Source organism: Ahaetulla prasina, chromosome 3 (genome assembly GCF_028640845.1).
Source record: "Ahaetulla prasina isolate Xishuangbanna chromosome 3, ASM2864084v1, whole genome shotgun sequence".
NCBI classification, from domain to species: Eukaryota; Metazoa; Chordata; class Lepidosauria; order Squamata; family Colubridae; genus Ahaetulla; species Ahaetulla prasina.
Window position 1 is genome coordinate 201,476,553 of NC_080541.1, and position 144,179 is coordinate 201,620,731.

The window sequence follows — 144,179 nt, forward strand, 5'->3', positions numbered from 1 at the left end:
ACCAGTGCAGCCTGCGCAGGAGAGATGTTACATGGGAGCTACGAGGTGCTCCCTCAATCCCCTGAGAAATTTCTCTTTTCTATAAAGCAGAAGTGAGATCTTGTTTTTTTTTCCTTTTGTCTATAACTTGCAACAACTCAGGTTGGAAGTAAGATTCTTTTTTTCCCCGCCATGTATGTGTGTACTTCCGAACTAGACTGTGTTGTTTCTCTGTGTCATATATGTGGATATATGCATTTGTTTGTTTGTTTGTTTTTTCATGTAGTATATATTGGAGGTGGTGACCCCTTGAGACATGTATGCAATGAAATTTCATTTTAATGTATGCCGATTAGTGTACATTTAAAGAGACAATAAAGTTATTCTGAGTTTTCTAAGTCTAATATGATTTTTTGGGGGGGGGTGCTCCTTGTGCACAGTGAATTGAGGGGAGAAGGCATAAAGACCATCATGTGAAGATAACCGTGGATTGGCATTAATTTAGTATTGGGGAAATCCCTAGATTTCATTTCATTTTATTTTATTTACATTTCACACTTACTATTTTATAAAGGCTCAAGGTGGCAGACATATCCTCCTTCTTCTAATATTGGGGAAATCCCTAGATTTCATTTCATTTTATTTTATTTACATTTCACACTTACTATTTTATAAAGGCTCAAGGTGGCAGACATATCCTCCTTCTTCCCACCTTCCCCATAACAACAACCCTGTGAGATGCGTTGGGCTGAATGTATGTGACTGGCCGAAGGTCACCCGGCCAGCTTTCAGGCTTAAACTGGGACTAAAACTCACAGCTTTCCGATTTCTAGCTGGCACCTTCATCACAAAGCTTCGAACATGCTGAAAGGCACTGGAAACTTTTATGCAAAAAACTTGAAACTGAATGTATACCCCCACAAATCTTTTAGTGGTCTGAGATCCCACTTAAAATTTGGGAAAACGATGCAAAAACACAAGGGCATGCCACAAAGTGAATGGAATGGAACTAAACATGCTGCCACAGTGAAAACTTTGTTTTCCCCATTTTAGGTTGGATGTGGATTTTTTCTCCATTTTTAAAACTATGCTAAGTTAATTTTTAAGAATTATGCAGCAGTTTGAATATTTCCTACCTCTAAACAGTGGGAAACACACATATTTTTAGCAGTTGTGCCAGTAGCTTCATCAAAGAAGACCCCAACAGCAGCATCCACAGTTAGAATAAAATATGTCAAGATGTCAGCCACAATCATCCCATCAAAGTTCTGCACATTTAGAAAAAGGATGGGCTATGTTGGCATGTTGCAGCCAACGTCCTGAGTTTTGGTGACTGCTGGCAGAGATACTCCAGGGATCTCAGATGAAGGTATCAGATGAGCATAATTTGTCCAGACACACATACACAAACTTGCATCAGAATAAATGGCCTAAATCTTTCATTGGAGCTTTGCATTTTGTTCATGAAATCAATTTGGGTTTCTTTAGCATAATATAAATCCTATAAATGCAAGGATTGTGTAGCTTCTATAATTGATGCCAGTTCTGTTGTTCTTAGCTCTGATTCTTTTCGTTCGCAAGCTGCCTTTCATTTTGCTCATCCTTCAGTCCATACACCACAAAAAACCCTCAAAATATTCCGTAGGATATGTTGTTAAATTATCAGTATCTTCTACTATTTAAATTCAGTCACATGCTGGCTGGGGAATTCAAGGAGTTGAAGTCCTCACTTTATTTAGGTATTTATTTATTTATTTTATAAGTAATTCAAGGTGTATCCAACACATTTCCCTCCTCCTATTTTCCCTACAACTGCCACTCTGTGAGGTGAGTTGAAGTTGAGAGAGAGTGACTGACTCAAGATCACCCATCTGGCTTTCATCATTAAGGTGGGTTTTGAACTCACCTCAGTTCAAACTCACCTTCCACTTTCTAGCCTGATGCCTTAACCCAGTGTTGACGAGCCCGTTCGGCACCGAGTGCGAAATGGGAGCTCATGTGCAGGGGACCACTGGAAACCATAAGAGCAGCTCCCCAGCGTGCATGCTCACCCATGGAAAATGAGCTTCCAGTTTCCAGCATGCGTACCCACACCAATCACTTGGTCTTCCAGTTTCTGGTGCACATGCACGAAGACCAACATGTGCACCAGAAACTGGAACCTCAGCTTGCTGACTTGCGCATGTGTGCCAGGAAGCTGCTCTTCCGTTTTCCAGTGCTCTGGCACATGTGAAGACCAGCTGGTGCGCCAGAACGCGGAAGAGCAATGTGTGATGGCTGACGTGCTGGAGAGATGGCTCTGTGTGCCACTTCCGGAACGTGTGCCCATAGGTTCACCATCACCTGCTTTAACCGCTAGACCAAACTGGCTCTTAAAGTTGCCAAGGTTGAGAAATGCTGCTCTACATTTATTCTATATTATTGCTTCCATTGATGCCCATAATAACCCTGGAAGTCTGTAGGCAGATATAAAAGCAATAACCTTCCCTATTTTTTCTCCAAAAACATGCTGAGAGCGGTTATGTACTGAGTATAGAGAGATAATACAGTCGGACTTTCTCATTCTTTCACCAACATATTATTAGCATTATTTTTTTCTAATACAAACATTGGAAATAAACGTATTAATTTTAGCACAGATCTATTGATTTTTGTTTTGTTTACTGTTACTTTTTCACTGTGATTCAGGTTCTACAATTTGCTGCCTGTCAATGTAGAGACAGGCCATTAGAGGGCAGGTTGACCTCATTCTTGAGCCCAGCTAAATGATTCAGTGGGAAAACCTCTTGCAGAATTAAGCAACAAGATCAATTAAAAAAAAAAAAAGATTTTCCAGCTTTAATTTTTGGGATAAGGAGGGCAGTTTATTTCATTCTTTTATTTTGGCCCGAGGTTATAAAATAGTTGGCCACTGCATCCTCTGATCTTTGTGGGGGGGCTTCTTGTATTTTTGGAATAGCTTAATCAAAAACAATTAGAGATAAAAATAGAATTAGCATCAAAACCAAAAAACAAGTCATTTTAAAGTACATCTTAAAATATCTCACAAAAAAAAGAAAATTTGCCAGTTGGGGAAGAACTGTCACTGGATATTAGAAGAATGTCAGATTTGAAAGGTACGGGAGAAAAAGAAATCTGTTAATTTTAATGTCAGCTTGACCACTTTCTGTTTATTTTGGTATCTGCTGCCTTATAACAGGATATTTGTTGCTTTATTCTCTAAAGAAGAGAATAAAGATGATTAGATGATTAGAGAAGAGCAACAAAGATGATTAGAGGACTGGAGGCTAAAACATATGAAGAACGGTTGCAGGAACTGGGTATGTCTAGTTTAATAAAAAGAAGGACTAGGGGAGACATGATAGCTGTGTTCCAATATCTCAGGGGTTGCCACAAAGAAGAGGGAGTCGGGCTGTTCTCCAAAGCACCTGAGGGTAGAACAAGAAGCAATGGGTGGAAACTGATCAAAGAAAGAAGCAACTTAGAACTAAGGAGAAATTTCCTGACAGTTAGAACAATTAATAAGTGGAACGACTTGCCTGCAGAAGTTGTGAATGCTCCAACACTGGAAATTTTTAAGAAAATGCTGGATAACCATCTGACTGAGATGGTGTAGGGTTCCTGCCTAGGCAGGGGTTGGACTAGAAGGCCTCCAAGGTCCCTTCCAACTCTGTTGTTATGTTATGTTATAAAGTCAACCACAAAACAATTTATTTTTCCATAGAAATAAGATGATGAAGCTTTCAATAATATGGCTTTCCTTGGATATACTAGGGAATGTGTTCTGTTCAGGTTAGGTGCAATATTTTGAAATGTGTATAGCTGGGCTGCTTTGTATCCTACATATTCCCAAGCCAAGACCGTATCAAATGCTCTTCTTGAGGAAGTGACAGTGAACAGAATACTTTCAAGCTGCTTTGGACTCAGCATTCGCTGAAGAGAAAATCTCACCAAAGACATGAAAAAAAAGCTCAAATCAATGCTTCCAGGGACAGATATACATAAATAGACTCTATATTATTTGACTTAGATCCTTTCTCGTATCATTCAATAATAAAGCAAGCAAACATGCAACAAGAAACAGTAGCTGATCTCAGGTCTCCCAATAGTGTCAGTCCTCCTGTGTAAATTTCCATAGAGGTCCAAGGGTGAACACTTTCACTAGTATCTGAGAGGTTGCAGTTTTGGAAATTGTCTGACAAGAAGGTATAACAGTGGATAGATAGATCATTTGTTTTTCTTTTTTTGTTTTTCTTTTTATTTATAACATTTATACTTTGATTGGGAGACTGGATGTTGGCTTTTTCTGGATGAGACTGATTCACTAAAAGTCCAAAATAACTTTTCTAGACTGATTATTAAGCTGTGTTGATATCTATAGTACATACAACACACTAAGTAGTTCAAGATGTGCCAGGTTCTAACTGATAGACATAATCTGGTAAAATGTGGCACTTGATCTGCTGTGTGGATGCTTCGGTGGTTTAGGGTGGGGAATTTTTGGTAGGTGGATGGGTGTCTGGGGATTGTCATTTTTATTGGGCTAGATCTCTGGGTGTTATGTGAATTTCATTGTATGGGTATAGCGTGTATATACATACAATGACAATAAACTTTATATATATAAATCAAATTTATATTTTCTGTCAGCCCTGGACAAATAATTTAGGGTTTTTTCCCCCCTTATTCTCATCCATAAATAGGCACCATAAAGATGACAAAGTATTTGAAAATGAAATGCTTCCTGAATATCAAGTATTTAAAGTATTAGAAACATGAGAAACAATCATGAAAAGATATGGGTGCCATGTATGCTATACAATAGTATCACATATCCACAGAGCCGTGGTGGCGCAGTGGTTAGAGTTCAGTACTGCAGGCTACTTCTGCTGATCACAGGCTGCCAGCAATTTGGCAGATCAAATCTCACCAGGCTCAAGGTTGACTCAGCCTTCCATCCTTCTGAGGTGGGTAAAATGAGGACCCAGATATTGGGGGCAATATGCTGACTCTGTAAACAGCTTAGAGCGGGATGGAAAGCACTGTGAAGCAGTATATAAGTCTAAGTGCTATTGCTATCTAGAAGAAAAAGGGATAATAAAAAATTAAACTATATATTAGTTCTAAATTCTTATTTAATGCCTTTTAAAACAGGGGTTTCTAACTTTGGGAACTTTAAGACTTGTAGACTTCAACTCCCAGAATTCCTACCGCAGCATGGCTGGCTGAAGAATTTATTTATTTATTTATCAACAAATACAAGAAAACAAGTAACAGAGTAGACACAGACATGGACACATGAAAATTTTTTGCCACAAAAAAAAGGATATATTGGCAAAACATAGCCATAAACACATAGAATAATTACATATAATTGGGAACAGTAGGACAGGGATGTTAGGCACGCTGGTGCGCTTATGCATTCATGAAAGGTCCACGGTTTTGGAATTTCAGTTCTGGAAGTTGAAGTCCATAATAGCAATAGCACTTAGACTTATATATTGCTTCATAGTGCTTTACAGCCCTCTCTAAGTGGTTTATTGCCCCCAACAATCTGGTTCCTCATTTGACTGACCTTGAAAGGATGGAAGGCTGAATCAACCTTGAGTCAGTGAGATTTGAACTGCCAAATTGCAGTCAGCCAGCAGTCAGCAGAAGTAGCTTGCAGTACTGCATTCTAACCACTGTGCCACCACGCATACGATTTAAAGTTGTGAAGTTTGAAGAGCCCTGTTTTAAAATCTATTTCAACACTGATAGTCGCTTGATAGAGGCCAAAATGTATATTGGCACACAAACACTTTCAATACTGGTGAAAAGAAATTCCAGTGGGAAATGAAGGGGATTTAACTTTTCACCCTATTCTTAACAAAGCAAAACTTCATAAACTGGTTTCCAAATTATATATATAATTGTCTATGTATAAATTTGCAACATTATATGATTTTTCGACTCGGTCCCTAATTAGTTGAGATTCCTCATGTGACTAGCCAGAGATAGATTTTTCCATCTTCACTGGTTTTTGAGTATATAGCCAATCAGACTTACAGCATTTCACCTGTGCTTCAGAAAACTATAGATTAGTGTTCCGTTGAAGCCTGCCACGTTTTCATTCTGTAGAAGTTTTTTTTTACTAATATTTCTCATCATATTTTTTCCATGCAAAGGCAAAAGTCACAACATCATCAAGAGACAAGCTTCAAAGAAAAGTTTGATCTTTACTCCAAGTCTGCTAAGTTATTAAAGACTCATTTCAATTTGTCAAGCTACACTTCATCGATGAACAATGTTGTTATGAAGACATTATTCTCTTTTATACATAGACAGAGAATAATAATAGTATGCAATGCCTACTTTGTTCTTTGTATGTCACTAACATTTGTCTCCAAACGTTACATATTGCTGTGATCCCTAAAACTGGTTAATCTGGCTTCAGGCAACTGAGCATTGTAATGATTTATTTATTGCTAACAAGAACATAAACAATAGCCTACTGAACAATGGATGATGATCTCACTTGCTAGACTCCTAGAACTATTATTTGGAAAAGGGCTAATGAAGAAAGAATAACAGGACATGTTTCTTTGAATTACTGTAACTGCAAAGCATCATTGGATGGATTTATAATTGTAGTCTCAAGCTGGCAATAAAGACATCACTACTGAATAACATTAAAACACACGGTCTGGAATTTTTTCCACCAAACATTAAAGCTGTCTAGTGTCATTGGTGTAGTATTGAGAAGGAAGATGATTGTCAGCTCAGATGTGGGAACTCTTGTTTGTTATGTCCCTCCTCTCTATTGAGGACAGTCGCTTTGTCTCTCCATTTCTCAGAGGTTCTCCCATCACCACAGAAACAAGATCAACTTCGGCTTCTGTTGTTCCAGTTGCTGGATTGAAGCCAGCATGTCAACTTCTGAATGGAGTGGACTGGTTTATAAGCGGCTTCCTCTTCCACTCTGGAGAGATAAAACACTCAGTTTAAATTCCAACCCCGTCTGGAAAAGTGTGGCCAAACAAAGAGGCAGACGGCCAAATTAGACATTACCATGGAAGAAAACTGATCTTCCAATTTGTTTTAAACTGAAAAAGAGCCAGAGAAAGCTGCCAATGTGAGTGGAAAAGGAGGGGTGGGGATGGGGGCAGGAAGACTGTTTCATTCCTTCCACTTTGGTCATCTGTGTTTCAACTAGGCAAAAGAGCCCTCTATTTTTTCCTTCCTGCAAAGGAAAGAAGGGAGATTTGATACATCACAGACATAAGGATAAAGGATTGAGCAGATTTGCACCAGGTTCATATTGGTAAAAGGTAAAGGTTCCCCTCACACATATGTGTTAGTTGTTCCCGACTCTAGGGGGTGATGCTCATCTCCGTTTCAAAGCCAAAGAGTCAGTGGTGTCTGAAGACATCTCCATGGTCACGTGGCCGGCATGACTCAGTGCCAAAGGCGCTTGAAACACTGTTACCTTCCCACCAAAGATGGTCCCTATTTTTCTACTTGCATTTTTTATGTGCTTTCGAGCTGCTAGGTTGGCAGAAGCTGGGACAAGTAACGGGAGCTCACCCCATTACTAGGGATTCGAACCACTGAACTGCCAATCTTTCGATCGACAAGCTCAGCGTCTTATCCACTGAGCCACTGCGTCACATTGGTAGCTTCTCATTAAAAGACTGTATGAGTCTTCTTCACCATTTCTTATTTGACAGTCATCTTTTCCATATGTCTCCAGATAATGGATACTGATATACAGTGGGGTAAAAAAGTATTTAGTCAGCCACCAGTTGTGCAAGTTCTCCCACTGAAAAAGATGAGAGAGGCCTTAATTGTTATCATAGGTATACCTCAACTAGGAGAGACAACATGAGAAAAACACATCCAGAAAATCACATTGTCTGATTTGTAACGAATTTATTTGCAAATTATGGTGGAAAATAAGTATTTGGTCAATATCAAAAGTTCATCTCAATACTTTGTTATATATCCTTTGTTGGCAATGATAGAGGTCAAACGTTTTCTGTACGTCTTCACAAGGTTTTCACACACTGTTGCTGGTATGTTGGCCCATTCCTCCATGCAGATCTCCTCGAGAGCAGTGATGTTTTGGGGCTGTCGCTGGGCAACAAGGACTTTCAACTCCCTCCAAAGGTTTTCTGTGGGGTTGAGATCTGGTGACTGGCTAGGCCACTCCAGGACCTTGAAATGCTTCTTACGGAGCCACTCCTTCGTTGCCCGGGCAGTGTGTTTAGGATCATTGTCATGCTGAAAGACCCAGCCATGTTTCATCTTCAGTGCCCTTGCTGATGGAAGGAGGTTTGCACTCAAAATCTCACGATACATGGCCCCATTCATTCTTTCTTTTACACGGATCAGTCGTCCTGGTCCCTTTGCAGAGAAACAGCCCCACAGCATGATGTTGCTACTTCCATGCTTCACAGTAGGTATGGTGTTCTTTGGATGCAACTCAGCATTCTCTCTCCTCCAAATGTGACGAGTTGAGTTTCTACCAAACAGTTCTACTTTGGTTTCATCTGACCATATGACATTCTCCCAATCCTCTTCTGGATCATCCAAATGCTCTCTAGCAAACTTCAGACGGGCCCTGACATGTACTGGCTTAAGCAGGGGGACACGTCTGGCACTGCAGGATCTGAGTCCCTGGCGGTGTAGTGTGTTACTGATGGTAGCCTTTGTTATGTTGGTCCCAGCTCTCTGCAGGTCATTCACTAGGTCCCCCTGTGTGGTTCTGGGATATTTGCTCACCATTCTTGTGATCATTTTGACCCCACGGGGTGAGATCTTGCATGGAGCCCCAGATCGAGGGAGATTATCAGTGGTCTTGTATGTCTTCCATTTTCTAATTATTCCTCCCACAGTTGATTTCTTCACACCAAGCTGCTTGCCTATTGCAGATTCAGTCTTCCCAGCCTGGTGCAGGTCTACAATTTTGTTTCTGGTGTCCTTCGACAGCTCTTTGGTCTTCACCATAGTGGAGTTTGGAGTGTGACTGTTTGAGGTTGTGGACAGGTGTCTTTTATACTGATAACAAGTTTAAACAGGTACCATTAATACAGGTAATGAGTGGAGAACAGAGGAGCCTCTTAAAGTAGAAGTTACAGGTCTGTGAGAGCCAGAAATCTTGCTTGTTTGTTGGTGACCAAATACTTATTTTCCACCATAATTTGCAAATAAATTCGTTACAAATCAGACAATGTGATTTTCTGGATGTGTTTTCTCCTGTTGTCTCTCCTAGTTGAGGTATACCTATGATAACAATTACAGGCCTCTCTCATCTTTTTCAGTGGGAGAACTTGCACAACTGGTGGCTGACTAAATACTTTTTTACCCTACTGTATTTACCTTTTGTCTGATATAATCTGAAAAATGGATATTTTACTCAAATTCACCAGCTTTCTCCAACATGATACCCTTCAGATGAGTTGGAACTAGAACATCCAGAATTCCCATCAAGGATGACTAAGAATGTAATAGTACTAAGACATCTGCTCAAGTTCTTTGGAACTTCAGAAACTTCCTGAGTAAATCCATCAACAAGCAACTAGAAATTGTGTCAACTGTTTGTCATCGTTTTAAGCCTTTCCACATAGTGACTGAGAGCATCGCACAGTTCTTATTGTGGTGACATGTTTTCTTTTGGAATAGAAGCTATTACTGTAGTGATATATTGTCCTGTGAAATAGGAGACTATTGTTTCGAAGTTTACAACTAGTTATTCAAATGCATATGAACATGTGAACATTCCAGGGGCATATGGGTAGCCAATTTCCTACTGTCCTAATTAAAAATACAGATCTTCCTCCCAAGGATTACTATCATACACATGTTGCTCTCCAGTACCAATCAAGCCTGGGTTGGTCAAATGTCCAAAGCAGAGTTGGAAGTGCTATGACATTTTCCAGCAATGGTGCTGTGGGGTCTTAACAATGAACAGTCAAATATTTTGAACCAAAATCTGCTTAAAATATAAACTTTAAATCAAGAGCAGAAGACACGATGGGTCAATATTATTTGGCCAGGTTGGTGTCCATGACATTGCTTCAAGATACCAGTATGTTTCTCTCCTATTTTTCTCCAGCCCCCTTTCTATCCAGCTCTGATATGCTCTGTTCTGTCAGTTTCATAATGCGAACTGAAGCTCCATCATCTCCTATGTCCTATCTTCTTTGGTTGGGAACAGCATGTTTGAAGAGCAGTAAGAATGTTTTGATTCTCAACAGGGGTGCTACAACAGAGGCACATCGAGTACTTGCACAGTAAATTTAGTTTCAACGCTTCATACTCTACATTTTTCCCCTACAGGGAACCTGTGAAGTATACACCATTTTAGGCAACGCTAGATTCCTTTGGTCAAGTAACAACAAAATCACCTCCTTAAACAAAATAGCCCACTTCAAATGCAGCCAGGTAGTTTAAGCTGCATCAATAAATCATGCTGCCAAATTCATAGGGTCATGAAAGGGCCTTTGCTATTCTGGTATTCAATTGCTTACAGTCTTTTGCAGTCAAATTGCTGGTATTGATTTTGTTGGAAGAATTTGTACCTGACCTAAGGAGATGCTATTCTTGACATGTGCTGCCTTTTATCACACAGCTTAGTGGTCCATAGTGTGTGTATGTAGAAAAGAGACTGAGATAGATTATAGTACCAATCCAAGCTTCAGCAAAAAAACAGTTTAGCAAAAAATAAAAATAAAAAAAAGATCAGAACGAAGTTTATTAAAAGGCACAAGCTTTCATGACTTTTAGCTTATAAGTAATACTTGATTTATGGTCACAATTGAGACCAGGATTTCTATTGCTTAGCAAAGTGGTTGTTAAATGAATTGTGTCTGACCTTACAGCCTTTTTTTGCCATGGTTTTAGTAAGTTTATAGATTTTTTTTCTTTGAGGCATGTCTTTTCGCTGACTTTGGGTGCCACCTTTGTATTGTGAAAGGATTTTCCATGTCCGCTATTATTTGGGCAGATTAATTAGTTTAATTATTGGCAGAGGAAGCAGATTAGCAATCTTTGCAGCACTGTATTGATTTTCTATTATGTTGGGATTTCCACAGGGGTGGAAATGGTAACATAATTCTCTTCACACAATTTTAAAAGTCCTGGAGCTGTCTCAAATTTTAGGAAAGCCTGTTCCTTACCATGTTGCCTACTCTTGTGAGAGTTGGGCAGTGTCCAAGGAAGCACAAGCGTTTCTGACTTTCAAGCCTGCAATAGGGATTCTTGTTAGACACCCGTGTGGAAATCCCAATGCCACAAGTGGTGGAGCAGGCAGACCACTCAGTGCTCCAGTCTTCACACAAATTGGGGAAAGCTATCCCAGATAACCTTTCTGGAACAAAACCAGGGGAAAAAAAGAAGGAAGGATGTGTGTTAAAAATTGGCACATGGTCATAACAACTTCCAGAGACATAGAATGGCTATAATTAAAGCAAGTTATAGAACCCATCAGTAAGAACAAGCCAAACTTCAGGGCATCAGATTTCAAGGACTAGATTTATTAACTGGTACAGTTTTATGGGGAATCAAAGTTGTGATTTCAAACTGGCTTAGGAATAGTTAAGGCAATACATTTTTTTTAATGATTCAGTATACCAAACTATATGCATACTGTTGAATTCTATATAACTTAAATTTATCAACAAGATGCACCTTACAAATAATGACATTATCTCTATAACCATTGTGTAGGACCAGCTGTTCATTTTTAGTGGTCTAGACCAGGGGTCAGCAACCTGCAGCTCTGGAGCCGCATGTGGTTCTTTCATGAATTTGTCATCAGGAGTCATCTTGACTCAGAGAAGACTTTACTTTTTTTTAGAGCTAAAAATACACACATTCAAAATTCAACCTTGTTTCTTGAATGCAAGAGATGCTTTCTAAAAGGAAAATCTTATAGCTGTAGGACAGGCAACTTCTGTCTCATGGACTTCGTATGACACTCCATGCCTTTTTTAGACCCTGTGAGGCCCCCAAGGTTCTTAGGCAACTGGTATATATGTTATGTTTAATGTCTAGACCAGGGGTCTGCAACCTTAAATACTCAAACAGCCATTTGGACCCGTTTCCCATGGAAAAGAAAACACCGGGAGCCACAAAAAAACTTCCCGTGCCTGACTATTCCTTGAGCGGCCACAAAACTAGCATATGTAGTTGAATTAAACTTTCTGTTTTCATCTGAAACTAGAATGTGCAGAAATGGATAGAATAACACTTACAATTAAGGAAAAGAAAGAAACTGAATACTTTTTGACATGAGACTTATTTTATCAATGGTTAGCTAATAAAAACAGAAGTTAGAAACATGGAAATATAAGAAAAAGACTAATGATTCAAGGGAGATTTGTTAAAATGAATAAGCAATTATTATTATTATTATTATTATTATTATTATTATTATTATTATTATTATTATTATTACTACTACTACTACTAATACCAATGTAACGAACATTGTTGTAAACACTGTGATTATTATTTCCTAAAACTATTTGTACCCAGACAACACATTGTTTAATTGAAAATAGATTTTTAATATGTTTTTTACACACACACACATATAAAGGTAAAGTTAAAGGTTCCCCTCGCACATATGTGCTAATCATTCCTGACTCTAGGGGGCGATGCTCATCTCCATTTCAAAGCCGAAGAGCCAGCGCTTTCTGAAGACGTCTCCATGGTCATGTGGCTGGCATGACTAAATGCCAAACAGCGCACAGAACGCTGTTACCTTCCCACCAAAGGTGGTCCCTATTTTCCTACTTGCATTTTTTTTATGTGCTTTCGAGCTGTTAGGCTGGCAGAAGCTGGGACAAGTAACAGGAGCTCACCCCATTACGCGGCACTAGGGATTTGAACCGCTGAACTGCCGACCTTTCGATCGACAAGCTCAGTGTCTTAGCTACTGAGCCACCATGCCCCTATTATATACACTGAAAAGAATAGAATAGAATAGAATAGAATTTTATTGGCCAAGTGTGATTGGACACACAAGGAATTTGTCTTGGTGCATATGCTCTCAGTGTACATAAAAGAAAAGATACGTTCATCAAGATACAACGGGGTGTCTGGATCTGTGGATTTTACCTGCCATGTTTTCTTGCAAGATCTGCCTGGGTTCTCTGTCACAAATCCATTCTTGACAACACTTCCCTGGGATTTGCACACGCCTTGGGTATGGACAATCTGGGGTGGGGAGACGAACGTCCTCACTACAGAGAGGAACACATATAAATCCTCCTCCTGAGCAGCGACATTGGAGCTTACAACTTGGCTGGAATACTTCTCCATCTTGATAGATCTTTCCATTCACTTCACAACTGTCTTGGTCATCTTCTTCATCTGCAGCCAACGTTGTGAACCAATAAGGTAAATCAAATGTAAATATTTAGAACTCGGATAGTGTTCACACCTAATATTAACACTGGATTATGATTATTTCACAGTTTGAAAGGCTACCTGTAGCCTTAACTAAAGAAACCTGAAATGGAATCTGATATTACTGTTTAAGTACACAAAGGATCGTCACACAGAAGGTTATCTGTTCTTTATCATCCATGGGTGTAACATGTAATAAACAGGTTATCTGAGGGACCATCTCTTGCCAATCACCTCTACCTGACCCACTAGAGCGGGGAGGCAAGGGATGCTGCGGGTTCCATCCCCTAGGGAGATGCAGCTGGTGGGACCCAGAAGAAGGGCCTTCTCCATGTGGCTCCGTCTCTCTGGAACATCATTCCCCCAGAGATTAGAAAGGCCCCCACTCTAACACTCTTCCAGAAGGTGCTGAAAACCTGGTTCTGCCAGTGGGCCTGGAGAACCTAGAGCAGGATCAAGTCCATTAAATGGCTTGTGTGATGTGTTGTCGCTGGGGTGAGGGGTGGAGGGCTATTATATTATTTTATTCATTTATTATCTGATTATTTTTTAAATTAGTTTTATTTTTTATATACGATGCTTTTATATCCCTTTATAAGCCACCTTGAGTCGCCATATGTGAATAGGCGGCAGTATAAATTTTCTAATAAAGAAATAAATTAAAAAATTGGTATAATTATAAATTAAGGGCCAGTTTGGTCTAGTGATTAAGGCACCAGGCAAGAAAGAAGGAGACCTTGAGTTCTAGTCCCACTTTAGCCAGCTGGGTGACTTTGGGCTAGTCATTTTCTCTCTCAGCCCAACTCAGTTCACAGGGTTGCTGTGAGGAAAATAGGAGGAGAAAGGTGTGTTGGATATATTCAACACCTTCAGTTATTTGTACAAATAATAAAGGCAGGATATAAATAAACAATCAAACAAACAAAAATAAGCTACAGAAAGTAAAGTTTTAAGTGAATGTTAACAAAAGCTTTCCAAAGATGAAATAAGTTTTATAGTAGAACTAGCTACCCAGAAAGATAGTGCACTCCTCTTTACTGAATTTGCAGACAATTTCCAGAGTTTAATTTGGATTCTTGCATTATGTACGGGATGGAATTCAATGGCCTAAATGGTCCTTCCAGCTCGACAGCATATAATCTATAGGTCAAACACTAGATCACTGGGAAGACACTGGCAGTTTTATCATAATAGAAGAAGAAATCTCAATGAGACTTAGGAATAAGGGACTGACGAGAAGAGACACCTAAGGGGAGAACCCATAGGTGAAAAGAAAAGGTATCATAGGCATTGTAGACTGAGTCAGGCCTAGAGACTGACAAACAATTTAATCAACAACTATTTGAGGTTTTGTTCTTGTTGTTGTTGTAAAACTTATTTCGTTGTTACAGGGAAGGGCAATAATATATATCTTTGACTAGAAAGGACCACATCTTTGCTAGATCAAATAATTTGCTGACAAAAGAAATCTAGTGTCACCATCTACTTCCTCTCATTTTTAATGAAGGACAAGATATGAAACATATCTGCCTAAGACTCTGATATATTATTTTTAGTGAGGATAGAAAATATTGGGTTATTTGACTCTTATTTGTTTTTAAGAAGCCTTCAATGTATCAGGATTGGATAGGATCAGCGGTGAAATCCTCTGAAGTCTGCTACCGGTTCTGTGAGACTGCTACCGAGTACGCGCTTTGCGCACGCATGCACACCTGATGCGCACCAGTGCAGCACTAAAAAAGGAACATTTTGAAGCCTTCCGAGTTTGGAAAGGTAAGTAAAACAGCGGGTGGGGGGGAATGTGCCACGCAATTTAGATTAGCTGGAAAGTAGGAAATCCGACGATCCTAGCTAATATAAATCACGCTTCACAGCTGATCATCGGAAATACTGGTTCACCCAAACCAGTAGCATTTTTTACTGCCGGTTTGTCCAAGCCAGTCCAAACCGGTAGTATTTCACCCCTGGTTAGGATAGGATAGGATAGGATAGGATAGGATAGGATAGGATAGGATAGGATAGGATAGGATAGGATAGGATAAGACAGGACAGGACCAAGGCAGCCTTTTTTAGATGGAGGTAGCATGAATGTCCAAGTGCTAACCATAGTTGTTCTCTTTTTCTCTCAAAGATCTCCTAAGGAAGAAAGATATTTTCTCCTAGTTAGATTTTACTTTGTGGAGAATTGATATTTGTTTACATTTCTGCCAGCTGACTTCCACTCTCCAAGTGAGATAGGAAATTGAAGCATATTTGCTAAGCATTGCTTACATTCCTCTCAGCTACCATGGGAGCATCAGCAGCAGAACAGAAAAGAAGCTTAGTGTCATAAAATCACACAAACATTACCTGCCTACTTTCTGGACTATAATCATGATCTTTATGTATGTGATTGCAATTGTAGTATTCTTTTTTCAGAAAGATCTCTATCGAATGATGGGAATGTTTGACATCAAAAACATGGCCTAATGTGCTGCTTGAATCTCAAGCATATAAAGAGCCATGGTGCTACAATGGTTAGAATGCAGTATTGCAGGCTGATTCTTCCTACTGCCAGTGGTTCGATCCTGACCAGATTGTTGGGGCTAATATGATGACTCTGTAAACCGCTTAGAGAGGGCTGTTAAAACACTATGAAACAGTATATTAGTCTAAGTGCTATTGCTATTGCTATTGCTATCAAATGCTTAATATTTCATGCATTTCCTAAATTTTATTTAGGCTTTACATAAGAATGATTGTGAGAATTCCAATATATGAAATAAATAAGATAATAAAAGAATAGGCAAAGCAGCAATAATTGCTGGAAGATTGAAAAAAGTTTCCGCAAGGACGATGAGCCTATTCTCTTCTTTCTAACTCAATACAATTTCAATTTTTTTTCCAATTCAGGCCCAATCCAGGCCTATAGTTTTAACTGAGGTTAAAAAGCCAAAAGCAAGAGTTAAAAAGGCTTCTTTTCCCTCGTCCCATTATCTGTCTCAGTTCTCCCTTCTTTTAGTTTCTATTGACACTTTTGAAGCAGTGAATATTCATGAATAATATCCATGTCTAATTTGACCCCAAATCTTATGGAAAGTTTGTAGATTTAGGAACAGAGCTTTTAAGGTCTTAGTCAAATGAATTACCTAATCATACTGTATTATTCTGGCATGCATTAAAGTCAGATAACTCCATCTATTTTTAGGAAGCTGATGTTCTCCTCATACTTGGAAAAATTCCTATTACGAATAACAAAGATTGCTCACAGTTGCAGATTCCCGCCCTTCGCGTGGGAGCATTGCTGTAGTCACAGATAAGTCCCTGGTTCTGATCACAAACAATAAGGTGATTGCATGGCTCCCCTAACCTCCGAGCACATATGCTGCAACAGCCGCATCCATCCACAACCAAGCGAGACCCAGGTGGACAACGGGGAGGGAGCCATGGACAGTAGCATGGAGTTTGACAGTGCTGGAAGTTTGCCTGGGAAGAGAGAGAATAATATAACACAATGCCCAATTCAATTTGTATCTATTAAAAGGAATCCTTTATTTAAGGAATGTTTCATTAGAACAGGGGTGTCAAACTCAAGGCCCTGGGGCCGGATCTGGCCCATGGGGTGCTTAGATCTGGCCCATGGGGCTGGCCTGGAAACAGTGAAGGACCAGCCCGTGGTGTCTCTGCCAGCGAAAACAGGCTGGTGAGCCGTTTTCGGCTGCAACAGCCTCCTGCTCGAGCTCCGTTTTCACTGGCAGAAGGCTGCAGGAAGCTGTTGCAGCATAAACAGAGCTCGGGAGCCCTTTTTCGCTGGCAGAGCATTTGGGCCACCACAGGCACCCCTGACATGAGTGATGTCAAGCTGGCCATGCCCACCTTGGCCACAGCCACTCCGGCTCCCTGAGGTCAAACACAACCCTGATGCGGCCCTCAATGAAATTGAGTTTGACACCCTGCATTAGAACATCTTTCCTCTATCAAATGAGTTCAGTTCTTACATAGAGATGCTTCTTGGTACAGGTAGTGCTTGACTTACAACCAGAATTGAGCCTGGAATTATAAGTATAAATCATTGCAGTCATAACTTGAGGCATCATGTGAATAGGTTCAAAGTTACAACCATTTTTATAATGATCATTAAACAAACATGGTTGTTAAGTGAATTTTTCCCCAAAGGTTTTTTTGAGAAATAAACAGATATAAACACCTGAAACTGACTACATATATATATATATATATATATATATATATATATATATATATATATATATATATTTTCCTGAGGTTTTTGAGAAATAAACAGATATAAACACCTGAAACTGACTATATATATATAGGTCTTTGGTTATTCGAGTTTTCTCCCGCGTAAAATTGGAAGTGTCTTGGTGACGTTTCGACGAAGTCTCATTCGTCATCTTCAGGCTTCATCTTCTGCAGAACACGAAGCTGAAGCCTGAAGATGACGAATGAGACTTTGTGAAACGTCGCCAAGACACTTCCAATTTTACGCGGGAGAAAACACGAATAACCAAAGACCTACATACATATATATATATATATATATATATATATATATATATATATATATATATATATATATATATATATATATCTCACAAATCGCATGTGACCATGGGTATGTGCAGCTGTCATAACTCTGAAAATGGAGTTTTCATAACTCTGAAAATGGAGTTTCCATAACTTTGGAAAGGTCCATAGTAATTTTGAATGGTCATTAAGTCAAGGACTACATGTAATAATATTTTTTAAAAAAAGATATGTAGATATTCCAATTTTCCATTATTTCTAAGTGCTATGAGAATATGGAAGTATAAATAGATAAAGAATTGCCTTGGCAACATGGACATCATAGAAGTTTAATAATAAAAAATGGGGAGTTATAAATGGAAGATGGTGGACCATAATAGCTCTGAGAAAGAGTGAGGATAGTTGATTGCTCAGAACCTGGATGCCCACTAATCTCCAGACAGTCCTTAAAATAGCCATTCTCAGGTTAAATTTTCAATTAATGTAGAAAAACAGAATTGTATGTTGTAGCAAAAGGCAAGTCTCTAACCTTTTGTCTTTCAGATGTGCTGAATGCCCAAACATCAAAATGACTCTTAGTCTAATAATCTATCTGCAGAGGAAGAGTTGAGATTACTCTAGCCAGTTATTTAAGATTCTGATTGACAAAAACACTAATCACACACAGTTCCCCATGAACAGAGGGAAATCCAGATTGAAGGACCCTTATCACCTCATCACATGTGAAAAAAACTGAAGAATACATTTGCAAAAAAATTTTCTTCAGAGGCTAATTCTAACAGCAACCAAACTCCTAGAGCAGGAAAGGCTACTACTAGTATTACATACACCACAAACGTGAAATTATAGCTATCAGATCATTAGCTGGTAGAGGCTTTCATATATGCATCAAGTTCTTCCCAAAAATCTAGGATGTCATGAAGTATTGGTATAGTGTATGAGACTTTCTGCAATTGATAGATGGAAATTTTGTCAATCTGTGATTTTTCTAAGTGCTATCCATGATTGTTGGGATATATGCCAATGTGCCAATAACCATTGGGACCACCACAGCTAGTTTATGCCATTATGTTTCAATTTTGATTTTCAGTTCTTCATATTGTGTGATCTTCTCCAATTCTTTGTCTCCTATTCTACTATTCCGTGGTATTGGGCAAAGGAAAATCTTAAGGATTTTCCATCTATCACCTATCTATTTATCTTTCATCAAGAGGGAAATCTGCCATGATTGCAATTATCCTTGCCGGGCAAGGAAGTAGGTACTTAACACCAGAGTTGTCCTGTTACAGCAGTTACTGCTGCTGGTGGTAGTCTAAGGCTGGAAATGGTGCTATAGCCATTGGATGGGACAAATTTTGTCACACCTGCTGGACCAATTGGTTCATTATCTATGTTAATCATCTAGCCATATTTCTAATACTGAACTAAGGCAGTAGCAATTTGATTCAGTCAATAGAACTGTGAGAAGATGAGGTCTCCATAGCACAGGCCTGGAACAGGACAACAAATCTTGCTGTCACATTTCAGGCACAGTTTTAAATTTCTACTCATGCAGAAACTCAACCCTAGATCCAGAAAACAGATAATCAGAAATTTGAAAGATTTGGATTCTTGTTATTTAGTTGGTTCCAACTCTTTATGAATCAATAAATAATAGCGGAACACAATTATCTATCAGTAAATCAAATCAAATCTTTTTATTATGATCTTTGTCTAGCCTTTATAGTAAAAAAAAGAGATAGTTTGACGTAACAATTTCTTATTGGGAAAGGGAAAAAACCAATAGGACAATAAAACAACATATCTAATTTAAAAGTTTTGTGCAATTGTATAACTTGGTGAAGATATTTGGCCACCCGATATGTGAGTGTGTGGGGTTAATATCCTTAGATATAACTATAAAATTGATCAGTCTGGCCTTCATATATGGAAATGGTTGGGAGTATGTCTTGGACATCATAAAACAGACACCATGTGAGGACATGAGTGAGAGTTTCTACCTCTCTGGATCCACAAGGGAAAAGTCTCTATAAATAAGAACTCCCATTAAATCTTCCTGCCAGTAGAGTTAATGGGAGAATGTTAAAGTGGGCTCTGAAAAAAGCCCATCTATATTTGTTTAGGTTAGATTGTATAGATTGTATAGATAAATACAGTGGAGGGCTTGCATCTTCATACGTTTGATGATAAAAATTGGTGCATCATTTTGATGATCAGCGTCCCTGATTGTTTTACTATTGATATGGTCTTCTTCAGGGTTAATCGGCATTAATATTCAGGAGAGAGAGGCCAATACTGCAAAGTATCCATGGTTAGCATTTCAAATGAGCTGGCTAATTTTATTATCATAATTTTTTATTTTATTTAGTTTGTCAAACATGTATGAGATAACAGGTATAAGTATAAACATGGACTTGAGCACAGGTAATGAGTAAAAATAAATGGCAACAGTGTGACAGGGATGGTAGGCACGCTGATGTGCTTATGCACGCCTCCTTATGGGCCTCTTAGGAATGGGGTGAGGTCCATGGTAGACGGTTTAAGGTTGAAGCTGTGAGGGTTTGAAGCTGTAACAACAGAGTTGGGTAGAGCATTCCAGGCACTCTACTTGTTGCTCTGTTGCTGAAGTTGTATTTTCTACAATTGAGAGAACTATTAGCTTAGAAATGCAAGAAAGGAGTCAGAAATATGCAGAAGATGTACCTGTGCAGAAAAGAAACCATTCTCCAACCAGCTTCAGAGTAACCTATTAGATCTAGCAAGGAGAAACTGCTCAAAACCCTTGAATATGGAGATTTGGGGGGCTGTGGTAAGAAGACACTGCTTTTCTGTCACACCATGACACTGTTGTCCAGGTAGTCCTTAACTTACAATTGTTCATTTAATGATGGGCCAAAGTTATGACAGCCTCAGAAAAAAGTGACCGACAACCTGTACTTCCACTTATGTGTGTCACACCACCCCCATGGTCACGCGATTGCAATTTGGACACTTGGCAGCCAGTGTGCATGTACAAGCAAGTGATCAGAATTTGCAACCTTTTCTGCTAATATTCAGCAAAAATAAAGCCATTAAGTTGTTGTAAAATCATTTCCAACTTGACTTATGATTGTTGGGTCCTATGACAGATATTCCAGTCTCAATTGTGGTCATATGTTGAGGACTACCTTTGAATAGTCTCCCTGTGGAAATCAGGCAGACTTGTTTGCTGGTTTTCCACAAGTGTCTAACAACTGTCAATTCTTCGTTGCAGAATTTGAGTTGTTGTTGCCACATTGTATTTTCTTTCTGTTCTTCTACTGTGGTAATTTTATTTTTGTGTAGAATTTATATTGCATTTTTCTATGGGAACTACTGAGAATCATTTTTTTATTACTGTGGCATACAAATATGTATGTATGTATGTATGTATGTATGTATGTATGTATGTATGTATGAATGGATAGATGGGTGGATGGATGAATGAATGAATAAATACATTAATTAATAAATCCTACTTCTACATATGAATGAATGAATGAATGAATGAATGAATGAATGAATGAATGATCAAGCCTTTTGCTTCTGTCCTTTCAAGTCAACTAATGTTTGGCCATTCTATTCCCACCCTTTAGCTAACACAGCCTCTAGACAAGAAAACCTTATGTTGTGGAAAAAATGTGAATTTCTGTAAAAACAAAACAACACCATCATTCTAAGTTGTTTAATTTGTTAAAAAATATTTATTCATGTTTTTGCTTTCATATACAGATAGAAAGAAAAAAGTTTCAAAAAAGAAAATAAAAACAGGAAAAATAGAGAAGGGGCAAACCACATAATATATATAGAAAACACTTTGATTTTAAACATAAGATTAGATCTTGACCACACTGAGAAATTTTGATCAGGCTTCCAACAGAACATGAATTCATAATCAGAACGAATGTAATTCCAGAATGGCAATGTCTTTCTTTATAAAAGAGTAATGTTTACTGCTATTTCTGGGCTTAAAAAACCATAGTTGCTGATATAATAGTAGAGTCCATTTTTTTGACATTTAATTCAGAATCACATCTCTGAATTTTATTACCCTTCTCAGACCATATTTACATATGGATAATAAGACACAATGAGACAATAGTTGGGCTAGCCCACATTGTATATGTTAGCATCCATTCCATCATTTTACACTTCCAATATCTGGTAGAAGTCTATTCATGATGATCTGAAAAGGAAGATTTCCTTCATACCACATTACTGTTATCCTACCCAACATAAAACATTAGATCATGGAAATACTCTGTTGAATTACAGAGTCAGATATCATCTGTGTAAGTTACATGGCTAACATTGAGACCAAGAAGTTCTGAACCATGCCATAATTTCTCATAAGACTCAGGTCAAGTTTGATTATCACATGTATGATTTGCATGTAGACGAACAATGCTTTATTTTTGTAAACAGAAGTAGCTTTCTGTGTTAGAATTGGCTGGTGTCAAAAATACCTAGGATTATATTTCCACCTGATTATACAACTTCTTGGGTCATTTTTCTTTGAACCTATGCGGCTTTGTAGGAAAGATAGGATACAAATATCAAAAGTGTATGATGTCCTTAATGAATATCACACAGAAGGAATATTTATTCCCTAATATTTTGAAATTCAGCATGTAGAATAATAGATAAAAATTACAGGACGGCAAATCACTTTAATTGTTAGAATAAAGCCATAGCAGTAAGAAAGAGCTGTCCAACACTAGAACTAATGACCCGGAGAAGCAGAAGTCTCTCCTTCACTGGATGTGCTCAAACAAAGGCTGACATGGATGCTTTTATTTAGGTTCCAGCACTGGAGATTTTATGCTCCTTCCAACTTGACAATCCTATATTTTCACTGCTGAGTTTGAAATGAAATCCATTTGCTTAGGTGAGCAGAAATTTATGCAAGAGCAAGGCCATCGCCATCACTCTGGCTGCCTGCTCAAAGCCACTGACAGCCAAGTCATCTTCTTCTCTTCAAGAAGGAACTTCTTGAAGAAGTTCTTGCAGGAACTTAGTATGTCTAGTTTAATGAAAAGAAGGACTAGGGGTGACATAATATCAGTGTTCCAATATCTCAGGGGCTGCCACAAAGAAGAGGGAGTCAAGCTATTCTCCAAAGCACCTGAGGGCAGGACAAGAAGCAATGGGAGGAAATTAATCAAGGAGAGAAGCAACCTAGAACTAAGGAGAACTTTCCTGACAGTTAGAACAATTAATCAGTGGAACAACTTGCCTGCAAAAGTTGTGAATGCTCCAACAGTGGAAATTTTTAAGAAGATGTTGGATAACCATTTGTCTGAAGTGGTATAGGGTTTCATGCTTAACCAGGGGGTTGGACTAGAAGACCTCCAAGATCCTTTCCAACTCTGTTATTCTTTTCTTTTCTTTTCTTTTCTTTTCTATTCTATTCTATTCTATTCTATTCTATTCTATTCTATTCTATTCTAGTCTAGTCTAGTCTAGTCTAGTCTAGTCTAGTCTAGTCTATATAATTAGTTACAAAGCCTAAAAGATTTTGCATATCTTTAGGCTGCCCTTGGCTAATATCAGAATAAGGGGCCAGCATATTATTGTACAACTAAGAATGACTTAAACCTGTCTCTTTCATGGGCTGGGAAGGAGATGAAAGCAACATCATAGGAAATGGCAGAAGTGGTGTAATTCAGTATGAGGAAAGCGTAGCCCTGTGACTATAATTCTAATCGTTCAATAACAGCTAGGGCTACTTTGCAGTGAAACCAATCCTGTCACCCTGTACAAAGAAGAAATAATGCATTCATTAAAGTTTCAAGGGAAGTAGAGAATGAAGACATTTGGTTTTCAAAAAAATGTAATACCTTTGGATGCCACTTGACATGTTTCTTCCTTTCTCGATGTTGTCTAACCAGCTTGCAAGGAAACATATACTTGACATTTGACAAAGGACAACACTTAGACTTTACTTGTGAAATAACCTGCTCAAGAGCAACTGTGCAACAATGTTCCTCTTTGTCTTATAATGCATCTGCTTCCAAATTCCTTAGTTCCTGATTCCTGCATCTATCCAATTAATTAACAGAAAGTCTTGAAACTGGGAAAAACTTACCCAATTCCATTCAACTAAGAATTCTGAATAACTGAGTAATGGTGAATTATTTCTTGTATCAAAGCTTAGCTAGTAGTAAAGGAAGGTTTTTTTTTATTTTGACTATGATAACATGTCATTTTATCAGAAAATGAATAAAAGATTTCAATCACTAAGAAAGGATGGTCTTCAATGAATAGCTGGCAAGACTATTCAACATACTAGTATTTTCAACTGTTTTACTTTTGTCCAGTACTTGCTGTTCTTAGATGCTGAAAGGTTGTAACAATAATTTTATTTCTCTGTCTGGTCTATTGTAGCTTTTTGTATAGTTAGGTAACATTGTTTAGTTAGGTAATCTTATGGTCACAGACCTAAAGTCTCTGTGTTGCAAAGTTTAGAGACAATCACAGTAATCTGAACTCTTTTACTAAGTCCAAAATTTGGAATTCAAGGAGCAGTCCAAAATCACCGGGACATTTACCAAATGTTTGTTTTTTTCCATATATGTTTTGTTCATATGGGTGTGTGTATGAAAAAGAGATTGTGTTTTAATTGTACCACATTGTTCCTCCTGCACGTTCCTGCAGGAAGCATTGGTTGAACATGACCTTTAGATATTTTATAGAGCCAAAGTTGAACAATTGAGAAATCTGAAAAGGAATGCCAGCTAGTTGGCTTTCTGCCTATGTTGTAATATCAAAAACTGTTTATGAAGGAGAAAACTATTTAATTGATTTCTACACATGACCCTCAGCCAACATGATCCCATGTTATACTGGCATAATTAACAAATAATTCACAGATCTGGCTGCAAAATATGGGTCCAATCATTGTAAAGGAATTGTTTTGTCCTATTATTATTTTTTTTAAATTGGACTTCCACAGTTCATTCAAAGCAACATGTTATCTTAAGTTTTGCTTATGTGATACTTAAGCTGAGCATGCACAATGAATATTATTTTTAAAATTCCTTATTGCCTAAATTAGCATTTTCCAGTTTCCTTACCTTGGAAAGGAGACAGAGGAAGATCAAGAGAAACTGGAGTTTCATTCTGACACTTCAGCCTATCCCTCCTCAAGCTGTTTGGAGGCAGAAGTATGTCTGCAGTCTTTAGAGCCTGCGAGTAAACTCCCGCAAGTGTTTATACTCTTCTCTCCTCTGATGTCATTCCTAAGCTCCAGTATAAACACAAGTTGGTTTGGGCAAGAATCAAGGAGTTTCTCTCTCTCTCTCTCTCTCTCTCTCTCTCTCTCTCTCCCTTCCACCCAACATTCCAGTTAATACTTCCACACACTGCAAGGTGAGAACATGCAGCCCATCAAGAAAGCAAACAATGGAGACAGTTTGTTGTATGGTGACTGCAGACCTTTATTGAATAAAAGAAATAAGTACTAATACCAAATAGATAAAACACATATTCTAACAGTTTTTATGCTGACAAGATGTTCTGTGTACTACAACTGTAGAATGTATCATTTGTATCAGTGTCATACTGTAAAAAGGATGGATACTCATGGGTGGTGTCCATGACTGGAGATGAAAAGGATAGAAGATGGACAGACAGAGAGACAGAGAAAACAGTTGCTGAACCATCCCTATGTGTGCCATGCTGAAACTCATTGGAAGCATCATTGCTTGTACTTCTGGGTCAAGTCTTCCTCTTCCTTCACATTTGTAAACTGTGACTGCTTACTACCCTCAACCCAACTTTATGAGTTCCTACCCTTTACACATTATCTAAACGCAGGAAGCCCCATCTTTCCAATATCCTTTGGATATCATATGTCTAAAGCTGAAAAAAAACAACAACCCAAGCTTGCACAGGGTTCTTAATGCCAGCTATTCAGTGATGGGATTCAAGTAATTTAACAACCGGTTCTCTTCCCTAATGATTTCTTCTAACAACCAGTTTGCCAAACTGCTCAGAAAGTTAACAACCGGTTCTCCTGAAGTGGTGCGAACTGGCTGAATCCCACCACTGCAGCTATTTAAATGTAGGTCCAGCTATACCTAAAATGAACAGAAAGTGGGAGTAGAGGGGTAGGAGAAATAGAATGGATTGCCTTCTTCTCATTCCTTAAATTCACTCTACCAGTAAAGGCTCAGCATTGTAATATTTCTTTCCTGTAAGGTCTTGTCAGACAGCCAATTTTGTGTAGTGATTATGGCACTAGGCCAGAAACCAGGAGACCAGAACTTTTTAGTCCTGCCTTAAGTACAAAGCCAGATAGGTGACCATGGGCCAGTCACTCTCTCTCAGCCTTAGGAAAAGAGGAAAACCACATCTGAAAACTGCTAAGAAAACTGCAGATACTTGTCCAGGCAGTCACCGGAAGTTAACACTTACTTGAAGGCATACACACACATACCAAAAAGATCTTGCCATTTTGAAGTAGGAGAAGGAAAGCCATATTTCTAGCCTTGGTCCCAACAGCACTTTTTTGACATCTATGTATTCAAGATTCACGAATCAAGAAGAGGCCCGTGAAAATATTTACAGATCCCTCACATCCTGGACATAAACTGTTTCAACTCCTACCATCAAAACGACGCTATAGAGCACTGCACACCAGAACAACTAGACACAAGAACAGTTGTTTCCCCGAATGCCATTACTCTGCTAAACAAATAATTCCTTCAACACTGTCAAACTATTTACTAAATCTACACTACTATTAATCTTCTCATTGTTTCCATCACCAATCTCTTTCCACTTATGACTGTATGACTGTAACTTTTTGTTGCTATCATTAAGGGTTAAATTGTACCCTATGACCATCATTTGTGTTGTAAATGTTGTATCTTGATGAATGTATCTTTTCTTTTATGTACTCCGAGAGCGTATGCACTAAGACAAATTCCAATCACACTTGGCCAATAAATTCTATTCTATTCTATTCTATTCTATTCTATTCTATTCTATTCTATTCTATTCTATTCTATTCTATTCTATTCTATTCTATTCAATGTGGTTGTTTGCAAATAATTTTTGAGCTAGTATTTGTAAAAACAGGTTTTATGTGATGTTAGAATAATGAATTTCTGGCTGGAATGACATTCTGATCTTGCAAAATTTCTGCAGGTGAACAACTGCTTGCCAACATAGATGCCATCAATAACATGAGAATAGGACCAAAAGTGTCACCTTCTTCCTGTTGAACAGAGTACATCTTACATTTCCTTCTGGTGTCTGGGTGCTCTCCAGACATCCACTCCAAGAATTCTTAGCCAAGGTCATGGTGTTCGGGAAATCCTTCAAATTAAAATCCAAATTTCTGAAGGATGTTAATTTCAGTTCGGGGAAAAAAGCCCATCCTTTTGATGTTTCAGGCAATGATGGGAAATCATTCTGCATACCTAATACATAGAGAAAAATCTGCTTTTCTCCAAATGATCTCCAATCCTGTCTTCTGGGGAGGAAAAAAAATCCTTTTGGAGAGATATGATTCAGATTATATTAGAGGAATGTCTTGTTGGATGCTTATTTGAGAAAATCAGAAATGTCTGTGCTTACTAGATACAAAGAGAAAAGCACTTGGATCATCCTTTGCCTTTTCCCAACGTACAAATAACACATGAACAACATGTTTGTAAGGAAGTATTAAGACACAGAAAAAAAAATGCCCTGTCTTAGTCGTGACAGAATACTCTATCATGGAGTCTCAGCTGCAACAATTAAGTAAAAGTTAATTCTTCTTGCTCTAGTCATCACATGATCAACATACATAGGTAACCTGCAGTGGTGGGATTCAAAATTTTTTACTACCAGTTCTGTGGGCGTGGCTTAGTGGGCATGGCATGACTTGATGGGCGTGGCAGGGGAAGGTTACTGCAAAATCCTCATTTCCTCCCGATCAGCTGGGACTTGGGAGGCAGAGAATAGATGGGGGCAGGGCCAGTCAGAGGTGGTATTTACCGGTTCTCTGAACTACTCAAAATTTCTGCTACCGGTTCTCCAGAACTGGTCAGAACCTGCTGAATAGCACCTCTGGTAACCTGGTCTTCCTACTGGTTTGCAGTCTTCCCTTGCTTAATTTGTCTTGTTTCACAATCCATGTTAGAAAACAGATTACAGTTCAGTGATCCCTGCTCAGAGCCTGATGTGCAGAGGCTAAATCAGACTTCTTTAGTCTGGTGCATTCCAGATGTGTTAAACTCCTGCTCAAATCCCTTGCCAACACATTTGAAGAGTATCTGGTTGGGAAACATTGTGATAAATGTACTGGGTTAGTTATAATGATAACCAACAATAAAAAATAAACCCCAAAATTGGTCAAGAGTTTGCAAGCTTCCAGACTCTCTAGAATTTTCCATCAGGCTTGAAGATAAACAAAGCAGTGAAGGGAGAGGACCTGGCCTGCATTGGGCCCTTAGCATCTGTATTTAATTGCAGTTATACATTGGAATGTGGTTACAGACATTCAAGTAAAGGCTTTGGTGATTTCCAGCTGCACCACTGTTTCTTTACTCCATCAGCCTTAGATACAATTCCATATGCAATCAAAAACTGGACTAAAATCAAAATGACAAACTAAGTCTAACGTTAAATGTATCATTTTACTAGACATGCAGGTGTTTTTTTAAAAAAAATCAAAGAACACTCTCACTCTGTATGTATGTGAGAGAGACAGAAAGACAGACAGACAGATAGACAGACAGGATGTGGAGGACCAAAAAAAAAAAAAAAAGCCCACTCCGAAGGAAATTGTTCCATTGAAGCTGGTATGTTTTGATTTACATCTTTATTTCTGGGCAGGGCTTTCTCTGCTGTGATTCTAAAAATTACCAGATTCAATTCCCAGCTGAAGCTGTTGGAATTTTTAAGAAGCCTTCACATTAAATGCAAGACTTTCTCATGTCATGTATACATCTGGTCCCTGTGTTCCTCTTGTTCACCTGTACTTTTATTCTCCTCAGTCAAGAGCTCCATTACAACCCAACCCAACCTCCCACAAGAGGAGCTGCATAATTCAGACCAGCATAACACACTGCAGCAACATGGAATGCCAGAAAGAGGAACTAGACCACTTGAACATCCTCCAGCACAATGAATACCCAAAGACCTTTGTCAAAAGGTGCATAACACACAGCCTGCTACAACACAATTAGTATAACCTATGAAATGGATAATATTCATACATCAAAAATATCAAAAACAACCAACTGACTATTATAACCACATAGTATTACTGTAGCATACAAACCAATTAAAGCCCTCCAAAATATTTTAACTAAAAGACCCAGTAGCCTCATCTGCAAAATACATGGCTAGGAATGTAACAACCACTATGCAGAACAGACAGTCAGAAGACTAGCAAAATGCATTCCCGCAAACACAAACTACCAGTCAGAAGACATGACAAAAGCTCCTTACTTTCACAGCACATAGACAGGTTCAAGCACAGTTCAACTGAGAAATATTATAGATCAAGTCAAATCCAAAAATGCTAGGGAATTTCTAGTGGCTTAGATTCAAACAAATCAGCCATCAATAGACACACAGAGATAAACCACATTTACACACCATTTAAAAGATACATTAAAAAATTAATAAAGAAACAAAAGGACTTGAACATATTCCTCCAGTAACTAACAACTGATAAGCCTGAATCAACACCAGGCAGACTAAGACAGAAAACAAAACTCTAATTAAGGAACCACCAGGAACAAATACCACTATCACCACCAAAACCTGCAGGGAAGATACCATATATAAACAAGCAGCAAACCCACCTGCATTGATGATATCACCTAGTTCAGGGGTCTGCAACCTTAAAGAGCCATTTGGACCCATTTCCCACAGAAAAGAAATCACCGGGAGCCACAAACTTGGATGGGTGTGGCCAACTCGATGTCACTCACTCCCACGCAGTCACATGACACACACCCCAGTCATACTTACCCAGGTTTTGTGGTTCCTGGTGTTTTCTGTGGGAAACAGATATCTCGCTCTCTTTGTCTCTGTCTCTGTCTCTTTCTCTATCTCTTTCTCCGTCTCTGTCTCTCTTTCTCTTATCTCTCTTTCATATCTCTCCCTTTCCCTCCCTCTCCATCTGTCTCATGTGTCTGTGTGTATTCCCTATTGAACCATTTCCAAAAACAGGCGGTTGGTGATGGTTGGTTTTTTTCTGATGTTGTTCTTTCTTCTTCTTTGGGTGCTTTTTACCATGTTTAAATCAAGAGTCATTTCAGGTTCCCAGATAAATGAAGCTTTCATCCCCCTGCTGTGGTTCCATGTTGGCTGAACCCACCATTGGCTACCTTGCCCCTCATCCTCCCCTCCCAGTCACTCCTCGAGAAAGTAAGGGCAACGGTGGGTGCTGGAGACTTGCTCCATATTCCAGAGCGGGAGAAAAGTGCCCCTGTACTTGCCATATCTTGCAGGTGCTTCTTCTGACCCTTGTTGGTGTTGCACACACCTTGGTCACTCGGGGAGATGCGCAACTTGCTCTCTGCCCCAAGACGCTGGTTTGGTCTGGCTGCAGCCAACGCTGCTGCTGTTGCCAGCTCCTTAGCCTGCCCGCTGCTCCCACAGCGCCTTGCACAGCACAGTTAAATTTAGCGTGCTTCACAATGGGGGAGACAGTGTCCACTCCTCTTCCTGGAGCCCATTACTATGCAGAGCATCAGCCGCAACCGGGCTGGGCCAGTGTCTCGGGGCGGAGAGCAAATCACGCATCTTCCTGAACAACCGAGGTTCGTGCAGCACCAACAAGGGCTGAAAGAAGCACCTGTGAGAGTACAAGTGCAGGAGTGCTTCGCTCCCGCTCTGGAATATGGAGCGAGTCTCCATCCCTCACCATCGCCCTTATCTTCTCAGGCCAGGCGAGGAGTGACTGGGAGGTGAGGGCGAGGGGCGGGACCAGCTAGTGGTGGGTTCAGCAATGGAGCCACAGCAGGGGGACAAAAGAGCCGCATGCTGCTCTGGAGCCACAGGTTGCAGACACCGGACCTAGTTAGATAATGAAATGTCTACAAACAGCCAAGTTCAGAGAACACAAGAAATCCACATCTTGTTTTCATTGTTGCTTTTTTTAACTCGCAATCTTCCAGGTTGACTATTGTCTTCTAAGATTAACCTAAGGCATTTCAGCCTATGGTAGAAGCCTAGAACTATTAGGAATACATTGAATCTAGAGAATCCAAAGCATCATGCTCTTCAAGTCTAAGCCTTCTATATAAATATAATAGAAGGCATATTTATGCAGAATATCTATAATAAAGATAAGTCAGAACATTTATATCTGAAAGTTAACAAGTTGTAACTTGGTGCAGTGGCAGAAACAATGATTTTCTTCAATCTAGAGAACATTACAGAAATTTAATTTAATTAATTACACTCATTCAAAACAGGAGGAAGTAAAACCAGATGCTCACTGGAAGCACTAACGTTAAGGCTAAAGCTAAAGCTTCATTATGTTGGACACATAATGTGGAAGCAAGAGTGTTTGGAGAAGACCTGATGGTTGGAAAAACTTAATGTATTGGAAAAAGTGGGCAGCAGAACAAAGTTGTCACTGACGTCACAAGCACAAGTTTGCAAGAAGTCAAAGAAGAAGTTGACAGACAATACTGGCAAACTGATGTCCATCAGGTCACAAAGAATTGGAAACAGCTGAATGACTGGTCAATAAAAATCTCACTCAATCTTCAAGAGAAGAATTACTCATAAAATTTTCTTCTCTCACTCTGTCTCACAATAATCCTGCGACAGAATAAGCAGAGAGATGTTAGCTGACACAAGCCAACCAACTTTTAATGGCCCTAGTTGTATTGTTTATGTTAGTAGCAATATGTGAAAAGCTGGCATTGTACAGAATCCCTAGGAAACATATACAATGTGTTATGTTTTAGCCAAATTATGAAATGTCCATGTTATTTTAATATGACGTATACTTTCCCTAGGCAATTATATATAATACTTAGGCATTATGCAGAATAACAAGAACTGTTTAGGTAAAGTATGAAACAAGAGTCATGAAAAGAAGTACATGAAAATAACAGAAGATATGCAAAATATATTACAGAACTTTCTTACTTTAAAAAAAAGAGATAAAAAGACAAACATTGACCTACTTGTTCCTTGCAACAAGGAAGGCTAGAACAGAATTTTAGTCTAAGCATTTTATACTTTCCTGGCTTGTCTTTTGGCATTGCACAAAATGAGTAGGAAATGTATGAAATATTAAGCATTTCATACTTTGATATCCCATTTTTTGGCATTCTACAAAACACCTAATTTTCACATATTGACCGTAACATTTATATACATCAGGCTAAAAAAAAACAGGAGGGATATATCTTTTCCTTCTTTTAGCAATAAATAGAAGCAATGCAGAAGCTACTGCTTCAGAAAATAACATTCTGCCTAATTAAAATTGTCATATTATACATGCCTATAAATGTCATTGTTTCAATGAAGTTTAATTCCAAAAAAAGTGTGCACAGAAATCTTTTCATGCTACCATGTTCCAATGTTCTTCAGCTATTCTTCAGTTGAAAAAAAAAAACTTACCAGGAAGAAATTTGCTGTCTTCATTGTTTACGTCCTTTAGGCATTGCTTAGCAGAAATCAATGAAAACCCTTTATGATACATTGGCACTGCCCAGCTGAACTCAGGAAGTCAAGAGGTTGCTACAATTTTCTGAAAATACCAAGCAAGGAGGCCAAAACAAAAAAATAGCCAACAGTCCATACTTAATATACTTAACAGCCCACACTATATCGGTCCACGATAGAAAGTGTACTCACGTACTGTATAACAGTGTGGTACACTGGTTTAACAGCCGCGGACAGGAAGGCACTACAGAGAGTGATTAATTCTGCACAAGAAACCATTGGTTACCCCCAAACACTACTGGATGACATCACCAGGTCTCACTGTTTCAGCAGAGTAAGGAAGATACTTAGGGATGATTCACACCCTGGCCAGTATCTCTTTTCACTTTTACCATCGGGCAGAAGACACCGAAGTATAGCCAGCCAGACAAACAGGTTTAAAAACAGCTTTTACCTATGGGCTGTCAAGACTCCTAAACACAATATAGCACCACAAACAGATTAATATGACAAATTTCACTGGTGCCAGTATAGTATGTAATGTAGTAGTGTGTGTGTATGTATGTATATATATATATATATATATATATATATATATATATTTGTTTTCTGAGGTTTTCACGGGTGTTTGTATATAGGTCTTTGGTTGTTCGGGTTTTCTCCCGTGTAAAAGTCGTTTTGGGGGGCCAAGACACTTCCAATTTTACACGAGCCAAGACACTTCCAATTTTACACGGAGAAAACCCGAACAACCAAAGACCTATATATATATATATATATATATATAAGTCTCATTCGTCATCTTCAGGCTTCAGCTTTGTGCTTCTGGGAGCAAGCTGAAGCCTGAAGATGACGAATGAGACATCGTCGAAATGTCGCCAAGACACTTCCAATTTTACGCGGGAGAAAACCCGAATAACCAAAGACCTACATACAAGCACCCGCGAAAACCTCAGAAAACATATATATATAACATATATATGTAAAACTGAACAATTTAGCAACAGAATAATCAGAGAAGCCATCGAGATAGAAAAACGCCCACACAGCATGAACAAACGAGATGATACCTCCCGCCTAGCAGCCATTTGGAAACCCGCCCTTATTGACAAACGTGTCCCTAACACGAGGAATGACACCAGACCCACACTCACGAAGTCCACACAGGATGTCACCACCACACATCCATCCAGAAAGCAGACCCAAACCCACACTGATCAGGAAGCACGACCAAGGACCAGAAGCCAGACCGCAGCTGCAACATTAGCCATTTCAAACCCTCCAATCCATACATGCAGCAGACTGACACCCACCATGAATATGTAGCACGACCACAAACACGAAGCCAAACAACAGCAATACAACTCACCAGCTCAAATCCCCCTGCAACTCACATTAATCTGAGCACAACCAAGCCCCCACCCAAACAGGACACACACCCGGCCAATCAGAGCACAAAAAAACCCCCATCCAATCAGAGCACAGCCAAGCTCCCACCCAATCAGTTCAAACCCCACTAGCAGTTAAAAGGAAGAAACAGCTGCAATCACACATTGCTCCCAGAAGCATGAAGCTGAAGCCTGAAGATGACGAATGAGACTTCGTCGAACGTCGCCAAGACACTTCCAATTTTACGTGGAGAAAACCGAATAACCAAAGACCTATATATATATATATATATATATATGTAGGTCTTTGGTTATTCGGGTTTTCTCCCACGAAATTGAAGTATAAGTCTCATTCGTCATCTTCAGGCTTCAGCTTTGTGCTTCTGGGAGCAAGCTGAAGCCTGAAGATGACGAATGAGACTTCGTCGAAATGTCGCCAAGACACTTCCAATTTTACGCGGGAGAAAACCCGAATAACCAAAGACCTACATACAAACACCCGCGAAAACCTCAGAAAACATATATATATAACATATATATGTAAAACTGAACAATTTAGCAACAGAATAATCAGAGAAGCCATCGAGATAGAAAAACGCCCACACAGCATGAACAAACGAGATGATACCTCCCGCCTAGCAGCCATTTGGAAACCCGCCCTTATTGACAAACGTGTCCCTAACACGAGGAATGACACCAGACCCACACTCACGAAGTCCACACAGGATGTCACCACCACACATCCATCCAGAAAGCAGACCCAAACCCACACTGATCAGGAAGCACGACCAAGGACCAGAAGCCAGACCGCAGCTGCAACATTAGCCATTTCAAACCCCTCCAATCCATACATACAGCAGACAGACACCCACTATGAAGATGTAGCACGACCACAAACACGAAGCCAAACAACAGCAATGCAACTCACCAGCTCAAATCCCCCTGCAACTCACATTAATCTGAGCACAACCAAGCCCCCACCCAAACAGGACACACCCCCAGCCAATCAGAGCACAAAAAAACCCCCATCCAATTAGAGCACAGCCAAACTCCCACCCAATCAGTTCAAACCCCACTAGCAGTTAAAAAGGAAGAAACAGCTGCAATCACACATTGCTCCCAGAAGCACGAAGCTGAAGCCTGAAGATGACGAATAAGACTTCATCAAAACGTCGCCAAGACACTTCCAATTTTACGCGGGAGAAAACCCGAATAACCAAAGACCTATATATATATATATATATATATATGTAGGTCTTTGGTTATTCGGGTTTTCCCACGAAATTGGAAGTGTCTTACGACGCTTCGACAAGTCTCATTCGTCATCTTCAGGCTTCAGCTTTGTGCTTCTGGGAGCAACTCACATTAATCTGAGCACAACCAAGCCCCCACCCAAACAGGACACACCCCATCCAATCAGAGCACAAAAAAACCCCCATCCAATCAGAGCACAGCCAAGCTCCCACCCAATCAGTTCAAAAACCCCACTAGCAGTTAAAAAGAAAGAAACAGCTGCAATCACACATTGCTCCCAGAAGCACGAAGCTGAAGCCTGAAGATGACGAATGAGACTTTGTCGAAACGTCGCCAAGACACTTCCAATTTTACGCGGGAGAAAACCCGAATAACCCAAGACCTACATACAAACACCTGCGAAAACCTCAGAAAACATATATATATACATATATATGTAAAACTGAACAATTTAGCAACAGAATAATCAGAGAAGCCATCGAGATAGAAAACACCCACACAGCATGAACAAACGAGATGACACCTCCCGCCTACCAGCCATTTGGAAACCCGCCCTTATTGACAAACGAGTTCCTAACACGAGGAATGACACCAGACCCCCACTCACAAGGTCCACACAGGATGTCACCACCACACATCCACCCAGAAAGCACACCCAAACCCACACTGATCAGGAAGCACGACCAAGGACCAGAAGCCAGACCGCAGCTGCAACATTAGCCATTTCAAACCCTCCAATCCATACATGCAGCAGACTGACACCCACTATGAAGATGTAGCACGACCACAAACACGAAGCCAAACAACAGCAATGCAGCTCACCAGCTCAAATCCCCTGCAACTCACATTAATCTGAGCACAACCAAGCCCCCACCCAAACAGGACACACCCCAGCCAATCAGAGCACAAAAACCCCATCCAATCAGAGCACAGCCAAGCTCCCACCCAATCAGTTCAAACCCCACTAGCAGTTAAAAGGAAGAAACAGCTGCAATCACATTGCTCCCAGAAGCATGAAGCTGAAGCCTGAAGATGACGATGAGACTTCGTCGAAGCGTCGCCAAGACACTTCCAATTTTACGTGGAGAAAACCGAACAACCAAAGACCTATATATATATATATATATATGTAGGTCTTTGGTTATTCGGGTTTTCCCACGAAATTGAAGTGTCTTACGACGTTCACAAGTCTCATTCGTCATCTTCAGGCTTCAGCTTCGTGCTTCTGGGAGCACGAAGCTTCTGGGAGCAACTCACATTAATCTGAGCACAACCAAGCCCCCACCCAAACAGGACACACCCCCATCCAATCAGAGCACAAAAAAACCCCATCCAATCAGAGCACAGCCAAGCTCCCACCCAATCAGTTCAAACCCCCACTAGCAGTTAAAAAGGAAGAAACAGCTGCAATCACACATTGCTCCCAGAAGCATGAAGCTGAAGCCTGAAGATGACGAATGAGACTGCGTCGAAACGTCGCCAAGACACTTCCAATTTTACGCGGGAGAAAACCCGAATAACCAAAGACCTACATACAAACACCTGCGAAAACCTCAGAAAACATATATATATATATATATATATATATATATATATATATATATATATATATATATATTCATGATATAAGATCATATACTAGAGTAATATACACATTGCACAGAATATGACGTACATATAGAAACGTACGACTAGTTTCCCCCCAAAACGACTTGTATAAGGATTATTCTTTGTATTATTCATGCTGCCTTGAATAATGGACTGCACCAGTAGAGGCTAAATGGACTGCACCAGTAGAGGCTAAATGGACTGCACCAGTAGAGGCTAAACCAGGGGTAGTCAACCTTTTTATACCTACTCCCCACTTCTGTATCTCTGTTAGTAGTAAAATTGTCTAACCGCCCACCGGTTCCACAGTAATGCGCTGTGTATTGGCATGCCTCTGGCACATTGTGGATTGGGTTTGGGGGGGCGGCGCCAGCTACCAGCTCTGCTTGTCTGTTACAGCTGAGTGGTGTGGGGGGAGATGCACCAGCTATTCTGAGATGAGGCTCTTTTGTTCGTGGTCGCACTATAGCGCCATTTAGTTTCACTTACGTAACATGAACTAAACTTATTTCAGAAATTTAAATTGTCACGGGGAATTTTATGAAAACCTAATTAATTTTTTTTAAAAAGTCAATTAAATTAAAAATAAGGAAAGTGCTTCAGTATCGGACAAAACCCCTACCGCCCACCATGAAAGCTGGAATGCCCACTAGTGGGCGGTAGGGACCAGGTTGACTACCACTGGGCTAAACCAATTTTTTTTTTTGTTTGTTTACATTTATACCCCGCCCTTCTCCGAAGACTCAGGGCGGCTTACAGTGTATAAGGCAATCATTGTATACATGATGTAAAAGGACAATAAAGGCTTTGAACTTTAAGATTTTATCAAGTTTGTTTACTAAGTGTCCCACAGAAGGTTTTGCTCCTGCCTGCATCCAATTTCACAGCATCTCTCTCCAGGGGAAACACCATGGGAACCAGGCAGTTTCTCTATCAGAGAGATTCCACTGCCACTCACCAGACAGGATTCAGTAATGCTGGATTATTGCATTATTTCTTCCTGACCTCAGGCGTCAAAGATGAAGACAAGGACTTTGAGCAATTCTATGAGCAGTCACAAAACAAATACTTCCAAATGAAGTATGCAACAAAGGATATATCAGTATGAAGGGCCACATCAGGAGTGGGTTCTAATTATTTTATTATCAGTTCTGTGGGCGTGGCTTATTTTGTGGGCGTGTCTTGATAGTCATGTGACAGTGGGTGTGGCTTGATGGTCATATGACTGGGTAGGCATGGCCAACTCAATGTCTCTCGTGTCAAGGGGTACCTCGCCTGGCCCCTCCCCTCCCAGCCATTCCTTGTCACACCCAGCCTCAACATATCTATAGTTCTGCAAAAATGTTGTTCACCTTTTTTCAACTTTATTATCTACATACTATAGATCGGGGGTCTCCAAATTTGGCCACTTTAAGACTTATGCACTTCAACTCCCAGAATTCCTCAGTCAGCTTTGCTGTCTTAAAGTCTTAAAATGGCTGAGGTTAGAGACCTCTGCTATAGATGTACTTTCATGGACCACTGAAAGGAGGAAATGGCTCACATGTTTTGCCTAAGAGTGTGATAGGCAACAATCTTTTAAGGGGCTGCTAGAAAGAAGGGGGGAAGTATTTTCCAAAGCACCAGAAGGCAAAACAAGAAGCAATGGATGGAAACTGAACAAAGAGAGAAGCAACCTAAAAGTAAGGAGAAACTTCCTGACAGTGTGAACCTATATAGGTTTCAGTCATAATTTCACATATAAAATAGCCATTCATGTAATACAACCTGCATATTGTTCAAAACAATCATTAGTATTATGGCTGATGTTTGACAGCAAGCCTAAAATCCTCATTCCCTCCCCACTCCAGGGGAAGGTTACTTCAAAATCCTCATTTCCTCCCCACCCCACTAATCTGTTCTGGGAAGGAATCAAACTCCCCCCTCTTCATTTCCCAAATAAAATATCCCAGATAATTAAGGAATAATCAAGCTGCTAGCAAGGAACCTGCCTGGAATTCCACATTCCTGCCAGCTGCATAAAGGAAACTTTGTAAGCAGAGATCATAGAAAGTGGAAGCTGGAAGGTTCGGCTCCATTTACAAGCAGGCAGAAAACTCATTCAAGACAGGATACTTCACAATGGAAATCGCCCAAACCTTTTTAGAAACACAAAGCCCATGTTGCACAAAACCCAAAACTTCAAAAACATTGAACCATATAAGAATTCCTCCTCTTATCCAATTTGTTGTTCAGCTGACTCAGAAAGGAGCTTCTAGCCCCTCTGTCAATTTAAAACAACAGCGTTTCCCCCCCCCCCCGCTTCTTCTTTGCCAAGCGATCTCCTGGCTGAGAAGCGAGCTGATCAGTTGGGAGGCTTCTTGGCTTCTCAATTTAAAGGGATGGTGTCTTGTTTTTTTTTCCCTCTTCTTCGACAAGTGAGTCTTGATTTTTTTCCTTCTAGCCGATCAGCTGGGAGTTGGGAGGGAGCAATAGATTGGGGGCGGGGCCAGGCGGAATTTTTACTACCGGTTCTCCGAACTACTCAAAATGTTTACTACCAGTTCTTGCGAACTGGGGAGAACCGGTAGCAACCCATTACTGGGCCACATGCTCCAGTGTGATTATTGAAAGTCATGTCCTTAAAAAATAGTGGGTCATCTGTAGATTCTCTGTCATCTAGGTCATGGTTGTCTCAAAGACGCTTTTTCAGGAGGCAACCGGACTTCGTTTTTTCTTTTGAAGCCGTTTCTCTTCTCATCCAAGAAGCTTCTTCAGCTCTGACAGAATAGTAGGGAATGGAAGGATTCCTTGCAGACAGCTGGTAATTTACATCCTTTTAGAATAGGGGTCCCCAACCTTAGCAACTTTAAGCCTGGTGGACTTCAACTCCCAGAATTCTGGGAGTTGAAGTCCTCCAGGCTTAAAGTTGCCAAGGTTGGAGACCCCTGGTTTAGAGGGTCATTGAAGCACTTGGAGGTTTATCTGTGTCCTCAGGGTCCCCTGAGTAGTTCTCCTGGTTCCTGTAGTCTGCAATTTTTTCCTCTGGAAATCCATTCCTACTCCCACACCATTCAAAGGGTGTTCATCCCAAATTGTATAGCTAAAAGTCTGTAAAGAGTATCAGTCATCCAGGTCATGGTTGTCCCAAATCCTGTCAGAGCTGAAGAAGCTTCTTGGATGAGAAGTGAAACATCTTCAAAAGAAAAAACAAGAAAGTCCAGTTGCCTCCTGAAAAAGCACCTTTGGGTCATCTTTAAATAGCAAAGGCCAGCTCAACACCATTAAGTAATAAAGCACTTGTTAGTTCCATTGATTAGAGGGAACATGAAAATATATGTGAAAAAAGATCAGGGCCTCATCTGCATGGATTTTACTTCCCTTACACTGTGTCTAATCTTTTGGTATATTGTTGTGCTTACTAGTTTACTTAAAGGGTCCTCTAATCAACTGTCAAGTCACAAAGCATCCTACATTCTACATACAATTTATCTAATTGTGATTGAAAACATCAGATTCAAACCAAATTAAAAATATTGTTCATTGTAATTACATAAAATCCATGGTCAGGATCAAAACTGTTAAAGCCAACCTATCACATGGGGAGGGATAGTCCCATCATTTCACATCATATTTTTTTCATGATGCTTTTCTGTTCTCTCTCTCCTAGAAACAAGCTATCTGCCTTATAGATGTACTCTGAACAGACTGGAGAAATCAGTTCCTGTTGTCTGAAAATAAGAGCCAAAAGACAAAGTTGATCATCTCATTTTCCTAACCCAGTCACCATGAGACTTTTGTAAAAGAGAGTACATTATTATTCTTCATCACACAATATGTCCAAAATGTGTTCTATATTTTGCATAGAACTTCATTATCTGCTTAATTAAATCATGATGTTTGTTACAATTTTTCCATGGTGTGCAACACTTGGATTGTCTCCCTGTGGCCAGTTGTGTAAGAGAAGAGTTGACATAAGGACAGAATAAAATTCCTTTGCATTAAGAATTGGCAAGAGGAGGGTTGTTACTATAGAAAGTGGAAAATTAAAGCAATGGATACAAATTTGATGTAGTAACTATGTTTACAAATCCGTTAGATAGTTCCCTTTCAAGAGAGGTTTTCAACAGAATTTTAATATTTGCCAGATGAAAATCTACATTCTATATTAAGCAAGGGAATATTTGCTGAATTTATTGAGAATGGATTAAAAACAGTTTGTGATTGAGACATCCCCTACAGAAAATTGGAGAAGTTTTCAGATATTGCTTTCAAGCATTATAAATCCAGATTTTCAAATACTTCAGATATGTTACTAAAGTTGTTAGCTCTGACACTAAACTAATATTCCAGTCACGTTTGATATGCAAAATTTTGCAATAATTTCATATGAAGTAACTCAGGGGTATCAAACTCCCGGCCCGCGGGCCAGATGTGTCATGTAGTTGGCCATGCCCATGCACGGTTTAGTGAAGGGGAAAAACATTGAGATATGTCACAATACATCACGTGACGCCTGAAGTAACTGAAAGCTGGTCCACATATGTAACTAGGTTAGCTAGCAAAATCCAAAAATTACTGATTGTACATTTTCAGATAAGGAGCAAGATTTTTATTGTTAATTTTTCTGTTAAAAGAATTCTGTCTGTCAGAAGGTTCAGATTTGGCTGACTTTGTTTGTCTGGAAAATTAAGCAGGCTCAAACCTGGTTATTATTTGGATAATAATATTAAATTATCCAATTAATATTAATATTTAAAACCCAGGCAAGGCAGGTTTTAGTCAAAACTTAAAAAAATAACCCAGAGGAAGGTAACAACAAAGCAGCAGCAACAATATGGCTGCTAAGAAAACTATATGGATGTGTCCTTTAAAGATAAACCATCTTACAAGTAAGGCTCAACTCTTGGTTATTTAGTGAACATATTTATGTAGTTTTTGTGGTACTAGTGTGGAAGTGGTCTGTCACTGCCTTCATTTGGAATATTTCCTTCAACTTCTCAAAATGAGCCAACAGCCTCCTTAGCCTTTTCTCTAATATTGAAGTCTTCTTACCTGCTGCATGATAATTCCATCCTATCTGAACCATGGACAGTTATGACATATCTAAGGTATGGAACAGACTTCATTTACCAGTTGATTCACTGCAGTTTCCCAATATCCAAAAGGAAACAACAGATACTAAGGAGGACATTAAATTTAGTGTTGCCAGCCAGTTAGCTCCAAACAAGAATTAAATATGAGTGGTACAATTACTTTAATATCAATTACTGTATCAATTTGCTATTCAATAGAACTGTGCTTTTAAACAACTGCCTCAAATCCCAGATGCTTACTGTATGTAGCAAGCAATGATCTGCTACACTACATGGTCATCAGAGATCTGGGCATATATTAATTTCTATTCCCTGCTATCATTTCAATGCCATATTTGGATAATGTCATATAACTTATTTCATAGAATCAGAGGGCTGGAAGGGGCCTTAGAGGTCTTCTAGTCCAACCCCCAGATCAAACCAGGAGTCCTTATACCATCTTGGACAAATGGCTGTCCAATCTTTTCTGCAAAACTTCCAGCAATGAACCCCCACAACTCTGGGAGGCAAGCTGTTCCATTGATTAATCATTTTCACTTGACAGCAGCTATGAATTTATTTATAGTTCTGAATAGTTTTGTTGTCTATTCATTTAACAGATTGTTTTACGTCACGTGGCACAAGTTGCCTAGAATCAAGAAACAAATAAATGATTAAACCTTACTAATATGTCCATCAGGTATTATTAAATATCAAGCAGCCCAATCTTGAAAAAAAATGGGGCTTTTCAAGTGTTACTCTGGCTATTGCAAAACATGAAGATTTATAAGTTTTGTTCTGTAAATATTTTGTCTCTTCTCATTTAAAAAAAACTCTCTGGGATTTAATAAGGATTTCAACTGTTAAATTTGCTTTGATCAGAAAAGTGTGTCTCAGTTAGCCTTTTCCCACTGCCAAAAACTTTTCCTCTTTCGGTGAATAGCAAACATGGTGTGATAGCACAGCCCTTGTGCACATCAAAAGGAGGACAGCTTATTTTCCTACTAACCTCCTTTCAAAAGTTATCAGATAGCACCAGCTTAGAAGGTTTACTTATAGAAGAAATCCACCCATTTTTCACCCTAAATGCATTATCATCAATGATCCTGTTAGATAAGATAGGTTTGGAAATAGTGACTGTCCAAAATAACCCATGTAGAGCACAATGACTCAGCAGAAATTGAACCCCTCTCTCTCTCTCTCTCTCATCTACTTTCCAAAGTGTATGCATTATATTGCACTAACTCCAGCATTCCCTTGTGGTTAAGTGTGAGGAGTGTTGGGAGCTGTAATTCAGCAACATGTGGAAAAACATCTAGGGAAACTTCAATGATAAATCGTTTTTAGGCTTTACGTAATAACATGGCATACATGTTAAACTGATTCGGGAAATCTATAGAGAACCAATGTGATTCACTGTAATATACTCTTGCTATAGTTAGGATGAACATCAAAGATTTGAGGAATTTAGAAAGACTCTCAAGGCTTGTCCAGGGAATAAAGGATTATATTATTTTTAGCACAGTGTTTCCACAGTCTCCTAGATAACTTGGATCCGATTCATAAATCTAACCACTTCATTCTTCCCAATCAGTTCTTTCCCAGGCGTACAATTCTTATCAAGCACATAAAAATTGAGCTCCAAGAAAATAGCCTTGTGAGATATGTTAAGATGAGAGATTAATGATGGCCTCCAAATCCCCCAGAATCTTCATGCTTGAGTAAAAATATTTCTGTGAAGTTAGTTGTAAACTCAAAGACCCAATCGCATGTTATTTATTTATTTATTTAGCATATGGCAAAAATGTTAAAATGTTCAATCAAATGAGAATCCAAGAAATGGAATAATTTTTTAAAACTACATGACTGAGTGTTAGTAGATAGCTTCTCCAATGCAAAAATCATGTATTCTACCACTAAGCTATAGTCCTTATACAGCTTTAAACTTTAAGTGATTCATTCTATAGTTTCCAGAATAATCTTAGATAGCTTTCCCTAAACATAAGTGTATTCTAGATTTGTGGGTTCCAACTTCCAGAATTCTTGATATAGCCATTCTGGGTGTCGAAGTTCACATACCTGAGCAATACCAAAACAGAAGATCACCTCCCAAATGATTTCAGCATAACTGTATTTAAGTGTATTGTGTGCAGAGGTATACTTTTTATTTATGTACTAGCAAACAGTGAACCAAACTGGTACCCTTACATCATACTCCATCTAGTGGCTATATTGCAAAAATTCTTCATAGGAAAAGAAAAGTACGTAATTGTTCAGTTTATATATTGAATTATAAACCAAAGAGAAAATGAGAATATAAATCAGGAAAGAAATAGGTTTTGTAATATCAGACACGAACACCAAATATAAGTGTTTTGTTTTTTTACATGAGTAACTTTTTGCAGTAACTTGCTTTTTTGTCAAAACAAGGCACAAATCTAATGGTACGTGAGAAAGATTTTAAGAAACGGGTGAAGAGATATTCCTAGGGACAGGCAGATAACAGACAGCCTATAACCCACAGATACACAATGGGTGGAGAAAGAAGTTCAAGCAGTAAAGGAAATGGTGGGAGATTTGTACTTTCAGACTTACAAGAGTCTGTTAATGTAAATAATTTATAATAAAGTAGAATAAGCTCATCTGGTTGTGCTTCCTATCTGGTTCTATCTGGGAAAGCTGTTATCAATCTTGCAACTCTCATACTTTCTTTCAAAGAGAAGACTTTCAGTCCTCAAGGAATTCTACTATCTGCCAAACATCTGGCTGTGGCATTGTTGCAACACCAGCAACAAGTGGATGCACCAATGACCAATTTGCAGAATTCTATGATACAACTAATGCACAACTTGTGGTAGCAGAAGTGATAGAAGTTAAGCCAACAATCTTGCATTCGTATGGGAGCTTGCCAGAGAAGCTGACATAGAGCTGGAAAACAAGAAAGGCAACAAGTTATTCTCTATATTCCAGGGCACACATGGCAGTCAGCATATATCTCTGCTCAAAAGCTGTGAACTCCTAACAGCTGCTCACAACTAAGCCTTATTAGTTAGATTTGTTGAAAAGGAAAGGGGTAAGATTACAGAATCTGGAAAATGGAATAGGTAGATTTATGGGCTCCATTTATCATTATGTATGTTGAGGAGCTTCCCTGATCCCTTTAATCCTCTGTCAAAATGTCTCTTCACACATGAGAGATACTGCTACCCATTTACATGATAAGGGATGCCTAAAGGTAATCCTCAATTTATGACTGGTTGCTTAATGACTGGTCAAAGTTATGATGGAAATCAAAAAAGCTATAGTACTTACAACCTCTCCCCAGTTACAACTGCCATATGCCCCCCCCAGTCACATGACTGCATTTTGGGCACTAAGCAACTGCTCACATTTAGATCAGGTTGGGTTCTACTCAGTGATGGATTGCCCCCAATTCAGACCGGTTCTATAGAACCAGTAGTAAAACCGGCAGGAGACTCTGCCCATTGACCCGAACGTCATCGAAAATGATCACAGAAGAGCACACGGGCGTTGGCACGATGTGAACCATTAGTAAAGGTACGTAGAACCCTTTACTACTGGTTTGCATTGTGCCCGTGCGAACCAGTAGAAGCTTCTGCGCATGTGCAGGTCACTTTTGATGATGTTTGGGTCAGTGGGCGGAGCCTCCCGCCAGTTTTACTACCAGTTCTATAGAACCGGTCCGAACCGGGGGCAACCCACCACTGATTTAGACCCAGTGGCAACATCCTATAGTCGCATGACTGTGATTTGCCATGTTTTTTTCCTTTTTTTTCTGCCAGAAAACAGCAAAAACACCCATTGGATTTACTTTATTTGGATATGCTGTATTTGGCCACAATATAGAAATGGCCAAAAAATGTCTATAAGGTGATATTCCCAAGATCATCAGGAGTTAAGCTTGACTTGAGGTAGACTTTTTATAATTCTAAAAGCATAACATCAGCATTCAAAATGCAGAATAAAACAATCCAAATAACTGAGGAACTTCTGAAGAAGCAAGAAAACATAATTCAGATACCTAAATTTAAAAGAACAAAAGGAGTACAGATTGAAAGCCCTCTTTTTTTTAAAAAAAGATTTTCAATAGCTTCTGAAAAACAATTAATAAAATATTCTGAGCTTCAATCACTGGGATTAGTTGGGGAATTCTGGGAGCTGAAGTCCACACATCTTAAAAGATGATGAACTTGATGAACTGATCTATAACAAACAGTTTTGTCAGGGTGGGAGGGAGAGGCTGTGGCTGCAAAGATTCCCAAGGTAGCTTGAGGAAAAATCTATGGGAGCAAAGCACAAGAAGCTGTATAGGAAAAGCAGATCTGAATATGGAGGAGCACATAATTATTGAACAGCATGAGGGCAAGATTGAAATTGATTTGACTACCTCCGCCCATTGCCCATGCCATTCCAGCAACAGGAGGGAAAAAAATCAAAGGGAAAATAAAATAAATTCTTGCCAATATCTTTCTGAAGTAAAGAGCCTCCCATCTCAAGAATTTTACCTTCTCAATTTCTGGAAGTTTAATTTTGTCCCCGTAATACAAACTTCCACCCTGAGCTATTTGCTTGCCAAGATCAAACGTTTTCCCACTCTTGGCCTGTTGGCAAATAGACTGGTGACCAGTGCCAGGAGAGAATACAAGCATGCCAATTAACATTTTTTGTATGCTGAAAACTTTACTGATTGGAAAAGCCATCTGACTGGGAAAAAGAAAGAATAAGAGATTATCTTTCTGCTCTTTCATGGCAGCTTTATGTGGAACGTTATGTGGTAGGGAATAAAAATAATCTTTAGAAATTAGGTGTGCAATAGAGAATTGTGTGCTGTCTAGGATTTCCCTTTCTTTGTAATTTTCCACCATCATTAGACATGGCCTGGGTTTGCACAATTCAGCCATAAACTAGTCAACCTACCACAAATATTTCCTAGGTTTGTGACTTCGTGAAATATGTGCAAATTGTTACTTTATTGAAGTAGTATTCTGTCATTATGGATGAAGAGAGATGCTTATGGGATATTTTATGCTGCTGTGGCAAAATAACCTGAATAGATCAGGTATGAGCAAGTGGGAATAGAGAAATGAGCACCTATATCACAAAGTCAGAAGGCCAGCTTGGTCATTTTGCAGCAATCATCCCACATTCAGTGCAGAGGTGGGTTTCAGCAGGTTCTGACCAGTTCTGGAGAACCAGTAGCGGAAATTTTGACTAGTTTGGAGAACCGGTAGTAAAAATTCTGACTGGCCCCGCCCCTATCTATTTTCTGCCTCCCAAGTCCCAGCTGATTGGGAGGAAATGGGGATTTTGCAGTAACCTTCCCCTGGATTGGGGAGGGAATGGATATTTTACAGTATCCTTCCCCTGCAATGCCCACCAAGCCACACCCACAGAACTGGTAGTAAAAAATTTTGAAACCCAGCACTGATTCAGTGGCCCTGAAGAAACTACTCAGGGGAAAGGGGGGAGGGGGAGCAGCAGCTTGGTATTTCTGTAAATCTGGGCATTCCCAAGCACATCTTATTTCCATCTTGACCAGTGTCTGGTATTTCTCCATGAGTGAAGGGTTTTGGGAATTGAAGTCCACACATCTTGAAGTTGCCCAGGTTAAGAACCACTGCTCTTGACAATGGAGGTACCATTTCTCTCTCTATATGAACCAATTCCCCTAAAGTTGGAATGTAAAATAGCCATTTATTACACCAAATGATTAGCCACTTACCAGTCAGAGGATGTCCACAGTGGTGGCATTTGTGCACAATGCTTACTAAACATATTCAATCTAATTCTCTTGGATTTGCTCAACTTGTTCAGTTATCATCCAACTCCATCTCTAGGTTTGCACAGAGATGTATTTGCTGTGATTAGTACACTAATATGTGATTGGCTAGTTTGTTCATCACTGTCTTGTACAGAAAGACATTAGGTGAAATGGTATAGGGACTAGAAGACCTCCGAAGTCCCTTCCAGCTCTGATTTGATTTGTATGGAATATACCGGCTCAGTGAATTGCTTTCTCCCTTAATTTTAATAAGGAGCATTTGTCTGTGTAATAAAAATATCAAAGTGACAGCAGTGACTGCAATTCAAACCTTGCCAATTTTTAACATGCATTGCATGCAGAATGCATATTAAGAAAAGGGGGGTGGGGCAGGGGTGAAATCTAATTTTTTTTGCTACCTGTTCTGTGGGTGTGGCTTGGTGGTGGGTGTGTCCTGTGACTAAGTGGGCATGGCCAACTCAATGTCCCTCACAGCCATGTCCACCCAGTCAGTTACCGGAGTTGCTTTCCTTGAATATGCCGCCTTGTTCTATGCGCCGGCTGCGCAAGCGCACATCCAACCTGCTGCTGATAAATAAATGAAATAAAGGGTGTGCGCTTGCGCAGCAGGTGCATGGAACAAGCAGCAATGGCGGCGGCATATTCAAGAAGAGGGACTCCAGTAACTTTTGGACACTTGCCTTTCCTGGCAGCCAGCCGCTGGAGGAAAGTAAGTATACGCTGCGTGGCGAAGGAAGAGTGGGCGGCAGCTCTGGGGCAAGACTGGTGTCGGGGAATGGTGCATTCCCTGACCCAGTTGAGGCAGGCGGCAAGCAGGTGGTGGCTCCGGGGTCTCAGGGGAATGAGGCATCCCTGGGCCCTGACCATAGGGGAAGGGCAAACGGGCGGCGAGTGGACAGCGAGTGGGCAGCAGCTCCGGGAAAAGGCCGGAGTCAGGGAATGGTGGATTCCCTGACCCGGTTGGGGCAGGCGGTGGCTCTGGGGCCTCGGGGAATGGGCCCCGGCCCCTGACCGAAGGGCGAGCAGGCGGCGAGCTGCCTTCCTGGTGTCCAGCTTGCAAAGGCTGGACTGAGGGCCATGGACTGGTTCAGGGGCGTGGCCAGCCAGCGATTACTACCGGATCAGCGAACCAGATCCAATCTCCGTTACCTACTCACCCGATCCGGTCCGATCCAGTAGCATTTCACCCCTGGGGTGGGGTTTTGACCACTCAGTCATACTGAATTTTTTGGCACTTCCCACCCAAATGTCTCTCATTTTATCCTTATTTCAAAGTTTGGACTTGGATCTTGTCTCTATCCTTGTATTTTTTAAAATCCCTTTCTCAGATAATAAATCCAAATTCTTTAATAAGAACAACTTGATCTCATAATCATTTTGTTAAGTTGGAGCAAAAAACATGTTTTTGATATGCTCTCCTTCATTTCAAAAATATCCTGTGGGATGAATTCTTCACTCTTCTGGAATTTCACATCTGATTTGACTAAAGTAAAAAAGAAGAAAAAAAGTGTGTGTTATGTATTTTGAGATCTCTTTCTTATTTTACATAGGAAGTCAGCCTACAGCAGGCTGTAGGCTTGTGCTTTGCAAGCCAGCAGAGGACTTTCTAGTTTCTACCCTAATAAATGGGCATTTTCCAACTGACAGCCATTTTGTGTATGCAAGGCTTTCATGGCTATCCTTTTGTGAATGAACCCTTAACGTCAAAATGTTCTTCCAACTAGAAATGGCTGCTTTCTTCTGCTCTAGATCTCAGGCACTGACTTTCCCATCACCTGCCTCTCAGAGCCTTTTAATAGGACTTTCAAGACAGTCTTTGACATCTTTTGTGTTCTGACTTCAGAGAGATCAAGTTAGCCAAGTGCTGCCATTTTCCACAATTTATATCCTGTAAACCAAGGGGCTTAATTTTTTTATCCTCTTGAGCCAATAAAATCAATAAAAACGCAGCTGCAACTGTAAGAGAGAGAGCGTGAATGTGCTTGTATTATATATGTGTGATTCAGCTGAGAAAAATAAACTTTTGGTCTGGTCTGGTTATGAAAGCAACGATGTCGCCTAAAAGCTATGTAAGGCCAAAAAACATCCTGTATTTGGAGGAATAGGGGGATGGGAGGAGCCGGATGGATTCAAAGTCAGTGGGAATCATTGGGAAACATAATTGCTCTGGCTCCAGCCGTGATCTATCTGAGCAGTGTAAAGAGGCTGAGAATGTAGGGAATGCAGAGTAATTTGTAAAAGGTGTTTGGCTTCAATGTTAAAACAAATTGCTTTTATGGTGAGCAGATGGCAGTCTCTCTGCTCTTGAAACAATACTGAGATGATGTTTCATGTTTCTCATATTCATACACATTACTGTATTCTCTGATAATGGTGATGTTTCCTATCATCCCAGTGCATGGAAACACTTGGTACTGGTGAAAATCTATTCGGCACCTGATCAGAATGGCTTTACATAGCTATATATTTGGTCACACACCAGATTTGGTGTTCTTGTCGGAGCAGTGCCTATGTAACCTGGAATTGGTGGACCTGTCCTTGGTCCCCTTGTCATGTGGGATCACAGTCTGGTAGCAATGAGTTTCTCAAGAGCCGTATCTCCCTGCAGGGAGGCAGGACCTATTAGATTGGTCCACCCCCATCAACTAATGGACCCGGATAGATTCCAGGAGCTAGGGGTTATAAATGCAGATCTACTGTGCTGTCCAGCCAAACTCTTAGTCACTATTTGGAATAGGAAGTTGACTGAAGTTCTGGGTAGGACAGCACCCATGGACCACTCCTCACCCATAGACCTCTCTGTGCCCTGTGGTATACAGAGGAACTGAGAGGGATGAAACGCAGTGCTGCTGGCGGAAGACAAAGGATGAACTTGATCGAACATGGGTAAGCACTGCTCTTACCTCATGGCGATTCATGCAGCAAAGTGTAAATACTTCTCCACACTAATTGTATCTGCAGATAATCACCCAGCGACCCTCTTTAAGGTAAGCCTCCTCCTCCTGGGGAAGGAGGAGATTAAGGTCCACCTGAAGGGGCGTGCTGAGGAATTTGTTGATTTTCTGGAAGACAAAATCGCTCAACTTCGCTCCCAGTTAGATGTTGATGTGGTTGCTGGTCCGGTGGAAGCCTCTGAGGACAGGTTCTTGCCCTGTTATCTGGGAACAGTTTGACCCTGTTGCTCCCAAGGAAGTGGACATGATCCTAGGGAATATGCATGCAAGCACCTGTGTTTTAGACCCATGTCCCTCCTGGCTTGTGAAGGTTTCCCAGGCGGTGACAGGCGGGTGAACTCTGCCAGTGATTAACACTTCCCTACAGGAGGGGGTAGTACCCCAGCACTTTAAGGAGGCTGTGGTCCACCCTCTTCTTAAGAAGCCATAGCTGGATTCCACCCTGTTGGATGAAGTATGACCTGTCTCCAATCTTCCTTTTTTGGGGAAGATGGTTGAGAAGGTGGTTGTGTGGCAGTTCCAGAAGTTTCTGGATGAAACAGATTATCTCGACCCCTACCAGTCAGGATTCAGGCCTGGATTTGGGACAGAAACGGCATTGATCATACTTTTAGGTGATCTCTGGCAGGAGAGGGATGGGGGTAGTGCATCCATCCTTACCAATGCTTTTCCTAACTTTGGCCAGCAGTAAGTAAATAAGGACAGTGCCATTCGCCAGCCTCATTACTGTGGCAGAATAGGGATCAGCAGCAAGCAGCACACATTATACAGCCATATTTTTCTGTTGGTTCAAGGATTAGTGAAAACATAGCATATTAACTGAGTCATGAGGAATACATATACACACAAACACACATCCAGTTACTGTAGTGTTTGACTTCCTTCCAAGTTACGAGATGAAAAAGACTAACAGATTCTGTTCATCATGAGATTGCTCTAGGGTGGTGTTAGAAAGAACGAAAGCACTACTTTCATCCTGATTCAGCTAAGGTCAAACTGAAACCACTTCAATCATGAGAATGTGGCAGAATTTTTTTTTGCCAGGGTGTATTTATGGCATGGTTATATATGCATCAGAAAAAGGTCAGGCTCTAGGAACTGAAGCAATTGGGACAATAATTTTTTATGCTGATATAATTTTCTGCCAATTCAAGAGAAGATAGGTAGCATTATAACCAATGGTGGGTTTGAACTGGTTTGCACCACTTCGGCTGAATTGGTTGTTAGATTGCTGGCTGGCCCAACGCTCCCCTCCCTGTCACTTCCAGAAATCCCCCATATCCTGTTTTGGCTCCCAAGTAAGAGCAGGAAGGCCTACTAGGCTCCAGATGGGGCGCAGGGGGTTGTGGCCCGTTTTTGCTCCCAGGAGGCTGTAGGGAGGCCTACTAGGTCCAAAATGGGGGGCAGATGGGCAGCCCCCCCCCGTGGCCCATTTTTGCTCCTGGGGGGTACAGAAGGCCAAGTGTTGTCTGTCACATCCCCTGGCCACACCCACTCAGCTCATTAGGGCAGAGAACCGGTTGTTAAATTATTTCAATCCCACCACTGATTATAACTCAATAGTACCGTTAGGAAAAAGCTTAGTAAGGAAGTCCTACATGGGTGTTCCTTGGTGCAGATTTTCATTCCATATAATGCCTTTTTGTAGCTCAGCTGATTTAGTTTCTGTTCTTCATATTCTGTATGCCAACATACTCACTAATAAAGAAAGCCTGGGAAAGCAATCAAAACATGCTTTGTTTAAAACAAATCAGACCAATATATCCTTTACTTCTGTCATTCCCCCACCCCCAGCTATAGTAAGATAAAAGAACTTGAATTTTCATCTAAGCCCTTTAGTCAATTTGTCTCTTCCCCCATGACTTTTATGATTCACTAATTTTTTGGTCCAATTTTTATCTTGTTTCTCAGTAGAGTTACTTTCCAGATAGGAAGAGCACAATGTGAAACAGTTGAAATAAGGCTCTGGGAAAGCTGTGGAATCTGAGGAATTTCCTCAGTGGAATGGGCAGCAGCTGAAGTTTCCACTGTCTGGATTTCCATAATATGAAATAGCAAGAAAATTTAACATCAGGCAGACATGGCTACTATGGAAAACAGATGTCTACGTATTTTCTGAGCAAGGATGTCAGATTGTGGGAGGAAATCACCAATTTTGTGGGAGACTGGCTTGCGTTCATCCAGCAGCCATCCTATTTATCTAAAACTGTTGTTGTTTAAATGGAGTGACTGTGATGGCAGCAGACAAGGACAAAATTGCATGTGGAAAGACACATGAATATAGCCCTGCTGTCTAATGTTTTTGCAGACAGCATCAGGAGGTCCCCAATAGAAACCATGACATGAGAGGGAGGCTTGAGACCACAATTAAAAAAAAGTGGTAAGGCCACACTTGGAATACTGCATTCAGTTTTGGTCCCCATGATATAAAAAAGATGTTAAGACTCTAGAAAGAGTGCAGAGAAGAGCAACAAAGATGATTAGGGGACTGAAGGCGAAAACATATGAAAAAAGGTTGCAGGAACTGGGTATGTCTAATTTAATGAAAAGAAGGACTAGGGGAGACGTGATAGCAATGTTCCAATATCTCAGGGGCTGCCACAAACAAGAGGGAGCGAAGCTATTCTCCAAAGCATCTAAGGGTAGGTCAAGAAGCAATGGGTGGAAACTAATCAAGGAGAGAAGCAACTTAGAACTAAGGAGAAATTTCCTGACAGTTATAACAATTAATCAGTGGAACAACTTGTCTGCAGAAGTTGTGAATGCTCCAAGTTTTTAAGATGTTGGATAACCATTTGTCTGAAGTGGTGTAGGGTTTCCTGCCTAAGCAGGGGGTTGGACTAGAAGATCTCTAAGTTCTCTTTCAACTCTGTTATTATGTTGTATTGTATTGTACTGTATAGTATTGTATTATATACTATAATTATATTATAAAAATATTTAGATCATGGCATACAAACTGATTTAAAACTTCCCCAATACTTAAAACAGTTTAATATAGCCTAATATAGTTTTCCATTGCCTTCTTCTGGAACATTTTTCAACTTTTTAGTCTAATTTTCAGATTTGTGGGTGATCCCCCATCCAAGTACTCACGAAATCCGAGTCTGCTTTGCTTTTTGAAGTCAACTAGGTGCTCATGCCTAGTCCTATATATTCTGTTATCAGGCATTTGGTTGGTTATAGGTTTGTATCTCATGCTTACTCCAGGAACTCAAAATAGGGTACCCAGTGGCCTATTACCCATTATAATATTTAAAATTATTATGCAATACCTACAAATGTTACTGAGGATATAGTAACCTCTGTTGGTCTTTATTTTGGTTCACCATCCTGTATATTAGCCAACATTCCATAAAAAGGGGGTGCGGTTAGATACCTCTATTATAACACATAATTAGGTCTTCCAATATCTGAATGATGCATGCAGGGTTTCTACAATCTGGATCAGAAAAATAACCATATATTTGGCTGTTGGAGCAGTATATGAACTGCGTTAGAGTCAAATATTTATTAAACATGGAATACAATGACCATTAAGCACCACTACTGGAGCAGAACACACTGCTTTCAAATATGAAATCTGATGCAGAGCCATTTGTGCTTGTTTTATGTGCTGAGGTTTGTTTTGCATACTTCAAGCAGCATAAAGAGGAGCAAAAAAGATGGAGGGAATAGAAGATGGAAAAAAGCAGGAACTGGCTATGACTCTTTCCTGGTTCTTTTTAAATACTACAAACATCTTCATCTGCAGCAAATTTAGAACAGAAAATTAAGTGTTTCCTGCCTTGGTCATTTCTTGATGTGTTTATTTAAGAAAACCTGAGAGGAAACAGGGCAAATACAAATATGAAAATTGAACTGCATCTTGCATTTGTCCATAAACTCTCAAAGGGCAGGTGCTTTTTTCATAACTGTGGTTATGTCAGTATGGGTCATACTCAATTGCAAACCAAGAAATATATCTTCCCTTTCTTGCAACATTATACTAAAACCTCATGTCCAAGATCCCCAGAACTCCTTTTTTGGACAAAAGTAGACAGACTAGTCATGGAAGTGAAGAGGAAATATTGCTTTACAAGGTGAACAAATTCAGAATCTAATCTGAGTCAGTCACCGGGACCAAAAGTTTATTCTTCCAAGCTGGTGCTTGTGTTCTTACAATCTGGTGGGACGAGGAGACTTGAACTCATTGGTAGCCTCACACTGCAATGAACAGACATGCATTTAATTTTGCAGCTACTACAATTGTTGGCCAAGAAGGGACAAAAATAGCTAGAGAAATTATTGAAACCTGGGAAATGGGCCCCTTATCAGTCAAAGGGAATGCTGATTTACCACCAGCTTATCAGGTACTTGAGGTGCAGCAGCATAAGGAAAGAAGCCAGCCATCAACACCCTAATTAACAAAAACTACACACAACCAGGCACCATGTAAATAGAAGGAGTAGAACAGCCCAATACACATATTCTGAAGAGAGAGAAGTTCCCTGATGATGGGCTCCAGCATAAGCCCAAAAGCTTGGAAGAATAAAATTTTGGTGACTGACTCAGATTGATCCTACAATGTTATCCTGGAACAAATAATTTTTGCCTTCATTTGTGATCAAATTCAGCCAATATTTAACAACAGTGTTATTGTAATCAGTGACATTTAAGAAATCTGAATCAAAAGGAGAATGATTTTGCAACTTTTTTGGCAGCCCTGAAAATTGTGGTTCCGGGGATCCTAGGACCAATTTTTAATTAATCTTTCAAATAATTAAAACAACATGATCAAATATTGATGACTTTGGTAAACCTTTCCCAGATGGAGTGAGTAATTACACGGACTGCAATTTGGCAGATGAAAAACCAAAATATGGGAGATATTTCTCCCACTGCTTCATATTCTTTTTTTCCCCTTTGCTTCTTGTTCAAAGAACACATTTTCATCCTTATGTATGTTGACTTGACCTCAACAAAGACATAATTTCAGCAGAACATAGTGCACTTGTTATACTTATCCAAACCTACTAACAGAATAAAACAACAATTTTGGGTACTTTTAATTCCTACACGGAGTATTTACACGGCCAAACACCACAAAGGTTATTAGCAGTTATAAAAACTGACAGCTCCTGGATTGATTTGTATATAGACATTGGGGTCATTTCCAAAATAGTGACTTATGGCATTTAGCTGTACCCAGCCATCACTGAAAGGATATAAAACCTGTTATTTTGGCACAAAGGTTGGATGACTTTAGAAGACTCTATAAATTACTAATGAAGAACTGACCTAGGTGGTAACATTTTGTGATTATTAGCTTTGTCTGTAGTGTTCTACTGTGACAAGTTCCTGGAGCCTGGGAAACATACATTGCAAGTCCTATGGAGGGACGACGTAGCATAACATTATTTTTAAAATCCCCACAATCCCTCTGGAAGAAGATTTCTGGATAACATTGACCAAAAAAAGATCTGTGGTGGGATAAACATAAATAAAGGCTGAATAGTATTTATCCTTCCTTCAGACAAATTTGCAAAAGACTTAGAAATAATATTTTTGTAAGGGTTTTAAAAATCTGGGAAAAAACTCACCAGATTAGAGAAGGATGAAGAAAGCATTTATTTATAACCCACCCTTATTATTTTTACAAATAACTCAAGGAAGTAAACATATCCAACATAGCTTCCTCCTTCTATTTTCCCCACAACAACCATCCTATGAGTTGAGATGGCCTGAGATTGTCTGGCCCAAAGTGACCCAGCTTTCATGGCTAAGCTGGGACTTGTGGTCTTTTGCTTTCTATCCAGGTACCTCTTAACCTACCTCTTTTATAACAAATATACATTGCTGCTGAGGGATCCATTTATGTTTTGTTTTAACTCTTAAAGGTTTTGATGAAGCTTATAACACTACTACACTTTTTTCCAAAGAAAGGGCACTGATGATGTTACCTAATTTGGGTAATGAAACATCTGCAAGAAAACAACCAAACTCAGAGGGCACCAAGGACCCTTTGAAGTTTCGTCACTTCTTTATTATTTTCTGGAACACTCATGTGACTGTGTAATGTTGTATAGTCATTCAAAAAAGTATGAGAAAAAAGGCCGGTGCTGTGGTAATTTGTTGGACTTTTAAAATCTAAAGTAAACTCTCAGACATTTTGCAATATCCTACTAGTCCAACGGTGTAATGGATAGCTGTTTTTGAATTTAAAAACAAATTATTATAAAAACATAATAGAAACAGAACATTGTCTTGTAGAAAGAGGCAGTGGAATTAATTAATTTTACAGCGTTGGAAGGGATCTTGGAGGTCTTCTAGTCCAACCCCCTGCCCAGGCAGGGAACCCTACACCACTTCAGACAAATGGTTATCCAACATCTTCTTAAAAATTTCCACTGTTGGAGCATTCACAACTTCTGCAAGCAAGTTGTTCCACTGATTAATTGTTCTAACTGTCAGGAAAGTTCTCCTTAGTTCTAAGTTGCTTCTCTCCTTGATTAGTTTCCACCCATTGCTTCTTGTTCTACCCTCAGGTGCTTTGGAGAATAGTTTGACTCCCTCTTCTTTATCGCAACCCCTGACATATTGGAACACCGCTACCATGTCTCCCCTAGTCCTTCTTTTCATTAAACTAAACATACCCAGTTCCTGCGACCGTTCTTCATATGTTTTAGCCTCCAGTCCCCTAATTATCTTTGTTGCTCTTCTCTGCACTTTCTAGAGTCTCAACATCTTTTTTACATCGTGGTGACCAAAACTGAATGCAATATTCCAGGTGTGGCTTTACCAAGGCATTATAAAATGGTATTAACACTTCACATGATCTTGATTCTATCCCTCTTATGCAGCCCAGAATGGTGTTGGCTTTTTTGGCAGCTGCTGCAATGCATCTAAATGGTTGTCCACTAGGACTCCAAGATCCCTCACAGTTATTATTATTGAGCAAGGTACCACATATGCAATACCTGTGCAGAATGATTGAGGTAAATAGGAAGGCTGAGGCATCTGCAAAGATTTTTGGCTCCAATGCCATTACACAGAACCCTAAATCCAACTGATTTATTTCTCCTATCTCATTGTGTGGTAATATTACATCATGACCTTCAGAGGCGCTGAGAAGCTCCATGCCCCTGCCCAAACTTCTTATGTAGCAAGTATTGTGGAAAGGGTACTAGGCTTGGGGGAAGTATTCCATGAAATTAAAGTACTTCTAAGTTATTCAAGAAAAGGCAGGACAAAAATGGATTTAAAAAAACCCAAAACCTTTCTCCTGGATAAATCTGTGCACACCTATGTGTTAGAAAAAAGGAAAGGGGGCAAGTATTTTCACTTTCCTTCAAAATCCAAACTTTTGTGATGTCTTTAGAGGAAAAAAACTTATTTTAGCCTAGAATTGCATCACAATCAAGGAATGGTTCAAAAGAGTGCCAATTTCCTAAGAGACGGTCAGCCGCCTGCAAAATGATTCCCCAGTGATCTGTTCCTAATTTTTTTTACACTTTTTTCCTTGCCAAGATCCACACAAAATAAATGTTTTCTATACAGAGTCGCCAACAATGTGAAGACAGGGTCGCTTGAAAATTTCTGGGGAAGAAATGGGTATTGTTGCCTATTAATGCTGTCCATATAACGTAATGAAAATGGGCAATGGTTCTGAGTATGTTAATTACAATTCCCAACAGCCCCAGCCCAGTATGACAATATTTTAGTTTAGAAACTGCTGGCTCAAAGTTTTAAAGATATTTCCCAAATTTGATAGCTTCTAAATGTGGCAATGTCAGCTCCTAGAATTTCTCAGCCAGCATGGCCATGTTGAGAATTCTGTAAGTTACCAAGGCTGATAAATTCTACTGTACATAAAACAGAGTGAAGCATTTGGAAGTTCTCTTGGGTGAAATGGAGCTTATAGATCTGTTTCATCCAGAATGTAAGATTTGATTTGGCACCAAAACTGCTATGACCATTTTCTGGATGAACTTCACTGAAAGAGAGACAAACTTATTGATCCTTCTGAATATCTTGGTGACTTATAATGTTACCAGCTATGTCATCCTTCAGGAAAAATTATCCAAATTATTTATGGGAAAACACCATCCAAATGAATTTCTCCAAAAGGTAGTGCTATGGATTTCTGCTCAATCTCATGTTGTTTGTGTGGTTTATTAGTTTTCACTTACTTTCCATGATATTTATCTGATCTATGAAATAACCAAATGCTAATCACATCGTCCCTACACCCAAAACTACATCCTCCTCCTGATCCCATCATAATTCAGGAGAAGCAGCATTTTGAAGTTAAAGACACTTTGGACTATCACACACATTGAGGGAAAATCCAGTATTTAGTAGCATGGAAGGATGGACCTCCCTCAGAGACTGAATGGGTTGGGGCCAAACATATAAAAACTTCCAGGCTACTTAAGAAATTCCACGAACAGTACCCAGAGAAACCTTAATGACTGTGCAACTAAGTATGGCTTTTCTGTGTGTTTCTCCCTCCCTTCCCTTTTCTCTACAAGACTAACGTCTCTGTCAAGGTAAGCAGAATGTTCAGCTTAGTGCCTTGCTGGCATCCTGCCATCGAAGGCTAGAAAGTGGATATTGGAGGGAGGGCAAATGGGGAATCAACCTGCCTTTCTACAGGATGGGAAATTGGGAGGGGGGAAATGACAGTTTGACAAAGAGCAGGGAAGCTTGGAACCAGTTGTGCCAGCACTCAAGACCACACATCCTGAGAAATAATGTGGATTACCCTAAACATCTCAGGATTCTCAAAACACTTAGGCAGACTCTTATTGGCCGAAGATGGATTGGTCATGGGAAAGGGCTGGGATGTGCAGAAACTTTCTGTATCTTTTGAGCACGGGAAATTTAGTTCTAGTCTGAGTCTACTGCAACCAACAGCTTTTAGTAAAAGAACCTATCAATTCAACCAAATGGAGTTGAGGGTCTTTCTTTCCTACGGGATTGGACTGGGGCAGGTCTGACAGTAACTAAGGTTTCAAGTTTAATTTGAAGGCATCATAAACCACTCAGAGGTTTTCAAGGATGGCATACAACATATTAAAATAAATATATGAATGTTATATACATGGCATGAATGATGAATGCAATCTATACATTATTTATATTTTGTAATAGTATAAATGTCCATAACAAGAATAATTTTCGGTGCAATAGTCTTGGAAGAACAGGTCCTTCTGCAATGTCCTACTCTTGATGCTGTTTGTCTAGCCATGAGGAATAGTTTGTGAATGTACAAATGAAATGATCTTTGAATTCAAAAAGTGAACATAAAGATTATAAACCTAAATTTTCCCCCCATGTGTCAGTCTCTGTATAAAATAGGTCTAGTACCTTTGGAAGTCCTTTCCAGCCCTGAGTACCACAGTACTATCCTAGGAACAATAGGAATGTGCTTGGCCCTAACCACTTGGATGCACAGGAAATTGTTCCAGAAGGCCATTTCCTCTTTACTTACTTTAAAAATTATCTTATATATTTGTAATATTGATTCTTCAAATATTTAATATTAACTCGCCACAATATAAAAAAGATATTGAGACTCTAGAAAGAGAAGAGAAGAGAAGAGCAACAAAGATGATTAGGGGACTGGAGACTAAAATATATGAAGAACGGTTGCAGGAACTGGGTATATCTAGTTTAATGAAAAGAAGGACTGGGGGAGACATGATAGCAGTGTTCCAATATCTCAGGGGCTGCCACAAAGAAGAGAGAGTCAAGCTATTCTGCAAAGCACCTGAAGGCAGGACAAGAAGCAATGGGTGGAAACTAATCAAGGAGAGAAGCAACTTAGAACTAAGGAGAAATTTCCTAACAGTTGGAACAATCAATAAGTGGAACAACTTGCCTGCAGAAGTTGTGAATGCTCCAACAGTGGAAATTTTTAAGAAAATGTTGGATAGCCATTTGTCTGAAATGTGTTTCCTGCCTAGGCAGAGGATTGAACTAGAAGATCTCCAAGGTCCCTTCCAACTATGTTATGTTATGTTATGTTATGTTATGTTATGTTATGTTATGTTATGCTTTTGCAATAGGAGACTGGGCATTTAGCACTCTCATTCCTTTGAAGAAGGTGAACAAACAATTTACACCTACTTTGAGTACATGAGTATGAGTCTGTGATTCCTAGGCTTTGTTTTTAATCTCTCAAAACTATGGGCACCTAAAAATTAGTCCATAGTCACAATGAAATGAAAATGGTAACATATGCATCATCTTTTTCTAGTTGTGTTGCAATGTTATCCAAAAGGACATAAATGCAAGAGTTTGCATCATGACGTTATGATGCATATTTCATTGCTTGCCCCCCCTCTTGTCATCTTCCTGCAGACACCCAAGCGCAGACAGGAACAGGAAATGCCTTAGTTTAAAACTTTGAAAAGCTTACAGCCAGATGCCTTCACTGCAATACGGCGATTACATCTGCATCATTCCCAAAATTCCCCTGACAAAATGGTCTTCCCATTGGTTAGGAGTTGCAATATGATTATAGCTGGATGGTCACAGTATACCCTCCTTCACTCTGTATGGAGCAATTCATCCAGTTTCTTTCCCTCTTATTGAAGAAGTACTTAGAATAAATTAGAATCCTGGCGGTCTCTCCTCTGGTCCCCTTTTCAGGAGTTGGATCAGACTGGCAACTTTTCCAGGAATCCGACTCCTTCGGCTGAGCACCTAGCTTTCAGGCCTTCTCTGCAGCCTCAATGGCACGCACCACTTCTTCAGGAAAGAACCCGGTGTCAATAAATCCTTGAGTATCTGCCCCCACTGCCCCATCTGTGATCTCTTCTTTCTCTTCCATCTTCACTGAGGCTTCGTGCTACCCAAGGTTTTCGGTGGATGCTGAGGCCCAGCACCTCTGATGGCCCCCTTTTGGAGTGCCGCTATGTTTTAAAAGAGTGTCGGATTAATGTCAGCATTCCAGAAAAACCTCTCACCAAGTAAAAACTCCGAAGCACTCACCTTTCAAAGTTTTTTTTACTAGGATAGGTAAACTGGCACATCTGGGAAAATCTGAATCTGAGAGATCCGGGTTTTCTCTCAGAAAAATCAGTTCTGTAATCTGGGTGGCTGGGGCCGCCCCAATTAATGTCCCATCCACCTGGTGAAATTTAATTGGGGGCTTCCCAATTAACCAACCATTTCCCCATGTGTCATGGGGCAGCATCTTAGCTAAAAAGTATATTCAGGTGTTTTGTTTCATATATTTGTTTGTAATGTTTCCTATTTTGTATAAACCAAATATTATTTATTTTACAGTATTTACAATTGACCCACATTTACAAGGATTATAGTGGTTAATAAACAAACTCAGAAGGAGAAGAATGCTACCTAACTAAGCCAAACCAATGATTACAATATATACAATATATGAAATAGCATAAGCTTGCAAAGAAGCAAAGTGACAGTAAAGCAGCATTTATACAATTGATTCTGTGAAACAAACTATCCATTACATAATTAATGATATGGTTGGTTGATATGTCATTAGTAAAGATGGTAGCAAATATCCAGAATCATTTTTGGGCAATGTTTGCACGAACATTGAACAACATCATTCCTATCTATTATTATCATTTAGCACCTGGAATATTACATCCAATTGTAAGGAAGGTCATTTTAGGAAGGTCATTCATACTTACAAATTGGAGAGTGTCCTGTCAAAGATGGCCAGGAACCTGGTTTGAAAAACTTATGAGGAAAGATTAGCGTCAATTATATTGAGCCTCGAGAATACTGGGGTCATGACCTTAAGGTCAGAAACAAGAGGTTTTAATTCCATGGAGCAAACATCTCCTGATATCAAGAAAATATTCCTATGGTAAGTACTATTTAGCAATGCAACACTGCTTTGGAAGATGGCAGTTTGAAGAGCCACCCAACTTATAGTACAATAAATCCTCAGTTAACAACTACCCAGTTTAACAACTGTTCAAAGTCACAAGAGCTGAGAAAAAGTGACTTTTATGATTTCTCTTTGAACTTACAATTACCACAACACCACATGACCCCCATCTGCAAGCTTCACAGTTGGTTTCTGACAAGCAATTCAATGGAGAAGCCAGCAGTAAAATGTTAAGTTATAGTCATCTGATGTTTCATTTAACAACTGTGGGTGATTTGCTTAATGACTCAATGGTAAGTCACTCATGATTCTGGCATGGTTGCGTGATGTTTTATTTGATGTCTACATCACTTAGCAATAGAATTGCCGGTCTCAATTGTGGTTATTAAGTAATGATTACCTGTACTGGATTCTTTCACTGGCCAGGGAGTTTGGTAAAACGTCCTCTACAATCCCTTCCATGCCTTGGCTCTCAAATTTAGTATAGGCTGTGTCAAAGTAGCCTATACTGTATGCTGATGATTCATAGTATCACATGAAGTTATAAAAATACTGAGCTAATTGGGTAACTCAGCTATGATGAAGCTAGTCATGAGAAAATCTTGCAATCAACCTTTTACTTAAATTTTGCTCTGCTTTGTGTGTGTGTGTGTGTTTCAAATTGCAAAATAATGTATTTTCATAGCTTCAATGGCATTCTCACACTTAATTGATTTCAAAATTCTTCACCAAGATGGAAATTTTATTTTATTATTTTATTATTTTGATTTCTATACCGCCCTTCTCCCGAAGGACTCAGGGCGGTTTACAGCAAAGTAAAAACGAAGTAAAAATTCCCTCTGATATCCATATCCTAATATTTCCTTGCTCATTTCCATAAGTCACATCTTCTTTCGCCCTCAAGTTCTAATTTCTCCATTTTTATTAATATTCATTCTCTTTTCATTCTTGTTTAACTGTTTCAATTTTTTAACCTAATATATTCAAATATGTTCGGGATTGTCTTTCTTCCATTTCATCTTTTCCTTTTTACAGCAATCCTTCTTCTCCTTCACCAATCCTTCTTCAATGACTTGGACGAGGGGATAGATGGGGAACTCATCAAATTTGCAGACGACACCAAGCTGGCAGGAATAGCCAACACTCCAGAAGATAGGCTCAAGATACAGAAAGATCTTGACAGACTTGAACATTGGGCGCTATCTAACAAAATGAAATTCAACAGTGAAAAAAAGTAAGGTTCTACATTTAGGCAAAAAAAATAAATAAAAATGCACAGGTACCGAATATGTGGTACCTTGCTCAATAGTAGTACCTGTGAGAGGGATCTTGGAGTCCTAATGGATAACCATTTAGATATGAGCCAACAGTGTGCAGCAGCTGCCAAAAATGCCAACACAATTCTGGGCTGCATAAACAGAGGGATAGAATCAAGATCACGTGAAGTGTTAGTGCCACTTTATAATGCCTTGGTAAGGCCACCCTTGAAATATTGCATCCAGTTTTGGTCGCCACGATGTAAAAAAGATGTTTAGACTCTAGAAAGGGTACAGAGAAGAGCAACAAAGATGATTAGGGGACTGGAGGCTAAAACCTATGAAGAACGGTTGCAGGAACTCGGTATGTCTAGTTTAATGAAAAGAAGGACTGGGGAGACATGATAGCAGTGTTCCAATATCTCAGGGGTTGCCACAAAGAAGAGGGAGTCGGGCTGTTCTCCAAAGTACCTGAGGGTAGAACAAGAAGCAATGGGTGGAAACTGATCAAGGAAAGAAGCAACTTAGAACTAAGGAGAAATTTCCTGACAGTTAGAACAATTAATAAGTGGAATGACTTGCCTGCAGAAGTTGTGAATGCTTCAACACTGGAAATTTTTAAGAAAATGTTGGATAACCATCGGACTGAGATGGTGTAGGGTTTCCTGCCTGGGCAGGGGGTTGGACTAGAAGGCCTCCAAGGTCCCTTCCAACTCTGTTGTTATGTATATTATATTATATTATATTATATTATATTATATTATATTATATTATATTATATTATATTATATTATATTATATTATATTATATTATATTATATTATATTATATTATTATATTATAAGAATACAAAAATTAAAACATCATTAAAAAATTGATTCAATTTAGCTAATAATTAAAACTCTAATAAAACTCAAATAAAAGCCCCCATTAAAACTATTAGGCAAGCCCTGCGCAATGGAACAAAAATGTCTTGAGCTCGCGTCGAAATGTCCGGAGGTCAGGGAGTCGACATAACCCTGGAGGCAGCTCGTTCCAGAGGGCAGGAGCCCCCACAGAGAAGGCCCTCCCTCTGGGAGTCACCAGTCGACATTGTCTGACCTACGGCACCCTGAAGAGACCCTCCCTCAAAAAGTGGATCATAAACCAATAATGCAATAAGCCAGTACAGAAAAAAAGTTTGAATCAACACATTTTCTGATTTCCTCATTTGAATTGTCTTTTCAATAAACGTGACTCTAAAAGGAAAGTGAATTCAGGAAAAAAAAGACAACTAAAAGCAGCACAAAAATATTCTGATTCTTAGTGTGCTCCTGGAACTGATAGTCAAAAGCTTTATATAATAGCAATCCCCACTCAATCTGAGAAAGAAATTGGAATAAGATCCTGACATATTTGTCTAAAAAGGTATTGGAGTCAAGATTCAGTTCTGAGCTGTGCCATATTAGAGAACTTCAAAAAATACAGCATGTGGATAAAATATAACAATGTGTTTGACTACTGTCCATGCAGCTAGCACATAGTGTCCTCTAGTGGCTGATCTACGTAGGTAGATAAAGAGTCACCAGGAACCCTTTTAGAACAGCTTGTATTGCCCATTTATGGTTTACTAGGAAGGGGGCTCACTCACTCAAGCTTTGCAAATACTATATAACATTACCACAATAGTGTAAAATAGGCTTCTTCTATTCACTACATAACTGCTCACAACAGCAGTTGATGAAAATCAACTATAATCATTTAGTCTTCTAGAAGTGAGTCATATTGCTGTTTGTGAGCTTAGAATGCAGCTGTGTAATTAGTGACAATGGGTTTAATATTTTAACATTTTTACTGTTAGATGCCTAGAGCAACTGGTTTGAGATGGGCAACCATTTAAGTTGAATGAGCAAATGAATTAATAAATAATTAAGACCACAAAGGAAGGAACATATTTAAATGCCTTTTCTTTGGTGTAATCATCCAGAATTTCTCCAAAATTGTGGTTCTACTTGTTTTAGACTAAAGGTCCCATCATTTCTATCTCTAGGCCTTGCTGGCTCTGGGGATCAAAAAGAAAGCATACATATGGAAGGTTTTGCCACATATTTTTCCTTCACAACTGGAATGTGCTAAATCTCGTCTTTCTTATTTAACTACTGTATATTAATACTGAGCAACACTATCATCAACAAAAGATCTCTTACACATATTATTTGAAACAAGAGGAATATTCAAAACTAAGTTCAGATAGCAAAGAAAAAAGCAGGAAACAAGAAGCTACTTTTGGAGCCAGAAATTGACTGAAAATGTGAAGAGATAGGGGGAAATGGCAATAAATTAATGATAAATACATTTTAGGGAAGGTCTCACCCTGTAGGGCTTTTATGTTCTTAAAACTTGCATCACAGGAAAATGGCTATGTTAATTGATTATGTGGAGGTTTTTGTCACCTAAAGAAAAAGAAAGGTCACATCAGTTTTCACCCGTAAACTGTATGGTGAAGGTTGATAAACTTCTTCATTTTCTCAATGAAGAAAAGCCTCAATTTAGCAAGGGTTTCAAAGGTATGATGCATAGATTTTATATTGTCTGTGTTTTATTCATTCTTTTTTTCTGGAAAGAAATCAATGTAAAAAGATGAACAGAATTAACTTCATGTTACCACTGTAGAAAGTGAATCTGATTAATTTCCACAAATGTTGCTTGGTCATTTGCATGTAACTGTCTTAAACAGCTTTCAGGATTTACCCATCAAGTGAGCAGATTAAAGCCATTTCTAGAGGATGAGAACATTTGGATCTGGTACCAATTCTAAACCTGTACAAAATACCTAACTAAGACTCAACAGAATGTTATGCATTCCTAATTTAAATAATAGTAATTTTTTCTACACTACGAGCTCTCATAGCAATTGCACAATATTATATTAATGTGTGTCATTGTTATGCAAATCAATGTCATCTGACAATGCCTAAAAAGTCGTGTAGAAATAGGTCTGTACCATTTGAATGGCTACATCTGGTGTTAAAGATTATAGTGTCCCTTGTTTGAATCCTGCCCCCTTTGACCCCAGCTCTTGAAAAGAAGTCTACCATTCGCTTCAACAAGTTATTTCACTTCAGATTTAATGACTGACATGGTTTAGCCTGTTGCTAACCATTTTCCCCACCTCTGAAAGAGAGAGGTACTTGTGGGAAACTTGTAACTTCTCAATTTTTTTGTAATTCTTGTAGCTCTTCCTACTACGACGGCTAAAGTATCAGGTAGGATACCCCTCAGAATTAGTAGTATAAGCCCTAAAATAGCCATATTACAGGAAACACATTTCCTTAAACACACCCCTCAAATCAGTCTGAAGCACTATTCTAATATAATCTTACCAATTTGTGGCCATCAGTCCCCAGAAATATGCACACCTCAATTTTTGATCCCTAAATAATCCCTTCCTTAAAATAAATGAAACTAAACTGAAGTTAGTGTAGTGGTGGTGGCATGGAGGTTAAGATGCTGGGCTTGTCAACAGAAAGAGTCGGCAGTTCAAGACCCAAGTTTCACAGTTCAAAAGTATGTAAGTGCAAGTAGATAAATAGGTACTGCTTTGGTGGGTATGTAACAGCACCCCGTGTACACCTTGGTGTATAATCATGCCGGCCATATAACCATGGAAGCATCTTCCGACAACGCTGGCTCACTCAGCTAAGAAATGGAGATGAGCACTTTCCCTAGAGGAACTTTTATCTTTAAAATAAAATTAAATATTTCAGAGGAAACTCTTGGCTTCCAGCAAGGATTACAAATGAAATTCAGGGCAGACACAGATATGTTTTCCCGACAAGTTTCAAAAGGCATCCATTATTCATGGGTCTGTTCAAAATACTGACAAACACTGAATCTTGTTCAATATTAAATTATAAAGAATGATTGTATAATGAAAGTAAATGCCATTTATTTTATCCATCAAGTCATTTCCCTTATAAAATCTCCAAAGTCTTCCACAAAGTTGAAAAAGGATAATGACCGTATTTTAAGCAGCAAGAAGAAAAAATGCCAGGAGATTGGAGTAGATAATTTCCAATGTTCTTTCCATTTCTTCCATTCTATGATTCTGTGAAAATTATCTGTAAATAGGTAATGAAATAATTTATAAAATGACAATTAATTCAACAGGGCTATATATTATTTCAAATATAGATAAAGCATATGACAGAATTTAAATTATTTCGGATGCTCTCTAAAAACAACAGCTTAGCAGACTTGAATCCAGTTAATAATTTATTAGAAGATGGCAAGGAAATCGTGGGGGTACAAGGCAAGATTGGTGGCTATTCTAGTGTCGTCTTCATGTTAGACAAATACCACCCAGCCTTTGAACATTTAATTTTCTTCATCTATGCTAGAACAGCTTTTAATCAGCCTCATCTTTGTTTTAATTCTGATGGTTTGATAGCTTTAATTTCTCATGTTTGCCTATGTATAATGAATTGCTTGTTAACATCACAATGGAAACTGCTGTTGGAAGACAACTAGTAAATTGTAACAAAAAAATAAAATAACTGCCTTGGCAAAAGACAGTTTTTTATGTTCCTCAAAAATAATTACTTGGGCCCTGAAATAAGTCAGGAGAGTTTCCCTAATCTTTTCTAGATTTCAGTCTGATTTAATCTCTCAGGATTGGTGAGACTCTGTTCAGATAAATATAGCTCTTCCCAGGGTATCTGAACGGTATGTATCTCAATGCTAAAAAAAAAAGGTGTTTTTTTTTCAAATTTCTACCAGCTGCAGTTGTGAAAAAATTTGCAGCTATTTTAGAGACCTTCTCTCACATAAAAAAAAAGTTTTAGAAAGGAGAAAATATAGTGTTGTATCCCTTGGCCTATAAAGAGAGACTTCAACTAGACCAGGGCTGTCAAACTCATGGCCCGCGGGCGGAATGAGCAATATAAAGTATCTGTAGGGACGCGGGGGCTCGGGGGCTAAGACGCTGAGCTTGTCGATCGCAAGGTCAGCAGTTCAGCGGTTCAAATTCCTAGTGCTGCCGTGTAATGGGATGAGCTCCCGTTACTTGTCCCAGCTTCTGCCAACCTAGCAGTTCGAAAGCACGTAAAAAATGCAAGTAGAAAAAATAGGGACCACCTTTGGTGGGAACGTAACAGCATTCCAAGCGCCTTTGGTGTTTAGTCATGCCAGCCACATGACCACAGAGCTGTCTTCGGACAGAGCTGGCTCTTCGGCTTTGAAACAAAGATGAGCACCGCCCCCTAGAGTCGGGAACAACTAGCACATATGTGCGGGGGGAACCTTTACCTTTACCTATGTAATCCAACAGATCCTTAACTGGAAGCAAGTAATAGTGCTGGTTCAAAAGCAAAGTACATGTCACAATATAACAATGAGTCACAAAAATGAAATTTCTAATTTTTTTAAAAAAAATCTTACTCATCACGCAGGAACAAACATCAGATTCCCTGAATCGGAGTTATCTTGAGGTATATTTCCCATCATTCTAGACCAGAAATGATGTGAGTTCACAACACCTGGGCAACAGGTTGGAAGAAGTTAATGTAGATCATGGGTGTCAAACTCACCATGTCACATTGCCGTCATGGGATGTTTCATGGCATTTTCCCCATTCATGGAGCTGGGGTGGGTGTGGTCTGCACGTGACGCATCCGGCCCCTGGTGTTGTGACTCCGGCTCCCGAGCCTGTCTTCATGGAGGAGGATGACTCTGAGGGAGAGGAGCCGACAAGGCCTCCCTCTCCAGGTCCCTCCTTTCTGGCAATACCTCAGGTGCCAGCAGAAGGCCAGGAAGAAAGTGTGTCAGAGCCCCCACCGTCAGAGAGTGAGGAGGATCAATCCTGTATTGATCCCAGACAGCGTAGGAAGGAGAAGCGGGCACAGCAAAGGAAGAGGTGTGGCAGGCCCAGAGAGTGCTGAGTCACTGAGTCATACCCCACAGGGGATAAAAGTGGGCGGAGTGGCTCCGTAGCCCCTGTGACGGACAAAACTACGAAGCGTGAACTTCGGATCGGTTGTTTTTGAGTTAAGGCCTGGACTGTGTGAAGGAATTATTCTGTGAACTCTTGGCTGCCACGGAAACGGCTTCTGACACGTGGACTCCTGTCTCTGCCAAGTGATAAGTAACTTGGCAGGCCTTTGAACTGCAGCTGCCAAGTCTTTTATCCGCAAAAAGAACTTCAGGTCGGTTGTAAATTAAATGACTGTTAGACACTCGCTCATGCGTTCTTATTTGTGAGGTGGGGAGGGGGACAGAACACCTGGGCTGCCAGTTTGACACCCCTGTTGTAGATCATTTGACCAGAGGGGAGAGGGTTTTTTAAACACCTCCTTTCACCCTTTGCCACTTGATGAATTCACATTTTAGAAAGAATTAACATCACATATTAACATTAGCATAGGATTTTTCCTATGGATTGTACAAATCACAGGGGACATTCAATGTACAATGTTAAAGAAAAAACAAACAAAATGGAGCCGATCTGATTGGGGCTGCAGAACTAGATGGCCATTACATGGGCAATGAAATGGGGGTGGGCAATGTATCTGCTGGCATATTTAATAGTGGTCTGGAATTTTGCAGGTTAGATGTGGCAGGTTCAAAGATATAGAGAGTATGGCTAAAGGAATAAAAGTAGTTCTGCCAATCAGCAACCATCCCACCCTTTGGCAGCTCTTCTAACTGGAAAATAATCTGTGCAGACTATCTAGTCTTCCAGAAAAAATGACCTCTGTCCTGTTTCTCTTTCACAGACACCCAGGCACCATTTTTCTGCATTTCCAAAGTATAGTACCATAGTTAGACTGGATTCATACATCATATGCATCATGCATTATATCGTTTGTTTGATTTTACTGGAGCATGATGCATAAATCCAGCCAACTGTGGCTTGTTCAACAAGCAATACTGTGGTTAAAACAGCTTACACGTTCAGTTCATTTTATACACATACTGCATGTAATTGGGTTGGCATAAACCATAACATGATATATTTGATTTTGGCCCAATTCATTTTTTGGTTTGTAAATTGTAACTTTTGACCTAGATTGATATATATGTATAGACACACACATAAAACCTCTGGTGGTTGAATGAGCAAAGCTAAAAACAAGCTAACACTTAGGTTGGAGAGTGAATTTAGCTGTCTTTTAAAGAGCTAACAACTAAAGAAAGTTCAGTGACTTTACTTAAAACCCAAGATTTATTTCCTGCAATTAAAAAGTAACTATGAAGTCTTCAGCAAACCATAAAGATGCAAAATCATGACACATGATTTGTCGTCAAATACTGTACTATCCTTACTTCCCCTGTCCCAACATCTGGCATAATTATATATGGTAAACCACAGTATTTATATGATGAGATTATCATGTAGGTATCATTTGCTGCCCTTTGCTCTCAATACCCATGAAAGTAACCTCAGAATACTTAGAAGAATTTTGTCAATCTATTTCTAGTGCCACTGGCAGACATTTCTGCTTTTGTTTCAAGCACAGGAAATCCCTTGCTTAAAAAGAAAATAGTTTCTGCTAATGTGATATTCTGCTAGTTAAAAATGCTAAGATTTTGCACACAGGCATTCGTTAAATTGCTCCCAATAATTGCCATATAGAATCTCTATATGAGAAGCGAAAGCAACTTATGACAGGATAAAAATAGATGCCCTGGATCAAGATCAGCCCAGTTTAAAGCACCCTGACCCTAAAGACAAAGCTTCTCACAAGAGGATTGTGTGCTTTATAAACAAGAATACGGGTGTTTACATTCTTTTGGAAAAGTATCCTGAGCTGTGCTGACTCAGTAGAACAAATACATTTGACTTCCTCCCGTAATGCTATCTAACAATTGGCCCTTTGTTGCATACTGATATTCAGCCTTTTTTGTCCTGCTTTTTTTTTAAAAAAAAAACCACCTGCTCACACACAAATAAAAGCCAAGCGAAAGACTGATGGTTTTAAGAGTTTAAAATGGCTTTATCTCATTTTTCCTAATATGACCTGCAGTAAATTACTATCGAGTCAGTATTTAGAGTTGGCATACTAATGCCTGGTTTGTACGTGAAGGACAGAATTTCCATTCAGTGCAGCATGTAAGGCAGCAAATTAAAATTCAAGGTGTGTCCGAATTTTAAGAGCAGCAAAGGAAGGCTTTCTTGGAAGAAGAGGAAAGTTACAATCATTAAGCTAAGAAGTAACAAAGGAGTGAGGAGGCTTTTGATTTCCCAAGAAATCTTCACTAGGTGAATGCTAAACTGGAAGGATGGAAAAGGGAAGGGCACCAATTTGCTTTAAACTACCAAAAAAAAATAAAATCTAGACGGACTCTGTGATTCAGTTGCATGCCTCTAAAATTTTGATCATTTACTATATAATAGAATAGTTTATTAATTAGTCTTGCAACATTAGTAATAAAAGAAAAAGAAAATACATAATCTGATTCCAGGGTAAAAAAAGATGCTAATATTAAGTGAGATCACTTTTGCCTCTATGTGTCTTTCTTCAAAGATGCTTTCCTCCAGTCCTTAAATCAACAGATAAGCGCAATAGCTTACTTTGCAAAATATTTGTGCAGAACCAGAGGGACATTTGACCAAAACCTGTCCCTCTGAGCGATTATCAAAACTTGTCTCTTCCCCAGCCCACTTTAATGCATATTTTTGCTGCTGGCTGATGACCTTTGGTGGGAGGGCAAATTAAGGCATCTGCCAATTGCTTTAACTTGTCCAGCATCAAACAATAAGGACAGCATCCCACCTTAACCTCATCACTCAGAAGGAACAGGACACAATGATTAGTTTTGCCCTCTGCAGTTAATTGTATGTTGGACTCTCACCTTCTCTGGATGAACTGGGGTTGAGGGGTAGACAAGCAGCTCTTGAAGCTTGTAGCAGCCTAACTGAAAAATGTTGGATAGGGAATTCTGGGAGCAAAATTCCACACAACTTCACTTTACTGAGCTTGTGAACCACTGGTCTAAAGCTATCCTGCTAGGCAGATGCCACTATGGGAATATGCCATTTATTGCATCACCAATGAGTACAGAGGGTTGCTGTTGTTGTTAGTTGCGAAATCATGTCTGACTCATCGCGATCCCATGGACAACGTTCCTCTAGGCCAGTGCTTCTCAATTATTTTCTGTCATGCCCCCCTAGGAAGAAGAAAACACTTTTCGCGTCCCCCCGCGCGACTTTCTTTCAGGCGTTTTTCTCCTTGAAAGGGAGGAGCATGCGCAGTCACATGTACTGGCAGTCCCACACTAAAGATGGCTCCGACAGGCTCGTGTCACAAGGGTTTTGGACAGCCAATCAGATGCTCCCGTTGTTCTCTGATTGGATACAGAGACATAAACACGGGGCTTAGCTTGTTTGCCGAGGTCAAACGCGCCCCCTTCGAGCCTCGCGCCCCCTGGGCGCGCCTGTTGAGAAGCACTGCTCTAGGCCTTAGGACTGTGATGGCGAACCTATGGCATGCATGCCACAGGTGGCACACGTAGCCATATCAATGGGCACACGAACTCAGCTCCGGTGCACATGCGCGCACTGGCCAGCTGATTTTCGGGCCTTCTGGGCCCACCAGAAGCAGGGAAACAGGCTGCTTCCTGCCTCCAGATGGCCTGGGTGGTGGTGGGGAAGGCCCGTTTTTCTCTCTTACCTGGCTTCAGAGCCTCTCTAGGTGTCTGGGAGAATGGAAAACTGCCTTTCCCACCCATCCCCAGGCCTTCCGGAGGCCAGAAATGGCCCGTTTACCAACTTCCAGTTGGACAGGAAGTGACTTGTTTGCTGTCCCCAGCTCCCCCCCCCCCGAGCCTTTCTAGGAGTCTGGAGGCTGGGGACAGCAAAAAACGTCACTTCCTGTCCAACCGGAAACAGGCCGTTTCTGGCCTCCGGAGGGCCTCCAGGGAAATGGGGAAAGCCATTTTCCACCCTCCCAGACTTACAGAGAGGCCCTGGAGACAGGTAGGAGAGAAAAACGGGCCTACCGGGCCATCGCGTGTGTGTGCGGGAAAGAGTCATGTGCGCATGCGCGAGGGTGGGGTGCATAGAATTACGGGTGTGGCCACACACTCGCGTGATCCCCCTGCCCCCCCCCCGGCATGCGATGGCAAAAAGGTTAGCCATCACTGCCTTAGGATAAGCTTAAAAATGCTTTTAAAGTGAAACAACTAAGAACCAATCTAATTTAGTCTCCACAACAGGCTGGGAATGAGATAAAGGCCATCGCACATGAATGGGTCGTCCACATCAGCTAGTGAGGCATTATTTTGCTACACTTAGCAAAGGGTGAGGACATGTCCTGCATCATTATCTCAGTAGCAACTGTGTTTCCCTGTTGCTAGCTATTTATTTATTTACTTACTTACTTATTTATTCTATTTGCCATTTACTTTATTTCTATTACTTCCACTGCTATTTATTAATTTATTAATGAAGTTTCTCTATAACAGGAATGTCAAAGTGGCGGCCCACAGGCCGGATGCGTCATGCATAGGCCAAGCCCACCCCAGCTCCGTGAAGGGGAAAAACGTTGTGGAACATCATGTGACGGCAACATGACGCCGCAAGTTTGACACCTGTGCTATAGAGTACAAATAAGTGTTGCTATCCAAATGAATTACAGAACTAGCAATGGCATTTGAAGAATAGTTACAACACTGGTTTCTAGCAGTTCTCTGAGATTCCTTAGTGGCTGTGTTAACCAGCCATTCCCAACCAGGTGCTAGACTCCAACTCCCAGAATTTCCAGGGGCAATGGGATTTTTAGAATAAAGTCCAGCATATCAGAACAAGAACTAGCTGTGGAAGCCTTAATTTCCTCTCCTAATTTCCTGGGCTCAAATGAGAGACCCAACTCATTTATCTCAGTTTCAATAGCAGCTATAACAAAGGACAAGTCCTGAGGGGAAGCCAGCCACACTCTGAATAGATCTATTCGGGTTACTAAACTGAATTCATTAAGCACCATCAAAAATATATCTATCTATTGCTTTCTTAGTAAACTATTTAGAAAGCAAAAAAAGTGCTGATCTTTAGTTCTATTTTGTAAATTAGATGTACAAACCTGAGGCCCTTGAGATACAAATACTCTCCCAAGTTCTTGGATATGGTCAGAGATGCTCCAAGTTTCCATCAAACCGTCTTTAATGTAAGAGAAACAGGAAGCTTTAGATGTACACAGAATAACTGAACAGGAAACATTCTATTAATTTGACTTTACAAAACTCTAATTTTGTCTGGGCTCAGGTTTGTTGGTTTTACACTTTCCAAACAAGAGAACCCAAGCCTATAGTTCTGGTATTCCATGATTGTCTCTTACCTAAGTATTAACCAGGTTTAATTCTGCTGAGATTTTTGAGGTCAGCCAAGGTCATCTGAGCAATGCCAAGGTAGAACTTTTCTGCAGCAAGCTATAAAGACAAACCTTGCTCTAGGGCTGTAAATAAAAATCTGCTTTTATCTTACATTTTCCAGGCCAATAAAAGCCAGGCTAACTGATAAATCAATTAATTACATTTATATTTAATATAATGAAATAGCTATAAAATAGTTCATAGTTCAGAATTTCCTCCTACGCATAGTTCAGAGTTTCTCCAATTTAGCAACTTTATATTGTATTGACTTCAATTTCCAGATTTCCCCAGCCAGCCTGTTTAAATCATTCAGCCACTGTATTTAAATTGCAGTTCTTCTGCACTGACTTGATTGTATTGGAGTCACCGTTCATATTGATTATATTTGTTCTCAGATTTGCAAGGAGACTGTGAACAACATACTACAGGTAGTGCTCATTTAGTGATTGCCTCATTTAGTGACTGGTCAGAGTTATGACAGTGATGAAAAGTAACTTTGCAACCAATCCTCACATTTATGACTTTCACGAATCTTTAAAGCAAAAGAAAGGAAGTAAGATCCTTAGCACTGTCATGGTTTCACTTAGTGAACACTTCACTTAACAACTGAGTTGGTCCCAATTGTGGTTGCTAAAAGAGGACTATTTGTAAAATGCTTCCAAGTTGGCATCCTATAGCTGTACCATACATAATGCCTGTTTGTGTTTAAATCTTAGGAAAGTACATTTAAATGTTGCTGTCACCTATTGTTTGACATTTATATTTACAAAAAAATGTTTATTCAGTAATGTTTATTTATTTAGTGCCTTTCAGTCAATCTTGATAAGATATCTGGACAAATCTATGCAGTTTTCCTGGCAACATTTTCTGGAAACAGTTTGCCACTGTCTTCTTCTTAGAGCAGTGGTCTCCAAACTTGGCAACTTTAAGACTTGTGGACTTCAACTCCCAGAATTGGAGTTGAAGTCCAGTATGGCTGGCTGAGGAATTCTGGAAGTTGAAGTCCACAAGACTTAAAGTTGGCAAGTTTGGAGATCCCTGTCCCAGAGCCAGAGGAGCTTGATTGGCTCACAAGTATCTCACCAGGCTAGAATTCACAGTCACAGAGTTTTCAGCCAGTACACACAGTATAGTAAGTAACCACTGCACCCACTTGGCTTTCTGTTACTATTTCCTTTACTATTTTTTTAGTCACTAGTTTCTTAAGAAACAAGTGTTTCCTAAGTGACCTTTCTATGTAAACAGTTAAACAGAAATAAATTTTGTTAAATTGTGCAAGTTTTCCGATGAAAACAATTCAGCTGATGAGAGGACAAATGACTGACCCATTGTGACAGCCAAGAATAAATGAGAATAGTGACTATCTAATGAGTTGTACTTGGAGACAGGCCTCAATTCACACCTACAGCATTCTTTATGTATTCACAAAATGTCTATACCTTTCAAACAGATAGCTCTGGGTGGTAAATAGGACATGTCAATATAACATAAAAACTATCCCCAAATCATTTTATCTACCCCATCAATAAAACATCCCTTCAACATAGCATATTTAAATCAGTCTATTCACTCAGACACCATCAACTAGGGATCAAAGTTACCAATGTTCCATTTTCAAATAAACGTTTTAAGTGTTTTACTGAATGCCAGACATGAGGGGCCATAACACTGAGGGCAGAATGTTTCATTATGCTATGGCAACCAGACTTCTTGGTGGAAGCGTATACAGATCCTTCCTGGATTGACTGGATGTGACAGAATCATAATCAAGGTTTCATAATCAATCTTGTCACTGTAATGCTGATTATAACCTATTGGGGGGGTTATAGGTAAGAATTAGCATTTGGGGCAGAAGTGACCTAATACATAGAGAGGTGGTCATTTTTTTTTTTTTACATTTATATCCCGCCCTTCTCCGAAGACTCAGGGCGGCTTACAGTGTGTAAGGCAATAGTCTCATTCTATTTGTATATTTACAAAGTCAACTTATTGCCCCCCCAACAATCTGGGTCCTCATTTTACCTACCTTATAAAGGATGGAAGGCTGAGTCAACCTTGGGCCTGGTGGGATTCGAGCCTGCAGTAATTGCAGGCTGCTGTGTTTTAATAACAGGCTATCTTACAGCCTGAGCCACCACGGCCCATTTCAAGGGAGGTCACATTACTACCTCTTTAAAACCTATGACATTTTGCCCTTCCTTAGAAAAAGCATTAATCACCTTCTGAATCTAGCTGCAATAATCATGTTTTTAAAAACCAATTCCAGGAATTGTCTTATTTTAATTTTGGTATTTAGTTTTACCAAGCAAGCAGAAGAGCCACATACTTCCTCTGCCAATGTGGTTTCCTCAGTCTTATCTGCACTTGTTTATACCATCATTAATTTGCAATAGTTCTTGTTTAAGGTTCCCACTAGAATTAGGAAGCAGCAGCAAATAAAGCAATGAAAAATATTAATAAAAATGGGAGGTCAAGGGAAAGCCTAGTATTCTTATGACCAGACATCAGAAATGATTTATACCAGTTAATACATTGGTGTAAATCATTTCTGTTCAGGCCAACGCCTGAACAGAATATATGATGCTGTCTATTTTAATTGCATGCTATCCTTCTTAGTCAAGTTTCCCCAGAATAGTTCTTCCACACTAACAACCCAAAATAACGATTCAATTTCAGAATATCCAAATACCCAATGAAAATAAATTGTAATTTCCACAATAAAAGTCCAAAATAAATAAAACATTTTAAACCATTTCAAGTACTGGTTTAGAGTGTCACTATACCTCATTGCAAATTGTAACAAACAGAGTTTTGCATTAACTGATGTATTAATATAGCTAGAATGAATACATGTGCATATAAATAAGATGAAAAGAGAAAATGGGAATGCAAGCATATATGAAACTGAATATGATTTTTGGAATGAAGAGATTGGAGCTTCCAGACTGATGAACCCCAAGATCTGACTTGCCTGCATGATAAAGAAAACACTAGATATGTGTCTTCTAAAAGTCTGATTATATGGATAAGTAATCTATGGTTTTCTACATCTAGTTTGAACTACAACTCCCAGCATTTTTTACCACTGGGTATATGATTTGGGACACTGGAAGCTATAGTTAAGTAATATCTTAAGCTTCCAACTTCATTTCTGGTCTAATGGAAGGTGTAATGCCTTTTAAACTTACATGGCTATTTACAAATCACTTGAGTCAGCATACAATTTGATAGGCATGTAATCTGCTTTCTTATTATTGCTGTAATCCCTATCTTAATTTTACTGTTAATTTCTTGACTTCTGTTCAAGATAATGCTTGGAATCCGTAATGGGTTGTGTACATGCTGAAATTACCTTTGAATGGGGGAAAATATTATTTTAATGCTAGTCCAACGTAAGTAAAGATGACTTCAGAAGTTACCAGGATTGTATTTAACTGCAGGTGGGGAGAGGCCCTAGAATGACTCAGCAGTCAAATATTCTTAAGAATACATTTTAATCTAGAGACTAAAATCTATTTACACATATATTAAGTAACAGGATAAAATAAGCAGTGACAATCAGAAATACAAAGTAGTATATATAAACTATATAATTAACATAAAGATTATGTAATCCTGACAATGGCAAAATCATTATTTGAAGTCTTACTAACACAGAGAATGACTAACTGGAAGTATTTCATTTTAATATTGAAAAAAAACCTCTAAAGGCCATTCATAATTTTGACTGAATTAAAGTACATTTTATTGTTATGTACATTGTATGTCAAAGTCCAATGACACCATCTTGTAGATAGATACCTGTAGCAGTTAAATAGTGGAGTTAAATCTATGTCCCATTATTGGTTATTTGTACAAGACTATTAGTACCTTAAGTGTTGCTAAATGCACGGCGTAGTACATAATTCAAACACTTCATTCTGAGTTGTGTACAAAGATTAATTTAAACCTGTTCAACTGGTATGGGAACCATAAGCAAACTTGTAGAATGCTTTCAGTAACATCTGTACTTTACACTTGTCTATCTTGCAAGAGGTTTTTTTTTTAACATAACATGAAGATAATTTAATTCTTACTGGCACATCAGGTTGAATAAATTGGGTTGGGCAAAACATTCATAATAAGTTTCAAAAAGTCGTGGTTTTTTTTTTAATTTCTAATTTTAAAACGATATAATTCTGCTCTGAATGCCGAATGTAGTTATTGGTAAGACCATTCGGTATTTGAAACCATGAGATCATCTATTCTAATATTATCCACCACATTGCTGAATGGGATCCCTGGAAAGCTTTACAGTAACACGTGCTCATCAGGGCAAACCTGGTGCCTTTACCTTTGTTTTGTTTTCCTCGGATCTTCTTAAAAGCCTGACTCGAATTCAGTCTAAAGCTCCTCCTCCTGCCCTCCCCACCACCAAAAAAAAAACCACACACCACACCCCTACCCATGCACAACTACTTTAATCAGTCTCTGAAGCCTTTGGCTGAGCCCGGGGTTGGCGCAACCACGCTTGGCGGGGAAGCAAAAGCGCGGGGAGAATTTATCGCTCTACAATTTTCTTACACGCCCCCCGCCCCGCCGAGTCGCTTTTCGCTCAAGAAAATATCTAAAATACATACATATATATATATATAAATATATATATTTTTTAAAAATACTTTCTCACCCCAGCCGCGCTTCCAACTCCCGGAGAGACACTGGGCGGGCGGACCGGCCTGGAAAGCGACCGCTGGGCGGAGCCACCCCTGCAAAAAGCCTGACAGGACGGGCCGGTGCAGCCACAGGAATCCTGACTAGCCCAGCAGTCGGAGGCGGCGGCGGCAGTATGGAGCGCGCTCCGCCGGTTTTCGATAAGCCCAAGGTGAGTGAGCAGCCGGTGTGAGCTCTGACTAGGCGCTTCTCCTGGACGCCGAGGAGCCGGTGCTTCTTCGGCGGGGAGTTGGAGTCGCTAAAGCCCACTGAGAGACCCCCGCTAGTCTTCCCTTGAAGCTGGGGGGCTTGCCTTTCTGCTCTCCGGTGATTCGCAGAGTGCCGGGGGCTTATTTCTTTGTAATTGGAGAACTGCTTCAGTTACCCTTGCTTCCCCTGCCTGAGCCCACTCCCCGGCTCCTATTTTCCTCGTTGCTAATCAGTCACCGACCCGCCTTTCGCTAAAAATGCAGCTCAAGGCTCAAAGCGACTGGATAAAACGCTCCCTTTGTAAGGACCCTGTAGTCCCTATTCAGGGTAGAGTAGAGGCTGCTGGATGACTGGATGGAACTGAGCTTTTAGATGTTGTCCTCAACTTACAACAGTCCATGTAGTGGACCGTTCAACACGGCACTGTAAAAAAAGTGACTTACAACTGTTTTTCAAACTTAATGACAGTTGCAGCATCCTCTTGGTCATGTAGCAAAAATCAGACGCTTGGCAACTGACTCCCGATTTATGACGGTTCTGGGGTCATGTGATCACTTTATGCGGCCTTCTGACAAGCAAAGTCAATGGGGTAGCCAGATTTCACTTAACGGCAGTGATTCACTTAACAGCTGCGGCAAGAAAGGTTGTAAAATGGGGCAAAATTTGCTTAACAAATGTCTCACTTAGCAACAGAAATTTTAGACTCAATTGTATTTGTAAATCAAGGACTACCTGTACTGGCTGGCTCCATCCAATAATGTCTGAATCAGGTAATCCAAATTACACTTGATTGTCGCCAACCTAAGTCATGGTTTCCCATCCTTTTGACAACAGCGCCTTAAGATTGCTGTCTCATCCTGTCTTAATTATCCCAAATTGCTTACATTATAAATTTCACCCTTTGACAGTTCATCTCTTTCCTGTCTTCATTGCCTCTATTATTTTTCTGCTATCACTTCCCACAGTTATCCATCATTTTATTCTGTTGCGGTTTCTTGTTTCATCAGTAATTCTGCCTGTTTAATTAAAGAACTATCTTTATCATGTGATCCCTAACCTTTGTCCAAGCGAGGTAGCAACATCTAGATGATTGTGGGTAATCGTCCTCTCCTAAGCTGGAGCTGTCTGTAATCAATTTTGAATGAGGCACCCCCTAGGAAATATGGTTATACATTAGACCGGGAGATTAAAAAGAAAATCCCACAAGGATATTGTGCATTGTTGACAAGATGACTGTGGTGTTGAAATTACCTGGAATGAAGGTACATTATCTTCATTCCAGGTAATTTGACATTATCTCCAGGCCTTATCTGAAAAACGCAAGTGAATGACAATGTTAAGTATTCACTTTTGAGGAAAACTGAATTCTTTTTGCCCATTGATACCTTAGTGTTTGACTAGACAATTACAAAACTGGTGTATCTTAAGAATTTTTGCATCTACATTTCACAGTGTAAATTTTATATACTCATACGATAGTCTAGTTTAGTAGCTTCTGTTACTGTACTCCACCTACTATCTCAATAGATCTTTCAAAAATAGATGTTTATATGCATTATCTGAACATTTTTTCTTATATTTATTTGCCACTCATCTCACAGTCCAAGGCAGCTCTGAGTCTTTTATTCTATTCATTTATCAAATTTGGAAACCACCTATCTCACTTGCAGAGCAACTCAGCAGTGTACAATTTAAACAGAAAAAATGTAAATATATTCCCACAGGGGGCAGTTAAGACAGAAATAGAATAATAAAAACAAAGTTAAAAAGGCAGTGGAGGCCTTCAAGGCGCTAACAAACCTCACGGCTACGTGTTCCTCTTTGAGCCCCAAGTGAATTGGCAGAACCAAATCTTCAAACATTTCTGAACAGCCAGGAGAATGGGGGCCCACCTCATCTCTGGGAGGGGGAGAATGTTCCAAAGAGTGGGGACAATGGCAGAGCAGTCTGGCCTCCTGGACCCCCACCAGTAAAAATTCTTTAACTGATGGAGTTCACAGCATACCCTCCCTGCCTAACCGGGTGGGATGGGCTGATATAGTGGGCTAAAGACGGTTTTGCAGATCAATCCAGAACTTGAACTGAGTTCCTAGTCAAATCATATAACAATAAAATACTTCATAGTCCTTTCATGTTGGCTGAAATAGTTGACAGCTTTTACATCTACACTTATACGGCATTATATTTTTCTTTGCCATATATATGGTTCTAATCCATATAGTGCCTTACTGATAAAGTTGAAACCATTTGCTTGAAACTGCTTAATTATTTTCAAACAGGTTTTTGTGAAACTAATGGAATTATTTAACAAAAATCAAGAACATCTGAGTTTTATAAAATAAGTTTTAGCTCTGATCTTATTTAAATCTAATGTAATTTTGAATGAGAGAACATTATTCCAGGATATAGGATGTTATGTTATGGCAGAAAGATGTTATTGATATAATTTGCTTTGTCATAATGAATAATAAAGTTGAAAATAGATTTTATTTTTGATATTTAATGCTTTGTGGAATGCATGAACTGTTATATTGATTTTATCTGTTTTAACCCAGGTTATGGACTTGGCTATTCTAGAGAACCACTTCTAGTGGCTAAAATGTTGGACTAGCAACAGGGAAACTCAAGTTCTAATCCTGCCTTAGATACAGAAGCCAGCTGGGCAAGTTTGGGCAAATCAACCTTTCTTTCAGCCCCAGGGAACCCTAACTCAATGGCAAACCACTTCTGAAAATGTTAACAAGGAAATTGCAGAGGCTTGTCCCTGTGCTTGACTCAAAGAAAATTTAAAAAAAAAGAATTCTCAGAATTGCTGATGTATCCTAGAAACAAAAAAGTACTGCCTCACTCAGACTTAGCAATATCATATAGAAAATTCTTGATAATTATGAACAGACAAAATATATAAACATTGGTATTTCCTGCAGAGTTAACTGGGAGGGGCAAAAGGGCCAAAGGGATACATGCTACTATAGATTGAAGTCTTGTCTCTATGCATCCAGTCTACAGTTACACCTCCCATTTACACTCTACCTCCCCTACCCTTGTTTTAGAGATGCTCTGATCACTTCATGTATTTAGCTAAAATATCTAAGCATATTATTAATCTTTGGCCCCATATTGGTTCATAGAAAAATTCATTAACTGCCAGCAATTGAATCATGAAAATCATATACTGAAACTTTCAAACTTGTTTTAAGATAGGTAGTTTTTTCCCTTAGGAAACTGACTTTCTTAGAATGCTAAATATGTGGTACACGGCACAAATTGTAAAAATTTTATTTTGGTGATTTTAATGCAAATGGGCACTATAAAATGATTTGTGGGAGAAGAAGAATGAAAATATTATATCTTCTGCCCTTATTTTACGCTGCAGCTCTGTTCGTTCTTTATATTTCTCTAAGCAGAGACTTTGGTTTTTGTTTTTTTGTTTCAATTCCATTTTAAACATTAGACACATTTTCAGTTGCTGATCAGTTCAAAAGACAATTAACTCTAAAGTGTATTCTGAGTGTATGTTCTGCAAACAAACTTTTCCTACAGTCTGTAGAAGGAATTGTGATGTAATGGAACTTCTGAATAATTTTCTCCCAATTCCTCTTCTTTCTTACAGTTCCCAGACTACTGTCTTTATCTTTCCAAAGTATCTCCAAATCCCAACAGTAATTTTTGAACAATTATAATGTTGAAAGGTAAAGGTAAAGGTTCCCCTCACACATACGTGCTAGTTGTTGCCGACTCTAGGGGGCGGTGCTCATCTCCATTTCAAAGCCGAAGAGCCAGCGCTGTCTGAAGACGTCTCCGTGGTCATGTGGCCGGCATGACTCAACGCCAAAGGCGCACGGAACGCTGTTACCTTTCCACCAAAGGTGGTCCCTATTTTTTCTACTTGCATTTTTACGTGCTTTCGAAACTGCTAGGTTGGCAGAAGCTGGGACTAGTAACGGGAGCTCATCCCGTTACACAGCAGCACTAGGGATTCGAGAATGTCAAATTCCCATTGCAACGTTGAAATTACCCCATTAGCAGAACAAATTAGCAGTTCAAAGGAATTCTGAATTCAAGTTTATACTGTTTGTGTCAGGGGTCCCCAACCCCTGGTCCGTGGACCGGCACCAGTCCGTGGCATGCCAGTAACTGGGCCGCACAAACAAGCAAAGCCCCATCTGCAGGATGCAAAACCATGCCCCCTCCGATCCGCAGAAAAACTGCTCCATGGAACCGGTCTCTGTTGCTCAAAGGTTGGAGTCCACCGGTTTATGTCATATATTCTTTTTAATTTGAAACCAAGCCTTTTCAGGAAAAATAAATGGTAGCTAAATCTTTTTCCTGTATGAAAGTAAACTGAGTTAAAATCTTGTGCATGCATAATTAAATATTTTAAAGTTTTCCTCACTCTGTTACACTAGTCCCTTGGTGAATAAACAGACCTAAACTATTTGCCTCTTCCATCACATTATTTTTGTGTGCTGTGAGACTTAGTTGTCCTCTTTTGATGAACTAAGGACTTGAGTCTGTAGTAAAAATGTTCTATCTAATTTCTAATTTAAAAAGAACAAATCAATCTCAACCTATGGATTCTAACTCATTTGGGAAAAGGTGATCATTTTTGCTTATGTGTTTGGTACATCAGCTTTATGTAAAGAAGCATTATAGGACTGGTAATGATATTATGAGGTCAAATAAATCACCAGTCTTGTGGTATGAGTACAGTGAATATTAGACAAGATATACTCTTGTTCATCCATTAAATAACATTCCAGAAAAATGCACTCTAATGCAGTGGTCTCCAACCTTTCTGGCTTTCTGGATGGGAAGGGCGGGAATCGGGCCACAGAAGTAGCAGGTGAGGCATGTGTGTGCACAGCTCCTCTTGCGCGAGTGATGAGTGAGCACGCATGCAGCTTTCTTTGCACAAGTGGTGGGAACATGTGCCTGCCACTTGCACAAATGAAGCTGCACACTTGCTCACCAGTCACTTGTGCAAGTGGAGTTGCACGCGCATGCTTGCTTGCCCATCGCTTCCTCAGCCCAATTCCAAACAGGGTTGGGGACCCCTGCTCTAGTGATAGCCCAAAATTTTACATGTATAACTAGAAGTCACTCCCTGGTGGACTTTATGAAACTTAGTCCCAAGTAAATGTACAAAAAAATACAGCCAGAAATTTTGTATCTTTTCCTTCCATTGGAAAACAATGAATGAAACGAGTGGTGTCACATTTATTTAATTTAGTTTCCTAACTTTGAAATGTGCAATCACCCATTCATTTGTAGAGAGATCAAATAACTGGGCAATTCATCTATTCAAAAAAGTACAATATTTCTCACCTTTTTGTTAGAAGAATAAAATATACAAAAACGTCATATACTATTGAACTGAATGTTCTCTCTAAAAATTAGTGTTCAAGCAGACTCATGACAATTTGCTGGGCAGGCTAGTGGGATCATATTGCTTGGAAGCTCTACTTTAATTAATTAGAAACAATGCTGCGTCAGTATTCCAGTTAATTGATGAAATTTTCCTGATTCTAGTTATAAAAAGACTGGATGTAATTCTTATTCAGTGGAACTGAACGAGTGTCAAGCTCCATTAGAAACTGGATATGCATTCAGTTATAGACTGATTGTGGGCTTGTTACTCTACTAATATCTTTCAAGCAGAACAGTAACATGTTGTGTAGAATTAGTATTGTTTAACTTGACAGATTTGGCTTGGCTTCCTCAATACTATGGCAATGTATGAAATAACAGACATGGTTTATATGTAAGATATCTATGTCTTATATGTAAATTAACTTTCTATATGTCTGATGAGCATGTACCGTATATACTCGAGTATAAGCCGAGTTTTTCAGCACGTTTTTTGTGCTGAAAAACGTCCCCTCGGCTTATACTCGAGTATATACGGCTTATACTCGAGTTTTTTTTTTTTTCGTTTTTTTCACATTATACCGGCCGGCGCGAACTTGGCGGGCTTTTGCTTTAGCTGGGAAGCCCTGCCGGTGCAGTGAGAGGGCGGGCGGGAGCCGCCAGCCTTCTCGGCCGAGGGAGGGTTTCGCCGACCGGTAGGTGCCTCATTTCCCACCCTCGGCTTATACTCGAGTCCCCAGTTTACCCCAGTTTTTGGGGTAAAATTGGGGACCTCGGCTTATACTCGGATCGGCTTATATTCGAGTATATACGGTAATAAAGCCATGGTGGCCTAATGGTTAAAGTGCTGGCCTAGAAGCCAGGAGAGTGTGAGTTGTAGTCCCAACCAGCTGGGTGACTTAGTAAACAAACTCAAAAGTACATCTCATTCATATGAGGTCATTGGATTATAACTGAGAAGTTAGAAGCTAGCTGGAAAGCCTAATGATAATTCCATTAGTAAATTCAAGAATTTGCTTACAATGCTGCCTATTTGCTGATAGTTAATAACTAGTACAGGTTTTTATTTGGTGATCAGAAGAAACATGATCTTAAATTCCTATTCACTTAATATTTAGAAAGGCCCATTCATTTACTATAAAATGCGATACGTGCAAAACTTTTTTTAATAATTCGTTGTAGGAAATCGAGGAATGTCAAAAGTACTGCTTGTATCATTTGCATGCTACATTTTTCTCTCACACAATTTATACACCATTGCATAGTTTTTCTTTTTAGCTATATATCCTTTTAATTTTGGAAATTCTTTTTATTTTTTTGACATAACAAAAATTCTAATTTGTACATGTTAATCTGAAATCTTTTGAAACAGATCTTTTCCCAGAAGCTTTCTTCATAATTCTGAATTCTGTATATTTTATTATGCCTTTGGCACTGTTATGAAAAATCATTTCTATCATTGCTAGTCCCGCCATTTATAGAAAATTAATATAACAGTTGTCCTCAACTTGCCACCAGAAATGGGACTAGTATTTCCATCATAAATCGTAAATCAGCTCATCATGTGACCAGACCTGATTTTACTACCATTTTTATCATGACTATAAGTAAATTGTGTAGTTGTTAAGAAAACTGGCTTCCCCAATTGATGTAGCTGCAACTAGTTGTAAATGCAAGCTACTTGCTAAATATCCAAATTGTGATAACGTAACGGTGAGGCTGTTGCAATGGTCATAATCCAATTTTGTGAAATCCAATTTTTTTTACTACTGGTTCAGTGGGCGTGGTATGGCTTGGTGGGCATGGCAGGAGAAGGATATTGCAAAATCCCCATTCCCTCCCCACTCCTGGGGGAAGGATTTTGCAAAATCTCCATTCCCACCCCACTCTGGGGGCAGCCAAAGGTGGTATTTGCCGGTTTTCTGGACTACTCAAAATTTCTGCTTCTAGTTCTCCAGAACCTGCTGGATTTCACCCCTGCTTCAAGGACAGGTGGTAAATTAATTTTCCTGAGGCCCTCATAACTTTGAACTGTTGTTAAATGAGCAGTCATAAGTGAAGGACCACTTGTAATAGGAAAACAAGAATTCATCTGAATTGGATGTTATTTACATATTCATCAGAATATTTTCTCTAGTCTGCAAATACTCTGTGTACAAGTGAAAGGAATGAAAAGAGGGAAAAAGACATTTTGTCAATAATGTATGTCACTAAAGCTGTCTTCATATTAGTACAAGATGACAGATAATAAAATATAGTATGTCAATTCTTCAATTACAGGATCAATTTGGGTACATATATCATCTTGATTTAGTGAACAGGTACTTCACATAATTATTGTATGAATGAAGCTTGGATCACATATTTTGAGTTCCTCAGGGCATTCAAAATGCAATAAATAATGACATATTGGTACAAAGGAGACGCAATGGCTCAGCAGTCAAAGGCACTGAGCTTGTCAGCTGGAATGCTTGAGGGCCTGGGTTTGAGACCCAAGCACTGTGCAACAGGGTGAGTTTCCATTACTTGTCCCAGCTCCTGCCCACCTAGCAATTTGAAAGCATACAGATGTGAGTAAATAAATAGGTTTGGTGAGAAGGTAACAGAAGGTAACCTGTGCCATGTAGTTATGCTGGTCATATGACTGTGGAAATGTCTTCGGACAACACTGACTTCATTAGCTAACAAATGGAGATGAACATCTCCCCACTACAGTTAGACGGGGAGCACCTTTACCTTTTATTGGATTCTAAGATCTTTCACAGAATATAGGTACTGTTGCATCTTCAGTTACACATTATTTTTCCCTTGTAATGAATAGTCATGGATAGTTGTCAGACTCTGTTCAGAACAGAGGTCTCCAACCTTGGCAACTTTAAGCCTGGCGGACTTCTTTAAACTTTAAGCTTTGCTGGCTGGGGGATTCTGGGAGTTGAAGTCCGCCAGACTTAAAGTTGCCAAGGTTGGAGACCTCTGGTTCAGAACACCTCAGCAGAAGCAAGGCAGTTTATGTGTATGTACGTCAGGGATTTTTGTTATTGTTTTGTTGTTTTGAACTTGAAATTTTCTGTGTTGTTTCACAAGGTTATTTGAATTTTCATCAAATTTTAAAACGGCTTGCATTTGGTTGAAGGGGAGGGAGAACACATTTGTTATAAGGGAGTAAAAATGCAGATGGATGTGAAAATTAGATGGCTAATTTACAGTAGATTTATATAACTTTTTATCTCTTGCAGGTTGAACTTCATGTCCACTTGGATGGAGCCATTAAGCCAGAAACTATTCTACACTTTGGCAAGTAAGTTAACAACTCTGGGTCTTCTTTTTTTAAAAAAAAATAACCAGGCCATTGGTACTTCATCATTAATCAATATTGTTTGCAGACTGTTTCTCAATTATTCTGTTTAAATTTAAAAAGGGAAACATTTTGACTTTAATCCCACTTCTTATGTAAATGATTTATGAATTTAGAAGTAAAATTCCATATAGCTAGAACAAGCAAGTTTTATTTCAGGAAGTAAATCAATGGTGTAATCATAGTTATATTTACTCATTTGTATAATCGGCTTAAAAGTGGGCAGCACAGTTGTACCATCATGGTTCCCATCATATCAATAATCTCTTCTATCATTTTCTCAGATTTGATCCCAGGAAGATAGATGAAGGGACACAGTAGCTCAGTGGCTAAGATGCTGAGCTTGTCAATCAGAAGGTCAGCAATTCAGCAGTTCAAATCCCTAGCACCGCATAACGGAGTGAGCTCTCGTTACTTGTCCCAGCTTCTGCCAACCTAGCAGTTCGAAAGCATGTAAAAAATGCAAGTAGAAAAATAGAGACCACTTTGGTGGAAAGGTAACAGCGCTCCATGCACCTTTGGCATTTAGTCATGCCGGATAACATCTTCAGAAAGCGCTGGCTCTTCGGCTTAGAAACAGAGATGAGCACCACCCTCTAGAGCCGGAAATGACTAGCACACATGTGCGAGAGGAACCTTTACCTTAAAGATAAATGGAAAAAACTGAAAGTTAGGAACGAATAGGATACAAAAACCTGGGATCTTATCCCATTACTATATCTGACTGTTTTAAAACTTCTGAACATGAAAAATTGTTTAAAAGCTACAGGACATTTACGAATAAAACAGATTGTATCACAAAATTTTGGCAAAATGCTAGAAAAATGGAAAACGGTGAGAACAGGGCTTATATCCCAGTAGAAGCTGTTGCATAATAATATAATTTCAGTAACTAAAAAGTTACTACCCCAATGGAAATTTATGCTGCTGTGTAAGGCTTAGAAATTCCTGTTTATGAGTTAATAGTAAGACAGTTTCGTTTATTAAAGTGTTTCATGGCACAAGGAAATGGGACAATAGAATTGGTATTAAGATTCAGGAAACATCTGATGTGCATAGATACAATTTATCAACAAAGTTATACCAAGAAAAGAAATATGTATTTTATTGGATGTTTCATTTTTCAGGTTAGAAGTTAGCTGGAGATATATTAAAAAGTATTATATAATGGTTAGCCAAGACTATTTGACTATTCAGGTTTTTTATCAGCATATTCACTCACAAAAAAAATGACTGTTCAAAACTAATCCTAAATTAATTTCAACAGTTGATGTACAAACTTTTTAAAATTCCTAGGAAAAGAGGAATACGTCTCCCTGCAGATACTGTAGACGGCCTTCTGAAACAAATTAGTTATGATAAACCAGAATCTCTCACTAGTTTTCTTCAAAAGTTTCATTTGTACATGCCAGCTATTGCGTAAGTGAAATAATTTGTTCAAATTTACTTATTGTAAAAAAGATTTTCAGTATCTAAAAACTGGTATTCATTTTGCTAAGTTAGCAATCTGTTACGTCATGCTTATCCTTTTTTTTTACCTGCCTGTATTAACTTATGGGTGTGTTATGTATTTGTATTTATGCATTCTCTCTCTCTCTCCCTCCCTCCCTCTCCCTCCCTCCCACCCTCCCTCACACACACACACTCTAATTTGCTTCTTTAAAATCAATGTCATTGTTCCAATTAAGAGAACATTAATCTACTGTATATGACTCACTGGTAAATGATAATCCTCTATACTTATCAATTACCAAGTAAGCAGAATAGTTTTGAAGGGCGTGTAAAAATTATCTAGTTCTTGAAACCATGTGTCTTCAAGAGATTTCTTAAGATCAGCACAATGTGCTGTCAGCACAACTTGCTGTGATCTTGAGATTAGTGCAGTCTTAAAATTGGATGCTGCTCCTTATACATTTTCTTGCTTTAATGTATGTAATGTCCTAATTTGTATTGCTAGAGAAATATCCTCCTATAACAATATGTTTGGGATTTTATTTTCTTTTAGTTTTATCACATCTTTATTATTTTTATAAGCAACTCAGGGCAGCGAACAGAACTAATACTCCTTCCTCCTCCTTTTTTCTCTACAAGTCTGGAATTAACCACATGAAAAGTTTATGTTACATGGCATTTTTATCTGTGTTATATTGTTATAGAAAAGCAGAGGAATATTTTTGTCTTTAAACTTTGAACTAAACGATGGTGGGATTTTGGTTAAGGAGAATTGAAGTCACAAGTTCACAGCTGTCACTATATACAATTGGTTCCCATATGGACAGTGAATCTTCAACAAATTGTGCTCTTGGCTTAAGAATCCAAATAAATTCATATAGCAGGTATATTAGTATAGATTGGCTCCAAAGTGCATACCGTAGCGTTTTATTCTTGCTAGAAGATATGATTACAAATTATGGATAGCAAACAGGAAAATATACTTTGCATTTATATAGAGTAGGAGTAGGCAATCTGGTGTCCTCCAGATATTTGGACTTTAATCTCCACGGTCCTTATCTTTGATCAGGCTGACTGGGGTTGATGGGTTTAAAATCCACAATCAGTTGAGAGAACCATCTTTCCTGATAGACAGCATTTCAAACATTTAAAGTGCTCCCCATGCTTACTCGGGGATACATTTCTGTTGAAGAAGAAGTTGTGAGGATATGCAGTTTTTATTGAATAAGTTCAGCCAAAACTGTATATGTTTGTATTTTCTATCTGAAGCTTCCATGGTATTTGAATCCGTCTGTGCTCTTTTAATTTGTAATTATTTCTTAAAGTTGAGTTTAGCATTCATAGGCTAGAAAGTTTAAGACAATCTTTTGGGGAGGGGTTGAAGAAGAAAACCCAGGTAGTTAGGCAGTCTTTGTTGTATTCATTCACAGATTAAGAGCAAAATGAAGAAATGGCAGGTCTAATCGGTAGGAGAAATAGCATTTTGATAAGAGCTAGTTTGTCTGCATTAAATCAAGTTAGATAGAACACTAGATAATGTTTTTTGGGTTTCATTTATAAGTTTTTCCCCTGATACCAACTTGTATCATGATTTTCAGCCAATTAAAGTCTGTTACATCTGTATGGAGCAACTATTTCTGAAACCTAGGTTTTAATACTAGTTTAAAATATAAAGGTAAAGGTTCCCCTTGCACATATGTGCTAGTCATTCCCGACTCTAGGGGGCGGTGCTCATCTCCATTTCAAAACTGAAGAGGCAGTGCTGTCTGAATATGTCTCCGTGGTCATGTGGCTGGCATGACTAAACACCAAAGGCACACAGAACGCTGTTACCTTCCCACCAAAGGTGGTCCCTATTTTTCTACTTGTATTTTTTATGTGCTTTCAAACTTCTAGATTGGCAGAAGCTGGGACAAGTAACGGGAGCTCACCCCATTGTGCGGCACTAGGGATTCGAACCGCTGAACTGCCAACCTTTCGATCGACAAGCTCAGCGTTTTAGCCACTGAGCCACCGTTTCCCTATAATATTTGTTTATAATAAACGAATTATGACTTTTTGAGAATCCAGACCTAAGATGAGAAATTGAGGGTAGAAAGGAGATGAGAGAGGAAACACATGACTGTGAATCTCATACAAAAAGAAAAAATCAAAGTCATGTATTTTGTTATTTTTTGGACTAACACTAGCACTGGGTACTAATGCTAATAATGATTTAGATGAGGCATAGTGTTGTGGCCTGTCAGCGCCGGCCCCTCCAGCAGCCAAATCAGATGAGGAGGAGGTGTGGGAGTCAGGATCAGCATCAAGGCAACCTGAGAGCAACCTGAGGGGGAAGAGGAAGTGGAGCTGGCAGAGAGAGAGACAGGCGGAGCCTGGGCCATCCATCAGCCCTCAGATGGCGAGTCAACAGCCCCAGGTCTGGAGGAGGCTGATGAGGAAGAGGAGGAACCGTTGGGTCCACTTCCTGACATGCGGATGCGGAGAAGGCAGAGGAGAAGAAGGCAGTGGAAATCCATGGGCCGATCCTTGGGAAGGAAGAGCCACTGCTGCTAGCGAAGCCCCACCCTAGTTCTGGGGATAAAAGGCAGGGGGCGGAGATGAATAGATGTGGCAGACAACTATTCATCTTCTGACTTGTTAGCCTGTGGTGAGAGAGAAACTTTTTGCCCAGGCTGCAGGCGCTCCTAATAAAAGAATTTTTGAGTTAATTTCAGAGAGTTTGTTGTATTTGGGGAGCTGTGTCAGAACACGTAGTATTTAAAAAATGTGAAGAATGAATGGCCTATTTCTTTGGGGTCCATAAATCTCTTGGCATTCCATACATTGCTTGTTTTAATATTGACATTGTTGGCTCATTTTTCTCCCCAAAGTACTGATTTGAAACAGTCTCATAGATTTTGGATGCCATTCTTAGAATTTACGCAATCATAAGTGACAGGTTTTAATGGATAGTAAAAGAACATTGGCAGTACAAAATGTCCTGTTTCCAGATCAGAATTGATGCAAGGAATATCGCCAGTAATTTCTGATTATCCATTTGTGTGTTGCTCTTTTGCACAGCTAGAATTAAACCTATTTTTATTCAATTCTAAGCACATGTGACTTGTGACCTGTACATGTGTTAGAGGAAAATTATTGAACTTGGATGCAAAAAGGACTGGAAAGATTCTATGTTTCAGCTAACTGGAAATTTAAATATTCTGAACTTTCCCATTAACTGAATCTATTTAGTTCATGTTCAAATAAGAAAAATATTTTCCCTGCATAATTTTGTAAATATAGCTTATTGCATCACATTTTGGGGATTGAATCTGAATCAGAATCTTGGTTTTTTTGTATGATTTTTATTATATACTACCAAATTTGAAAATTTGAAAAGCCAGAATATTGGGAGGGGGAGTTATGCTGTTGTTTTGGTTGGGGACACATTAGAGTTGTAAACAGTATGTTGCAAGTTTAGATCTTTCTTTCCTGGGACTCTTACAGTTCTGCAGATCCATGTTTTACAGACCTGAATTAGCTAAGTCTATTATAAAACAAGCTTTTTTATTTGCAGAGGTGACCGAGAAGCTATACGAAAAATTGCTTATGAATTTGTGGAAATGAAAGCAAAGGAAGGTGTGATCTATGTTGAGGTGAGGTACTGCCCTCATCTTCTTGCCAATTGTGGAGTAGATCCTATCCCATGGGACCAGAAAAAGTGAGTTATTGTTTAAAATGCATAAGATAGCGCTTCCTTTTCTTGGCAATTTCCTAATGTACTTCATCTCACAGAATTCCCCAGCTAGCATGGCAGTTGCTGAGAGGTTTGGGAATATAAATTCACATCCCTGGAAACACAAATAAAAATATATAAATTACAGTATTCTAAGAGGAACAATTAAATATTACTGGATGGCAGGTGAATATGCAGTTTTGTGACGAATGGCACACTGTATTTGCATTCAGTGAACATGCAGTAGTGATGTTGACAGTATAATGAGTGCATATCTTTTAATTTTTCATAGTATATAAGAGATTAATATACAGTTACATAGTTCACTAAAAGGTGGACATTTCTTTACTATTTTGTTCTTCTGGTTCAGTTCTTCTGATTCTTCTGATTCAGTTCTTCTGATTAACAGTTCTGTAATTTCCATAAATAATTTGTTTTATCATTTTGCAGAAAATGACAAACAAAAAATATAAACACAATGCAACTAAGATTAAGCATTTTATGCTCCAATCTTGTGAACTTCTTTTAGCTATAAATATTGCTCCATGTATTGATGCATGATATTATGATATTAATATCTTATTAATATCACTGGAATGTATTTTATGGCTTTACTGTCCAGTTTAAATCTAGTACTTTAAAGGATGGTTCATGCTTCAAATTTCTCACTTTGTGGGATCAATAATCAGAATAACTGAATAATAGAGTTGGAAGGGACTTTGGTCTTCTAGAGATCTTCTAGTCCAACCCCCGGCTGAAGCAGAAGAGTCTATAAACGTGATGGCGAACCTATGGCATGCGTGCCACAGGTGGCATGCATAGCCATATTGGTGGGCACGCAAGCTCAGCTCTGGCACGCCAGCTGATTCTTGAACCTTTTGGGCCCACCGGCAGTATGGAAACAGGCTGTTTCCTACCTCCAGAGGACCTGGGGGGGTGGGGAAGGCCCATTTTTCACTGTCTCCAGGCTTCAGGGCCTTTCAAGGAGGCTGGGAGGGTGAAAACGACCTTCCCCCCCCCTCCAGAGGCCGGAAACAGCCCATTTGCCGACTTTCGGTCCCACTGGAAGTCGGCAAACGGGCTGTTTCCGATCTCTGGAGGGCCTCCAGGGGGTTGGGGAAGGTCGTTTTTGCCCTCCCCAGCTTCCTAGAAAGATTCTGAAGCCTGGAGACAGCGAAAAACAGACCTACCAGGCCCAACCTGCCATTGTGTGCCAAAAGCGGGGGGAGTGGGGGGTCGCGCGCACATGCATGTGGCCCATAGAATTATGGGTGTGGGCATGTGCGCAACTCCCCCCCACTCCCCCTACTTTTGGCACATGATGGCAAAAAGATTAGCCATTACTGGCCTGTAATATTTCAGACAAATGGCTGTCCAGTCTCTTTTTAAAAGCCTCCAGTTACATTTGAAGGCAAACCCTTCCACTGGTTAATTGTTCTCAGTGCTAGGAAATTTCTCCTTAGTTCTAGGTTGCTTCTCTCCTTTTTTTCTTGTCTTGCCTTCTGGCCATTATGTATAAAATTACGTAGTAAATTGACCCTTCTGGAGAACTTTACAACACTTACATTTGTTTAGATGGAACTGTGAAGCATTATTTAACAACTAACTGCAAACTTAATTCTCAAACCAGTTTTGTAGGAAAACTTCTTGAAAGGTTAAAGGAGTCTAGAAGATTTACTGCCCATGTTTGTTGCAAATTCCTGCCAAGGCAGCCTGGCATGCTATATTTTGTTGTTAATTGGCTTATCTGAAATGTGAGTGCTGTCTCCATGTAGAAAAGAAACTATTCGCCCTATAATAAGGAAGGTTAAATAAAGCTGAATAACATTAGTAATATGATTATTAATATATATTATGTATAAATGTTAATAAACAATTTCATAACAATTAATAATCTAATATATATAATACACTGATTATTTGTTTTACACAGGGGAGATGTTACTCCAGACGATGTAGTTAGATCTGTTAATCAAGGATTAAAAGAGGGAGAAAAGGATTTCAACATCAAAGTCAAGTCTATTCTCTGCTGCATGCGCAACCAGCCATGTAATGTATAAGAGTTTACTGATAGTGCTGCTCTCTCTGTTTTTTTCTCTGTCTTCCTCCCTCCTCACATTCAGTGTTCAGATTTAAATCTTTCTGTAATTTATCAAAAGAATATTATTTATCCCTAGTTGAGATAAAAGCAAGATTTCATAATGCAATATTGAAAATGATACCTCATATATCAACATAAAAGTTGTGATTAATGTTTAGGACTGTAGTTGCTCTGCAGTTACAATTGTCTGTGAGTTCTGCTCACATAACTGCAACATGTGGTTTCAAACTCCCAAACCCCTTAAGCTTCAGGACTTTTTAAGGACTCCTTACAGTCATTTGCTAACGAGATGGGTGGCATTTAAATTTAATAAACAAATAAATTTGGAACCTACTTGGGGGTGTTTCCACATTAAAAGGTATGCACGATGTAAAAGAGTTTTGTGAATAAAACAAATGGCTCTGAACTGAAATAAGCACCTTAGTTGCTCCAGGTTTCAGCTGGGATGTTGTGAGATGAATAGGACAAGGCTCTTTGTGCTTTTCTCCTCTCACCTCCACATGCCTGTGTGCTGACACACCCGCAGATCTTTACACCACTTTTTCCCAAAGTGCTATGGTAGACAAATTTAGCCATTGATAAATAACTTACTTACTCATCATCTCCATTCTTAATTCAGGCATAGCATATCCAACTAGCCAACCCATCCATCTACTCAATTTAGACCTTAGAAACAGTGGCTAGGGGATGGTGGTGAAAGAAAGCTAATGGGAAGGCCAATGCCATGTGGCTGCTGTAATATATCCAACTGGTCAATTGTCTGTCCCCTGATCTTCCCAGTGATTTCTTTTCTCCATAACACTTCCCATGACCTTGCCTTTCCCCCCCCCCCCAACATCTCTATCCTAAAACACATTTGTTGGAACACATTCATTTGAGGCTCTTGTCTGAACAAAAGGCATGCTTTGGAATATAGCCAGTTTACTTGGTGCTTCTATGTAGCAATGGGTTATTTTTTAAGAAACTTGACGTTGCTCCTTAAAAGCTCTAATAGATAAATTAGTTGTGCCCGTATAACTCAATTCAATATATCTAATGATTGCAATGATAATCCTGCTGGATGCTGGTACACCAACCTTTCAGAATTAGATTGTCAGTGTGAAAGTTTTGGAAATCCAGGACAGGATTAATACAATCTATTTAGTGGAAAAAAGAAATTCCTATCTTTCTTGTTTGTAAAGATGGAAGTTTCAGTGATTGGAGTGAAGAATTTTAATGAACTAATTTTTATTTCTCAGAGTCACATTATTTTCTTATTTGATTGTTGCTATAACCCTACGTCTGCTCCAGTTATTCAGAACTGCAATTGGGCAGTAGTAGTTGCACTTTTATATAACAGTATATAGTAAAACTCCCAAAAATGTTTTCTCTAGAGAATATTTTCTCCAGCTCAGATAATTATTTAATAGTAATGTGTTCCTTTTAATACAGGCTTGCATTTGTATAGTGAGCTACTATCAATCTCATGATCATTTATAAATGGTCTGTAGACTATAGTCAATAATTTATATTTTAGTCAATAATTTATATTGGCTGCAATACTTTCTGTAATACTGTATATTTTTTATTTTATAATTAGATATTATATGAACTGCTTTGTTATTTGGTTAGCTTCTGTTTTAGAATATTGGTGAAATAATTTTTAACTGAAGATTAAACAATGTGAGAAAATTTATATTTGTTACTTTAAAATTATATATAAAACTTCTTCATACATTAATAACCTTTCAGTAGAGAAAAAGTTAAGTTTTGACAACAGTGCATAAGTTTGGATATATAGACTATAGTTGACTCTATCTTGTATGTACCAAACCTGCACAGCATGCAAAACAGTGTGCCACAATTATGAATCTGTGTCCTTGGCTTGATTGTGCACTTTCCTTGAACAATTATCTAGTTAGAAATTCTAGGAAGTAGTAAAAGGTAATACTTTTACACTGTAGCATAGTTTATGGAGAGTCCTCAAACTCTTCTAGAAATTTCTATAATCATTCTAAAATGATAAAAACTAACCAGAAATAAACAATGTATCTTAAACATTGTAATTATTTGTGGCCATTCTGCTATTTACAACATCTGCTTGATCGCCACAGAAGCTGTCAAAGGGAAAGTCAACAAAATAATGTCATTTATGTGTAACCATTTTTGATTAATGATTACAAGTCTTAAAGCAAGACCTTCGATTCTGCCAATTTTTTTTTATAATGACCCTTATTTATGTTTTTCTTTTCAGGCTGGTCTCCAGAAATTGTGGAACTGTGTAAGAAGTATTGGAACGATACAGTGGTTGCTATAGACTTAGCTGGAGATGAATCGGTTATTGCGGCCTGTTCAGACCACCGAAAAGCTTACGAAGTATGTTCAGTTTTATAATCGTGCTCTTATTTTCAGCAACATTTAATGCTCCAAATCATTGTTCAGAACAAAATTTCTACTTCCCATGTGAAATACTAGAATACAATATCCAAATTTCAATTACAAGTAATGTTTCAGCCTCAAATGGAAAAATCTCTGCTTAAAACTCTGAGGAAAGGACTTATATGGTCACTCCTCTGTTTTAGATTTTCCTTCTATTTATGCCTCTTACCGATACGTTTTAGAGTTGTGTTTGTTTAAAAATGATTTGGAAGAAATCCTTTGGCTCTCACATACCGTTACGCTCTTTTGTTCCTTGAAACAGCCTGACTTTTCCAGATTTCGGCAGAGCCTGAAAAAAAGCTGTACTGTTTTTTTGTCACATTACTTTTAATGAATCGATTTTTCTTCCTTTTCCAAGTCTGCATAGCCTTAGTACATATATCATCAGTAAGAACCTGGGACAAACATAATCTTTGAATTGGAAGAAGTAGGGGTTTTTATTCAAAATTACTTTCCCACATTTGAGGGTAACCTATTTCTCATTAGCCAATCTCTTCTAAGTAAAGATTATTCAGGGTGAGACAGCCATCCTGGCTGTCCCATTCAAAACACTTCCTTGTGTGGCCTTCATGGCATACAGTATCCTGTGTTTATTTCCTGTAGAGAAAAGTTGAATTACATGTTAATTTTTATTTATTAGTTTCCAAAAGTACTAAAAATATCAATCTTCTTTCTTTTTCATTCTAATGTGCTGATATTTTCTGCCATGACTATCAAATTTAGAAGCAGGAGACCGTGAGTTCAAGGCCCACATTAGCCAGGAAAGCCAGTTGGCTGCCTCTGGGCCAGTCACTCACTCTCAGCCCAATCCATTTTACAGGATTGTTGTTGTGAGGAAAATAGACCTCAACTTACAACAGTTCATTTAGTGACCACTCAAAGTTAACAGTGGGACTGAAACCAGTGACTTACGGTTGTTTTTCACACTGAAATTGGAATAGGGGAACAACATTTGGGGAGATGCTGTCTGCTTCATTTCAGAAAAGTTTCTTTAGAAACCGTTCTACACAAGCCCTCTTGAGTGGTGGTAAAATCCATACAATTTCAAACAGTTCAGTATTTGAACCATTTCTATTTCATCCTTTTAGTTTTTAATCAGGAAAGGCTTCAAGGTCACTTAGAATCCATTTCCTTGTATTTACAATCTAAAAAGACATGATATTAATGAAACATAATGGGCTCTGAGAAGGGAAATAGAACTGTATTTGAATCAAAATTACAGGTTTTCTGATCCCAGTTGCTTTCAAAACAATTCAAATTGCTGGTTTTCTAGCTGAGCTGAGAAAAGATCCAGCTTACTTTCTCTTCTGCTTGGGTGGGGGGTTGGACTAGATGACCTATATGGCCCCTTCTGTCAGAATATTCATGACTGGGAAGACATGGTAACAAGGTCAGCCAATTAATAGGCATAGCAACTAAGTCAGCCGATTGGGAGCTGAGACAGATTGGAGCTAGGGCGTGTCTTAGTCTGCAGCTTCTGAGTCTGTAAAAAGAAACTGAAACCAGTGTGTGTGATCTTATCTGCTGATCTAAGTTGAAATGAAACTGAATCTGCTGTTGGTGTTGTAAACTTACTTTATGTATTATTGTGTATATAAAGAAGTTAATGAATCCAGATGAATCAGTTATCTACGTGTGCTTCTGGATTTGATTTTTGCAAGAAACTCTGACACCTTCCAACTCTGTTATTGGTTAATCTTCCCTTCCCACTCTTCGGCTTGGACAACAGGGAAGAGACAAACCAGTGACTATCCCAAGAGTTTGTGTCTCTTAATACAAAATTGCCTGTATTTATGAAGAATTTTAAATTGCACTAGTGAGCCTTACTGAAGACTACACAAATAGATTTAGAAACAAGTTTTGATTTAAATCAATATTTGTCTGGCTTTTACATCTAATTGAATTAAATATTTTTCCTCATTTTTCATTAAGACTGTTCAGTTTGAATTAACCATAGTTCTCAATTAAGTGCCAAAATTCAATAAGCTCATTACAATTTGTGAAAAAATGGGTGGTATATATTTTGCCTTAGAATATTTTTAACAGTATCTTGGAAGGATGCAATAATGCACCAATCAGAGAGTACAAAAAATGCTTATACATCTACTGTATATTTTCCTGCAACCGACATTGTTCATAATAATGTTTCTAGCTTATTGATGACAGAGAAGCTCGGAAATATTGTGCCAGATGATCGTCAAATAGCAGTAGTAATTCCGCTACGATTACCTGGGTTTCTGTGTATTGATACTACAGTAGTATAACTTCTTTATGTATCTTATTAAGCAATTGGTAATTTTTAAAAAATGATATTTCTTAATATATACAGTGTGTGCTTGCATGGGCTTTTATAACTAATCTTATTCTTGGTATCTGTTCTTAAGTATAGGTATATCTAAGAATATGATTGGCTTTAAAATTCATGCATAAAATATTACTATAATGCACACACACACACACACACACACACACACACACACACACGGTGCACCAAAAAACTGACCCCATAGAAAGTTCATTATGTAAATTACATTAAATATTTGAATTCATTGCTGGTTATTTAAATACTTCCTGACTTGTTTGATGCATTATCTTTGAACATTCCTAAGAGAAATAACTATTTTTTCTTTTAAAAAAATTAATAAAAAATAATATAGTGGCCTATGGAGCCTGGTTTTTGGTACGTGTGTATACTTACATATGTACATTTAAATGTGTCTCTGTGTGTGAAACTCAACTAAAACATATCAACATTCTAAACTTTGCATTCATTTTAATAATCATTTTTCCTCTTTAAGAGCAAAAAGAGTTCTAAGTAGGATTTATTTGTTTGGCAATTCCATGTTCACCACCAACAAAATATGAAATAGCAGATTCCTTCCTCAAAAAATGTGTTGTCTTCTTTAACAATAGCAAATTACAGTTTCTATTTCCTGTTTCTCAGGAAGCTGAAAGATGTGGTATTCATCGGACTGTTCATGCCGGAGAGGTTGGAACATCCCAAGTCATCAAAGAGGTAGGAAATTGTTCCATAGAAATTGGGTGTCATCTGGAAAGCTGCCAGGGAAAACTAATGTAGAAAATGGTAAAATCCTGTGAGGGGACTGCTTAACAAAAAAAAATATTTCCAATTTATTTCAGAAGAGGTAAAAGATAAGAAGTAATTTAAATACTCCTTTTGTTATAGCATCAGTAATTAGGATAGTTTTGTAAACTGTCTTATCCTCCAATAAATTCCATCTTTTTCCCAAATTGTTTCTTAATCATTAATTAAGTAGTACCTCTTCATTTCCATTCATTATTCTACTTACTAATAAAATTCTGCTTTAATTTCTTTTTTAAATCAAATAATATATTCTGATTTTCTAGGATCAGACTGCAAATAATGTTGCCATCATTTTCTGTTATACAAAGGTGTCCCTTACAGAACACTGTAGCTCAATTATTTTCTGTCTAAATATGAATTAGAAAAATCCAGCTATACGAGACAAAGCAAATCATAAATGCCCAAATCCTACTGGCACAGACAAACGGAGAGCTCCATTACTTACAATGTTGGACCTTTTCTTAAAATCAGTTAATGGTTTCCCTCAGTTTTAAACTACTCAAGCTTTGCTGTGCTTTCTCTTAAGTTTATACGAAAGAGGTTGAAGTTACAGTCTGGAGTAGAAACTTTATCATTTGTGAATTATGCATAAGAGAAGTTCAGGTGTAGTCAGAAAAAAATGAATATGGAAATAATATTAGAAGAAAGTAATATGTAAATTTAAGTCATGCTCATTTATTCCTAAACTGTACTCTTGAATTACTATAATTTTGTGCTAGATATTCATTAAACACCATCTAATTTTGTTGTTTAGGGATTATGTGTCAATTGTGTAAGTAGCCTAATCTGCGAATAGTCATTTCTTCCTATTTTCTCCCTTTATATCACTATAGGCAGTCAACGCTCTTAAGGCAGAACGAATTGGCCATGGCTACCACGTCTTTGAGGATGAACAGCTTTACAAACAGTTGTTGAAACAAAATATACATTTTGAGGTAATAGAATATCTTCTGCAAATCTCTGTATGTACTTCCTTAACAACTTTTAAAAACAAAGAAAAGTATAATTGTTTTATACTGAATCAGAACACTAATCAATCTGCTTTTCTCTGCTTTTTTCTGCCTTCCTTAGAAATGCTGAAGTTTGAATGAGGAACTTTTGAAATAAAATCTTGTGGTTTTACCCTGAATTAGTATGAAATTTATTTTGCAGTACAGCATGTATATCATCAATCTTCATAAAAGAAAACACTTCTAAGCCTGTAATTTTTAAAAAAATCAACTTTATTAAGTTTTTTTAAAAGATAAAATACAAATTAAAAAAGAAACATTAAAAGAAGGGTGAGGGGATTAAAAGGGGGGGGGAATTAAAAAGTGACAAAAGAAGAACATAAAAAGGATTTCCAACCTTCTTCAGTACAAATTAAAATATAATAACCTCTTTCTCTAAATTATAACAAAAACATCATATAAACAGTATAGAAACAAAATAATCCAAATTCTCCTAAAACTACTTAATAACTACTTATTCTAAATTTAACCATAAACCTTAAAATATACAATCTATATATTGAATCATTATAATATACCAATATTTCTATAATCATAAATCTAATTATCAAATAATAAACTTTTATTTTTATCTTTCTCAAGCAAAAAATTCAAAAGTCCTCTCAAGTAAAACCAAGTAAATAAACTTTTATCTTTCATCAAAGTAGTCAATTTTGTCATCTTTGTCAGTTCCATTAGTTTTGCAATCCACTCTTTATTTGTGGGCAAATAAGAAATAAGGTTAAATAAGTAAATAGTGAAAATGGCATGTGGACAAATTTGGAAACTATTCCATCTGGATACATTGCTTTTTTTTTTAACTTACATTTTTAAGGCCCCCTTTTAAGGCAATTGATTTGTTAGGCCTGCAGTTAGCTACAAAACAATAGCACAGAAAGTGCAATTGTTAAATGCAAGCATGTTGCATTTAATTCTACAGTAGTACCTTGGTACTCATTTTTAATTGATTCTGGGAGGTGCAATGAGTACCAAACTAATTTTTCCCATAAGGAATAATGTAGTGAATCATAAGGCAGCTAACACTGAAAAGTTCTAACTTGTGCATTCACTACCAAACTAACGAGGAGTATCAGGATAAAATTTTTGTGTCAAAAGGCACTGAGTACTAAATTGATTAGTTTCAAAGCAGTTGAATACCAAGGTCCCATTGTATACAGTGTTATGTAAAGGGTGTGTCAGTTTCTGTTCATTTAGAGGTTCATTGACACCTACAACCTGACAGGGAATATGTAAACTTTTGGATGCTTGCCTTATGTACAAGATATACACAGTGCAAGCCTGATCCTTATTTGTCACACTGCAGGTTATAAATATACTGTCCTATGTGTAAACCTGATTGCTTAATGAAAGAAAACTATACTAACATTTCATGTGTTATTGTTTTGCTTTTGGGGATATCACTAAAGTATATCTGTGTCTACAGTATGATACCAAGAGACAAATCCATATGTTAGAGCCATCATATATAACTAGAATGATAAGATGGCTGTCAGATCCATACTGGTATATTTGACTGCAAATAAAAGGTGTAAATGAACTCTCTTGACAAACATGATTTAGTTCTTGGTCTGTATCTGACTGATCTCAAATCTTTGAATTAACTATCCTTTAACTGGCATTAATCAATTATTCTTTTTATAACTGACAACAGTTCATTCTTAATTAGATAGATGTAGCTTATTCCATAATCTTTCCATGAATAGTCTGTAGAAATTGATTGCGGTGGTATAGATTAATAATAACAAATGCATCATGTGCATTTTTCAGTTCAGATGTTCACTTTACATGAAGTGGTTCAGATGATTTTATAAGCAATATTTCAGGATGAACAAAAATGGATTATTTGATCTGAATCTGTATATAGAATTACTCTCGGTTGTTACAAGCTTTTTATAGAAAACATATTCTCCCTCAAGTAACATTTTCATTTTATTATTTTAATAAATATTTATTAACATAAAACACTTTAAAAGAGATCTATATTGAGCATCTTTATTTCTCTCTGCTTAAATATATAGCTCTGTCCTTGGTCCAGTCATCTCACTGGAGCATGTAAAACCAGCTTCGAAGAACATCCTGTAATAAGGTAAGTATTGTTGTTATTACTATAATTATTTCAAATAAACTATACTTCAGCTCACTTATGTTTCCTTTTGATTACTTTTTGAATTTGCAACTGTGTTATAAATATTTTGAAAAGCTAGCAGCACCATTTTAGATTTTGATAAATGTGTAGAAGAATGCAGTAGGAAAGCTGACCATATATATTTCCATCCATGGATCATTTAACATTTCCATTTTTGTCTTTCCAGATTTATGAAGGATGGTGCAAATTATTCCTTGAATTCAGATGATCCACTCATTTTCAGATCCACAATTGACACAGACTACAGAATTGCTCGAGATCACATGAAGTTTACAGAAGAGGAATTCAAGAAATTGGTAAGTTGGTCTGCTTTTCATATTGGCAATACTTTGCCCTTCATGTAATGTCCGGCTTGTTTTGATCTGTTTGTGTTAAAGTGAAACCTTCCTAATACATTTAAATTGAAGATGTAGACATGTTAATCTTTTCAAGGTTTTTAGAAATGGAAATAAAGACACCAAACATGGTGGTCACATCAAGACCATACTCTGGAGAATAGAAGGGACTTTTTACCATACTCCATTTGTAGAGAAATGCTAATATTCTTACCATTTAAATACATCCTTCAGGTAATGGCTTCTTATGTAATCATATACCCATTGTGCCAAGGTATTTCTTAATATATAGCCATTTCTGTATGCCATATGGACCTTCATGTATTCACAAACACTGTCAGCTGAAAACTTGAATTAAAAAATCTCACAATTCCCTTGGATATATTTACTCCTAATCTGAAATACTTAAGAAATTGGAATTAATTAAGAAATTAATGCTCAGAAAATTATGTAGGCTCATTAGCACACTATTGTTTCTTGTTCATTTCAGATGATATTATACTTTATTATGGTTATTTTCCCTGTCTTTTTACTTGATGTGTGGGTTGGATATTTTTTTTTCTTCCTTAAAATATTTTCATTGATAATCCTCAGATTTTTGTTCTATCCTAACAGTCATATCTTATTTCTGATAAATCTCTGCATATTCACAGACATTTTGTTTTGGTATATTGGATTGTTTAAAAAATAATTATTATTGATATAATATTTTCCATGGCTCTTTGCAATTTATATGGCTTTCTACAATAGATGAAAGGCTACATTTGACCCCAATTTAATTGCTTTCAAAATTAAAAGATGCAACTTGTTAACACCATATGTTAACTTTGTTCTAAATCAGTTAACCCAAGTATCTGGCTTGGTACAACACACTGAACTATGTTGTTGTTAGTTGCGAAGTTGTGTCCGACCCATCGTGACCCCATGGACAATGTTCCTCCAGGCCTTCCTGTCCTCTACCATCCACTGTAGTCCATTTAAGCTCACACCAACTGCTTCAGTGACTCCATCCAGCCACCTCATTCTCTGTTGTCCCATTCTTCTTTTGCCCTCAATTGTTCCCAGCATTAGTCTCTTCTCCAGTGAGTCCTTCCTTCTCATTAGGTGGTCAAAGTATTTGAATTTCATCTTCAGGATCATAGGTGTTGTTCAGGATATGCATAGGTGTTCAGGATATGCATAGGTGTTATGGAACACAATAGGCTAAAATAGCAATAGCATTGAAACTTATATACCACTTCACAGTGCTTTACAGCCCTCCCTAAGAAGTTTACAAAACCAGCATATTGCCAACAATTTTACTGACATAGGAAGGTTGGAAGATTTAGTCAAGCTTGAGCTGATCAGGATCGATTGCTGGCGGTCAGCAGAATTAGTCTGCAATACTGCATTCTAACCAATGCGCCCCCACAGCTCAACCAAAATATGATTGGAAAGTTTGTAGTTTAATATCCCATGACCTCACTGTTATTGAGTTTGCATTACTGCAGACATAGAGCATTTTGCTGAGTAATAGGACTTTAAAACTTTCTATTGTTTTGGGCTGCTGCCAGTGAATCTCCTAATTGCTTAAATGATCTTGGTAGCCGTAACAGAAGAACAAACAGCATATTGGATTCTGAAGAATGCTATCAGTCTATAAGTTTGTACTGGGTTACTTATTTGCTTTGCCCAAATGTAAAAGCAGTCAAATCCACAGGATGTGGTCTAAGATAGATAGATAGATAGATAGATAGATAGATAGATAGATAGATAGATAGATAGATAGATAGATAGATAGATAGATAGATAGATAGATATTTGTTTTCTGAGGTTTTCACGGGTGTTTGTATATAGGTCTTTGGTTGTTCGGGTTTTCTCCCGTGTAAAATTGGTAGTGTCTTGGCGACGTTTTGACGAAGTCTCATTCGTCATCTTCAGGTTTCAGCTTCGTGCTGGGAGCAATGTGCGATCGCAACTGTTTCTTCCTTTTAACTGCTAGTGGGGGTTTGAACTGATTGGGTGGGAGCTTGGCTGTGCTCTGATTGGATGGGGGTTTTTTTGTGCTCTGATTGGATGGGGGTGTGTCCTGTTTGGGTGGGGGCTTGGTTGTGCTTCATCGAAACGTCACCAAGACACTTCCAATTTTACACGGGAGAAAACCCGAACAACCAAAGATATATATATATGTTTTAAAACGCTTAGCTGATGAACAACACCTAAAAACCGAACTACACACTCTCACAAATGTACTAACATCCAATGGATTCCAGAGAAATAAAATTACCAAACTAATCCAAAAAGAACCCCCCACTAAAATCCAAGACAGAGAACAAGAAAACGGCACAGCCCTCCTCCCATATATAAAAGGCACCACAGACAGAATCAGCAAGATCCTCCACAAACATAACATCAAGACAGCATTCTGCACAAACCAAAAAATATCCACCATCCTAAGAAACCCCAAAGACAAAATTGAGTTAGAAAATCAAGGAGTATATGAAATCCCATGCACCGCCTGCCCCATCACATACATCGGACAAACCAACAGAAGAATAAGTGCACGCATTGAAGAACACAAGAACTCAGTCAAAAAAGAGGAACCAACTTCTTCCCTGGTCCAACACCTTAAAGCCACAGGACACGATATTGACTTTAAAAAGACCAGAACTATCACCAAAACTGAACACTTTAACAACAGAATAATCAGAGAAGCCATCGAGATAGAAAAATGCCCACACAGCATGAACAAACGAGATGATACCTCCCGCCTACCAGCCATTTGGAAACCCGCCCTTATTGACAAACGAGTCCCTAACACAAGGAATGACACCAGACCCACACTCACGAGGTCCACACAGGATGTCACCACCACACATCCACCCAGAAAGCAGACCCAAACCCACACTGATCAGGAAGCACGACCAAGGACCAGAAGCCAGACCGCAGCTGCAACATTAGCCATTTCAAACCCCTCCAATCCATACATGCAGCAGACTGACACCCACTATGAAGATGTAGCACGACCACAAACACGAAGCCAAACAACAGCAATGCAACTCACCAGCTCAAATCCCCCTGCAACTCAGATTAATCTGAGCACAACCAAGCCCCCACCCAAACAGGACACACCCCCAGCCAATCAGAGCACAAAAAAACCCCATCCAATCAGAGCACAGCCAAGCTCCCACCCAATCAGTTCAAACCCCCACTAGCAGTTAAAAAGGAAGAAACAGCTGCAATCACACATTGCTCCCAGAAGCACGAAGCTGAAGCCTGAAGATGACGAATGAGACTTCGTCGAAACGTTGCCAAGACACTTCCAATTTTACGCGGGAGAAAACCCGAATAACCAAAGACCTACATACAAACACCCGCGAAAACCTCAGAAAACATATATATATATATATGTATATGTATATGTATATATATAAAATTTATCTCAGTATTTGAGCAACCTCAGGTGAGCTTTAAATGGGAAAAGTGCTTGCCTAAAACCCCATCTGTTAAATCTGTTTTAGACTTTTTAAAAAACATTCTTTTCATTTTCAAAGATAAAAGTATAGCATTTAAAAACAGCATTGTCAACCATTTAATTAAAATAGTATAGCCCACATTAGTGGAATATGATCAGGCATACCTTCTTCTTCCTTTTACAGAATATAAATGCGGCAATGTCCTGCTTCTTGGAAGAGCAAGATAAAAAGGAGCTTGTGTACAAGCTACATGATGCCTACGGGATGGTAAAAAGCCAAGAATTCTGAACTCTTCTGTACCAGGCATCAGCTTTTTCCTTGACCAATGTTGTGCTTGCCCAAATTCTTTGTTTTGCTTCTTGGAAGACAGTGAGCAAACTTCATATACTTTTGTTTACTTAATAACCACAGAACAGGGCATGTACAAAACAGTATTCTTATGATGGTAGGTATTGTGAGTTTAATTTTATTTTTTTAAAGATGGAATATAAGCTGCTCAGACATCTAGAGATTGGATATAGGGATACATTTATTGCAATTACATTCATTTAAGTTCCATCTCAGGTACACCAAATCAGTAGGCCATTTATTATTTCAAAACTTATCAGTAGGTCAAATGACTGTTTATTTGCAACAGCAAGCAAAGCCTCAGACATTTTTTAAATAATTTTTTTTAAAAAATAATCTGCCTTACTAATTTATCTACAAGTGATGTCTTCTGTGCACTCCTACATTAACAAAAGGAAGAAAGATCGGAAGTATTTTTAGCATTGAATTTTTAAGAGAATCATATTGTGCTCATAAATCTCAAAAAACAAACATACCTTATCATTTAACTTGAATATAGTTCAATCGTATTTTTCTACTTTATTTTACTTACACTAAATAACAGTTCATGTTTTTTCCATTTCATTCATTTCAATGGTATCAAAATATAAAAACAGAATATTTGATCCATGAAAGTTGTATGGGAGAAATTCTTGTAATGCTGATTCAACATTTGCCTTCTCAGAAACCAGTCTTGCCTAAAATGTCTTACGCTGGAGATGTACCATGGGAAAAACAGTATTTTAAAAAATAGAATTGCATAGAATTTCTGTTCATATAGGGATTGTATAGAAATGCATATTTAAAGTTTGTATTCCCACCTATTTACTGAGCCATTTGCCTTGTTTCTTATCTGTACTATACTGTTTAGTTTAACTGGGAGTTATGTGATTTAACTATAGCATACTGACACTTTTATTTTTTTATTGTTGAGACTAACAGAAAGGCAACATTATCTAATGGTGCTCAGTTACTTTGTTTTAACTGGAATAACACCCCCCAAATTTAGACTAAACAGCTAGTACCAAACTGACTATTTTGCTGGATTTTGTTCCCTAAGGAAACTAACAAAATGGTTTAACTGTAAGTGCTTCAGCTTAACTGGACTATGAGGAAAGCTGTAACCAAATATGTAGTGTAATGAAATTATTCTGTTTTGAGCAGGAAAATGCAGTAGCAAATACAAATCTAAATCATAGCAATATAAATCTAAAATCTAAATCATAGCAATATAAAGCCAAGAATTCTCATTCCCAAATAATATGCTAGATGCCTTTAGTAATTGTAACTTTTTTATTTTGCATTAGCTATCTTTGAAGTTCCCATTTATATACTCAGGAATTTAGATCCATGTTTTTATATTAGAGTGTGAAAATTTTGCACATTCAGTGTTTAAGTTGGTATATTATAAAATTCACCTCTTAGATTGATTTACAGTTTTTGTTGCAGAAAACCCAAATATAAGTTCTTAAGGGCTTAGATCACAAGTCTTAGGTGCAAATCATAGTGTTACTTGTTTCTATATTCCTTGTAAGTAGCAACAACATGAAGTTGGAAGTGAGAAATCATTGCAGCCTCAAAGCACAGTAATTTCTGACAGTGAAGAGAGGGTGGCAGCTAAACACTCAACTGCTATTTCAGGAGCAGGTGCACATTTAGTATATTTCAGTTCAGGGAGACAAATCTGTAGCCACTTAAGAATAATTTACTTCATTTTTTTGTTTTCTTTTTCTTCAATCAACAAATCAATCAAACAAATCAACAATTATTTCATTTATTTTATGGTTTCGATATTTCTAGACTTGAGTACTTGTGCTTGGGACATTATGAAAGAGTGCTGAATAAGTGAATAACAGAGATTGCTTGAAAAATTAAGCCAAGTTTTTTGGGGGGTGGGGGGTGGAAATGGAATTAGAAATCTGACATTGCTGCCAGAACTTAAAACATTTAATTTGTAATGTTTTCATATAACTCAGCAAAACTGACCAGAGGGTTAAAACATAGAATCCAAGCCTTTCTTGTACTTCTTATAACTTTCTCTGTATCTTTAGTTATGTAGTATTTCTTGTAATTTGTTAGAGCTTGTCTCTAAACACAAACTGATACTATTATTACTTATTTTGTCTATAGAAATGGTTCTGGTTTGATTTGATTTGGTAATATTTTTTTTTAAGTTTGTAATCAATGCTAAGAACTCGTACATGTTTGTGATACCATGTTGTTGGTGACTAAACATCAAAAGTTTGTCTGAAGAATAGTTTTTACATTAGTGTCGTGTGCAGAGGTGTAGGCTTAGCTATGCATACTACTTATTTCAGAAAACAGCAAGCCAGTATATACTGGTTTATTTGAATGTTAAGTAAGATGTTCTTAATGTCAATAGGCATATCATCTATATTCAAGATTATATAAAAGAATTGTTTTAATATTTTTGTACCACCAGTAAAGAATTATCCTGCTTGTAAATGGTTTTAATATTGTGATCCATGTTCTTGCTGTGTAACACAATATATTCAGAATTCATTTTGAGGAAAGAGCAGAACCTAAATCTTCATTAATGAAATAAAGTCCATTTTTACTTAAAGGTATGTTTCATTTTTGTCTGGCATACCAGAAAAAAACAGTCAAGCCAAAATCAGCTATGATTCTACAAATGAAATAATTAGAAAAACATTAAATGAAAAGTAGGGTATGGGTCTTTGTTTCACCTTTCACTACAAAATAAGTAGATGTTTCATTGTTTTAGTAAAACAAGAAGCAAAAAAACTTTCATTAAGCCGGAAGGGGCCTAAAATTTTAGTATTGCTCTCAGTGACATAACAATATACATTATAGCATGTTTTCTAACAAGACTTAAGCATTTATGAGCATGGCTCACTTTATTAGATGCATAAAGTGCATAATAAAAATTATAAGTTGGAGAAGATGCTACCAGACTCTGATTCTTTGCTACCAGTCGAACTTGATCATCTTCCTACAATGTCTAAATTTACAGAAGTGTATTTGGAATCAGGTGATATTCTTCTCAGTGAAAAATTTTGATTATTATGTGGATACAGCCTAATATAAGAATAGCATTTTTTTGCAGCTACATCAGATTGCTGGCTCATACCATTTGTATTCAGATAGTAATCTAAAGTTTTCATATGTAATATTACCCAGACAAGTCTTGTACTCCTGAATCTCTGCATTTGATCACTGTTCTCTAAATAAGAATTTTGCTTTTGTCTCATTAAATTATACTATTTCCAGTGCAATTGTCTACCCTAACAAGTTGACCTTGAATTTTATTTCTAAGTCAAATGACTTTTGGGACATTAGCTTTCTTGCCAAATTTGTATTACTGTATTTTTCAGAGTATAAAACCCACCTTTCCCCACTAACAGAAGGTGAAAATTTGGGTGTGTCTTATACACCAAATGTAGCCCCTCCCACCCACCGGCCTCCACCCTTTGGCTTCTGCCTCCCAGCAATTTGCCTCCTTGCAGCAAACAGGCATTTCAGTTTCAGCTTCAGCACAGCCTAATTAACACAAGCAGCTGGTTATCAGTTGGATCGGCCTCCCGAGGATCAGCTGTTTCAGGCACAGGGATTGCCATTGCCTATTGCCCATTCCAATCCCTGCTGCCCAGAATGGGCAGAAAATGGAGTGCGCGGCGTCTGAAAACGGAGGCAGCAATAGGCTATGACAATCCCTGCAGCTTGAAACAACTGATCCTCAGGAGGCCGATCCAACCGACAATCAACCGCTTGTGCTAATCAGGCTGTGCTGAAACTGAAACTGAAACAGCCTGTTTGCTGCAAGGAGGCAAATTGCTGGGAGGCAGAGGCAGGTTTTTTTTTTCCTTGTGCTAATCAGGCTGTGCTGAAAATGAAAATGAAACAGGCTGTTTGCTGCAAGGAGGCAAATTGCTATATTAATCACATAAAGCTACCTTTTTTTTCTTGTTCTTCTCCCTAAAAAGGTAAGTACGTCTTATAGTCCGGAGTGTTTTATAGTCCGAAAAATACGGTATCTGTAAATCTGATAAACTTTTGCTCCCATCTTTTTATTGAAGTCACAAATAAAAATGTTGAGGATTGAATCTTTTTGCACCCTTCTCTGGGAGTACATTATGCCAGTTTCAGATAAATTTTGTGTTTAAGTTGTCAATGTTCATACTGCTAGATTCATATTGTAGTAAACTGGCAATTAAGTGTATGTTTCCTAACCATACAGACCTGCATTCTGATGTTTATTTGAGAACTCTGGCATATTCCGTGGATAGACAGGATTAATACTTTGGTTTATGTATTTCTACAGTACATATTCTACATTTCTATATTTTTTGTATTTGTTCCTGCAGATTGCTATACCAATCTTAGCATCCCAGAATATTCTGAAAATATTTGATCTAGTGATTTTTAATGTCCGGTTATAAAACCAGCAAAGCACATTGCAAGCCTACAGAGATAAATGTAGGAAACAGCAAAATGCATAATACTCAATTTTATTTGGTCAAAAACAAATTTATAGAATTGCATAATATTCAGAAGAAGTGCTGGAAGAAGGCAATGGAAAATGTAAGGATTATTATAAGGAAAGCAGCAAGTATGTATCTATGTAGTCACCAGAAGTCAACCTTGGCTCAAGAGAAATATACTTTTACCTAAAAAGAAATTGCTATTAACAGATGATGAAAATGTATCAGAATTATCTGAATTGTATACCACAAATACTATGCCTTAGCCTGTATCACCTTTTCCTTTTTTAAAAAAAGGCTAAGCAAACCAAATGTTAAAGTGTACCTGTTCAGAAATATTGAATCACTTAGTGACACCGATAGCAGGAATGGTCAAATTTCTATAGTTGTTGTGGCTGCAGCCCTCCCCCCGGGCCTGGCCCCCTGCCGAGAGTGGCTCTGAGAGTGAGGGGGAAGGGCCGTCAGGGCTCTCTTCTGCAGGGCCGGCTTCCCTCCAGGAAGGAAGCTCAGCTCCAGGAGCCAGAGGCAGGCCAGGTGGAAGAGGTGGCAAGTCCTCTGTCTCCTGTATCTCCCCTCGCCCAGGAAACGCTTCCAGACCCAGCTGAGGACAATCAGTCCTGGTTAGATCCCAGGTTTCGTAGACAAGAGAGGCAGGAACAACAGAAGCAGGGGTGGGGCAGGCCTAGAAAGTGCTGAGTCACGGAGCCACACCCCACAGGGTATAAAAATAGGAGGGGCTGCTATACGGCTTCGTGACGAACAAATCAAACTGTCTAGAGAGAACTTGAGCTGAAGTGCTTCTTTATTCCTGACTTCCTGGTTGACATGTCGGCATCAAGAAAGATAACAGAAAAATCTTGGCAGACGGTCGCTGGGTTGCTACCAGAGCTGATAGCTGCCATGGACTCAATTGCTGGCTAATTGAGTCATTTCTCATGCCTCCCGGACTGAAGTGGGGGGACAGAACAATAGTATTTGTGTAAAACGGAATATAGTGAACTGAACTAGAGCTTTATAAGAGCACTGTCGCCAGTATCAAGCTCAATTATTTAATAGGGTCATACTGGTGAAATGTCTGGTATATTATATCCTATAATTCCCATGTTCACAGTTTAAAGATCAACTGGGTGTGGGATTTTATATATGAATCATGAGGAACACAATAAACCATCTAATAATCTACAGGAGATAGAAATAAATAGTTTAAATTTACTAAGTGAACAAAATGCACCTTTTACAATAAAATCTGAAATACATATTATGGAAATGTTGTTTAACTGTACAGAAAATAGCTGCTTAACGCTCTCTAACTGGCTCAGAATCTTATTTTGTAGCATTATAGAAAGAAATAACTTTGGAGGTACCAGTTAGTTGCTGCACAAAGAGATATGACATCCAAATGGCCTCTGAAGAGATCTCTTAAGTAAAGATCTTCCCATTGCAGTCTGATTTAATAGCATATACAGTACTATCAAGTGTTGTTATCCAGTCTTCCACCTACTGCATCCTAAATCAGAAGGTTGAATTATCATTCTTCCTTTCAGGAATCAGCCCAGGATTTTTTTCAAAAGCAGCTTCCTTTGCTTGATTTTCTGCAAAAAAAAAAAAAAAGTGGGAAAAAATTTGATCCAATAAATGCATCCAGTAAAAAAATTGAACAGAAATGTTATTTGCCTACAATTATTTGCATTGGGAGAAATATTTTATTCCAAACTGGCTAATTCAGTATAGGACTTTTATCTACAAAAAAGAGAGGAGTCTTGTTTAGAAATGCTCACAAGTATGGAGATTGGATACTCAATTGCCTGCCTGGTGCAAGACTATGGATCAAGTTATACGTGAGTTTATATGATAATGGAAGAAGTCCAATACGAGATATGTGCATTAGACTGCTTAGTTTTAAAAGATTTACATATTGGGTATAGAAAAAAATCTAACAAAATAAAAACCAGTAGATTACGCTCATAAGGAAGAATAGGATAATATTACTCAGAATTTCAAAGATGGATACTGAGAAAAAAAAACCCACACAGGAACAGACTCTTCCACTGAACAGGTGCCAAAAGATATAATAGACCCTTTATATAAAGATAGGAAGGGTGGCATGCTCCTTGGAATTTGAATGATAGGTAGAAACCTCCTGATAGTCATGGTAATGACATGCCAGCAAATATGATATTGCATAATACAGTTTGCATAAACATTCAAACAAGCACAGTATGAATTATAACATTTACATCTCAGCTTCCTGAATGATACTCGTTCCTTGAAAAGCTCTGGATGAACAAAGAAGAGTTCACCTTCATCTGCAACAGAAATATCCATTGTGTTTGCTGGTTTCTCCAACTTAATGGCAGCTGCATCTCCTGGAAGGTCATGAATAGCATTTCTCCGACCAGTCCGATCACAGCTGATGAAGTCAGCATAGGCAGGCTCAGTCTCCATCATCTCACCAACATTGTATGTGGCAGAATCCCTAGGTAGCAGATATGTGTAGTACAATAATAAGATATTAATGTGCATAGGATACATTCTTATTAAACTATATTAATCACATAAAGCTACCTAGGTAGTCACAAGATATGGCTGATACAAAAAAAAAGGAATATACACTAAGTCTTAGGAAAAAAGATCTTGCTGGAAGGAAAAAGGATAGAATGTTTGGTTATGGTCAGCACTAAATCCTACATTCTTATCTTTTTCCTTATCCTATGTTATTATTTATCAGTTTACCAAGATGATACTGTGTTAGACCATTATGAGTGACAGCATCCTATTATGTCAGTAAATTTCCAAAATTAAAATTTGTCATGTAGAACCGAAATAATAAAATATTTTGCAACTGTTTTAGGACCCAATTAAATTAAGATCAGCCTACCAAATATTTACATTCTATACTGAGGCAAGTACAAGTACTGTGAAATGGTTTGTTGGTTTCTTCAGATGTTTATTTATTTATTTTGTCACACAGTATATATGAGCGTAAGCATGAAATAACTATACAATCTATAAGCATATATATATAAGTATGAGTATGTAATAACTAAATTAATTGGATATAACGAAAGGAAACAATAGGACAGGAACAGTAGGCACTCTTGTGCTCTTATGCACGCCCCTTAGAGATCTCTTAGAAATGGGGTGAGATCAATAGTAGACAGTTTTTGGTTGAAGATTTGGGGATTTTGGGAAGAGACCACAGAGTCAGGTAGTGGATTCCAAGCATTAACAACTCTGTTATTGAAGTCATATTTTCTGCAATCAAGATTGGAGCGGTTAGCATTAAGTTTAAATCTATTGTGTGCTCGTGTATTGTTGCAATTGAAGCTGAAGTAGTCTTTGACAGTTACCAAGGATAATTAGAAACAGCTACTATTACAATGCATTCTCTTTTCCAATCACCGATTCAGTGAAGGGAAAAGTGTTAGGAACTATAGTTTTTCAGAATAGTAGTAGAGAATGTCAGTATATGACCTCTTGCAATGAGCCATGGAAAATGTAAAGCAAAGTTTCTATTTAACCTCTGAAAAAGCTGAGAAGGAAGGTCACCAAGACTGGACCCAAAGTGTTATACTATAATGTAAAATGATAGCGTAGTCAATAGTCAGAGGTAAACAACTAATAGAAGTAAGTTTCATTTCTGGAGTTGCAATAAAATGTAATTCCCCTAGCTGTATTGTTTTGAATTTCTGGGGAAACTATTCATGGAGGCAGACAGTGAAGAATTATTATTTCTAAAAGCAGAAATAAATAATTCAAACAGCCATTCAGAACCAAACAAACTTCATTTTTAATATATGCACAGAAGAAAAATACATCCATAAAAATCTGAAAAGTAGCTTATACTAATATCCTAGTTTTACACAGCTATACTATTTCTAAAGGTGGAATGGATATATATGCATCTCTCTCCCCCCCTCCTCAACAATTCAAATAGGGTGCTCACACGTTATAGAATTCAAAGACTTTCACAATTTTTTCTCCCTTGGGAGACAGTACAATACAGATGATCTTAGCAAACAAGACAATAAAATAGTTCAGGAAAAGAAATAAAGAATGTCTTACCATAGAAATACCAGTTACACATCAAAAGAAAGTGAAAAGGACAGAATGCAAAGAAATATTCTGGAAATTAAATGATTCATACCTACAATTCAGAAAAATAACAGGCGGAAGGAAAGTATTTGCATTTAGACTGAAATTACAGAGCTCCATATAAGGAATGCAAACAATTCACCAAACTCAAAATGGAGTAGGATTAAAAATTACAAATAATACGAAAACCATAGATTCAAAGTTGTTATTACATAAAATTGCATTTTATTTTTTAAAAAGCACAATAAGTAAGATTAACATAGTTTCCTTGTACTCTTAGAAACTGCAATGGAATAGTTTTAAGAGAGAGATGTAACTGCTATTATTATTAGTATTAGTATTAGTATGACTATTAGTATTATTATGTTTAATATTACTATTATATTCTTATCAGAAAATATGTTAAGAGGGAGAAGTGAATATATTATGTTCAATATTAGCATTGTAAAATCAGAGAATTAGTATTAATGTAATGAATACCATTGTAAACTTTGATTATGACAGCACAAAGATATTTGTATACAGATGACACTGTTTAATGGAAGATTTGGTATAAAATGGTTTGTTGTGAATGCAACTGCTTGAAGGCTCCTGGATTGGAGTTGAAAGGTGAAAGGGAAGCAGTATGCTCCCTCCCATATTGGGGTAGACCAGGTGCTTCGACAGAAAAACACCTTTTTATATATATATATATATATATATATATATATATATATATATATATATATATATATATATATATATATATATATTTGTTTTCTGAGGTTTTCACGGGTGTTTGTATATAGGTCTTTGGTTGTTCGGGTTTTCTCCCGTGTAAAATTGGAAGTGTCTTGGCGACGTTTCGACGAAGATGAGTTAGAAAATCAAGGAGTATATGAAATCCCATGCACCGCCTGCCCCACCACATACATTGGACAAACCAACAGAAGAATAAGTGCACGCATTGAAGAACACAAGAACTCATTCAAAAAAGAGGAACCAACTTCTTCCCTGGTCCAACACTTTAAAGTCACAGGACATGATATTGACTTTAAAAAGACCAGAACTATCGCCAAAACGGAACACTTTAACAACAGAATAATCAGAGAAGCCATTGAGATAGAAAAACGCCCACACAGCATGAACAAACGAGATGACACCTCCCGCCTACCAGCCATTTGGAAACCCGCCCTTATTGACAAACGAGTCCCTAACACGAGGAATGACACCAGACCCACACTCACAAGGTCCACACAGGATGTCACCACCGCACATCCACCCAGAAAGCAGACCCAAACCCACACTGATCATGAAGCACGACCAAGGACCAGAAGCCAGACCGCAGCTGCAACATTAGCCATTTCAAACCCCTCCAATCCATTCATGCAGCAGACTGACACCCACTATGAAGATGTAGCACGACCACAAAGCCAAACAACAGCTATGCAGCTCACCAGCTCAAATCCCCCTGCAGCACAGACTAGACTGAGCACAACCAAGCCCCCACCAACACAGGACACACCCCCATCCAATCAGAGCACAGAAAAACCCCCATCCAATCAGAGCACAGCCAAGCTCCCACCCAATCAGTTCAAACCCCCACTAGCAGTTAAAAGGAAGAAACAGCTGCGATCACACATTGCTCCCAGAAGCACGAAGCTGAAGCCTGAAGATGACGAATGAGACTTCGTCGAAACGTCGCCAAGACACTTCCAATTTTACACGGGAGAAAACCCGAACAACCAAAGACCTATATATATATATATATGTGTGTGTGTGTGTGTGTTTTTTATATATATAAAAAACTATAATAGAATAAACAATACAGCCAAAAGACAAACAGAAGTAGATGTTAATATATAACATCTACCTCTGGTAGCATTTAATATATAATTATTATATATAATATATTCTATTAATAGAATAATTGCATGCTTAATATTCATACGCACTCTTAGTTGATTCAGATTTTGAATTATGTTATTCTTGATCACATTTTTAAATCAATAATTGCAGAGAAGAGAAACAGGTACATGAAATAATAGCCTCCTCCAACTTTCTTCTCGGTACTATAAAATGTAGCATTAAAAAGTTAACGTATCTTTCTCTATATATTTATATTAAGAGTTAAATATTAATCAATAGTTTAAAAAAATATTAAAATATGTAATAATACTAGTTTGTATGGCATGTGCTACTGGTACTTGAAAAACAAGAAACTAATGGCATCTTAAAAACTAATGCATTTCTTTTGGTAAACTATATTGTTGGGAACAGCATTTTTATCAGGGATAGAAACTTTGTTACTTCTTAAATATGAACTCTTTAAGAGGATAACTGTTGGTCTCAACTTTGAAATCTTGGTTTAGATTTTAAAATTGTGGTTAGATTCAGTGCATGTTTGGTCAGCAGAGGGCAGACTTGGATTACCGTTTCCTTCCCCCCCATCCCTTACAGACAATACTATAACATATGTGGAGTGTTGACTCAATCTCAATGTTTCATAAAACAGTTTTGATTACTCTTGAATCATAATAAATGAGTTGGTTAGATTCCCATATGAAATGGTAATATTTTTGTTTTTAAGCAGAAATACTGAATTGGTATACATAGGACTTGGCAATGTCAGAAGCAGAGAAGGAAGAAAATCTACATATCTAGTTCCATGTGGTTAAACACTTTCCCCCCCAGAAGCTTGAGTTGATAACAAACAAAATTGGTATAAAAGAGGGTAGGTCCCAGAAAATGACTATAAATTGTTGAACCCAAATCTTTGGCAAAGCAAGATTCTCAGAAGATATCTGAAGAAAATAGTTAATAACATTAATTAAATCATTAAGATCTGATTAATTTTACAATTATTTTTGGCTCAATTTAACAACTTAACAAAATGAAAATCATCGTCTGAAAATCCTATAGGAAAGTCACCTTATCAGTTTGCAATATGAACTAAGTTTACTCCAAAATCATCATCATCTTTTTCTTCTCCTCCTCCTCCTCCTCCTTCTTCATGTTTTCTCAATATTAACGCAAATGCTTGCAAAAAGCATATCATTTGCACTAGATGATGATCAACAAAGAACTGTAGATATATTTCTATCACAAACCCTGACTTCATAAGTCAACATTTAGCCTCATTTATCTAGATTCTTTTGATGTCCTTAAATAAGACCACTCTTGGATCAAAAAGAAGAGGCTCTGACTTAAGCACTGTATCTCAACAACTAGTCATTCCAAAGGATTTCAAGAAATTTACAGGGCTAGAAAATAACTATCCCCTCCCCCCCCCCAAAAAAAAACCCCTGCTTCTATTTAGAGACAGTATATTGTATAACAGGAGAAAAGCAAATTTTAGTTGACAGGGACTATATTTTTATCCATCTACCAAGAGCCATAAGAATTGGAATAATAACATAATGTAGGAATGGGGATGGGAATTTTGGCCCTTTGGCAGAGTATCAGGATAGTTTTTAAAACGTTGTACAAAACCATCACATCTGCTTATTAAAGAATCTGAATGATGACCAGAAAGCAATAATTACAAAGGCATATGGAGCAATTTATATGGATCAAAATTGGGAAGGGAATGTGCCATGACTATATACTGGCAACTTATTAACTGATACGTAGAATGGATTATGAGAAATACTGGATATAAAGAAATGAAAACTGAAATTAAAATTGCTAAACCACAACTTCATATGCTGATGTTGTTGAAAGACTTACTAAATTCTTTGTTGAAGGAAAAAATATCAAAAATATCTACGGTAGGCTTCCAGTGACGTCACCCTCCTGTTGGGTGCTCTAACAGAGCACTCCGTGTTAGAAGATTGTAAAAGTCAGTGAAACAGAAAATAAATCACTGTTCACTGAGCTTAGCATAATCTCTGGGTGAAAGAGGTTATCAGAATTGTGGAAGAGTGTCAGGTCTGACAGGGGGTTTGCTCTCAAGAGCGAATTTTCCTGGATTTATGACCCCACCGAATTCCACTCCTTCCAACTTCAGCACGCCCCTGTTTTTATCAGGGAAAAGGAGAGGAATGTCGCTTCTGCTCTAGAAGGCTTATTAAATTGATTGATATTCCAAGCAGACGGGAATTTCACAAGCGTTCGAACTTTGATGCAGAATCAGCACGGCAAGTACCGACTCCCTTTTTGAAACTTGAAACCTTTCTTTGTCTTTGATTAATTGACTTTTAAAATGGCGTCTAAAAGTGAAAGTAAAAATTTTTTAGTACGATGAAGCAGCGTTACTTGTGGATTGTTACAAACGGAGTTTTTTTATACTGAAAGGAGGGAAGGAGAGTTATTAAGTTTGAATTCCTGATTCTTTTGAAGACAGAATGGCAGCTAAACCTTTAAAGCCTTCTGGAAGAAGGGATCTGAACCAAGTCTTGAGGAAATATTGAAAGAACAATTAAAACTTTCTGAAGATAGGCAAAAGAGATGATGGAGAATTTTAATGCAAAAATAAGAGAAGATATTCTTATGGCAGTTCAAGGACTGAGTAAAAAAATTGAAGGATTGGAAGTGGAAATGCAACAGATCTCTCAGTCAAATAAGCATTTAGAAGACGAAATGAAAGGTGTTCAGAAAAAAGTGGATCAAAATGAAGATCAGGTTGTGATATTACAATATAAACTTATGGAAGGAGCTCTTAGAATTCGTGGGATGCAGAAGAGCGTGGAGAAGACTTAAGAAAAATTATATCAGAAGCATTGGCTGAATTTATTGAAGCGGACCCCAAGAGGTAGCTTACCAAATTGATAAAATATATAGAGTTAATTCTTGGATTGCAAGACAGAGAAAGCTTCCTCGGGACATTGTGGTTTATTTTGTGAAAAGGACTATGAGAAATCAAATTCTGCAAGTTTCATATCAGACAACTTTAAAAATTGGAGAACAGGAGTTGAAGGTGTTGAAAGAGATTCCTTCAAAGATGTTAAGAGACAGGAAGGAATTTGCTTTTTACACAAGAACTTAAAAAACATCAGATTCAATTCAGATGGGAGGTGCCAGTTGGACTGACACTATTCTATCAAGGAAGGAGATATAGAATTGACACTGTTTTAAAGGCAAAGGATTTTCTTTCTACAGTTTTGAAAGTCGAAATAGAAGTGATAGAAAACTTCAAGAGACTCAAGAAGGCGTGGTGACCCAAGAGCCTTTATTGCTGCCAGTATTAGAGGAACCACAAGAGCAAAGGGTGACAAGAGGAGCCCTTAAGCGTAAAGAAGAGCAACAGTCTCAAAGTAAAAGTCAGGATCCCATTATGGAAGCTGTGGGAGGAGCTAGACGGAAGATACCGGAGGAGGAGCTTCCGTTGTCTGCTTCAAAGCTTCAGGAGGCCAGTAATGGCAAATAGAATCTTGTCATGGAATGTTAATGGCTTGAATTCAGCTCAGAAAAGAAGGAAAATATTTCACTACTTGAAACAATTTAAAAATGATGTGATTTGTTTGCAAGAGACACATATAAAATTATCAGACCAAAAATATTTAATTAATTCAAAATTGGGTAACCATTTTGTTGCATCAGCTTTGGAAAAGAAGCATGGAATTGTTGTATATATCAGGAAGGATTTACCAGCTAAGCTAATTGAGGCAGATATTCAAGGAAGATTTATTGCTATTGAACTGGTGATAGATGCAAAAAAGACTTTGTTGATAGGTATTTATGCACCTAATCAGCAACAAGAAAAGTTTTACAAAATGTTACATGAGAGGTTGACCCTCTGGGATTATAGTTCGTTTATTTTATTAGGAGACTATCCTAATATCCAAGCGAAATGTTGGAGATGTGATTGTGATGATGCTACATATTTTCATATTTGGTGGACTTGCAAGAAAATTAAGGTCTTTTGGATAAGAATTTGGTGGATTATTCAAAATGTACTGAAGAAGAAGATAAAGTTCCTGCCACAATTTTTCCTTTTGGGAATTATAACGGATTGTACAGGGATTGAGACTAAATTGATTTTGAACTTAATAACAGCAGCAAGACTATTGATTGGACAATACTGGAAGAAAGAAGAGATACCTACAATAGAAGAATGGATATTGAAAGTTATTAATTTGGCTGAGATGGCTAAAATCTCAGCGTTTTTAAAAGACAATTCGCAGGAAAGATATTTAATTGAATGGAAAAAATGGATTGATTATCTACAAAACAGATATCAGATTAAGAAATATCAGATTGCCTTTGAATAATTAGAAAGTTATTTTATGTAATGGGGAGGGGGTTGGGAGACGAAAAGCTTTGGATGTGGTTATTTGGATTGGAAGGGAAAATTTTATTCTATGTTTGGTTTATGTATAACTTTACCTTGTGATTGACCCGGGAAGCCGGGGGGTGGGGGAGGGAGGGGGGTGTTTTGTTTTTGTTTTTTGTTTTTTTGGGAGGGAGGGGGAAAAAAGGGGGGAAAATGTTTTTGTTTTTTTTATAAAACTCTTTCAATAAAAAAAAAAAAATATCTACGGTACTCTACTCAATTTCCACCCAAAATCAGTGGAAACTATTGTAATAATTATTTAGTGACTTCCAGGAACAGCAAAAATAGGACTTTAGGACTGCATACAGTTGGTGGATTGCCCACACCTGATTTAGAGTTATAATGCCTTTGAATATAAATATTTGTCTCAACATGGCCAACAACTATTAAAAGGCAACCTGTCCATGAATTTCTTTGTTTATTGCTTGTTTATTTCAAAGGCTTTTTAACTGATCACTAGCTATCACCTTTCTTCTTGTGATGAGTTCTGTAAAATAATCCAAGCCTATTCTTTTACTCTACCTTACCTTCTGCTTTTCTGATTTTTTTGATGCTCCTCTTTTGTCTCAGTTTTGCAGTGAAGACAAACACCTTGTGCATCTAACATGTCTCCATTCATGTCAACATCACACTTCTGACATTGTTTGAGACAGGTTTCCTTTCTGTTTTCAGACATTCTAAATGTTAACTTGGTCAGCTCAGCTCTTGGATTTACTGCAGTGAATGGGAATGTGGAAAATTTATATCAAGTTAAAAATAACAGTTATTTTGGTCAAAGCAGTTATATAGGTAGGATCCAGAATATATTATAGTTCAGCATGCTTAAGTCCACTTGCTAAACCATTGTATAGACAACCAAATCATAGGACTTTGAAATCTATCTTCATTTTTTTCTCCACAGAACACAACTAAAAATAATTACTCATCTAAAGAAATAGTCATAGATGCTCTGTTCCTGGGAGTGAATAAAATAGTTGTGACTTTACTACAGGGGTGAAATCTACTTACCTTCCTTACCGGTTCATAAGTGCACGCGCTGCGCAGAAGGTAAAAAATACTTCCCACTTAAAACCAGGAAGTAATGACACTCGGGTGGATGGGCAGAGCTTTGCTCCACCATCGCTACTGGATCGCTGAACTACCGGCCATGATCGCTACCAGATTGCGCGATCCGGTCCGGTTGGGGAGCACTTCACCCCTGCTTTACTACTATATTTACCATAGCAGGAACCCAGTTAATAATGTATTCTTGAATTACCCACATTTTTGTGCCACTGTAACAATGATAAGACAGTTTTTATATCACTTTAACAGTAACTGGGTGATGCTAAAAGACTCTTTAAGACACTCCTTAGAAATAAACTTTTTCTTCTGCTCTGCCCTCAAAAATTTAAGTCATTGTTTTAAACACCCTTTTTCAAAAGCATATTTAAAATTGTCTTGTGTGGAGTTAGGTCTCTTTCTCTGTGTATGTGTGAGTTTTTCTATACCAGCTTGCCTTTTTTATTAAAATAAGCCATTTTCTTTTACTAGTCATCTATCTGATAAATAAAAGACAATCATTTAGGAGAGCATTAGTAATTCAAAACAAATTGCAGCAATAAAATGTATTAAACGGCAGGACACATGCAATGCATCCCACTTTATTATCCATAGGGGCTTAAGACAAGATCCTCTCCCAACTGTAGATTTAATTCATGAACTCAAAATGAGTTTAAACCTCAAGAATTATTGCAGCAACTCACATCAAGATAATTTTTTCTGAGATTCTCCTGCAGTAAAAATAGGGATCAAACAAGTACACAAAAAGCAGTGTTTTCCCAGATTGCTGCTGTTAGCAAACGCAGCAACGGTGACACAGATCTGAAAGATAAATGAAAAACGGACATTTTATTCTAAAATTCTCCTGGCTATTTTCTCTAGCAGGGCATGTTATTCTTACAGCCTCTGCTTTGTAGTGCACCTTGTCAACGTGTGCCATCTGTTCCTGGCTTATTTTCTACCCTTACCTGGTGTGGTGACCTGACTACTGTAGGATCTGATGTCAGTCTGAGGCCCTGCTCTTTCCAGAGCCCCCCCTATACAATAAAGGTAGCGCCATGGCAACCAAAGGCTTATTTCCAAAGGAGGAAAGCCAGCCAGGCTCAAGTTAGGCCTTGTGCTGGCTTCAGGGCAAAACCGCTTTCCTCATCCACCTAGCCCCATTGATCTCACTTCAGACATAGAGAGTGGAAGACTTGCACCTGTTTCTCTGTATAGCATCCCATTCAAATGCCCTGGCAGTTAGGCTCCAACAACTCCAATGGTCAGGGCCACCTGAAGTTCACACATGATGACTCTTGAAGCTCTGGAGGTCGGATCATTCGCAATTTTAACTTTGTAAAACGCAGGACTTGGGTATTGCCTTGGGTTTTACGGGTGCCAAAACAGCAATGCTGTATGAATAAGGAAGAGCTCTTCTCAGATTGTGCAGTCTCCCAATATGTTTCAGTTTGGCTTGATTCATTTTTTTCTTTTGACCAATGATTCATAACTGGACAACAATCTCATTAGAACAAGAGGGTTACACACATTGCACAAAAGGGGACCTTAACAAACACTAAAAAAAAGTTGCACACTAGCTATTTCTAATTTAAACTTATTTAGAAGTAACTTTCTTCTCTTCGTTAGGCTAAACATACCAAGTTCCTTTAGCCATTCATATATGATTTAGCCTCCAGACTCCTTACTTAGCCTCCACACTCACACATTTGTAGCGTTCGAAAAGAATATCTGAGTTGTATTGTGGTTAGATTTCAACTATACACTATTCTTCCCAAAAGGAAATGTGTCACCTAAAAGATAGTAAGAGGAAACAGATTTGCATATCATTTGCATATGCTTATTTGCATATACATCTCAGAAATATCAGCCTGACCCATAGATTTGCAGACTTCTACTGAAGTCTACAGTCTAATGGAAGAACATATATAGTATTTTGTACGCAGACAATTCTCATTGAAATCCCTGAAATGTAGTTTAAAAAGTTCTCAGCCGGCACCAATTATCTAAATATGAGACAGCTTATACTACTAGGAAACATTGCCATTCATAACTGACCTACTCCTGCTGCTTGAAGTAACTCATGATAGGACCTCCCAAGCTTAGTACTTCGCTTAACTACTTTCTCTAAGGTGGCTTGGAACCTTGTCATTTCACCCTTAAAATTGGCACCATTCAGGCTAAATTTCATCCAAGGCTTTTGACCCTTTACCCCCACTCCCACTCCCCTTTAAAACCAAAAATGGCCCCAACATGTTGCCTCTGCACAATACTGTGATATCATGATGTCATCAACTAAAACTAGAACATCAGATGTCATCTCTGGCTCCTAGGAGAAGGACAACATAAAATGCTCACCTCTAAACTAGAATGAATCAGGTCACATTCTCTCTTGCATCTCAGGATTGACATTTCTGTCTCAGGCGAATGTTGTTGTTCACTTTCATGACATTATCCTGGTTTTAGAAACTGCATTATTGAAGCCTGGCAGATTTTGGACCTCTCTACTAAGATCCCTGTGATTCCCTTCAAAGAGATCTAGAACAGTCTCACATGAAATTCCCAAACTAAACAAAAAGGTTCCATCTTGTAAATAAGGGAATGAATCGCTTCTCCCCTCTCCTTGACCTGTGAGAAAATGAGTTTCACTTTGTCTGTAGGAAACCAAAAAGTAGGAAACTCCCTTCACTTCACAGTTCTCCAGCTCCAGAAATAAAACAGCACCCATGAGGGTATCACTATGGAAAGAGATTTTGCCAAATGGCAACACGGAGATTTTTATTCTCTGAAGACATGATTATTTTTATTCCTTTATCTTCTTGATTAAATATATATATATAAGCCAGCAGTCTTTCTCTTAGTTGCCATTGAAAGAACTGAACAATTCCAGTTTTGGAATACATTGTTAGAAACCTGATAAAAAAATTTAAAGACATATTTATGGGGCAAGAATGCAAAAAATACATACAATCTAGCTAGGTTATATTCAGGTAATTTACTGCAGTCTTGACATCACATGGTAGATTATTCATAAAGCAAAGAATGAAGGCTGTTAATTGTCTATGTACAAAACTTGCAGAATGTGGATTCTGTTATAATGTACACAGAGGAAAATTGCCCTTAAACAATAAGATGGTCAACCCCTTGAAATAAAATTAATTTTATTTCTATACAGTGCAGCCCATAAATGTCTAGTATCAACACTGCAAAGTTATAAGAAATTCTTTGAGCAAAGGGAAAAAGAATATAGTAAGCGAGATGGGCATCATATAAATTTTATAAATTAATAAATAAAATAAGCATGATAAAAATTCCTAAGGCATTTATTTCTTAGCAAGTTCTTCATCTCGATTTTTTAAACCAACCTCTGTGACTCCAAATGCTAAAATAACATGAGATTTGAATCAGAAGTGATCTTCAATAGAAAGTTTCAAATTCTAAACAATTAATGAATCACAATTAATTGGTAGCTATGCAGTTATTAAATTCTAGATTGTACAGGATTTCTTAATTTATTTTCTGAGCTTCTTGGACATGAATGGAACTGAAATAATTTTTCTATTTTTGAACTAGCACTGTCAATGTGACCTAAAGTAAACATTTTTTCAACGTAGTTTAGACTTTGCCAGACTGATCAAATGTGTTCATTTCCCAAAGTTCCCAGTCCACAAGGTTTAGCCATATTTGGCAAAGATTATGGAACTTCTGCAGCATGATGGATGAACTCAATTACAGAATTGATGGGATGTACCTTTTGATGGCACATCATCCATCCATCAGTGAGGCTTCTAATATGACACATTTGGAAGGACACTGATTGGGATAGGCTGTGTTGGTGTGACAAATGAAGGAACTCCAGTGAACTTCAGCTCTTTCCAGGTTCATGCTGTGTATCACAACTGATCCCTATCCACATTTTCTTTTCCTGTGTACCTTTTGCAACAGAGAAAAGTAGCAGTTAACACCCTTTTCACATTTGAATAACTATATTTTAAAACATGTGAGATTTTGTTACATATGATTAATATAAATATTATGCACTGGACTGAGTTTTGTTGCACATTACAAAAATCCAGTCATTTTTTTATCATCTGTATTAAAAACACCAGAATCAAGGAATATCAGAATACGTTTTGTCTTAGAGTGCATACACTTTTCTTCTGCCTTGAATTATTTCTGGTGGTCAGGTACTTATCTTTGTGCGTCCGATAAAGTATGCATGTGCATGTGCATATTTATGTGTATGTCTCTCATATGGGATTGTCACCCTTTTCAGTTTCTTTACAAATCCTGACTTCTACTTCTGCACTTATTTATAAATAAAATATATTTAGATTCAAGAGAAAGCAAGAAATTAAAGAGGATTGAAAAGGAAACTATACTCCAGGATAGAAGAGGAATCAAAAGATCTTGGGAAAAAATGGGCAGACTTCATTAACACATATAAAATACCCTAATTATAAATGGTTCCAGATATCCAGCAAGAGAGTAAAGCGTTTTGTATCCCACTGATGAAAAACCTGAATTCATAGTCACCAGATAACCTATTGCCATTCAGATGCCTTGGGCTACAAGGCCTACCAGACACAGTTGCAGTGTTTGGAGATGATGACAGCTATAATCCAACACATCTGAGTAAAGCTAGGGTATAGGAAGCTTCTCTATGATGATGTCTAGAGAAGTTTCTGTCTTCTGTGGCTATAATAAGTTTTCTCTGGGATAAAGTTGACAGATTTATCTCAGCCTTAGTTCCCAATCTGTACAAGGGGCTGTTATGTAGATAATGGCCTTTTAATTCTTAAAGTTTAGGACTGTATGTCTATTGAGTTCAAAATAACTCACAATAAATTTAGCAGATTTTCCATCAGATTAGTCATGACTAGTTTCAGGCTATAAGGCCTGTTAAATTCAATAACCCAGGAGACATACTCCTTGGAGCCTTTTAGTAAATGCACCATCATGCAAAATTCACAATGATAGTGTTTAGCCTATGCCCTACAAGTAATTAATAATTTTCTATAACCCAGAAACCAAATATTAGATTTTATAAATATACATATATTCATTGACCTACAGTATATCAAACCTAAACATTAACCTTAGGCAAGATTGGACCTAAGCAATACTTAGATGGAAAACAATCAATAAATGCCAGACCTGAAGACTAGAATGGGAATATAAAGAACATTGAGAAGAAGACAATAGTAAACTATTTCCATATTGGTGCAAAATATATATATTGATAAAGATGCCACAAATCATTCTGTAAAAGAATACAAGTTTGGTATAAATTGTAATTGAAGGTTGTAAGAATTATTATCCAAGTTACACCAATGATGTCAGTCCGGATGTTTTAAAGTGCAGCTACTAAGCAAATGCTGTATGAGGTACTGTTTGTTCCAGAAAGGATATCCTTTCATATGGCAAACCAAGTTGAATCACTAGTTAGCAAAAAAACTGATGCAACAATGTGAATAAACCCAGTAATAATCTCATTCACTTTATTTGTTTTATTTAATTAATCAATGTTCCGGCCATCTCACCATTAAGGTGACTCAGGGAGGCTTACAAATGATAAAAAAATAAATATAGAAACAATTACAATTAAAAATGCTACTTAAGAACTAAGACCAAGAAGATGGATGGCATGGGGTTGAAGTCATGTCAACCATGATAAGGAAGTCCAGCAAGGAATGCTCCAATCAGCACCAAGCCAACAGGCAAAAACAAGTTTTTAGACCCCTCTAGAAGGCCAGGAAAGTGGGAACAGGTCTCATCTCCAAAAGGAGAATGTTCTACAAGGTGGAACAAGCTCTATTCCTCAATCACACTAGCTGAAATTCCTTAGCAGATGATTAGCAGACGGATCTACAGTAAGTCCCTTCTGCTGGAGTGACTGGGGCAGACTAATTCCATTGGAGCGAGATAGTTCCTCAGATACCCTGGATCCATGACATAAAGGGCTTTAAAGATAATGATCATTTTGAATTGGACCCGGAAGCAAACTGGTAACCAATGCCTTTAAAGGTGCTCATTTCATTGTGAAGAATAGATTTATGATATAAACTGATTTAATAGAAATGACCTCGCTTTTGAGGATTTATGGAAGGCCCTTATCTCCTGCAGAGAACTACAGTTCCCAGAATCTTTGAGGAACAGACATGACTCTCTTCCTGTGTTTTGGAGTCATTTATCATGAGAGCATGCTCAAAAGATGCTAAAGAATATTCATTGTGGAATATTCTGTGATTAAATGCCATTTGTTCCAATATATTCTAATATGTACATTTATTTGTAAGGACTTTTCTTAAGATGTCTTGAGATGTGAATTGTAGTGAAAACTTGGAAAAGTATAGATTTCAGTATGCCTTGCATTTACAAGTTCAAAATTAATCTATTCATATAAAATTTGGAATGGAACAAATTTCTCACCCATCCATATAATTTTGAAAATGCATGCAGTAAAACTGAAAAAAAAAAACCTGCCAAAGACATATCTTATTACCTCACAGGGCTGTTGTTGAGGATAAATACAGTAGGTAGCAAAAGTATTAGGTATATTCACTTCCTTGAATTACAGTATATTTAAAAAGGACAGCTGAAACGCTTATATACGGAAAGCATAAAACTAATTGGGGTTTGTGTTTTAGATTTTACTCTAATTCCTTTATTTATCTTGATACAAATATTCCCTTTTTAGCTCTAACCTGCTAAATTTTAGCATATCCCAATTTTACACAAATTAAACAAGTTCTAAATAATCTAGCATTCCTCTGCGAGTTAGAGGTAAGATAATTTGATTACATAAATTTAAATCCGAGTTTTATTTATATTTTAAAAGTTCTTCCTATTTTTATTCCTTTATATAATTGTAAGTGAATTTATATGCTGTTAAGTAACATTTTTTTGACAGGAACATCCTTTGAGAGTTTCACTATATAAATTGCATATTGGGAAAGATAGATTTAATTTTCCACAAATGCAGTTCTATTATTATGTGTTTATTTTAGCTTTGGTCAGCTGGAGCTTCAGGAAAAAAAAACCTGAAAGTGACTGTTTGACTGCACTGAAATCTTGGAAACCTTCCTTGATTACCTTCCTTAATTAGGGATCTGTTTGAATATCTGATTTAATGCTGCATGTTATATATGAAAACTATTAGGTTGCAAAACAAAGTAAAACTTTACATTATGGAATTATATTATGGAATTAATTAAAAATATCACATATTTTAAGGACTATGGGTAGTCGACAATTTATGACCGTAATAGAACCTGCTCATCACAGCTGTAAGTCATGATGGTCTTAAAATGGGTCAGTCATATGATCAACTCAATTTTATGCCCTTTTTTGCAAACCTTTCGTAAGTCTTTGCCACAGTTTTTAAGTGAAACTATGGATCATTATGGGTGAGGTTTTGCTAAAAACCAAAAATAAATGCCAGCTTTCAGTAAAACTGTTGTAAAATGCAGTCATATGACTATGGGTTGCTGGCAACAATCTAAATGATGCCTGACTACCAAGTGCCTGAAATTCGATCATGTGATGGGGAGGGGGTGTTACTCTGACCGCTAGAACTTCAAATTTGGATGATAAGTACCCCCTACCCAGGTAGGTCCACTGTAACTGACTGGACATAAAAACACGGGTTGATTATTCAACTTGGACTAATTCAGTTCTGTCAATAATTTTTAAAACATTTCTTAAACTTAATATCAAGTTTAATTTACTTGGAGTACTTTTTGGCAGTTTATTCAATTTAAGCATTTGTTATTTGGACATGAGGCCATTGCTCCTTCTGAAATTCCAGACTTGTTAAAATTTTTGGAAAAACCTGTTGCAGCTCTAAAACCAGTAGGTTACTACATAAGAAACAGATGAAATTTATAGTAATTATTTATATTATTTGGGAGATAATGAGATTGATGGCTCTGTGATTTGAAATTACGAAAACTTACTTTAAGAATTTATTTTCATCTTAAAAAGTGAAGAGTAAAAATTTTTTGTTTTGCACATATTGATCACTTCAGAAAATATAGAATAATAGATGGTTGCAACTGCTGCTCAAGAATTCAAGAATTAACTTGTTTTAATGATGCATTATTTTGAGTTGAAATTTTCAGAATTAACATTAAATATAACTTTAGGCCATAACTGCATTTTTTTGGGAAATGTTTTTCTTAGATAAACCTTTCTAATATATGAGAACTGTGGACATTTTGAGGAAAGTAAAGATGAATGATTATGCAATATAAATCTGCATTAAATGTTAAGCAATAGATTGCTGTTAAAGTAGACTGAACAGTATGTTGCATCTTGCCATTGAACTGGGAAAAAAATGGTTTTTGAGCATAGACATTCACACCCAGATAGAATGATGCCAAAATGATATCTCCACCCATCTGTATTTCTTTCATGATATCTCACATACAACTATTGCATTATGATACAGGTTGCATTATGATGTATATTTTGCCATTTGCCCTTATGCTTTTCAGTAATTTGGTCAATGCTTTTATGGTGTGTGTATAATTATAGTCTAATTATAGTTATATATTAGAGAAACTGCTTCACTAAAAAAGACAGCAGAAAACAGCACAATTTAGGACAAATTATCTTTCAGTTAAAGACAAGTTTAAGATAAAATGGATGTCTGCCTAGGCTTGTTTGTTTTTTTATAATGATTCTAATCCCTTGCAGTTCCATCTTTTTATCATTTAATAACATTTGGCCTGGATTATTCAAGTTAGTTACCTTTAAAAAAAAAAAAGGACCATCTTACTGCAGCTACACTTTGCTGTACGGAACCACATTCTGAATGCAGAATATTTTAAATTCACTCCCTAAAAAAATAAGTTGGAAATCTTTCATACACAGGCTGAGAATAATATTTGCCTATGTTCTTGGATGAATGCTGCCAATTTAGAACTGACAATAGCTGACTACAGAGGAATCAATGATATATGTGTGAGACAAGTTCGTAGTATACATGAGTTTGTTACAGAGTGCTTTGTCAATTTATCATTTCTTATTTTCCATTTCTCCTATTTTGGCCATTAAACTGTGTTTGATCATATAATCAGTATTTTAAAACTCAAATGTTTGTTATCAAACATTAGCAAATATATCCCAAATTATTATTTCATTGACACCTTCAATGCTTTATTATAATTATAAGGATAAACAACACAAAATCTTGGGTTTATGTAATAAATTGTTAATTAGGAAAAGAGTTTAAACGTACATATTAATATTAATTGATTACATATCAATACAATAAATGAATCAAACAATCATTAGTGACATCATTGAGATAACAATTAATAGCATCTCTTTTTCCAGTTCCTTCATCAGCAGAATGGAATAATCTTTAGAGCCAAGCAGTTGTGTACAGATCACTACAATGCGATATATCACTGCTATTTCCAAAAAAGACAAATTTTCTAATAACTTCAATCTGCTTCATTTTCCCCAAGAAATGCTTCTTATATTTATTTCAGATTTGTTCCTATATGATTTCTAGTAGGAAGCACAAACTTCTCTGTAATTAAAATTTATGTTAGAGAGAGGCCGGCATAAATATTAGAGAAAAAGTACAACAATAAATTTGAAACAAATATCCTGAGGACTTGCTATCATCAGTCCAATATGCCACTATTAGAATTCGGCTGTCCTTTCAGTATAATTCCCTTAACTCTGTGAGGTAAAACTCTTTTCTACAGCTGTTATCAAGCATAGTTTAGCATGCTGCACAACTTTACTCACAGAAATGGCTTCAGCAGCTCTCAGGCCAACAAGTTAAAGTCTCTTAAAATTCAAGGATCAGATACAGTTCAGTCCCGCATGTGTGCTTGGGATGGCAAATAGCCAGAGTTCCTAGAGTATTCTTGCTTTAGACTTGCTGCTTCTGTTTCTAAACGCAGATTGATGAAGCTGCCCTTTCTAGAGCTTAGGAGGCGTTTCCTTACTCCTTTGTCAGTAAGTCTTGTTTGTTGTAATCTAATGCTCAGTCTGGGTGATGTCAAAGAGCTTCTTGCTTGCTTCCATCTCACTGTACACAGGAGGGATCTATTTCCTCTGCTTTGTTTAGCTGCATTGTAACCTCATCTCCCAACAGCTGTGTGCACTGAAACATCCTTCCTCCAATTTTCTCTTTAATTCTACAGGGCTTCCGACTTATGAACCCACCAAATTTTTAGGTGCAGACCCACTTCTGTGCAGGAATGTCCTTCTTTGGGTCAAATGCATGTGAATTATGACTCAACAGAAGTCACTAGAATGTCGTTTAGATGTTGGAAAATTTAATTATCCATTTCCACATGGAGATATATTATCCCAACGGCTACATGCAACTTCATTGTGTAACTGCTACTTAAACTGTTGACGTAAAAATGTAATCAGCCTGATGTTACATGAAAAAGTATTCAGACCAAATGTTTACTACAGGCCAGTCTTTTAACAGAAATTTGAGAGTACCTTTTACTCCTTAACTTATATTTCTTGAGATGTAGGTGCTGAATAAACATGGAATAGTCTGCCTACTTAGCAGCCACTGTATTAAATCTGGGGGCATTCTATCACTAGATTCAAAACTTGTAATTTATTAGATGCCATCTTACAGGACAGGTACCTTATCTAAGTCTTCTCTATATGAACCACTGTAGAATTCACTAGATGGCCTTTGACAGGTTCACATAATGGTTTATTTAATTCTGGCTTATTAAATCGATTATAGTTGGCTGGGTTGACATAATTAATTGATAATTATGCTTAACAAACCATGATTGTTGGGTTCACACAAGTCAAAACCAAATAAGTCATATTATGAGTACAAATTCAGCCAATACTGTTATTCTTAAAGAGGACCCAGATTGTTGGGGGGGCAATAAGTTGACTTTGTAAAAATATACAAATAGAATGAGACTATTGCCTTATACACTGTGAGCCGCCTGAGTCTTCGGAGAAGGGCGGGATATAAATGTAAACAAAAACAAAAAAGTTCAGTCAGTGGTCTGGGAGTGAGCATAGATTTAAATTGCAGGGAATGTATAATCTTTTGTTTGAAGGAATTTCCAAAACTCATTTAACCCTAGATGGTTTATAATACTTGATTCTAATAAACCTACATTTCTTTCTTTCCTTTTTAAAAAAAAAAGTACAGGGAACTTTCTTGAGGTCAGGGTTACTATTCTTTTTAAGAAAAGGGCTTCAAGAAAAAATCAGTGTTTCTCAACCTTGGCAACTTTATGATGTCTGGACTTTAACTCCCAGAATTCCTCAGCCAACATGCTGTTTACCTTTTCACATTTTTGTGGGGAGGGAGATTTTAAAGACCAAATTGAATGCTTAAATTACTGCAATTATTAACCATTAATACACTGTACAGTGACTGAAGAATCTGTTTCCATTCCTAAGGAACATGTAGTTTATATTTAAGTCTGAAAATAGATAGGCATCTGGATATCTGATAAGCTACCAAGTTGCTTTCTACTTGTAACCAATTAAATGAAAAACAGTGATGGAAGGCATATGCAAAATTCAGATACCCTAAAATATTTTGGTGCCTTTGCTAATCATCTGCCAAACATACATAAATATAAGAAAAACAATTGACAATTGCCTTTCATTGGTACACTGCCTTGGCAAGTTGACTGAAACAGTAACATCTTAGAGCAATATTTTTCAAACTTGGCAATTTAAGACATGTAGACTATAATTCCTAGAATTTCCAGTCAGCCACGCTCACTGGGGAATTTGGGGAATTGAAATCCATGCATATTAAAATTGTCAAGGTTGGGAAACACTGCCCTGGAGCCTTATTTAGAGTTTATTAATTTAAAAGATTGTCTGTCTGTTTCTTTGTCTGTCTGTCTGTCTGTCTGGATTTACAAAGGTGATAAACAGTAACAAATGACTATTTTACCATTAAAAATAAAACATGGGATGATGAAAAGTATAGTTCAACACTTTTTTAGCTTACCAGATTGCCTGGAAATTTTCTTAAAAGCAAAATAAAAACCCTAAGAAGTTGCTATTTTATTATTCTTGTCAACCACCAAACCAAAATTGGTTTGGAAATTGAGTTCTCTACGAGTAATCTTCAACTGTACAAAAGTATCTTTAAAAGCATATTATCTTAACTATTGGGGTTTGTACCTCTTAGTCTCTGAAGTGTGGACGTGCAAAGAGAAAACATGATTCTTTGAAAACTGCACTGAAGACCAAGGCAAATGTTTACTCTCAACTAGCTATTTATAGCTGTAGTAATCTGTATTGAAATGATAAACTATGGAGGAGAGGCAAGATAGTGTTGTTTTTTTCCATCCCTTGGGATTTCATTCCACAAGTGTAGCCGGTTACTTCCCAAGAAAAACTGTTCTCTGGTCCTAAATTGCACAAACAGATCTGTTTTTAAAATGGTAGTATCAGTTTCTTCGATAACAGGAGTAAGAATGTGAATACTTACTTGGGAAAAATGCAAACACATTTCTCAAATGTAATGTTTATCGGAAAATATAATCCCTCATCTTTTAGCAAATAGTTGGAATAAAGTATATGTTACTAAATGGCAGCTTATTAAATGTCTACTTTGAAATGAAATAATTCACAAAATATTCAGCTTGACAAATTGTATTACAAAGAGATTCCAACAAATTATTGCCTATAATTAGCATGACTTTGCTTTGCCAATCCCTACACACTTCAGACAAATGGTTATCCAACATTTTCTTAAAAATTTCCAGTGTTAGAGCATTCACAACTTCTGCAGGCAAGTTGATTAATTGTTCTAACTGTCAGGAAATTTCTCCTTAGTTCTAAGTTGCTTCTTTCCTTGTTTAGATTCCACCCATTGCTTCTTGTTCTTTTTATTATTATATTATATATATATATATTAGTAGTATAATAAAAATTATACAACAGATATTGCATGCCAGAATTTTAGTAGTACACTTAGCAAACAGGAAATTCCAGACTGGGATGGTGAGATGGGGTATTTTAATTCATGGTCCTATTGAATTGGAGCACGATTTAGGAATCAACGTAATGGGCAGATTCTGGGTCAAGCTACTGGGTACATCTAACCTAGCATTATTGCCACTGACCAACATGTGGTTTCTAAAGTTTCAAACAGGAGTTTGTAGCAGGACCTGGGGATTGAATTTAGGCCTTCCTTCATGTAAAACATATTCTTTTTGAGATATGCCTCTTTCCTTTTAGATAACAGTATTTAGTTACAGGTTATGCCAACTTGATCTGTTTAAAAAATATCTAATGCTAATGCTGTATAAAGCTTTTGAAAGGGCAGGAGTGTGAATTCAATACTGTTGGGAACTGTACAATCTTTTCCTGTGTCTATTTGACCCCTAAGACAAATGGTGATAAATAGATAGAAGGGTCTTCTTGTATTCTACAGTGTCTGTTTCTCATTTGGACAATTGTTAGATAACTGACTCTCTATTTCTGTTTTTGTTGTTGTTGTTGTTGCTTTAGATAGAATAACAAAATAACAGAATTGAAGGGACCTTGGAAGTCTTCTAGTCCAACCCCTTGCTCAAGCAAGAAAATATATACCACTTCAAACAAATGATTGTCCAATCTCTTCTTAAAAACCCATCTGAATTGCAGTTGTTTTACAAAACGTTTCCCACCTGCAGGTTATTGTGTTCTGAGATTATGAGCAACTTGTATTTTAAATTATGAATGCTTTGTTCATAGTTTTTAGCACAGCACTGGTGTTGGACATACCCAAGAAACTGGCATATGAAATGATTGGTAAGGCATTTAAAATTTATTCACAGGTATTTTTATTACTGTATCATAGAGAAAGTTAAAGTATATATCTATTTTAATGAACATTTGGACAAATTACCGTATTTTTTGGTGTATAAGACACACCTTTTTACCCCCCAAAAGAGGGTGAAAATCTGGGTGCGTCTTATACGCCGAATGTAGCCCCACTCACCGCCTTCCCCCACCTTTCAGAGGTTGTCGGCCTAAAATCCCCGCTGTTGCGTTTTCCTGAGGACATGCGGCTGTGCGAATTGCATCGGGGAGGAAAACGCGATGCATGGAGGCGATGCTCTTGCGAAGCGGGCACTTCTGCACGGGAGGTGTAAGGCTAGATGGCTCGCCACCCGGCCTTCCCCTTCTCCAGACGACCCAGGCTGAGGGCAGTCGGCTTGTGCTCCTGGCCTGGGAGGCGGGTCTGGCCAGGAGGAAAGAGAACGTGAGACTGTGGAAAAGGAGGAGGAGGAGGGCACGCGGCTCTGCAAATTGCTTTGGGGAATTGAGGAGGAAAATGCCGGAAAATGCCATGCATGGAGGCAACACACTTTTTCCTCCAGGATTGCCCAAAGAAATTCGCAAAGCCACGCGCCCTCCTCCTCCTTTTCTGCAAATTGCTTCGGAGAATTGAGGGAAAAAATGCCGGAAAATGCCATGCATCATCATCATCATCATCATCATCATCATCATCATCATCATCATCATCATTATTATTATTATTATTATTATTATTATTATTATTATTATTATTATTATTATAATATTTGTTTGTTTGTTTGTTTGTTTATTTATTTATTTATTTAATTTATATATCGCCCTTCTCCCAAAGGACTCAGGGCGGTTTACAGCCATAGTAAAAAGTACAAATCAAAAAGTTAAAAAAGCATTTAAAAACTAATTAAATTAAAGACTGAAAAAATTATAAGCAAGACAAAGGGCCTGACATGCTTCCAGTCCCCAGCCCTGGCTCCATGCCCAGGCAAACGGAGCAACTAGGCCCCTCCCTCTCCCCCACAGCATGTGAGCCTGAGGAATGTGAATTGCCAACAGCTGGAGCCTGGAGAGATCCTCGCTTCAGGAGAATTGATAGGCGGCGTCAGCAAAAGGAAGGGAGGGGCAGGTCTGGATAAGTGCTGAGTCATGGAACCACACCCCATGGCCTATATAAAGGATCTGCTTTCTGGCATTCTCTGAGTCAGGCAAAGTCTACCTTGGATTGCTGAAGTCACTTCCTGGTCTCCTGCCTGCCTTGAGAACTTTGCTAGGACTTTGGCAGAGCTGCAGAGGCATGCCTGATATGGACTTCCCCGACCCGGCCGTCAGCGGAGGAGTGGGACACGACACCGGTCCTATACTATGGAGCGCTTTAAAGGTGATAACCAACACTTTGAATTGCACCCGGAAGACCACCGGAAACCAGTGCAGCTTGTGCAGGATAGGTGTTACATGGGAGCCTCAAGTTGCTCCCATTATTACCCGCGCGGCCACATTCTGAACCAGTTGGAGCCTCCGGGTGCTCTTCAAGGGGAGCCCCATGTAGAGAGCATTACAGTAGTCCAGGCAGGAAGTGACGAAAGCATGAGTGACCATGCATAGGGAATCCCGGTCCAGAAAGGGACGCAACTGGCGTATCAGGCGAACCTGATAAAAAGCCCCCCCGGCAACAGCCGTCATATGCTCTTCTAAAGACAGCCGTGCATCCAGGAGGACGCCTAGATTGCAAGCCTTCTCTGTGGGTGCCAATGACTCGCCCCCAACAGCCAGCGATGGCATCAGCTGGCTATACCAGGACGCCGGCATCCATAGCCACTCAGTCTTGGAAGGGTTGAGTCGAAGCCTGTTTCTCCCCATCCAGACCCGCACGGCCTCCAGACACCGGGACATCACTTCAACGGCATCGTTGGGATGGTTTGGGGTGGAAATGTATAGCTGAGTATCGTCAGCGTACAGATGACATCGCACCCCAAAACCACAGATGATCTCACCTAGCGGCTTCACATAGATGTTGAACAGAAGAGGCGAGAGAACCGACCCCTGTGGCACCCCACATATGAGGCGCCTCGTGGCCGATATCTGCCCTCCGCCAACACCGTCTGTGACTGGTCAGAAAGATAGGAGGAGAACCACCGCAGAACGGTGCCCCCCACTCCTAACCCCTCCAACCGTCGAAGTAGAATACCATGGTCGATGGTATCGAAAGCTGCTGAAAGATCTAATAGGACCAGGACAGAGGAACAGCCCCTGTCCTGAGCCCTCCAGAGATCATCCACCAATGCGACCAATGCCATCTCCGTGCTGTACCCAGGCCGGAAGCCAGACTGAGACAGGTTGAGATAGGCAGTTTCATCCAGGTACTGTGGGAGTTGTCACGCCACCACACTCTCTACAACCTTCGCCACAAAGTGAAGGTCGGAGACGGGACGATAGTTCACTAAAACAGCTGGATCCAGGGAAGGCTTCTTGAGGAGAGGCCTCACTATGGCCTCTTTCAAGGCGGCAGGGAAGACACCCTCTGTCAAGGAAGCGTTGACAATTCCCTGAAGCCAGCCTCGTGTAACCTCCTGTAATACCATCCAGGAGGGACACGGGTCCAATAAACATGTGGTCGTGTTCAGCCTCCCCAGTATCCTGTCCATGTCTTCAGAAACAACCATATCAAACTCTTCCCAGATAACATCCTCAAGACCTATCTCCATCATCCCGCCCGAATCCACTCAGTCAGAGTCCAAACCATCCCGAATCTGAGCGATTTTATCGTGCAGATATTGTCCAAAATCCTCAGCACGCCCTTGCAAGGGGTCCTCCTGTGCTCCTAGATGGAGGAGGGAGTGGGTCACCCTAAACAGGGCGACTGGGCGATTCTCTGCTGATGCAATAAGAATGGAAAAATACGTTTTGCCTCTCTTATCGCCACTAAGTAGGTCTGAATATGAGATCTTACTAGTGTCCGATCGGATTCGGAACGACTGGCCCTCCAACCACTCTCTAGGCGTCTTGTCCAGCGCTTCATCTCTCTCAGCTTCTCAGAATACCAAGGAGCCAGTCATGACCGGCGCCGGGTCAGAGGCCGTAATGGCACGACGCGGTCCAAAGCCTCAGCGGCCACCCTTTCCCAGGCGCCCACTAATTCTTCAGTCGAGCCGTGAGCTAAATCCTCAGGAAATGGCCCAAGCTCCATCAGAAACCTCTCCGGGTCCATCTGGCACCTGGGACAGAACCAGCTAGTCGGCTCCATCTCCCTGCGGTGGGGGTTGGCAGTTCGAAAGTTGAAGGAGTGAATGATCTGACCATGACAGGGGTTTGGTAACTAAATCCCCTACTTCTAGATCATTCAACCACTGTCCAGAGACAAAAATCAGATCCAGAATGTTTCTCCCAATGTGAGTGGGACCATTAACTAACTGGATCAGGTCCAAGGCTGTCATGGAAGCCATGAACTCCTGAGCCACCACTGATGTTTCACCAACCGATGGCAGGTTGAAATTCCCCATAACATAAGTCTGGGGGTGTCAACCGCCATCCTGGCTATCACATCCAGTAGCTCGGGCAGGCCTGCTGTCACGTAGCAAGGAGCCAGGTATGTAATCAGCAAGCCCATCTGTACTCCTTGGCCCCACTTCACAAAGAGGGACTCACATCCGGCTATCTGAGGAATAGTGACCTCCCACGGCTCAAGACCTTCTTTAATTATAACCGCCACCCCCCCACCCCTACCCTGGGCCCTCGCCTGATGGAATGCTCGGAAGCCTGGTGGGCACATTTCAACAAGGGGCACCCCCCTTTCCGCACCCAACCAGGTCTCCGAAATGCCCATCAGGTCCTCATCCCCCTCTTGTATAAGATCAAAAATGAGGGGGGCTTTATTCACCACAGACCTGGCATTACATAACATCAGCCGAAGGCCCAGCCTCTGAGGATTCAAGCCACCCGGGGAACGAGAAAAGTCAGGGGGACCGGAGTGCGTGATCGCTCGCAAACAGCGAGCACGCACTCCCCGAACATAACATAACACGGGGCCCCGCTTCCACCATATCTGCCCCTCCCATTTACTGAGCAGATGGAATAGCCCTCTTTAGATCGAGTTCTTGCCTCCTCCGTCGCCTCCAAACCTATAACATCTATACCGCGAACCATCGCAGGGTCAAGCCATGGCCCTAGTGGGTTTCCCCCAAAACCCATCCTAACCCTCCCTCCCCTTAAAAACCCTTTACTAGGATCATTTTAAAAAGTTTTAAAAGACAATTTTAAAAAAAACCTCAATCCCTTCTTTGCAGCATGCCACCTCTCGGGATTCCAAACTCTGTCATTGAGGTAGGCCCTTGATAGAGTGGAGGGCCACATCTGCGAGAGGGGGGAGTCTCGCAGACCAAGAAGTTCCACTGGCGAAAACATAACCGTCTCAGCGAATGGCGGCAGTTTATCTCGGCAAGTCCAGATGGTATCCCAACAAGTTCAGATAATAATATAACAGGTTCAGGAGGCACAAATATGCTAAGGCCCATAGGGAGTTACTGTGTTTAAACAACAGTAGCCCCCCCCAAAAAACGTCCAGCTAGGACAAAGAAAACCCAAACACCCCTTCATGGTGTTCAGATAAGTGTTCCATCCAATCACTGGAAACATGGGAGCTATGTAACATTTTAACTAGCTCGAGGGATTAAAAATCCAGGCCACTCTCTCACAGTGGCCGGTCTGATAGTCCAAGCCCCCTGCTAAATAGAAGCCAAGCGCCAAGCCGACACAGCCTGAGGGGAGTAGAGGCCTACATCGCCCTCTCACTGCGGTAGGACAGATGGGTAGTCCCCTCTGCTGGTGAAATGACAGAAGTAAACCAGCTCCAAAAGCCATGCATTATTCATGTCCTCCGGTTGGGAAACTGGATTAGATGTCAAAAAAAACCAAAGGTGGAGAATGATATCATCGCAGTCTTCAACTCCACTCCACTTGGCGTCCTTCAATCACAGGGGGTGGGGGGAGAAGGGTCTGACTAGCCCAGGGCAGCCCAGGGCAGCCCAGGACAACAGCCAAGCCAACATCCGGCCTCCATGCATCCATGCATGGAGGCAATGCTCTTTTTCAGCAATTCGTGAAACAATTCACAAAGCCGTGCACCTTCCTCCTCCTTTTCTACAGTCTCACTTTCTCTTTCCTCCTAGCCAGATCTGCCTCCCGAGCCAGGAGCGAAGCCAACTGCAGAAAATGAGGAGGAGGGCGTGAATTTCTTTGGGCAATCAGGGAGGAAAAAGAGCGTTGCCTCCCTGCATGGTGTTTTCCGGCGTTTTCCTTCTCAATTCCCCGAAGCAATTTGCAGAGCCACGCGCCCCCCTCCTCCTCCTTTTTCACAGTCTCACGTTCTCTTTCCTCCTGGCCAGAACCCCCTCCCGGGCCAGGAGCACAAGCCGACTGCCCTTAGCCTGAGTCATCTTGAGAAGGGGCAGGCTGGGTGGCGAGCCACCTAGCCTTACACTTCTCGCGAAGTGCCCGCTTCGCAAGAGCATCACCTCCATGCATCGCGTTTTCCTCCCCCATGCAATTGCCACAGCCGCACGCCCTCATGAAAACGGTCTTGCATCTTCAAGGAACTGGTGGCTTGCTGGGCACTGCGCAGGCGGTGTAAGGCCACCTGAAAATTGTTGTCACGATCTCTGCTTCCTGGAACTGCCCGAAAACATGGTGCTCTTTCTTTACCTCTGCACACCCCATTTTTGGAACTGGGGAGGCAGTGGAGATCTCCAGGCAGCGGAGATTGTGGCAACAGTGTTTTTGGGTGGCAG

The 144,179-nt window shown here is 38.6% G+C and overlaps 2 protein-coding genes and 2 long non-coding RNA genes across 13 annotated transcripts; 1 reads left to right on the top strand and 3 right to left on the bottom strand.

The window, feature by feature from the left end:
* Nucleotides 1–6,177: 6,177 nt before the first annotated feature.
* On the bottom strand, nt 6,178–25,153 carry CCN5 (cellular communication network factor 5). Its single transcript, XM_058174295.1, has 5 exons — nt 24,996–25,153; nt 16,623–16,839; nt 13,084–13,338; nt 11,139–11,329; nt 6,178–6,940 (listed from the first exon to the last, which is right to left on the bottom strand). Exons 1-5 carry the CDS (start codon nt 25,038–25,040, stop codon nt 6,917–6,919), a joined length of 732 nt encoding a protein of 243 aa, XP_058030278.1. The 5' UTR covers nt 25,041–25,153; the 3' UTR covers nt 6,178–6,916.
* Nucleotides 25,154–49,014: 23,861 nt separating this feature from the next.
* LOC131193894 (uncharacterized) lies at nt 49,015–79,868 on the bottom strand. 8 transcript variants are annotated; one of them, XR_009154049.1, is made up of 7 exons: nt 69,298–73,108; nt 67,731–67,830; nt 66,083–66,162; nt 63,790–64,012; nt 62,875–63,677; nt 62,272–62,320; nt 49,015–49,140 (listed from the first exon to the last, which is right to left on the bottom strand). It is a non-coding gene; the product is annotated as an uncharacterized LOC131193894 (long non-coding RNA). The 8 variants fall into 8 exon arrangements; XR_009154051.1 differs by lacking the exon at nt 49,015–49,140 and adding exons at nt 74,788–74,864; nt 79,743–79,868 and having other exon boundaries at nt 61,821–63,677; nt 69,298–69,415; XR_009154048.1 differs by having other exon boundaries at nt 62,272–63,677.
* ADA (adenosine deaminase) lies at nt 79,761–111,352 on the top strand. 3 transcript variants are annotated; one of them, XM_058174293.1, is made up of 12 exons: nt 79,862–79,937; nt 88,582–88,643; nt 88,985–89,057; nt 89,997–90,119; nt 93,712–93,855; nt 95,804–95,919; nt 98,205–98,326; nt 101,334–101,405; nt 102,329–102,430; nt 104,524–104,591; nt 104,818–104,947; nt 108,625–111,352. In XM_058174293.1, the coding sequence occupies exons 3-12, from the start codon at nt 89,005–89,007 to the stop codon at nt 108,727–108,729; spliced, it is 1,035 nt and encodes a 344-aa protein (XP_058030276.1). In that variant the 5' UTR covers nt 79,862–79,937; nt 88,582–88,643; nt 88,985–89,004; the 3' UTR covers nt 108,730–111,352. The 3 variants fall into 3 exon arrangements, with proteins under 3 accessions (XP_058030275.1, XP_058030277.1, XP_058030276.1); XM_058174292.1 differs by lacking the exon at nt 88,985–89,057 and having other exon boundaries at nt 79,761–79,937; XM_058174294.1 differs by lacking the exons at nt 88,985–89,057; nt 89,997–90,119 and having other exon boundaries at nt 79,761–79,937.
* Nucleotides 111,353–123,819: 12,467 nt separating this feature from the next.
* Nucleotides 123,820–134,676, bottom strand: LOC131193895 (uncharacterized). Its single transcript, XR_009154054.1, has 3 exons — nt 134,386–134,676; nt 125,325–125,442; nt 123,820–124,293 (listed from the first exon to the last, which is right to left on the bottom strand). It is a non-coding gene; the product is annotated as an uncharacterized LOC131193895 (long non-coding RNA).
* Nucleotides 134,677–144,179: the final 9,503 nt, after the last annotated feature.

Coding starts and splice junctions, on each gene's coding strand:
- ADA (XM_058174292.1), top strand. CDS start 79,902: ATGGAGCGCGCTCCGCCGGTTTTCGATAAGCCCAAG. Junction 101,406..102,328: donor CATCCCAAGTCATCAAAGAG/GTAGGAAATTGT, acceptor ATATCACTATAG/GCAGTCAACGCTCTTAAGGC. Junction 104,948..108,624: donor AAGAGGAATTCAAGAAATTG/GTAAGTTGGTCT, acceptor TTCCTTTTACAG/AATATAAATGCGGCAATGTC.
- CCN5 (XM_058174295.1), bottom strand. CDS start 25,040: ATGAAACTCCAGTTTCTCTTGATCTTCCTCTGTCTCCTTTCCAAG. Junction 11,330..13,083: donor CTTGCAAGAAAACATGGCAG/GTAAAATCCACA, acceptor GTTTTGTTCCAG/AAAGGTTATCTGGGATAGCT. Junction 6,941..11,138: donor TCACAAGAGTAGGCAACATG/GTAAGGAACAGG, acceptor TTATCTCTCCAG/AGTGGAAGAGGAAGCCGCTT.